The sequence below is a fragment of the Mobula hypostoma genome, chromosome 1 (assembly GCF_963921235.1).
Source record: "Mobula hypostoma chromosome 1, sMobHyp1.1, whole genome shotgun sequence".
In the NCBI taxonomy this organism is placed as follows: domain Eukaryota; kingdom Metazoa; phylum Chordata; class Chondrichthyes; order Myliobatiformes; family Myliobatidae; genus Mobula; species Mobula hypostoma.
In genome coordinates this window covers 46467831-46612009 of record NC_086097.1, presented here as the reverse complement: position 1 = coordinate 46612009, position 144179 = coordinate 46467831, and the positions used below count along the sequence as shown (strand labels likewise).

General features: G+C 41.8%; 1 protein-coding gene and 2 long non-coding RNA genes across 6 annotated transcripts; 1 reads left to right on the top strand and 2 right to left on the bottom strand.

Moving 5' to 3' along the window:
• Window positions 1–24722: 24722 nt before the first annotated feature.
• LOC134354955 (uncharacterized) lies at window positions 24723–46903 on the bottom strand. The gene is made up of 3 exons (XR_010019937.1): window positions 46837–46903; window positions 27717–27897; window positions 24723–27600 (listed from the first exon to the last, which is right to left on the bottom strand). It is a non-coding gene; the product is annotated as an uncharacterized LOC134354955 (long non-coding RNA).
• A 4294-nt stretch (window positions 46904–51197) lies between these two features.
• On the top strand, window positions 51198–99175 carry LOC134346329 (uncharacterized). Its single transcript, XR_010017908.1, has 4 exons — window positions 51198–51351; window positions 57500–57663; window positions 87745–87854; window positions 98026–99175. It is a non-coding gene; the product is annotated as an uncharacterized LOC134346329 (long non-coding RNA).
• A 15090-nt stretch (window positions 99176–114265) lies between these two features.
• si:dkeyp-72h1.1 (uncharacterized protein LOC799956 homolog) lies at window positions 114266–127318 on the bottom strand. 4 transcript variants are annotated; one of them, XM_063047664.1, is made up of 4 exons: window positions 127185–127318; window positions 125672–125759; window positions 119863–120070; window positions 114266–117823 (listed from the first exon to the last, which is right to left on the bottom strand). In XM_063047664.1, the coding sequence occupies exons 2-4, from the start codon at window positions 125756–125758 to the stop codon at window positions 117735–117737; spliced, it is 384 nt and encodes a 127-aa protein (XP_062903734.1). In that variant the 5' UTR covers window position 125759; window positions 127185–127318; the 3' UTR covers window positions 114266–117734. The 4 variants fall into 4 exon arrangements, with proteins under 4 accessions (XP_062903734.1, XP_062903737.1, XP_062903730.1 ...); XM_063047667.1 differs by lacking the exon at window positions 127185–127318 and adding an exon at window positions 126498–126868; XM_063047660.1 differs by lacking the exon at window positions 127185–127318 and adding an exon at window positions 126479–126853.
• Between the last annotated feature and the right edge of the window lie 16861 nt (window positions 127319–144179).

Genomic DNA, 144179 nt, shown 5'->3' with positions numbered 1-144179 from the left:
TCTTAATGGGCTTCACTACATTTTGGGCAAGACTTTTTTACTCATGTACTCAGAGCAACACTAGCAATGAAGCAAGATGCATGAAAGAGCAGGGGCAGATTGAAACAAGATCTTAGTTTTTTTGGACATGGAGAATAAGGCCCATCAATTTATATCATTCAGTGAAATGAGGCAAGAAATGTGCCTTTGAGTTGAGCAAATGCAAGTGTTGTCTGTAAATATGGTTTGACAATTGAGGTTCTGATGATTTTGGTTCTGAAGTGGCCAGTTTCTCACTGGTGCTGAAGAATTGTTCTACTCTGACAGGGAGGTACTTAGAGCAGAGCTGCAATGTTGCCCTACACTTTTCCCTGTCTGCCTTGTTTCATATCTTGGATGTGTTTTTGTGACGTGGACTACTTATTGCAGGCTCCACAAAGGATTGAGAAAATGCCATAACAACAAAAGCTTCCAAATTCAATTCAACATTGACCAAAACCATGGCTCTGTCTTCTTCCAGGTCAGTAGCACAAGAATGCAGGAAAATAAGTGCAGGGATAGGCCTCCTGGCCTTTCAAGGCCTGTCCAACCATTCAAGGTGACAATGGCTACTCCACCGCAGGCCTCAACTACCCTTCTGTGCCAATTACGGGATTGACTGGCTTGTCATATGAAGAGAGTTCGATGGCTCTAGGTCTGTATTCGCTGGATTTCAGAACAATAACCTCATCGAAACCTATCGAACGGTGAAAGGCCTTGATAGAGTGGATGTGGAGAGGATGTTTCCTGTGGTGGGAGAGTCTAATTCCAGAGGACACAGCCTCAGAATAGAGGGGTGTCCTTTTAGAATGGAGATGAGGAGAAATTTCTTTTGCTGGAGAGTGGAGAATATGTGGAATTCTTTGTTAAAAGGAGCTATGGAGGCCAAGTCTTTATGTACATTTAAGACAGAGGTTGATAGATTCTTGATTGGTCAGATAATGAAGAGATACGGGGAGAAGGCAGGAGATTGGGGCTGAGAAGAAAATTGGACCAGAAATGGTGGACCAGATTCGATAGGCAAATGGTCTAATTCTGCTTCTATATCAAATGCTCTTATGGTCTAATCACACACATTAATTTTCTGATATTTGAAATGATTATCTATTATTTAAAAGCCTGCAATGATCTACCACAATCCTCTGGGATAGAGAATTCTGGATTCATCACCTTTTGCAAGAAGAAACTTTTTCCAGCCATTCTCAAAAGGACAACTCTCCCGTCCTGGGAATGAGCCTGCTGAATCTCCTTTGGACTGCTTCCGACACTGGCATAATTTTACTAGAGTAAGGGAAACAAAACCACATAAAACTCTAAGTGTGACCTCAATATCTTGTAGAATAGTAACAAACATCCGTATTTCTGAACTCCAGTCCCTTACAATAAAGGTCAATGGGCCAGTTGCCCTCCTAGCTGCTTGTTGCACCTGCCTGCTAACTTTTTATGTCTCATGCAGAAGAATGCCTAAATCCTGCTGTACTCTAGGTACCACTACTCTCTGTGTGAAGAGGTTCTATAAAGCTTGTTCCTGGATGGGTTGTTACATTTCTTATAGCTACAAATATCCAGTTGCCATCCCCAGGGTGATGACATCTTTCCCTGTTATGATCCAATAATATGCAGTCCTCGAGCTCTGGCCTAGCTGATATTGTGTACAGTTCCACATAACTCTGCTGGTCTTATGTTCTAACATCTGTTAGTAAAGCAGTGGATCCTATTATTGACCTGTACCCTTCCCTTTAACGATCTGTGAATATATACTCCAAAGGCTCTTTGCTCTTCCACACTATTAAATACCCTGCAATTTATTCTATAAATCTTGCTGTTTTGCAATCTCACTTTTCTGGATTAAACTCCATTTGCCACTTCCTGCCCAACTGACCTCTTCACTGTTAACCACCCAACCATGTTTTTCAATCATCTGAATATTTGTTTTTTTTTATGCACCCTACATTTAAGGTTACATACTAATACAGAAATCAATGGACTAACCATGAGCCTTTTGGACCTGGACCAAAAACATCCTTCTAGTCACCAAAACAATTGTTGACCATTACCCTTTGCTTCCTGCTGCTCAGCCTGATTGAAGTACCCGGCCTCTGATTATTTTCTCTATTCCTTCCTTCTTTTTCAAACAATGGTGGAATGCTGTTGGTCCACCAATTCTTCGTCATCATTCCTGCGATCGGAAACTTGTATTCTAATCTTCTGCCATGTCTGCCCTTTAACTTTTTAACAGCCGAGGCTATTTTTCATCCAGAACTGGCAACCTAATCACTTTCAAAGATGCTAAGCCCTCTAATATGTGCTGTTTTACTATGTTTATCCAATCCACTATTTCACACTACTCCTCCTGGTGTTAACAAAGTGAAAGCAATATCACCATCTGTCCTTGACAGTGAACTGAACAACAAATGCTTAATCACCCACTGTTGACATTATTACAAGAATGTACAGGGATCTTACAGTGCTCTATATTGTTATGCATGTAGGTATACAATTTGCTCTTTTACCAAATCAGTCACAAGTGTACTGTCTTTGGAAAAGAAAATACACTCTGTAAGTGCTGGAAGTACACTGGCTCTGGTCTGAAAATAAACGTGAAGTAAATAATCGGTACACACAAGAAAGTCTGCAGATGCTGGAAATCCAAGTAACACACAAGATACTGGAAAATCTCAGCAGGCCAGGCAGTATCTGTGGAAAAGAGTGAACAGTCAACATTTCGGGCCGAGAACCCTCATCAGGACTCAATAATCAAGATGCACACTGCAGTATAAATAAGCAACAAAATTTTCTGAATAACAGGATGGAAGATAGCAGCAGTCTAACTAGTAAAATCTCATACTTTGGGAACAATGTTAACGCTATATTGGATTTTTAAACTAAAAACATTCACATTAACCTGTGTTGCTGGCATGCATCATGTGTATGAAAAATAGTTGCAATAATTGTAGACTACAATGAATCAAAAAGCTGAAGATGTTCTGAAAGTGTTCAGAAAATTGAGCTAAAATGTAGACTGATAATACACTCTGAAAGGCACAAGTGCTGGAAAAAAGGTTAGCCTCATCATTTGTATTGTTTGAATCATGTCAACATTTGGGAAAGAACTGAATAAAACATATGTATCCATTCTTAATATTAGAATTAGAATTCAGAATTTATTTTATTTCTTACATCCATCTCATAACATGAGGGAGTAAAACTCGTTATGTTACATCTCCGTCATAATTTGCAAGCAATAAGGAAGGGAAGTGTGGAAGGATATTGCCCAAACACTAAGGTTGTAAACATAGTTGTTTTGTGTACATGGATGTACAGTCAGAAATGCAATCAGATCAATGTGTATTGATAAATCTGATGGCCTGGTGAAAGAAGCTATCCTATAGTCTGTTGATTCTGGCCTTAATGCTGCAGTACCGTTTGCCAGATGGAAGCGGCTGAAACGGTTTGTGTTTGGGGTGGCTGGAGTCCCTGACAATCCTTCGGGCCCTTTTTATGCACCTGCTGCTGTAAATGTCCTGAACAGAGGAAAATTACATCCACAGATCCGCTGGCCCGTCCGTACCACCCTCTGCAGTGCCCTGTGATTACAGATATATTAGGAGAAAAGGGATAGAAAGGAGCAAAATTGGTCATCTGAAAGATCTATACATGGAGCCAAAAGAAATGAGTGTGGTCTTAAATGTTTGTTTTGCATCTGTATTTATTTGAGAGACAGACACAGTCTATAGAAGTGAGGCAAAGCAAGGTGCCAAGGACAAATTACAGAGGAGGAGATGCTTGCTGTATTGACCAAATTAGGGTAGATAAACCCCCAGGACCTAACAAAGTTTTCCCTCGGACCCTGTGAATCAGATTCAGATTTATATGTCATGAAATTTGCTGGGAGGCTAGTGCAAAATTACAGGGACCCTAGCAAAGGTATTTAAAATGTACCTAGCCATGGAGAATAGCTAATTTTATTCCATTGTTTACGAAAGGCTCTAAGAATATACCAGGAAATTATAGGCCAGTGAGCCTGACATTAGTAGTGGGTAAGTTATTGGAAGGTATTCTAAAGGACCAGATATATAAGTATTTGGATAGACAGGGACTGATTAGGGACAGTCAACTTAGCTTTGTGCATGTTAGGTAGCATCTAACTAATCTTATAGAGTTTTTCAAAGAAGATGATGAAAGCAATACAGGGGATGTTGCCTACATTATCTTTAGCAAGGCCTTTGACAAGGTCCAACAAGGGAGGTTGTTCAACAATCTTCAGTTTAGATGATGTAGTAAATTGGATTTGACATCGGCTTGTGGGAGAAGCCAGAGAGTGGTAATAGATGGTTGCCTCTCTGACTAGAGGCCAGTGACTAGTGGTGTGCCACAGGGATAGGTGCTGGGTCGGTGGTTGTTTGTCATCTACATCAATGATCTGGATGATATTATGGTAAACTAGATCAGCAAGTTTGTGGATGACACCAAGTTTGGGGGTGCAGTGAACAGCGAAGAAGATCAAGGCTTGCAGTGGGCTCTAGGCCTGCTGGAAAAATGGGCTGAAAATTGAAAGATGGAATTTTGGTGCAGACAAGAGTGAGGTATTGCCTCTTAGGAAGACAAACAAAAGTAGGACTTACACAGTGAATGGTAGGGCACTGGAAAGTGCATTACAACAGAAGAATTTGGTAATACAGATCTATAATTCCTTGAAAGTGTCATCAAAGGTAGATAAGGTCATAAAGAAAGCTATTGGCACATTGGCCTTCATAAATCAAGGTACTGAGTATGGGAGTTGGAATGTTATGTTGAACCTGTATAAGATGTTGGTGAGGCATGATTCGGGGTATTGTGTGCAGTTTTGATCACCTACCTACAGGAAACATGTCAATAAGATTAAAAGAGTGCAGAGAACATTTATGAGGATGTTGCCAGCTCTTGAGGACCTGAGCTATGGGGAAAATTTAAATAGGTTAGGGCTTTATTTACTAAATTAGGAGAATAAAGTCGCCACTTCTTAGGGTAAGATGGTGGTGCGCACGGTCACAGCAGCCTCTCGGGGTCCAACCAAAGGTGTTATTGTTTGTCCTTTGCATCTTTCTTTTGTTCACAAGACACTGCTGGATTTTAAGAACATCAGGTACAGAAGGTCCACCCCATCAGCGATGGCAACGGAGCTGAACTTATTGCGTATTGTGTTGTCTTCCGGAATTGTTGCGTTCCGTTGTCGCTCGGGGGGTGGTGCACAGTCCAACAAATGGTGCAAATGATTGTCTTGGATGCATTTATTGTGATTGAAAGACCCTGTTGGACATTCATAATGTAGAATACTGCAAATCTGGTTCACTGGCTCATTGGCGAGGCCAATAGCAGGGGAGCTGTGTTGCCTCAGTTGGTGCGCAGACCAGGCCGTCATACTGCGGTGTTGCCTATTGCAGCTGCCCAGGAGAGAAGACACCAGATGCTGTGTGGGAGAGAGCAGAGGTTTCTGTGGGCACACTGGAATATGTACTAGGTTGGGGCCAGCCACTCCTCTCAGTGCTGCCCTCCAGTGTTTGCCTGGTGGAGGACAAGCTGGACCAGGACATCCCCATGCATCATCAGTCCACAGGCCATACTACTCAGGGACTTGGGCTATATTTTTTTGTGACTTTATGTTTTTCTCCTGTTGTAACTATAGCTGCTATTTGTGCTGTGTGCTGTTGGTAATGTGTTTTCCACCTTGGTCCTGGAGGAATGTTGTTTTGCTTGGCTGTATTCATATGTATGGTTGGGTGACAATTAAACTTGAACTTGTGTGAGAGGAGATTTTATAGAGATATACAAAATTATAAGGGGTATAGATACAGTAATTGCAAACGGGCTTTTACCACTGAGTTTGGGTAAGACTAGAACTAGAGGTCATGGGTTAATGGTGAAAGGTGAGATGTTTAAGGTGACCATGAGCATGAACTTCTTCACTCAGAGGGTGGTGAAAGTGTGCAACGAGCTTCCAGTGGAAGTGATGGATGTGGGTTCAATTTCAACTTAGATAGGTACATGGATGGGACGAATAAGGAGGGCAATGGCCGAGGTGCAGGTTAATGGGACTAGCCAGGTCAATAGTTCAGTATGGACTAAATGGGCCAAAGGGCCTGTTTCTGCGCTGTGTGTTCTATGACTATGACTCTATGACAAATAATAAAGGTCCTGAGTCAGGGAGGTGATATTGAGGGACCAAGTGAGATCATCCGTGATGTGAACTCTCAGGAACTTGGTGCACTTAACTCTTTCTAAGGAGGAGCCCTGTATGTGCAGAGGGGGATGGTTCATCTGCATCTTCCTAAAGTCCACAATCATTTCCTTGGTCTTCTCCATGTTCAGACTTCAGTTGTGTTCTCACATCAGTCCACCAACCACTCCACTTGCCCTCTGTACTCTGACTTCTTATCATTGTCGATGAGGCCAACCACTGTTGTGTCATCCGCGCAAAGCTTAAAAGCTTTGCCAAATGCATACTCCATCAAGGGTATGGATGAAAGTTAATGGGCCATCTCATTTAGGGCTTAGCAGACCCAGGCATGAAGAGAAGTATGCTTAATGATGAAAAGCATATGACAACATGGCCTATGGACAGTGCATAGTAAACCGCAAACATTATTCCACTTAGCTGATCTCAGTAAACCATAAGTTGGAGGGAACACTGAAAATGAAAGTAACACTGATTGAAAAGCCTCCTAACCCAAATCTACCCAGAAAGGTTTAATGAAATTGTTGGATGATTTCAATATTTTTAGTATCACAAACGTAAGCAGCAGTACATACCTCCACATAAAGTATGACATGAATTGAAGAGAAAGGTTGAAAAAGAACCCAAAGAAATGAAGGAGGGAGGAATAGTAACCAAACCAATCATTAACCTGATTGACTAGGTGAACCTAATAGACAGACAGGATTGTGCTCAAGCCAAATATTCAGGGATCAAGAGAGTCCATTACCTAGCTTCATCCCTGGCATCTTGGTAAATCATAATGTCTTTGAACAGAAGACATTATATAGAGCTGTAATAAACCGAGCAGAGACTGTCCAGATCTGTGGAGTGGGTAACCAAGCACGAGCCAAAAGACCAAAACCAGCAGGGCTAGGCTGAAGCTATGTGCTGAAAAATGGATTGTAGAAGAGGAAAGAATGCCAGCTCTTTGAAATTGAACCACATCAGGTGGAGAGAACTTGAGTCCAGAAAAAGTTACTGAATTGGAATGGCCAAAGGATAAAAAAGAACTGAATAAGTTTCTGGTCCTAACTTCTCACGTGTGAGAAATGGAAATGAACCAGGAAGATCTAATGGAAGTTGGTGCTCAATACCAGTGCACACTATCCAGTGAAACAAGATGTGCTTTAAAATAAGCCCGATAAAAATGGTTAGTTTATAGGTTGATGTCGCTATTGAATGCCTCCATTGCAAGGTGGCAAGTTGATGGCATTGGATCCAAAGCATTAGAAGGGAATTAAAAGAGAATTATTTGTCATATATGCTAATACAATTTACTGATTTAATTTGCATGTTACTTTCAATTGTTAGTGTTCCCTTCAACTTGTGGCTGACCAGAATCAATTGCAGAAACTCTACATAGTCTGCAAGGATTACTCTTAAGGGTTCCAATCATAATTTCACAATGTAGAACCAAGCCAGGATAAGAAACGGTTCTTGCCAATGCATTATCTTGTCTGTCACCACAGGAGAAACACAAGATGAGAGAGGAAGTGTGAATATGACACCAGCTAATCAGAGAACAGTGTGAAAAAGGCAAGGAGTTATAGATAATTTCTCAGTTAAAGATTCAGGAGATGCCTGAAAAGATTAAACAAACACAACCATTAGTAAGACATTATTGATCAATCAGAGATGGCATTTGACAGGAAGATAGCATTCTAAAGGCTAGGTCCAGAATCATCATCATACCCAAAAAGATGAAAGGAAACTTACTCCAGAAGATGCAGAAAGCCATGAGTGCATGGATTGTTGCAAGCTGACAACCAAGTCAGCTATGTACTGGACTGATATCTACAAAGATACGGACAGTGTGATCTCGATGTGCTAAATACACCAGAAATACAAATTTGACCAGAGATGTGGACTTCTACTCTATTCCTATCTGCCAAAAGGCTGAAAGACTTCAAAGGCACAAAACTTAGCAGGTCCAACAAGGTGCTCCTGAGGAAACATTTTGTGATGTAGAACCCAATTCACATCTAAAGAAAATCAAAAGCGAAAACGTTGGAAATAGTCAGCAGTTCGATCAGAATCTGCAGAGAAAGTGGAGTTAAAGTTTAGATTGTTAATCTTTCAAATACTGCCCCACTAAGTATTTCCAGCATTTTGTGTTTGTATTTTAGATTTGCAACATCTACATTTTGCTGCTTCTCTTCTGTCTCTACATGTCTTGGTGAAGTTGCTAGGTGATATGGGTTCTCCCCATGCTATTTGTGAGGATATAGTTTCATCGAGAGATATGCCCAGACAGTCAAAAGGATCCTTATCTAATGAAAACAGACCAAGGAAGACGCAAATATTTCACTGCAGACTATACCTCTTAAGAAATACATGAAATATCCAGCCAAGTTACCTAGTAACAGAAAACATAAGGTGCCTTTACACTACAAACTCCTTGCATTGTGAATGAAAACAGTAAGTGGCTGACGCATACAGTAAGTAGAAGGAAGTCATACTGAACATTGTGGGCATGTGGGCATATTATATTGCTGCCAGAATGTGTGGCAACACTTGCAGGCTGCCCCCAGCTCATCCTTGGTTATTAATGCAAATGATACATTTCGCTGTATGTTTCGACGTACATGTGATAAATAAATGAATCTGAAAGTATTATTTGAAAATGACGAAAGACAAGCTGTGCATGTATACGATCCAGTTACAGAAACCCGATGCAGAAGGAGAAAATTTTGCCCTCAGAGCCTATTCTGGCTCTGAGATAAATCTTAATCTGCCACCTCTTTCAGAACTGAATGAGAATAAATTTCTTCACCCTGGGGTTGTGAATCATCAGCATTCTCTACCCAGAAGAGCTGTGGAGGCAGAATCATAGAGATTCACTGGCAACTTTTCCATACTCACACCATCCTATGAGTAAAGAAGTCTCCCTTCAGATTCTACATGAATATTTCTAAATCTATGACTTCTAGTTCTAGTCTCACTAAACCTGAGGGAGAACGCCTGCATGCATTCACCCTATCTATACCTTTCATAATTTTGTACACCTCACCTCATTCTCCTGCACTCCAGAGATTAAAATCCTAACCAGTTCAACCTTTCTCTAAAATTCAGGTCCTCAAGTCGCAGAAACATCCCAGTAACTTTTCTCTGCACTCCTTCACGTGTATTGGTACCTTTGTGATGGACTGCTTGGAAGAGCAGATCCATCACTACTTGGTGCTGAACATCATCCAGGACAAAGTGGCCTTGTTGTCTGAATCCCCATCTACCATCCTGAACATTCATTTCCTTCACCATTGGTGCAAAGTGAATATTTATACAACCTACAAAATATGAAATAATTCACCAAGCTTTCATCAGCAGCACTTACAGAAGTAAAAACTACAGATTCATAGGAGATTCACACAAGGAAAGTTTCTCTCCAAACTCCACATCATGCCAGTTGGGGAATATACCATCATTTTTTCACCTATTTTCTTTACTGAGTCCCAGGACTCCCTACATAACAACACTAGCTTCACCACAGAAACTGCAACGATTCAAGAAAGTGGTCCGTCTTTGCTGTTTTGGGGTCAACGAGGAATGCTCATTAAATGCTGCATTTGTAAACAATGTCCAGGTCCAATAAAGAGAAACCATCTTTATTTCACTGCTCTCTTGGGCTGAGTGCAAACATACTCTCTTGAAGTGTTGTGGTAATTATATGGAACTATATTACTGATGAATAAGGAAAGATAATTTCACTCCTCATTACATAAGAGTGCCTGCTATTCAGTGCATCAATGGATTAATTAAAATGAATGTTTATTCACCCATTGTTACTGTTCCATCACTGCAGTGATTTGTTGACAACTCCCAGCGTACCAAGGTGTGAAATTCTCAGTTTACCATTATTAACTGCTCAACTGTATAAATATTGTAAGAGCAGAAAACATTGTATGTTAGGAATTGAGGAAAGCTGCATCACTGTGCACTTAAGGTTAAAGTTATTTGAGGTAGATACAGCTGTATTTATCTTGAAGTCTTCTGATGCCAAAGCTGAAATTTAATCTTTATAATCGGCATTAGAAAATAATGTTGTGTGCAATTTTCATACTTATGGCATTCATTACATATTTCCTCTAATATTGATTGCAGGTTTGGGCCCCTTATCTTAGAAAGGATGTACTGAAACTGGAGAGCAAAGGAGATTCACAAAAATGATTCCAGGGTTGAATGGCTTGCCATATGAAGAGTGTTTGATGGCTCAGGGCCTGAGTTCACTGAATTCAGAAGAATGAGGGGTGACCTCATTGAAACCTATCGAATGGTGAAAGGGCTTCATAGAGTGGCTGTGGAGAGGATGTTTCCTATGGGGGGAGAATCTAAGACCAGAGGACACAGACTCAGAATAGAGGGGCGTCCTTTTAGAACGGAGATTCAGAGGAATTTCTTTAGCCAGAGAGTGATGAATCTGTGGAATTTGTTGCCATGGCAGCAGTGGAGGCCATGTCTTTACGTATATTTAAGGCAGAGGTTGATAGATTCTTGATTTGTCAGAGAACAAAGGGATATGGGGAGAAGGCAGGAGACTGGGGCTGAGAGGAAAGTTGGATCAGACATGATGAAATGGCAGAGCAGACTTAATGGACCAAATGGCCTAATTATGCTCCTACATCTTATGGTCTTATGGCTTTATAAGTACTTTGAATTTGTAATAAAACCTATTAATACAAATCCACTATTTTGTCCTCATATATTTAATTAACTGAGAGAACCTTCAGCATCTACAGCCTGTTTGCCATATTCACCTTCACACATTAGGGTGACCAGTCCCATGCAGCTTTTATTAATTGGTTGTGCCACATACACCAACAATACTCTTCACTGATCCATATCAATATATTACTATTGTGCAAAAGTATAGCATTTATATTAAAATTAAAGAATAACGTAATTGACAAAAATCAGCACTTAAGTCATTTTACAGTTTCACCAGGATTCCAAATGTACCTTCTTAAGCCCAAAATGGTAATTTTCTTTCACTCCACCTGGTGATTTTTAAAAAAAAATATTTTCCATATAAAAGAGGCCCTGTTGGGAATACCTGCTCTGATGTTTGAGAATTTATTTCTTAATAAAATGCATTGAATTTTTTTTTTGCATTTTTAAAACTTACATCTGCAGTTTTCACACTAGCATTAATGTTGTTTTTCTCATAACGGTCTTGGCACCAGCTGCTGATTTACTGCCACTGAGCAAGGAGCTCCTTTGGGTATTCCCATGGCAATTCAAGGAGACGGATTCCTGGAGGAGGAACAGTAGGCCAGATTGCACAATAGGCTTTAATGCCATTTTGCTCTTGTCCCCAGTAGTTATGTTCCAATGCCTATGAAGATCCCAAGAGGTCCTTATGATTCCTCAGATCCCATAGAGTCATGGAGTCGTGGAGCACGGCGGCATAGAAAAAGGCTCTTTGGCATATCGACTCCATGCCAGTTGCTTTGCTTAGTCCCACCAACCCACATCTAGACTATAGCACTCCATACTCTCACCCCCAACCCCCATCCATGTAGACTAATTCACATCCCTGAATACTGTGTCGGGAAGTGTATGGTTGTGTAGAAGGAATAAAGGCCTAGACTGTTTTCTAAATGAGGAGAAACTTCAAAAATCAGTGGCGCAAAAGGGACTTTGGAATCCTCATGCAGGATTCCCTAAAGGATAACTTGCAGGTTGAGTCGGTGGAAGGCAAATGCCATGTTAGCATTCATTTTGGGAAGACTAGAATATAAAAGCTGGGATGTAATGCTGAGGCTTTATAAGGCATTAGTAAGACTACACTTGGAGTATTGTAAGCAGTTTTTGACCCCTTATCCAAGAAAAGATGTGCTGGCATGGGAGAGGGTCCCGAAGAACTTCACAAGAATGATTCTGGAAATGAAAGGGTTAACGTACGAGATGAGTTCGATGGCTGTGGGCCTGTACTCACTGGAGTTTAGAAGAATGAGGGGGGATCTATTTGAAGCCTATTGAATATTGCGAGGTCTAGATGGAGTGGACATGGAGAGGATGTTTCCTATGGTCCATTTAGAACAAAGATGAGGAGAGATGTCTTCAGCTAGAGAGTGGTAAATCTGTGAAATTCACTGCCATTGATAGCTGTGGAGGCCAAGTCATTGGGTGCAATTAAAGGGATGTTGACAGGTTCTTGATTAGGCAGGGCATCAAAGGTTACGGGGAAAAGGCAAGAGAATGGAGTTAAGAGGGATAATGAATCAGCCATGGTGGAATGGTGGAACAGACTCATAATCAGAATCAGGTTTAATATCACCAGCATATGTTGTGACATTTGTTAATTAGCAATAGCAGTACAATGCAATACTTGATAAATAGAGAAAAAATAAATAAATGAATTACAGTACGGAGATATGTGTGTATTAAATAGTTATATTTTAGAATGGTAGTGCAGAAACAGAAATAATAGAAAAGTGGGGTAGTGTTCATGGCTTAACTTCCACTTTGAAATCGGATGGTGTTATTGCGTGAATGAAGTCACCAGAGAGAAGTACAGGTAGGTATGATGTAGCCTGTTTATCCAACACAACAAGATACAGGTATCATATGTAGACTCTTTCGGGGTTGGTCGAAAGGTCTCCCTGTGCCCCGCACTACACACATATTATATGCTAAAGATCAAAGAAAATTCAGGCCAATTCAGACAAATCTGTATTTACAATGTCCTCTTGAACTAAACATGCAACAGTTTGAAATGTTTGGATCTTCCCACCATCACACCCAAAATACATCATAACCATGCAATGGCATGTTGATTGGATTCATGCGTATGTAGTCCGGTAAAGATGGTGCCAGTGTAAAATGCTCCCTTGGTCGACATCTTCCAGATAGCTCATGAATATATCCATTTTACTTCTTTTATGTCTGTTTGCCACCTTAAATGTGTTTCTGGGACTGTTAGAGCCTGCCATCTACAGTTTGGAGATCGTTTGAGTGTTCCTGAGCTTTGCTATCTCTGAGAAGATTCCGGGTAGTGAGCTCGTACTCGGAAGCTCTTGATGCGAAGAAAGCCGATGTTCGACTCCATTTTGCTGTTTAAAGTGTCCATTAATCGCCAGTTAAAGTGTCAAGGTGAATGCGGAAGCGTGTGAGAGCTTCAGAGTCGCCTGCTGCCTTTTGATTGTTGTCAGAAAAAGATTCTGTTGGCCGCCTGTCATCATGTGGCTCGCTGTGGCAGGCAAGGCCTCAGTGCTTCGTGTGGTGTCCCTCTCTTTCGATGAATGTCAGTGATATCAAAGGATGGTATGCCTTTACGGACTGTGGACTTTTTCAGATTTAGGGTTCTTATTTTCTGTGTTTTTTTTATTATCAGTTCCTTGTCCATTTTGTTGTGCGGTGGGAGGGTGCTTGGAAGTTGATACTCCGTTGTGTTCTGTTAGTTTGTTGTGTGGGGGTGGGGTTGTTTTTGGGGATTGATGTTCCTGTTCCATTTGTGTGGGAGAAGGGTTGATGATTGGGATGCCATTCATTTTTGTAAGGGGGAGGGGTGGGTTTAATGTTTCTCTCTGAATGACTCATATTCTTTTTTGTTTTCGTGGCTATCTGGAGAATACAAATTTCCAGGAGTACATGGACACGTATTTTGATAGTAAATTATAAATGACTTAAGTGCCTGTTTCCTGATCTGCCTGGTCTGTGATTCAAGGCTATTAGGAACCTATTGTTCAGAGCTGCAATTTAATTTAACTCTACAATCTATATTCAGATTTTTGATTGAGTACTGTGCAGTATTCCAATCGTGGACTACAGCAGGACTTAGATGGGAAGAATGGGCAAAAAAGTGGCAGATGGAATACAATGTTGGGAAATGTATAATAATGCATTTTGGCAAAAGGAACAATAGTGCAGACTATTATCTAAATGGGGAGAAGGGTCAAACATCAGAGGTGCAGAGTGTCATAGGAGTCCTTGTGCAAGACTCCCAGAAGGTTAATTTACAGGTTGAGTCTGTGGTAAAGAAGGCAAATGCAATGTTGGCATTTATTTCAAGGGCAATAGAATATAAAAGCAAGGAGATAATGCTGAGGCTTTATAAGACATTAGTTAGACCACACTTGGAGTATTGTCAACAGTTTTGGGCCCCATATCTCAGAAAGGATGTGAGATCATTGGAGAGAGATCAGAGGAGGTTCCAGAGGATGATTCTGGGAATGAATTTGAGGAGCATTTGGCAGCTTTGGGCCTGTACTCACTGGAATTTAGAAGAATGCAGGGGGGTGGTGGTGGTGGTGGATTTCATTGATAGGACTAAATAGGGTGGATGTGGAGAGGATCTTTCCTGTAGTGGGGATATCCAGAACTAGAGGACACAGACTCAAAACTGAGGGTTGACCCTTTAGAACAGAGGTAAGGTGGAATTATTTTAGCTAGAGAGTAGTGAATCTGTGGAATACTCTACCGCAGACTGTGGTGGAGGCCAAGTCCATGGGTATATTTAAGGCAGAAGTCAATAGTTTCCTGATTGGTCAGGGCATCAAAGGATATGGCAAGAAGGCAGGTGTGAGGCCAGTGGGATCTGGGATCAGCCGTGATGGAATGGTGGAACAGACTCAATGGGCTGTATGGCCTAATTCTTCTTCGATGTCTTATGGTCTTATTTAAAGACTGGTGGCTGAAGTTATTTGCTAAATGAGCTAAACCCAAAAATCACTCTAACAGGTGGAAGAGGGGAAGAAACTGTTCCTGAATTGCTGAGTATGTTCCTTTCGGCTTCTGTACCTCCTTCCCGATGGTACAATAAGAAGAGGGCATGTCCTGGGTGATGGGGGGGGGGGTCCTTAATAATCGACACCACCTTTAGGAAACACTGCTCCTTGAAGATGTCTTGGATACTATGGAGGCTAGCACCCATGATGAAGATGATTAATTTTATAACTTTCTGTAGCTTCTTTTGATCCTGTGCAGTAGCCACCACCACCCTCCCCACCAGATGGTAATGCAACCCATCGGAATGCTCTCCACGGTACGTCTGCAGATGTTTTAGAGCGTTTTAGGTCACAAACCAAATCACCTCAAACTCCTAATGAAATATAGCTGCTGTCTTGCCTTCTTTATAGCTGCATCGATGCTTGGAACAGGTTAGATCCTCAGAGATATTGACACCCGGGAACTTGAAATTGCTCACTTTCTCTACTTCTGATCCCCTAATGATGATTTGTTTGTGTTTCCTCACCTTACCCTTCCTGAACTCCATGATCAGCTCTTTGGTCTTACTGACACAGAGTGTAAGGCTGTTGCTGAGACACAATTCGATGGACTAAATGGTCTAATTCTGCTCCTATGTCTTACAGTCTTGTGGTCTTAAAATTTAAATGAGGATCTGATATGACAGAAAGATTATGCATAGATTGGTTCCATTTCAAGCAGTTGCTAGGGAGAGGGAAGGAGCTGGTATCTAGGGAGCAGAGCTCATGACAGGAATAAAAGACAGTGCCAGTGATTTTCCCATTATGTAGTTGACTCCAATCATTGGTAGACAGGACTGTAATTTGGCCCGTTCGGGACCAGTCCTATTATTCCAGATACAGTACTAACACTCTCTCTACAGTATCCCATCTGTTACAATGAACATTTAAAAAAAATAACAGATTCAATTTTCTTTATCACTAATGCTCATAGTGCATTTTTCTCAGAAAGATTTCCTAGTGTGCCTAATCACATATCAATTCTCAATAAATAAGTATGGTGCATTCGAGTGATGGGTTTTAAGTGTGAGTTCAGACAGACAGTCCAAGTCATGATAATTTGAGGGGCCAAAGGGCATTGATCTTGACCTTGGTGAATGTCATTAAGACAGAGCACTTCAACGAACTTTCACTCACTGTGGCTCTGTTGGGAGGCTGAGGCTGGGTTCCACACACTTAAAAATGCACTACCCACTTGATTGCCACATTCCTGGGATGACTTGAGGCCCAGGAATGTCAACATCTAGGTCAGTATGAGGGTGTTGGAATCAACCTGATCCGAGGCTGGAGCCGGGCGATGAGTACTTAAGCTGCCGGCTGGTGTGGGGTGAGAGGGGTATGTAGGAGGTGGAATGAGCTCATGTAGGGATGAGGTCGATGTGGGAGAGGATGGGGATTGAGTCCAGGCAGGTTGAGCGTGGCTGGCAATGCCTGGTTGCAAATTTTAAGTGGAGCTAAAGGTACGTACCACGTATGAAGGTCCTTTCAGCATGGTGTTTAGGAAATATTTTTGCTCATTGACTACTAACCATTACTAAATGTATTTTGATAATAAAATTGGCATTAGGATGAAATGCCACCAGAAATATCTGAGTAAACTTTTGACACAGAGTTAAATGGAGCTCAGGGAAAAGGTGATAGCTATCAACACCAGATTTACAAACTGAAATGCTTTGGTTACTTCAATAGCCTAGCACTGTCTGTAGAGAGAGAAATAGTTAACAATTTAGGTCAAAACCCCGTGGTCAATTCTGCTTCTTGAGCATATACTGCAAATTCTGGCAATTTAAAATAAAACACAAAGCACTGGAAAAACATTGCTGGTTAAGCCACATCTGTGGAGGAAAAACCAAGCTAACATTTCAGATCAAAGCCTTTTTGTTGCTGCTATTTTTAACTAAACCATCAATTCTGATTCTGAGTGGATAGCACATATGCCTGAGATGTTTATCAGGATTAAGGTCAGTGAGGCTATTCTGTCCAGCCCCACTCAAGATCTCATTCCTTTGCTGTGAGAGGACTTTGGCTCCAGCCCACATCAAACCCTCTCAAAAGCACCAGATTGCATGTCAGCTGCACAGAAGCTGTGATTTCACTGTAACTCATTCAAAAACTTCGCCCTGAAATAGTTAAACAAAACATGAAAAACATGTTTTTCTCTTCAGAAGTACGGAATTAATGCTGACACTATTAACAACACTTTCATTCTCTCTGCACCTCTAAGGCTATGATGTCTTCAGCAGCTGCTCAGACTCTCTATGAAAGTATTTCTTCAGCTGTTACCATGGAGTTGGTATTCCCCCACAATCTGTCCTCTTCAGTTGTTTCAGCATTTCAGCTGGGCTCTGTGTCGCACATTAGATTTAATTTTTTCCATTTGCCATTTATCCTCCCTTATATTTATGGGTGAATGTTTTATAGCTGCAAGCTTTTACCTTTCCTACATGCTCTCACAGCAATGTACACCAAAGGCAGTGAGATCAGTGCAAATCAATATTGGTTGATTGGTTTCAATTTATTTTAACTGGGTTTCTAGTGCTCTTTTGAGAGTTGTTCCAGTCTTGCTCATCTGTCAGCACACAGGCCTCAGGTAGAAAGTACCATTAAAAGATATTCTAAGAGGCAAAAGGAAAGAATATTGGCAGGTCAGGTTGCTGAATTAGCCACTAGCCACATGTGGCTAGTTGGAATCCGGGTACGACTAATTCCAGTTTTGAATAATGGACATCACCACTGGTTGGCAGCTCACGTAGGAAAAGAAAAACTCTGATCTGAAACCACCACTGCCTTGTTGCTGTACCCACTCATGGGGAGACTTCAGGAGTAAAGGCCAAAGAAAAAAACTCCAGAACTGAAGTCCCTAAGGCAGTCCTACATTGAGCTCAATGCTGACTGGCAACTCCTGTGACGCTGCTGGTACCAAACTGTATCGGTCTCTGCCGTTCCTTTGCGTTCATCAGGTGCATGGAGAAGGGGAGCTTGCAACATGGGCAATAGCTGGCTCGCTGTATCGTGCTGCCCAGGCTTGTGTACCCAGACAACTAGGACATTATACCTATGGTCAACTCTGACTGCTGGAGGCCTCCACATCCACATTCATTTCCTTTTGTACAAAAAATATGTGGTAAGATCAAAATAACTTCATAATTGCATGTCACTGTTCTCACATCCCAGCCTACTAATCCTTGGCTGCTCCTGTCAATTTTCCCTTTATCAATCTCAAACCAATGGTTGCCCACTAATAACCCGAACAGTACTAAAGACATGCATGAGCATTTGAAAGATCAATTCATATCTTCCAAAAGGCATTTGCAACTTCCTCAAGGTATGGACTTCCAAAAGCCCTTTGACAAGGACCCACATAAAAGGCTGAAAGCTATGGAATAAGAAATAGCAGAATGGATATCAAATTAGCTAAGAACAGTAAGACTCCTGGTTTGGTATGTAGCAGACTGGAAACATATCATTTCATTAATTATACTGGTTAACTTGGTCAGGTTAGGAGCTCGCTATCTGTGAAGACCCAACCACCTATTATGTCATTATATTAATGTAACTGCCAGTACATTCCAACATGTAGCAGTAAATCACACTCACAGGCAATTAAACATATTTTAATAAGAAAGATAATATCAAGCTTCTGGGCCAACAGTGCTGCCCTAATATCATTCCCTCAGCAAATGCTTATAGTCTGGAATATACTGTGAGAGATAATGAAGTAGATTCGAGTGCAGTTGGATGTTCAAATGAATGCTGTACAAGTGTCTGAAAGGAGAGGATTTGCAGAGTTATGAAGTGAAAGCAGGGAAGTAAGACCAATGAAATGTTCTTACTTAAGTTAATATGGATTGGATGGGTTGAACATCATCCTAAGATGCAACCATTTGATGATTCTGTGTACCAACCTATAGTATAGCTATATCATATCACAAATAAATAAACAAGCAAATAAATAAAGCAGCCTGCAAATATAACTTGTGCATTTTTAGCTCTAGTCCCTTACCTCCATCCCCACCCTCAGCCTCCATCTGCATATGGCTTCTCAGAATGATTTCTGGGAGCTGAGCAGCAGGGGTATGGACAACCCAATAATCACAATAGACAGCTGAAAGTGCTCCTCCCAAACTGGTTAAATTGAGTTCATGCAGGTGTCCTTTCTGGATTTCAAAAGGTAATTTAAAATAATGACACATTATTCATTAAAAGTAGTTTTAATTGTCAACTACAAGTCAAGTCAAATCAAGTTTATTGTCATTTAATTATATACATGTATATAACTATATAATGTATATAGAAACAAGACAACCTTTCTCTAAACAACACACATAAAAGTTGCTGCTGAACACAGCAGGCCAGGCAGCATCTCTAGGAAGAGATACAGTTGACGTTTCAGGCCGAGACCCTTCGTCAGGACTAACTGAAAGAAGAGCTAGTAAGAGGGGGAGGGGGAGATCCAAAATGATAGGAGAAGACAGGAGGGGGAGGGATGGAGCCAAGAGCTGGACAGGTGATTGGCAAAAGGGGTATGACAGGATCATGGAACAGGAGGCTTAGGGAGAAAGAAAAGGGGGAGGGGGGGAAAAAACCAGAGGATGGGCAAGTGGTATAGTGAGAGGGACAGAGGGAGAAAAAGGAGAGAGAGAAAAAGAATGTGTGTATATAAATAAATACTGGATGGGGTACGAGGAGGAGGTGGGGCATTAGAGGAAGTTTGAGAAGTCAGTGTTCATGGCATCAGGTTGGAGGCCACCCAGACAGAATATAAGGTGTTGTTCCTTCAACCTGAGTGTGGCTTCATCTTGACAGTAGAGGAGGCCGTGGATAAACATATCAGAATGGGAGTGGGATGTGGAATTAAAATGTGTGGCCACTGGAAGATCCTGCTTTCTCTGGGGACAGAGCGTAGGTGTTCAGCAAAACGATCTCCCAGTCTGCGTCGGATCTCGCCAATATATAGAAGGCTGCATTGGGAGCACCGGACGCAGTATATCACCCCAGCCGACTCACAGGTGAAGTGTTGCCTCACCTGGAAGGACTGTCTGGGGCCCTGAATGGTAGTGAGGGAGGAAGTGTAAGGGTATGTGTAACATTTGTTCCGCTTACAGGGATAGGTTCTCTAAATCAGGGTGTAAAGCCCAGTAGTACAAATACACAGAATAACTTATGAAGGTAAGGATAAAATCTACAGATGAATCACACATAAAAACAAACTAAAGTGCTTTAATATTAAATATTGTAAGGTAGGGAGCAGGTACAAAGTTCAAACTGCAGCATTAAGGGCATGGAGATCTAGGTATAGAAATATTCCATGCCCTGAAATATTGTGCCAGTGAGGTGCTTGTGAAATATGGAAGCAGGTTTACAACTGTGACCACTCTAATCTTTGCAACACCCATCAAAGTTGCTGGTGAACGCAGCAGGCCAGGCAGCATCTATAGGAAGAGGCGCAGTCGACGTTTCAGGCCGAGACCCTTCGTCAGGACTAACTGAAGGAAGAGTGAGTAAGGGATTTGAAAGCTGGAGGGGGAGAGGGAGATGCAAAATGATAGGAGAAGACAGGAGGGGGAGGGATGGAGCCGAGAGCTGGACAGGTGATAGGCAGAAGGGGATACGAGAGGATCATGGGACAGGAGGTCCGGGAAGAAAGACGGGGGGGGGTGACCCAGAGGATGGGCAAGAGGTATATTCAGAGGGACAGAGGGAGAAAAAGGAGAGTGAGAGAAAGAATGTGTGCATAAAAAAGAGTAACAGATGGGGTACGAGGGGGAGGTGGGGCCTAGCGGAAGTTAGAGAAGTCAATGTTCATGCCATCAGGTTGGAGGCTACCCATACGGAATATAAGGTGTTGTTCCTCCAACCTGAGTGTGGGTTCATCTTTACAGTAGAGGAGGCCGTGGATAGACATGTCAGAATGGGAATGGGATGTGGAATTAAAATGTGTGGCCACTGGGAGATCCTGCTTTCTCTGGCGGACAGAGCGTAGATGTTCAGCAAAGCGGTCTCCCAGTCTGCGTCGGGTCTCACCAATATATAAAAGGCCACATCGGGAGCACTGGACGCAGTATATCACCCCAGTCGACTCACAGGTGAAGTGATGCCTCACCTGGAAGGACTGTTTGGGGCCCTGAATGGTGGTAAGGGAGGAAGTGTAAGGACATGTGTAGCACTTGTTCCGCTTACACGGATAAGTGCCAGGAGGGAGATCAGTGGGGAGGGATGGGGGGGACGAATGGACAAGGGAGTTGTGTAGGGAGCGATCCCTGCGGAATGCAGAGAGAGGGGGGGAGGGAAAGATATGCTTAGTGGTGGGATCCCGTTGGAGGTGGCGGAAGTTACGGAGAATAATATGTTGGACCCGGAGGCTGGTGGGGTGGTAGGTGAAGACCAGGGGAACCCTATTCCTAGTGGGGTGGTGGGAGGATGGAGTGAGAGCAGATGTACGTGAAATGCACCCTTGTTCAAAATGTAGAATTTCTTATCTGATCCCATGATGGATGCAAATAGGAAATGGTATTAATTAATAGTGTTGGCACGTGGCCAAGTGGTTAAGGCATTCATCTAGTGATTTGAAGGTCGCTAGTTCGAGCCTTGGCTGAGGCAGCGTGTGTGTCCTTGAACAAGGCACTTAACCACACATTGCTCTGTGATGACACCGGTGTCAAGCTGTATGGGTCCTAATGCCCTTCCCTTGGACAACATCAGTGGCGTGGAGAGGGGAGACTTGCAGCATGGGCAACTGCTGGTCTTCCATACGACCTTGCCCGGGCCTGCGCCCTGGAAACTTTCCAAGGCGCAAATCCATGGTCTCATGAGACTAACGGATGTCTATTCATTAATTAATAAGGCATTTTCTTACATCCTTTGGCCAGTGTAAAGTTTCCCTTCTTAGCTTAAATGTGATGGCCCTTTGCTCCATTCAGTAGAACAACTGATAAGTTTTAATTAAAAGTTTATTTTTAGTGTGATATGTCCTTCCTAACTGCCATTCTTGGTTCAGTAAATACCCTAAAGAGAAAATTAATCAGCTTGGGCAGTCAAAAGAACCCTTTAAGATATCCTAGAGATCATAAAGCTTCTTGTCATACAAATTGTGTGCTATATGTAAACTGTATATAAATCATACACTCAGTGGCCACACCTCCTGTACCTAATAAAGTGGCCACTGAGTGTATGTTCATGATTTCCTACTGCTGTAGCCCATCCACTTCAAGATGCTGCTCACTGCATACTGTTTTGTCTTTCACATCTTGATCTATTAAGCTAGAAACTGTTGTATGATGAAATCCCAGGAGATCAGGTGTGTCTGAGATACTCAAACCGCCCCATTTAGCACCAACAATCATTCCACGGTCAAAGTCATTTAGATCACATTTTCCCCCATTCTGATGCTTGAACTGAACAACTGAACCACTTGGCCTTGCCTGCATGTTTTTAGGCATTGAGTAGCAGGCACATGATTGGCTGATTGGATGTTTGTATTAACAAGTAGATGTACAGGTGTACTTAGTAAAGTGGCCACTAAGTGTATGAGTTTATTGATCTTACAAATACATAGAGCATTTTGCCACCCGTAAAAGCAAAGTTTCAGAAAAATACCATCAGTATCATTTCAGTTAGGATCTCTGAATTTGTCCTAAAGACTTCTGACAGCTGACCCCATTTACTGATTATCCATTCCAAGACAAAGGGTCACCTCAGCCATAATGTCAACATCTATCAGATTTATTATACAGCAAACTTGGAATCTTAAAATAATTTGCAATACTGCCCTAGTCTATCTTGGTATATGTTCTAGTCCATATTTCCTCACAGAGTTTTACTTTATTGTGAGTAACAGTGCAAGAATGATGAAAATTAACGTAGTCTATAAGGAAGTTGTATTTCAGAAAACTGCTAAGAAGTTTGAGAGCTGAAGAGGAAATCAGTAACATTGTTATAAACTACTCGGTTTTAATTTTACTTTTTAAAAGCGGCCTTCTAAAGCCCGGGTTCAGTTCCTGCTGTCAGGAATGGGTTCGTACGTTCTCCCCATGACTACTTGTGTTTCCTCTGGGTGCTCTGGTTTCCTCCCACATTGGAATGACGTACGGGCCAGCAGGTTAATTGGTCACATAGGTGTAAATGGGCGATGTGGGCTTGTTGGGCCAGAAGGTCCCATACCATATTGTATCTCGAAATAAAAATAAAGTTATATTAGATCTCAGCCAATTCATAGGTAATGTTGATATCCCAAGAGGAATTTTTTTGCATGTACTTTTCAATGTTGAATACGAAAAGTCAAAATATTAAATGCTAAAAGACTATCTTGCCCCGTTGGACATTTATCCCAAGGGGTAATGCGTTTGTGGTGTACTTATGTCCTGGCTTTGATTTTGCATTCAAGCTAAGTGCAGATCATGAACTTGTTTTGTCAAATTTAAAACCACTATAGAAGTAATATACTTTAAACCATCTTGGGAACATAACCTACTCCAATTCCTATTTGAATTGGTATGGTCAGTAGGTGACAGAGTGGTTGGTTCATTGCAAATTGTCAAGTATATTAATTATCCTGAAGCCATTTTTGTTGAACTGGAAAACTGAGGATTTATGTATCAAATGTGATCTGTACTGAACATGAAAAGCTAAAATGTTGGAGTGTGCTATCTCAGATTTAGATTCATTTACTTATCACATGTACATCAAAATATGCAGTGAAATGCGTTGCTTGTGCTAACAACTACCACAATCTAAGGATGTCCTGGGGACAACCTACAAGTGTTGCCTCAGATTCTGGTGCCAAATGCTCGACAGAACAACACAGAACACAACAAAACAACAACAGCACAACAAGCCCTGTGCACAAACAAACACACACACACTCACACTCCAGGTCCTGAACTCCGGACTCACTGGTGACGGAACCCTGAACACTAGGCCTCAAACTCTGGTCTCGGTGATCTGTGTACCTCAGAGTTCACTGGTACTCCCGCCTTCTGACCATATGGAACTCTGATCCCAGAGCTTGCCAACGATTCTCTGAGGGCGCCAGTACTCATCCTCTCTGGTCTGCCTTTGTCCTACATCCATGTTGCTGGCCTTGAACATGGAGTGTGGAGTGGAGAGCTAGGCTCCAGCCTGACCTCTAACTCCCTCACATCCATGTCCCTAAACCTTAACCTGATTCCTATCACCCCCTTCTGTCCTTAAAATCATCCCGACAAATCTAAAAAACAACTAAATTTGAGCCATAACTTTGGCAGAGATGGAGGCTCAGCAACACCTTGACTGGAAGGCCTATCAAATGCTCATAAGTTTCTTTTTCAGTCAAATAACAAATTTAGTGTTGATCGAAGCTGGAATAGCTACATATCTGTGGGAATATCTACATGTGGGCTTAATTGAAGCAAAGCGGAGTGATTCTACTTCTTCCAGAGGAGGCTGTGGGGGGGGAAGGAGTTTATTGATTTTTGTCATTTACCAGATCGGCCTTAACAAAACCACATCGACTCTTCATTTGCAGTGCTGTCACAGACCAAAACCTCTCCATAGCAGCTCTTTCTTACAAATCCATCATGAAGAGCAAATAAGGTTACAGCTTTCAAAATTTTGATGTGTTGCTAAGAAAATCTTGAAAAATCTTTCAGTAAAACTTCCCAATAAAGGTAGGCCCAATGTTTATAATTACTATTAGCTACAGTAATATTGCTGAAACATTAATTAATTTATTGTCAGCATTAGAATACTGCCTGTAAGAACAGAATCAATACTAACACCAGTGGCCAAAATTAGAAGTGGCATTGTGCAGTACAAATAATAGCAGGTTTCTTACATTTGCCATTTGCCATTTTGTTTAGCATAATAAAACAGAATGTGCAAGTTACACACACTGCATAACAATACTACAGTCTGTAGTCTGCACTATATTGTTAATATGTAGATTCCTGATTTGTGTTGGTTGGGATTCTTCCAGCTTTTCCTTCTCCCTTTATGGACTTCGGTATAACTGCTTACCAGACGATACTATGGCACAGCTGGAAGTGGGCAGACTTTGCTTAACTAATGCCAAATGAATCACAATTAATTAGCTTTTTGTTGAAAATTTCTGCTGCAGAATCTGTGCCATGATTTTGTAATTAATTTGGATATTTGAGATGTGTCAAATGAAATGAGTAATCAGCATTTTGAAAATCTGTGCATTTGTGCGTGATTAATGCAATAGTTTATCTCAAATTTTGGGGTATTTGCTGACAGACGAATATAGTCACAACTGTTATTTTGTCCTGCTGGCAAGCAATTTTCCTTTTCGAACTGTGCTAACAATTACTGGAAATGTTGATTTATTTATATTCCAATATTTTGGTACAAAATTAAAAAGAAGTAACATGTGGAGTCACCATCAATGTTGCTGACTTCTGCAACTGGAAGATAATTATATCTTTTATCAGTCCAATTCAAAGGCTATTGCATGGTGTCAGAAGGTACAAACCTTATAATTACGGCATGACGTTGAAAAACGAACATTTTTAGCTGCTTTAACTCTTCACGCACTGAGATTATTTTCAGCCATGCAGAATGACATTTGCAACCCATATGTGTTGGGGGCATTAAAAGGGGAAATGACAGCAAAATAAAGAAAATGCCATATGCATTTCTTGTAAGTTCTGAAAGAAGTTTCCTTTCAGTGGAGAGGTTTTATGAGATGATAAGATTCAAGCATCAGCTGTCATTTGTGAGTTAGGATACTGATGCGTTCTTGCATATATATTTTTGATATCTGCAAAGGAAATGTTAAAAAACTTTTCTAGCTTGTTACATTTTTGTATTTTGTTTGTTCTTTAGCATTTATTTTAAATAGTCCACAGCACAATTTATATAGGTAAATGTAACTGGATATCAGAAAAATGTTATGGAATAATTATCATCATCATCAGGTGCCATGCCCAGTTTGAGCTTTGACTGCCATGGCTCACGCACTCCTGCTTTGGGTCAAGTAGATCAATTCATTGGTATTCATTTCCAGTTCTCTGATTGCTGTCTCCATCATCATTTGTCTTTGCCTTCCTCTTGCTTTCTTCCCTTCAGTCTTTCCCATAATTACCGTGCATTCTAACTCCTCTTTCCTAGTCACATGTTCAATGAAGTCGTGTTGCCTTTTCATGATCTCATACATTATTTCTCTTTTTGTGCTTGCTCTGTTCATGACATCATCATCAGATATTCGTTTCATCCATGATATGCTTTGCATCCTTCTCAAAAACCACATATCTACTGCTTTAATTCGTTTCCTCATGTTACTAGATATTGTCCAACATTCTGAACCATATAACATAACTGGATAAACGTAACATTTCAGTGCTCTAAGGCAGGTTGTCATGCCTAGTTTAGTGTTGGTCTGTACACTCTTCATTCTCGTAAAGGTGTCTATTCTTCTTTTGATATCCATTCGCACCTGCCATCTGATGTCACACAGCTTCCTAAGTAGCAAAAGTTCTGTACTTGTTTTATGTCTTCCCTGTTTATTCTCAGCCTGCAGATAGGATTCTCCTTCTTTTTCGATATCACCATACATTCCGTCTTTTTGCAATTAATAGATAGACCCAATTTTGCACTTTCTTCAACAACTATATCAATTAAGTTTTGTAGTTCTTCCTCTGTACTTGCAGTGTCATCCGCATATCTGAAATTATTGATGTTTTCACCGCCAACTTTGATTCCCAAGATGTCTCTTATTTTTTTGTAATATTGTTTCACTGTACACATTTAACAAATCAGGGGAGAAAACACACCCTTGTCTAATGCCTCTCTTGATTTTTGTAAACTGACTCACTTCTCCATCTAATCTTACAGTGGCAGTTTGTTCCTAGTACAGATTTCTTATTAGGTGGAGGTCTTTCAAATCTAGATCTACAGCTTCCTGTAATATTTCAAATAACTTACTGTGCTTCACTTTATCAAATGCTTTTGTGTAGTCGATAAAACAAACAAACAAATCCTTTTGCACTTGAATATGGAATAATAAAACTATATTTCAGGTAAATCCATACGACCACTAAACAAATGTTTTCAGAAAGGGTTTTCAGTGCCCTTGACTCTTTTTCTGTCAATGCCATTTTTAACTGAAATTTGTGACATTTCATTGTTATTTATGTCATTGTGTTATAAATAGCATTATCTTTGTAATTGTTTTTATACTGAGGAAAGTGCTTCTTTAAAATAACAATAGCACTCATACATAATTGGAAAACATGTGACACAGACTAGCTTATCTCTTTCTGACTGTTCAGAGCTAAGGATGGGAGCCAGGCATTCGCTGGCACTGCATCCCAGAGCATTTGAAAGGTACCTTGTCCCTGAATCTAAAGGCTTTCTCTGCAAAATCGTCCAATTTCACAGAAGAGAACAAAGTGAACTAGGATCAGTTTCTACTCATAGGCCAAGACCCTCAGTATTAAGGCCCTCAGTATTTTGTCTTTTGGGCAGGCTATATCAGTCACATGTGGTGATTCGACATGAGACTCACAAAACAAACTTCCTGTTTCCAAGATCTATCACCTTGAAGAGAAGACACATCAAGCAGAAGTAAAGATTCAAGAATGTGTTTCAAGCCTTCTTGGAAGAATGTAACATCTCCATTGATCTGGGGAATTCCTGGTCCATGACTGCCTAAATTGAAGAAACAACATTGAGAATGGTATAAGTAACCTTGAGTACATTTATTAGAGCACACTGAAGTCTTATGTAATTGGTCAAATGCACAGCCCACCTCATAATTTGCCCACCTGTCTGCCCTGTTAGACAACAACTGTCTGTCCCGTCTGTAGAAGAGTCTCTAGTTCCCCCTCTGGCCGCGTCAATCACCTCAGAGCTCACAAAATGGAAGGGAAGTAAGACTTCTTCAAATCCACGAAACTACCCAAGGATCCAAGCAACGTGTATATCATCTGGAACAGAATTACGCTTCTATTTGGAAAAAGCAATGAAACAATGGTGTTCAATATTTGTAGTGTAAAATAATATTAGTTGTAATATTTATTGTTTGAACCAGTTGGTTTAATAAAATAATATCACTGTAAAATATTTCACTCACTACACAGTATACTGTATGTAACAAAATGACTTCTTGAGAGGCATGGAACTATAAAATAATCTTGCTTTATTTGCTTGCTTTAAATAGTTTAACAATTACCAAGGTGTTGCTCTGAGATGTGTTTCTCTTTCTTAGGCTTTCATGAGATCGCCACAAGTCTGTTCATGTACAGAATTGATTATTGCTACAGCAGCAGTGACTACTGTAGCCTAACACCATGCAAAATAGCATTTCTGCAATCAAGCAGAAATCACTTCTTATTATCGTGCATAAATAGTGATTATGAAATTAAATCCTCTGTCAGTGAAACGTAGATGACTTGGTACCCTTTTAAGGGAAGTAAAAATGGTCGGAGATCAATACTTTGGGAAAGATTCAATATTACGGAAGTCAATCAGGAAAAATAAATTGAACACATCAAATAAATCCTGCAAATAAATGAAAGAGAAGTCTGTAGTGTGTTTAATGGGCACAGATTAGTAGACTAAAAAGGTTAACATTGACTGATAGGGATGGAAATATCTCAGAACAGTCTGAATAAAAATAACATTAAATTACATATTTTCCGGAAGAAAAAGTCAAAAGGTGAAACTTCAGTAATGCACTCCGGTCAAATTTTGCATCAGATATACAGTTCATGCAACTTTGAGAAAATAATTTTCATGCTTCATCAATGTTGTGATAAAATTGAGGATATTGTAATCATACCAATAATCATGGATTAATAGTTTGACATCTCCATCACTTGAGGAGTTGGTCAAAGATTTACTCTACAAGGTATGATTTTGAGGTGGTGATGATGCTGTTCACTAACATCAAAGTTCAAAGTTCAAAGTAAAATTTATTATCAGAGTACATACATGTCACCACATACAACCCTGGGATGCTTTTCCTACAGGCATACTTGGCAAATCTATAGAACAGTAACTGTAAACAGGACCAATGGACAAAAAACTGCAAATGCAGATTTAAGGAAATAGCAATAAATAATGAGCATGAAATAACAAGACATAAGAGTCCTTAAATGAGTGTAGTTATCCCCTTTAGTTCAAGAACCTGATGGTTGAGGGGTGGTAACTGTTTTTGAACCTGGTTGTGTGAGTCCTGAAGCACCTATACCTTCTACCTGATGGCAGCAAGAAAAGAGCATGGCCTGGGTGGTGAGCATCTTTGATAAAGGTTGCTGCTTTTCTACAGCAATGTTTCATGTAGATATGCTCGATGGTTGGGATGGTTTTACCCATGATGTACTGGGCCAAGTCCACTACCTTTTGTAGGATTTTTCAAGATTCAAGATTCAAAGATTCAAAAAATGTTATTGCCATTCTAACTATACATCAGCTCTGCAGGGCAGAATGAGACAGCATTTCTCAGGGGCAGTGCAATCATAACATAACAAACGCAACACTAAATAATAAACATAACAATAAATAGTAAAACACAACAGCCACATGTCAGTTAAAATCAGTTTTAAGTGTCCAAAGCAGAGTCAGGTAGAGCAGCTATTTAGCAGTCTGACTGCCTGTGGGAGGAAGCTGTTTAGTAGCCTTGTGGTTTTAGTTTTGATGCTCCTGTAACATTTGCCTGATGGCAGAAGAACATACAGTTCATGGAGAGGGTGTGAGAGGTCTTTAATGATGTACCGCGTCTTCTGGAGGCATCGACTCTGAAAGAGGTCTTGGACAGAAGGTAGGGAGACCCCAATAACCTTCTCTGCTCCCCTAACCACCCTCTGCAAGGCTTTTTTATCGACAGCACTGCAGCTGGAGTACCAGGTTGTGATGCGAAAGATCAGCACACTCTCAACCACGCCTCTGTAGAATGTAGTTAAGATGTTAGTGGGGAGTGATGCTTGTTTAAGCTTCTTCAGAAAGTGCAATCTCTGCTGGGCCTGTTTCACAATCCCAGTGGTGTTCCTGGACCAGGTGAGATTGTCCGAGATCTGCACCCCAAGGAACTTGATGTTTTCCACTCTCTCCACTGTGGAGCCGCTGATGCTAAGGGGTGTGTGCTCAGGCTGAGACCGTCTGAAATCGACAATCATCTCCTTGGTTTTGGTGACATTAAGCATCAAGTTGTTATCCCTGCACCAGCTCTCTAGGTGTTTGACCTCCTCCCTGTACATTATTTCATCATTTTTGCTGATGAGCCCCACCACAGCAAATTTCGCTCAGTGACATTCGTTTTCTCATCCGGGCTGTAATGCAGCCAGTCAGCACACTTTCTACCACACATCTACAGAAGTTTGCAAAGGATTTTGATAAGAAGACAAACCTCCACAGACTCCTAGTAAATCTGTCACATTTGGAGGGGCAAAATAGACTTCTTGCACTCACTTAAGTCATTAGGGTTGGTAGGGGATTGGGCTGTTGTACAGGAGTATTGTCAATAATAAGAATTTTCATAACTAAATTCTCCTTAACAAACCATTCTTTTCATGCATGATTGCTATCCTTAATTCACAGGAAGATGTTCTTAGGAATAACTTTAGGAAGCATGTGAGTTGGCAGCCTGAAAAACTAAGAGAAGGCTGATCTTGAAGTCACCAGCAGCAATTCCCCCAAGCATCCACGTTGATCTGACTTTCACTGCTTTAAATCCAAGCACTGTCCTCCCTTACTCAGAAATATAGTCCTATGTGGCACCCGTTTCCAAAGAAGTCCAGTCTATTTGACATTGAAAACTTGCTTTGTTTCCTCAGGGACCCTCTTTGCAGCGAATGTATCAGACCTCGCAGCCCCAGCAGTCACTTTAAGTTATGAAAATTGTAATGCCGCTTAAATCATTGAAACCTTCATTTACTAACTTCAAAATGTTCATCCTTCAAGCTTTTCTTTCTTTAGCCCTCAAGCCTTCAACAATGACTCAGTCTTATGCTAAAAAATCATTAAACATTAAGAAATGTTGTTGATTTTGGGTTTCTATTTATTTTCCCACTTGTTCCATCACACTAATTTTGGTAACAGTGCAAGTGATTGTGCTGCTAGCCAAGACCTTGATCTTTTCATCTTGACCATGAATAGAATGGACCATTCTCCTAACCTCATAGCCAGTGTTTGTTCTCCAATCAACTTGACAGAAAAAGATTATCAGCTACACGAGAAAATTTGCAGATGTTGGAAATCCAAGCAACACACACAGAATGCTGGAGGAACTCAGCAGGCCAGGCAGCATCTATGGAAAAGAGTAAACAGTCGACTTTTCGGGCCAAAACCCTTCATCAAGGTTATCAGATCATCAGGCCACAAACTGGTTGTTGCATTGAATAACATTTCAAAGATGCTTCTTTGTCTGTGAACACTGTGGGATGCTCCATGACCATAGAACCATAGAAACCACAGCACAGAAACAGGCCCTTTGGCCCTTCTTGGCTGTGCCGAACCATTTTCTGCCTAGTCCCACTGACCTGCACACGGACCATATCCCTCCATACACCTCCCATCCATGTATCTGTCCAATTTATTCTTAAATGTTAAAAAAGAACCCGCATTTACCACCTCGTCTGGCAGCTCATTCCATACTCCCACCACTCTCTGTGTGAAGAAGCCCCACCTAATGTTCCCTTTAAACTTTTCCCCCCTCACCCTTAACCCATGTCCTCTGGTTTTTTTCTCCCCTTGCCTCAGTGGAAAAAACCTGCTTGCATTCACTCTATCTGTACCCATCATAATTTTATATACCTCTATCAAATCTCCCCTCATTCTTCTACGCTCCAGGGAATAAAGTCCTAACCTATTCAACCTTTCTCTGTAACTGAGTTTCTCAAGTCCTGGCAACATCCTTGTAAACCTTCTCTGCACTCTGAAGTGTTTTATGAATGCATGCTTCAATTTTATTTTAAAAGTGTCCCAACTTTTCACAACATGTTATTATAGAACATAGAATAGTACAGCACAGTACAGGCCCTTCAGCCTACAATGTTGTGCCGACCCTCAAACCCTGCCTCCCATATAACCCCCCACCTTAAATTCCTCCATATACCTGTCTAGTAGTCTCTTAAATTTCAGTAGTGTATCTGCCTCCACCACTGACTCAGGCAGTGCATTCCATACACCAACCACTCTCTGAATAAAAAACCTTCCTCTAATATCCCCCTTGAACTTCCCACCCCTTACCTTAAAGCCATGTTCCCTTGTATTGAGCAGTGGTGCCCTGGGGAAGAGGCACTGGCTATCTATATCTATTCCTCTTAATATCTTGTATACCTCTATCATGTCTCCTCTCATCCTCCTTCTCTCCAAAGAGTAAAGCCCTAGCTCCCTTAATCTCTGTTCATAATCCATACTCTCTAAACCAGGCAGCATCCTGGTAAATCTCCTCTGTATCCTTTCCAATGCTTCCACATCCTTCCTATAGTGAGGCGACCAGAAATGGACACAGTACTCCAAGTGTGGCCTAACCAGAGTTTTATAGAGCTGCATCATTACCTTGTGACTCTTAAACTCTATCCCTCAACTTATGAAAGCTAACACCCCATAAGCTTTCTTAACTACCCTATCTACCTGTGAGGCAACTTTCAGGGATCTGTGGACATGTACCCCCAGAACCCTCCTCTTCTCCACACTACCAAGTATCCTACCATTTACTTTATGCTCTGCCTTGGAGTTTGTCCTTCCAAAGTGTACCACCTCACACTTCTCCGGGTTGAACTGCATCTGCCACTTCTCAGCCCACTTCTGCATCCTATCAATGTCCCTCTGCAATCTTCGACAATCCTCTACACTATCTACAAGACCACCAAACATGATCACTTTTCTAACAGTTAGAGGTTCAAGGTTCACTTCTTGTTTCCTAAGATTTTTATTAGATATTTGCTTGCAGAATGATATTGGGCTCTGATGATCAATCTAAATATGTGTAGATGACATTCCCACTGTCTGTAACTCTTGGCTTTATTTGCCTTTATTATCTCCAATTACCGCATCAAGATATCATTCAAATCTTCATCATGTACAATGAATACTAGAATACCTGGAACTAAGCAGCATTAAAAGAGAATCACACTTTCCATGAGATCAGAAACTTCATGTTCATTAAGGCTAGTGCATAGGCTGGATATTGCAACCACTAAGCCAAGATTAACACAAAGAAAGTATCTGAAAGTGCCATTTAAAAAAAAATGAATTTCAAGATCCAAACATTCTATTAAACAAAAGTCCTTTACCAACCTGCCCTGTTATGTAATATAATTTCCCAAATATAAAGTTTCTTGAAAATACTCTGGAAATATGAACCTCTTCCCTTACATGAGGAGCAAGCTCTCAGTAAATGTAGACATCAGTGACTAAATCCGTCATTGCCCTGTCTATGCCAACACAGCCTATATGCATCTGAGGACAAGACCTTTTGAAGATCAAGTCTTCAAAGCCAGTACTAAGCCTGCAGTCTTGCATGCTATGGCTATAGGCACCTCAAAACGCTGAAATGATCTGTAAAATTCTCCAAATTAGAGTCATGAAGCTCATAGCAAGGAAACATGTCCTTTAGCCCAACTTGTCCATCCCAACCAAGCTGCCTACCTCAGCAAGTCCCACTTGCCACTAGACCTCTAAATCTTTTCTATCTAAGCACCTGTCCAAATGTGTTTTTAAATGGTGTAATTGTGCCTGTCTCTACCACTTCCACTGGCTACTCCTTCCATATACCCATCATCCTCTATCTGGAAATACACCTCTCAAGGTCCCTTTAAATCTTCTCCCTCTCATTTTCAATCTCTACCCTCTAGTTTCACACCAATTGCCTTATCTCAGCCTAACATAATTTAATATTTTTCTATAAGGTTACCCCTCAGTCTCCTACCCTTCATGGAAAATAGCCCAGCCAATCCAACCTCTCCTTATACCTCAAGCTGGCCAGTCCTGGTAATATCCTTGTAAATCTTTTCTGCAGCCTTTCCAGCGAAATTACATCCTTCCTGAACCCCAGCACGCAGTGCTCCAAGTGTGGTCTCACTAATATAACATGACATCCTAATTCCTATACTCAATTTCCTGGCCAATGAAGGTAAACTACACCATGTCACCACTTTCAAAGAACTAGAGAACACTTCCAAATTATTTCCTAGACCTCTCGGTTCTACAACGCTCTCCAGGACCTGCCATTTACTGTGTCAGTCACTACTAACTCCTGCCCTGGTTTAACTTAAAGTGCAACACTTGACTCTTGTCTGAGTTAAATTTCAACTGCTATTCCTTGGCCCCCTTTCCCATTTCATCAAAATCCCATTATAGTCTTTCTTCACAATTTTCATGTCATCCGCAGACTTAATAATCATGCCAACTACATTCCTGTCCATATTATTAATAAGAATGATGAACAGCAGCAGACCCAGCATTGATCTTTGCTGCACACTGCTGGTCACCGGCCTCTAGTCTGAAAAGCAACCCTCTGCTCTGCCAACAAGAGAAAATCTGCAGATGCAGGAAATTCAAGCAACACACACAAAATGATGGAGGAACTCAGCAGGCCAGGTAGCATCTGTGGAGAAAAATAAGGTCGACATTTTGGGCCAAAGCGCTTTATCGGGGCTGGAGAAAAAAACCGATAAGAAATCAGAGTGTAGGGGGAGGGGAGGAAGAAGTACATGGCAGTAGGTGATAGGTGAGACCGGGAGAGTGGGAGGGGTAAAGTTAAGAGTTGGAAGTTGATTGGTGAAAGAGATAAAGGGCCGGAGAAAGGGGAATCCGATTGGAGAGGACAGAAGGCATGGAAGAAAGGAAAGGGGGAGGAACTCCAGAGGTAGGCAATGGACAAGTAAGGAGATAAGTTGAGAGAGGAATGAGGAATGATGAAATGGGGAGGGGGGGTGTAATTACTGCAAGTTTGAGAAACTGAAATTCATGCCATCAGGTTGGAGGCTACCCAGACAGAATATAAGGTGTTTCTCCTCCAATTTGAATGTGGTCACATCATAGCAGTCGAGGAGGCCATGGACTGACATGCTGAAATGGGAATGGGAAGTAGAACTAAAATTAGTGGCCACTGGGAGATCCTGCCCTTTCTGGTGGATGGAGTGTAGGTGCTCAGCATAGCTGTCTCCCAATCTACGTTGGCTCTCTCCGATATACAGACGGACACACTGGTAGCACCGTATACAGTAGCTGACCCCCAACAGACTCACAGGTGAAGTGTCACCTCATCTGGAAGGACTATTTGGGGCTCTGAATGGTAGTGAGGGTGGAGATGGAGGGGCAGGTGTGACACTTGTTCCACTCCCCAGGAGGGAGATCAGTGGGGAGGGACAAATGGACAAGGGAGTAGATCTCTGAGAAATCGGAAAGTGGGGAAGAGGGAAAAATGTGTTTTGTGGTCAGATCCTGTTGGAAATGGTAGAAGTTACAAGAATTATGTGCTGGACTTGTGGAGGCTGGAGGGATGGCGGGTGGATGGGTGAGGGCAGACGTATGTGAAATGGAAGAGACGTGTTTGAAGGCAACGTTGATAGTGGTGGAAGGGAAGCCCCTTTCTTTGAAGGAGGAGGACATCTCCCTAGTTCTGAAATGAAAAACCTCAACCTCAGAGTTAATGCAGTGGAGGTGGAGAATTTGAGAGAAGGGATGGCATTTTTACAAGTAACAATGTGGGTAGAGATACAGTCCAGGTAGCTATGAAAATCAGTGGGTTTATAAAAGATATCGGGGGGGTGCGGGGGGAGAGGGAGAGAGAGAGAGAGAGAGAAAGGGGAGGGAGGTGTCAGAAATAGATCAGGTAAATTTGAGGGCAGGGTGGAAGTTAGAGGCAAAGTTGACGAAGTCGACAAGCTCCTCATGGGTGAAGGAAGCAACACTAATGCAGTCATCAATGTAGTGTTGGAAAAGCTGGGGAGTGATACCAGTGTAGGCTTGGAACATAGACTGTTCCGCGTGGCCAACAAAAAGGCAGGCATAGCTGGGACCCTTGCGAGTGCCCATGGCTACACCTTTTGTTTGAAGGCAGCGAGAGGAGCTGAAGGAGAAATTATTGACAAGTGAGGACAAGTTTCGCTAGGCGGAGGAGAGCGGTGGTAGAGGGGAACTGGTTGGGTCTGGTGTCTAGAAAGAAATGGAAAGCTTTGAGGCCTTCCTGATGGAGGATTGAAGTGTATAGGAACTGGACACCCATAATGAAAATAAGACAAATGGGGGCAGGGAACTTGAAATAATTGGAAAGATCCAGAGCGTATGAGGTGTCATGGATGTAGGTAGGAAGGAACTGAACCAGAGGGGATAAAACAAAGTTGAAGTGTGCAGCTATAAGTTCAGTGGGATAGGAATAAGCAGAAACAATGGGTGTACCTGGACAGGCAGATTTGTCGGTCTTGGGTAGGATATAGAAACAGGAGATGTGGAGTGCAGTAACTATGAGGTTGGTGGCAGTGGATGGGAGATCCCCAAAGTTAATAAGGTCAGTGATGGTAGGGGTGACAATTGCCTGGTGCTCCTTAGTGGGGTCCCGTTTGAGGGGTAAGTAAGAGGAGGTGTCTGAGCAAGGTTTGCCCGCTTTATCTGCATGTTTGGTGGTGAGGTTAGGATTAGTGAGGAGAGAGTGGAGAGCAGTGCATTCGGAAAGAGTGAGGGTAGAATTGGAGGGAGGAGTAGTGAAATCAAGACAGTTGATGTCCTATCAGCAGCGAGCAGCGAAAAGATCCAGAGCAGGCAGAAAACTAGAGCAGGGTGTCCAGGAAGAGGAGGAGGGTTGAATACAGGAGGAGGGGTCATCGGTGCAGGCTGGAGAGTCCTTGCCAAAAGAGTAGGCATGGGAGATGGAGGTGGCAGAAGAAAAGCTCAGCATCATGGCGGGTACAGAACCTACTGAGTGAGGTATGGCCGCAGGTGGACAGAACATTCCGTCTCAGAGAGCGGAATATCAGAGGAGATGGTGAAGATGAGAGCTGGGATCAGAGGGGAGGTGGGGGTTGGTAGTGTCTGAGGAGAGGGGAGGGATTGGGTGTTCAGGGAAGGTAGGGAGAGAGGAAGATGGAGTTCATGCTACAACCCTTGGACTCAAGAAATAAACTAAATTGATCCTTCAACACGACAGGTGAAACTTCATTCATCAAATAGAGCACAGAAGTTAACAAAATTTATAAATGAATGAATGATTTATATAATAGATAAAATAACTCATAGGCTGGCTGACAAAACATGATATGAGAATACAGAGCTTCATGTCATTATTTAGTTCTTTAGTTCTCAGTTGTGACACAGATTATATAAACTCTGATGGTTTCTAAAAACATTTTAACATACTTGTATTTGCCATGAGAAAGGCTTATAAATCAGTTAATAGGTTTATTCCAAATGTTTCATTGTTTTCAAGTTGTACAAATGGCTAACTTTTATTTAATTATCTTCCCTTTGACAAAATAAGTTACAAGTGTTGCTGCCTCAAATCTTAACTGTTTCTGTGAGCATTTCCTCCTTAAGTTGCCCAAAGCTTAGCAGTTCAGCACGTGCATCTTAACCATTTAAAAATATCTAAAAGTATGTGTTTGACCATTACTGGAGACATGCAGGACCCACCAAATTTATTTGGACTTTTTCCCAAATTTATAAAAAAAAAATAGAATTCAAGTGAAGTTCCGGCCAGTACCACATTCAGCTGCCTTCAGCTTCTGATGTTAATTTCCTGCTGGTTTTCTGAAACACTGTCTCATTGAAGTGATTAAAAAATTGAACTAGAATTTGAGTTATTAAATTATGTAGACAGGGAAAGATACTTTCTATTTTTAAAAATCCATTTGGTATGCCTGCACAGTTAGAAGAGTAGACTTTTGATCTAATAAATAGGATGTAACTTATCACTGGGCTATTTCCACCATACTAAATGTTCAACTCTTCAAAGTTCCAAACAAAAGTTACATTTTAGGAGACATGCTTCTAACATTTTTTCCAAGCTGATCATTGATGACTAATGCACACAGTATTCATGACAAGGATGTGCAGTCGTGCCCCAAGTGCTGAGAGGGAGAGATACTGAACCCTATCAACAGTTCACTGACTTTTAATAGAAACTGTGCAGAAATAGAGGAAAAACAGTCAATGCTAGGCCAATAGGGCCATTAACTATAACCTTCAAACTAAAGCTTGACCGAAGTAGCTTAATACTAAATAAACACCACTCCTTAACAGCATCAGCCTAAATGGTAGTCTTCTTTCCCAGAACCAGGGCAATGGTAAGCAGAGAGCATTGACATTGTCCTGCTTTTGGCCATGTCTCAGCAAGACTGAAACGGGAGAATGGGAGTTAAATACAATCACAATGAAACAATAATTGGCTGCAGCTGGTCTGTGGTTGTGACAGGCTCCCCCTCCCGAGGCACCAGAGACCTGTGCCTGTTGGAAGTCCCGGACAAGACACTTCTCCAGGATGTCACGGGCCAAAACCCAAGAATGTTACCCAGGGCTATATCCCTCCAAATCCATGAGATATTGAACCCTATCCTGCATCAGGTGAGATGCCAGGAAGTGCTGCACAAAATATACCAGGGACCCATCCACCAAGTGGGAGGAAGGGCAGGTGGGTGACTGAAGCCAGGGGGAAGGTAGTCACAGGGCTGAGCTGGAAAACATGGAACGCTGGGTGAATCTTCATTGATGATGGTAGGAACAATCTGTATGAGGCCTTGTTGATAGCCTTCTCCACTACGAATAGACCCTCATAATGAGGGGCCAACTTGTGGCTTTCGACTTTCAATGGGAAGACCTAGACACAAGCCATACTTTCTCCTCTGGCTTTAGAGGCCTTGTTGTTGGTGGAGTCGATCAGCTGCTGGACATATTGTTTCTGAACGTGCAGCGGAGAAGTCCTGTCCCATCTCCAGGTGTGCTTGTAGCGTTGGACCATCTGTTCAGCAGCAGGTACTCCCACATCAGTCTCTTAGTCAGGGAAGAGTGGTGGCTGGAATCCCTTGTGGCATTCAAAGGGGAACATGCCTGTGGAGGATGACTGGAATTTATTGTTGGCAACCTCTCCCCAAACAATTAGGAGTTTGAGGATGTGGGGAAGAAACAAGATGTGGAAGAAACAAGACAGTACAGGGTTGTCTTCAGCTTGTGAATCACTCTCTCAGAATCACTCTCTCAGTCTAGCCATTAGGCCTCCCACAAGAAAACAGAATGCCTTCCAAAAATGGGACATAAACCGTGGTCCTTGATCAGACACTGCGTTCTGAGGGAAGCCGTGCAGCCTGCACACATGTTGAACCATGAGGATAACAGTCTCATGAGCTGATGGGAGCTTAGGGAGAGCAATGAAGTGGGCAGCTGGAGAATCCGTCCAGAAGCACCAGAAAGGTAGTGTTTCCATCAGACGGGGGCAGAGCAGTGATGAGATCCACCCAGAGGTGGGACCAGGGTCGGTGAAGCACAGGCAGCAGACTTAACAGATCCACAGGGTGCCGACATGACTCTTGTTCTGGGCAGAAACGGGACAGGCAGAGATGATCACGGGACATAGAGGGAACCAAAATCGTCTTGATAGATTCAGGGTCCATTGAATTCCTGGATGTCCCACCAGACGGGAGGAGTGAACCCATTTCAACACTCTGGGGCACTCTGTGACAGGGACAAACAGCCACCTGGGCTTGGATCTGACTGTTGGGGGCCCCTCACCTCCACCTCTATTCCACAATCATCAGAGCAGCAATACACAAGTGAGGAAGGATGGGCTCTGGATTGGCGTTGTCCTCAAACACTTTGAACTGCTAGGAGAGAGCATCACCCTTGGTATTCTTGCTGCAGGGATGGTGGGTGAGGGTGAAATTAAACCGGGTGAAGAAGAGAGCCCACCAGGCTTGATGGGAGTTGAGTCTCTTGGCATCCTGAACGTAGGAGAGATTATTGTGGTCTGTCCATACCAAAAAGGGGTGCTCTGCCCCCTCCAGTGTTGCATGCTTCCAGGTCCTCCTTAACAGTCAGAAGTGCTTGGTTCCTGACATTGTAGTTACTCTCGGCAGGGGTCAAACAACGGGAAAAAAAAAGGCACAGGGGTGCAGCTGGTTATCTGTAGATGAGCACCGGTAGAGGACAGCTCCAATGCTGATGTCTGATGCCTTCACTTCAATGATGATTGGACAGGGTGTTTCAGCACCAGGGCAGTGATGAAGTGTTGCTTTAGTTCCAAGAAGACTTGGTCTGCTTCACTTGTCCAAAGAAATCCCGCAGAGGTCTTCTTGGTGAGTGCATTTACGGAGGCCACAATGGAACTGAAGTTCCTAATGAAGCAGCGATAAAAGTTTGCAAACCCCCATGAAGTGCTGCACCTGTTTGACTGTAGATGGTTTGAACCATTCTGAGACTGCCTGAAATTTACATGGGTTTATTTGAACACTGACAGGGGTGAGGACGTAGCCCAAAAATGACACCTGCTCTTTGTGAAACTCACACTTCTCTGGCTTGGCGTAAAAGTTATTCTTGGGGAGCTGTCTGATAACCCTCTGGACGTGTTCCTGGCGAGAGCAGGAATAGAACAGAATGTCATCGATGTACACAAAAACAAACTGATTCAACGTGTCACTGAGTACATCATTGACCAGGACCTGAAATACAGCAGATACTCTGATACTGAGGTACTCAGTGGACAGTGGAGGTATTGAAGGTTGTCTTCCACTTGTCCTCTCCTCGGATACGGACCAGCTTATAAGCATTGAGTTACCTTGGAAAATGTGGTTGCTCCCTGGAGATGCACAAGCACAGAGGCGTGCCGGGAAAGAGGATAGCGGTTCTTCACCGTGATGGTGTTGAGGGGCTAATAATCAATACAGGGACAAAGCGTGCAATCCTTCTTGCTTACAAAAAGAAGCCCACTTCTGCTGGCAAGGTTGATGGATGGATAAACCCTAAGGCCAATGCCTTCTTGATATCCTCTTCCATGGCCACCACTTCAGGATGAGAGAGGGAAAAGACCCAGCCCCAGGGAGGACTAGTACTAGGTAAGAGGTCAATGGCACAGTCATATAGCCGGTGTGGAGAAAGAGAGGTGGCTTTTTATTTACATAAGACCTTAAGAAGGTCAGCATATTCAGCCTGAATGCCAGAGAGGTCCACACTAGCAGTTGACACCGAAGGTGAGTTGTGGAAAAGGGCTTGAGCTTGACCCAGTCAGGTAAACAGGCATGCTGATCCCAGCCTTAGAGCACATTTATGGACCAATCAATCCATGGGTTGCGTTGAGATAATCAGGGAAGGTTAAGCACCAGTGGTAGTTCAGGCGAATCAACCAGATAGAAGTAGATCCATTCCCAGTGGTCGCCTTCAAGCACAATTTGGTTCTGTGAAAAGGTGGATTTCGTCAGTGCACAGAGGCTAACCTTACAGAGCCTTGAAGTCAGTATTTTCTCTCAATTGCTGAGTGGGAACTCTCCATTTCTGAGCCAGAGAGATATCCATGAGGGTCTGGGCTGTCCCAGAGTCAACAAATGTGAGACTGCCGGTGATAAGGAAGCCTGGAGCATTCAACAATTAGGGGGAGATGCTTGCAGGCAGAACCAACCTATCAGAACTACCTTTCCTGCAGATGAATATCCTCCTTTACTGGGTGTTTGGGACATGAAGGCTGTAAGTCTCTTGAATAGCCACAATAGAGGCAAGAGCCTGTTTTTCTGCACTGATCTGATTCCCCCTAAGATAGGTGCACGTGCCTTACCTACACAGGCCCTTCAATGGACTGTGTACTGGGTAATGAGGGAGAGGATCAAGACAAACAGTGATCTAAGCAGTAGGAAGCTAAGGGCATTCTTTCTCTCTGCCACTCAGTTGCCCAGTTGTCAATTTGAATGGCCAGATTAATCAGGTCATCCAGGCTGTCTGCTCATCACGCATTGTGATCTTGTATTGGACCCCTGCACTCATTCCCCCCTGGAATGAAGTGATGAGGGATCTCTCGTTCCACTCTGTCTCCACCACGAACGTGTGGAACTTTATTGCATAGTCCCTCACAGTCCCTCCATCTTGGCACAGGTCCAGGAGTTGGTGGGCAGCCTCCTGATGCCGTAGTGGAAGATCAAAGACTCTCTTAAATTCGACAACAAATTGCCATAATGACTGGCTGAATGGGGGTCTTTCTAAGAGATTCACCATGTATGCCAGCTTACATGCATCATCCCCAAACTGGCCAGGCTGGGCTTAGAAAGCTCACGCTGCATAATAAAATCTGTGCAGCTGTCACAGTCACTGGAGTATCTGTCAGGTGGAGGAATACTTGGTTCTAGTCCAGATGTGGTTACAGGATTTGGGGCCTTAGTGGCTGAGGTTGCTGGCGTTGTTGAAGGAGAGGATCTGGGAGATGCTGGGGATGGGATTGACATGCTAAAGGCTGCTGAACTGTGGCAGTGAAAGTGGTAGTGGTACTCACCTGATTCTGGCTGTTAGTAGTAAGCTGCTTGATCATGGCTGTGAGAGCGGTAATTGGTGTCACTTGATTCTGGTTGTCTATGATGAGTTGCAAAACCATTACCTGTGAGGGCTGGCACCTGTTCTTCCAGCTTAGACTGGGCTTGCTGCCCTGAAAATAGCTGTCACACAGCATGAGAAACTTTGTCCAGCCCAACTACTGATTTTGGTTTCTCTTCCACAAACTTCAGCCTGGACCAGGCTTGTCATTCTGCGAATATCTGTCGCACTGCTTAAGTCACTTTGCCCAACACAGCTTCAACTGACTGTAATTTCTCTCCTATCTGGCCAATGAATGTCGTGGCCAAGGTTAGCTGCTCTCTCTCTGCTGGTTCCACTTTCTCTGGTTGAGACTTGCAGACAAGGATGCACGGCTATGGTCAAGTGCCAAAAGAGAGACACTGAAGCAGAACTGTGCATAAATAAAGGAAAAGCAGTAAATGAAAGGCCCACAGGGCCGCTAACTAGAAGTTTCAAACTAAAGCTAATGCCAATACAGTGGCTCAGCAGCAGCTTAATACTAAATAAACACTACTACTTGACAGCCTCAGTCTAAACATTAGTCTTCTTTCCCAGAACCAGGACAATGGTGAGCAGGGAGCTTTGACATTTCTCTGCTTTTGGTCAAAGCTCAACAAGTGTGAAATGAGAGAATGGGAGTTATAATGCCACCACAATGAAACACTAATTGGTGCTGGAACATGCGTACCTATGAGTGTGACTACCAAACCAGTTCTGCAGCCTACCTGCGAGGGCATGCAGGTCCATGGCAGAGTCTCTGGTTACACAGCAATAGTCTCTGGTTTATTATACACAGCAATATTCTACTATTGCTTAACAAAAAAAAAGACAAATATTTTTCAGAATTTGATTTGATTATATTTAAAGGCATCCGTTAGTCTTGCAAGACCATGGATCTGCGCCTGGAAAGTCTTCACTCTCCAGGGCGCAGGCCTGGGCAAGGTTGTATGGAAGACCAGCAGTTGCCCATGCTGCAAGTCTCCCCTCTCCACGACACCAATGTTGTCCAAGGGAAGGGCATTAGGACCCATACAGCTTGGCACCAGTGTCGTCACAAGCAATGTGTGATTAAGTGCCTTTCTCAAGGACACAACACGTTGCCTCGGCTGGGGTTCGAACTCATGACCTTCAGGTCGCTAGTCCAATACCTTAACCACTTGGCCACGTGCCCACATTTTGATTATAATGCAATGGAAAAATAAATTACAAATAGGGAAGACAAATCAAAACTTGACTGAAGGATATCTTCAGTTGTGCTTATAAATAATTTATCTCCTGACGTTTCTGAAAAGGTAAAATATTAAACACAAACCATAGAATTATATCACAAATGGTTTTATTGTGCGTGTAAATGTATGTGTTGCAATTCAAAATGTCATCAGAATTTTCTGATTGATTTATTATCATTAACATTTGCTAAATTAACCATGCTGATTTGTCCACAAATAGATTGAAAGAGAAAGGATGTAACATGTAATTTTTCTTGTATTTGATAAGCAGATTAAACATGTCCCCATGTTTGAAACCTGAGCAACAGAAGATTTATTTAAGTATTGAACGAATAATGAACACCATTTTATGAAAATATTATCCATTGTAATTAATGTAACTACATATTCTTTACATGAAACAGCAAAGATGCCTGTCTCTGGCCCATCTGTCTACACATCATATGAATCTTAAAAACAGAAGTTCATTTGTTAAAAAGGTAAAACATTACTGTGATTATTCAGAGGTGTTCTGTAGGCTGAAATGACTAAGTGAAGGTAGCTCAAAATAACTTTATAATTGGAAAATTCTGGTCAGAGGGTAGTCCATCAAAAAGACTATAAGTATTCATAAGGCTTCTAATCACAGATCTACTTCATATCTTCAATGTAGATCCTGCTGTCAATTAGTAACCTCTGCTCCAAAGAGAAAAAATAATCAGGGGAGATGTTCGAGTGAATAACAATGTTAGCTTCATATATTATGCTAAAAAATTAGAAGATTTAATATTCAGGACAACTTAATTTTTATGGGACACAGGGATCATTTTACTTTTTTTATATAGTCTTCTCGATGTGTCATTGCAAACTTACCAAGCGTAACCATCTTCATGCACATCTGCCCTCATGCCATCCTCCCACCGCCTCACCAGGGATAGAGTTCCTCTTGTCCTCACCTACTACCCAACTAGCTTCTGCGTCCAGCATATAATTCTTCGTCATTTCTGCCATCTCCAATTGTATTCCTTCACCAAACATACCTTTCCCTTCCCACCACTTTCCGCTTTTCACAAGGATCACTCCCTACGTGACTCCCTTGTCCACTCGTCCCTCCCCACTGATCTCCCTCCTGGTACTTATCCTTGGAAGCCGAATACATGCCACACTTGCCCCTAATCTCCTCCCTCACTACCATTCAGGGCGCCAAACAGTTCTTCCATTTGAGTCTGTTGGGGTCATCTACTGTATCTGTTGCTCCCAATGTGGTCTCTTGTATCTCGGTCACACCCAACATAGATTAGGAGACTGCTTCACCGAGCATCTAGACTCCGTCCACCAGAAAAGGCAGGATCTCCCAGTGGCCACCCATTTTAACTCTACTTCCCATTCCTATTCCAGCACGTCAGTCACGGCCTCTTCTACTGCCACAACGAGGCCACACTCAGGTTGGAGGAGCAACAACTTATATTCCGTTCTTGTAGCCTCCAACCTAATGGCATGACGATTGATTTCTCAAACGTCTGGAAATTGCTCCCCCACTTCCTCTCCTTCACCATTCCCCATTCCTCTTTTCCTCTCTCACCTGATCTTCTTACCTGCCCATCACCTCCCTCTGATGCTCTTCCTCCTTCCCTTTCTTCCTTGGCCTTCTGTCCTCTCCTATCAGATTCCCCCTTCTCCATCCCTTTATCTCTTTCACCAATCAACTTCCCAGCTCTTTACTTCATCCTCTCCCCCTCTCCTGGTTTCACCTATCACCTACCACCCTGTACTTCCTCCTCCCCTCCTCTTCCCTCACCTTCTTATTCTGATTTCGCCTCTTCCTTTCCAGTCCTGATGAAGGGTCTCAGCCTGCCGGTTTACTCTTGTACATGGATGCCAGCATTTTGCGTCTGTTACTTTGGATTTCCAGCATCTGCAGATTTTCTTGTTTTTGTGAAGTGTAATCATGTACAGGTTTATGTGTATTGGAAAAATGTGAAGTATATAATAATAATAATTTAAGAATGTATTGATGCTGGGGGCAGCTGAGAGCTTTTTAGGGTCTTGCAGAAAGGAAGGTTTCATGTTATTGGTTATTTTTAGTTGGGGGATTTCAGCCAGCACTATGCTACAATTAACTGAAGGACTCCAGGTTGGAGAAAGGTGTCATCATATAGAATTATTGCATCTGGCTACTATTCAGTAATTCAGTATTCAACAAAGTAATTCAGTATGGAAGCTGCGTATCAATTTAGATTAGGAGCCTGAGGACCAGTGTGCAGTTCAAACCTATAACTTCCCTGCCTGGAGGCAAGAATGCTTACCAATTGAGCTCTGAAATCTGTTTCATGCATATGTAACTATCCCACTGGGCTTGTATGCAAACTTGGCTCGATAGCTAAGTCTGCCGCAGCCACGTGACTCAGCGGTGCACGGCCACCTTTACAACAATATACGTCTAGGGTCCGTATGATTTGGGGTTCAACCAAACAGCAAAGTTGGGTTGTTCCTTTTAACGGAGCCTCAATTTGAGCGGAAGCTGCCCACACAGAATTACCAGTCACCAAGAAATGAGAAATCATACACCAGCACAAAATTATAATGAAAGTATAATTACCAATTTCAGCTTTATCAAACAGTTATTGGCGAAAGAAAAGAAAGAAAAAAATAAAAGGGCACATTACAGTTAGACCAATCTAGATGTGCACATGGCCGTTGGAATTCATCTCTTCCAAAAGCTGGGTATGACCGTTACTCACGGCGTTGAACTCTCACCACCAATCACCGGTAGAACTTCCCACCTTAGACTCCTTCGTTTTGTGAAGTACTCCTTGCAATCGCGTTATCCTGTCCAGTCAAATCCTTCGGGCGTCTTACCGATTTTCTCTTCTCTGCATCTCCCGCCAAAAGACCACGTACCCCCAACGTGCACACCCCCCCCCGCACTGTCCATCACAAATCTCTCTCCACCCAGCTCCCTTTAGAACCTTCTCCTGATCTCACCATCTTGATTGGTTGACACAACGTTCCCAAGTTCTTTAGCCGAAATCAAACCAGCGGGAAGCACAGCTTTACAGAAAACTACTAAAATGAAACACCTCACAGCACAGCAGTAGAAATCTTAACCAGGCCATTACACATCGATGGAGTTCTAATGATTAGAACTGATGCATTATCTACTTTAGTTTTATAAGCATAGTCATTTATACATTATTTAACAATATTCACTCACTTTGACATTTTCGTACTTGCATTATTTTTCTTTGTTTGACCCATTTCACATTGCCACATGAGGTCTAAAGAATATATGAATGTTGTATGGGTGTCCGGCTGTAAACTGGGTATATATAGCCAAGGAATTAAAATGTGATGAGAAAAACAAGGTCAATCCTACATCCTGCACTCATTAACCAGTTGTCTTGTAAATCTTTGGCAGAGTATGAAAGATAAATTTTCCAGTGGTGACCACATATCTTTTACAAGGTCTTTATGGATCTTTTGGCAAGATTAAGTTGTCCTAAATGTATATTGCTGATTAGTAGTGTTAGTGCCAACTACTTTTAGATTTATGATCCTCCTGTTTACAGTTGAGAGATAAGCAGAGAGGATGCATTTTTCCAATTTTTGAAAGTCATTTATGTTGTGAATTGCAGTTACATTGATAAGAGTTATCATGTATTTTGTTTTGAATGTTTTATGTCACATACCATCATCAATGTGGCATTTGTGGAATTCTGGCCCATCTCTTTAGAGTTACCGTCTTGATCTTTTCTCTCTCTAAGAGGTAAAAACCTTAGAATACTGCAGATTTTAAATCATTGGTTAACTCAGCGTAATTATTACTTGTTTATCTTAGATTGCACAAATAGTAAACTTAGTAGTAAAATGCCATTTTTCTATTTCATAGCTGCCATTTTTAACACATCTGCCTCCACATTTCTGAGGTTAGGATTCCGTTCACTCCAGTCAGTGACATTAATAGATTCTCCCTTTTTATTCGCCACATTAGATTCTGAAAAATATTAGTTTTATTCACAATTTCTTCCTTCAACATGTGCAAAATAGGTCACTTAGCCCTTTGAGCCTGCTTAATTAGATTATGGTGATCTGATTGTAACTTCAACTCTGCATTCACTTCTGCCCAAATAATCTATCTCTGTTCCTTATCTACTTACGTGTCTTCCTCTGCCTTAAAATACTCAAAGACTTCTTCCACTTAAGAAGAATTCCAAACACTTGCAATTTTTTTCAGTATTTCCATAACATATTCCCTATTTCCGTACTATTTTCCCTCATTTTGGGAATTCCTGTTTTTCCGTGGAAAGCATTTTAAATGACTGCATCACTGTCTGGCATGTGGGGATGGTGGGAGGTGCTACTGCACTGGATCAAAATAAGCTCCAGAGAGTTGTAAGCTCAGACATCTGCATCATAAGCACTAGCCTCCGTAGTATCGAGGACATCTTCAAGGAGTGATGCCTCAAAAAGGCAGCATCCCATTACCCAGGTCATGCCCTGTTCTCATTGTTACCATCAGGAAGGAGGTTCAGGAGTGTGAAAGCACACACTCAACAATTCACAACTCGTTCCCATCTGCCATCTGATTTCTGAATGGACATTGAACCTGTGAACACTACCTCACTACTTTTTTATTTCTGATTTTGCACTATTTATTTAACTTAACTCTAAACTATCTATAGTTAATATAATTAATGATTATATGATTAATGTAATCCACGTTGTTTCTATTATTATGTATTGCATTATACTGCTGCCGCAAAGACAACACACTTCCTGACGTATGCCAGCGATATTAAACCTGATTCAGATTTTCTGTACACTCTGCAATTTATTCATTTTGCTGCGGTTCTTAAAACCCCATTATTAGCTGTTCAATGTCCTCCTTGCCCCATTGCAGTTTGATGCTTTATTTTCACTCAGAGATTCCCCTCCTGCTTTACTTTGCTCTCATATTTACAATTCAGTTTGTTCCTCATTTTCACGCCGTCTCCATTTTGTTTCATTCAATTCTTTTTACAGTGTTCTTCACGTTTACCTCTCTTGCATTTTCATTGGTCTTTTTCTTGAGATACACATTTTTTTTCTCTCTTAAATTATTTCATTCTTCTATTTCCGTTTTGTACAGTACCACCCCAAAACAGTTCACTAGAGTGGAAATTCATTTTGGCACCAAAATGAATATTCAGAGGCTGTGTTAGGGTCTAAAATCTTGTTTAGAGATAAGCTTTAGAAGATGATTAAATAAGACAGAGAAGTGGAGCACTTCAGGAATTGGGGTTGTGGAGCTGTTGACTCAGTCCACTGAAACCAAAACTGCCAACACTGGAAGAATTAAATTCAAGAGGCTATAACAAAACTGTACATGCTGAAATATGGAAGAAAAAGCATAAGATGCTGGAAGAACTCTATCATTCAGCAGCATTTGTAGAAAGCAAAGCCAATAAATAATATTCTTCCAGCACTTTCTATTTTGTGCATCATGTTCTGATTGAAGGTGTGCAGAGGTCTCAAGAAATGCAGGTTCATAAGAAGGTTCTGAGATATGGGGGGACAAAGATGTGGACAAACAAGGATGAAGCATTTAAGATCTGGCCTTTGCTTGAGCACGGTCAAGTGTAAATCAGCTAGTGCAGTGGTGATGGGTTATTGGAGTTTGGTGTGTATTATGATTTGGACAGCTTGATCTGGAAGAGTTTGAGTTTATGAAGTAGGAAGCCAGTCAAGAAATAATTAGAATAGTTGAGAACTGGGATAACTAATACTTATCAAAGGATTCAGCAGCATTTCAGCTAGAGAAATGACAGATGGGACCTATATATTGGTGTAAGTGGTCTGCATATGTAATCAAGAGTATTGAGGGGGAGTTCTAATGCTTATCTTAGAGGTTGTGAAGAGTTTCATTGATTCTCAAACAGCCAAGAAGAGTGATGGAGTTGATAACTAGCGTATGGTTTATGATGGTGACATAACAACAGAGTTTTCAGTGTTTACTTGAGAGAAAATATTGTTGTCCAGTATCTGATGTCAGATAAAAACATAATATAATAGAGCAGGAAATTAACCCTGACTACTGAAACCCATTGTCACATTGGTGCTTTATGGGCATTAATCTCACTATTCCAGGCAGTCTTAGCTAAACATCATAAACTGATTTTCGGGTACATTCTAGCAGATCTGAAGTTGATATTGCAAACAGATTTCTGATTTCAATTTAAAAGTAGCAAAATTTAGACAGCAACAAAATATTACACCGGGCAGCAGGTAGTGCTGCATTGGCTCCTGAACTATTCTGATTTTAAGAATGGATTTTGTCCTTCTGACATATGTTTGTTTAGCTTGATATCCTTGTGTCTAGCGTATAGACACAAGTAGGTCAATTAGCCAGGTAGTGAATCATGAAGTGTGATGGTATGTCGGAACACGAGAAATAGATGCAGGAGCCAATTGGGCCCTTGTGCCTGCTTTAACATTAAAAATTATCATGGCTGATCTCTTATATCAGTGCAATTTTCCTGCAGTAATCCTATATCCTTTGATTTCTTTATTATTTAAATATCTGTAGATCTTTGTCTCGAATGTACTTAATTGCCTGAGCTGAGCCCTCGTGAGCAGCAAATTTGAAAAATTCACTTACCGTGCCCCCCCCCCCACCCTGTATATATACGTTTGTAGAACTTCCTTCTTATCTCTGTCCTGAATGGTCAACTATTATTTATTTTCAGATTGTGATTCATTTCTCTCATGAGATCGGATCTGTCTAAGTTCTGGAGGCTTTGAAGCCTGGTGTGATGTTCTATGCTTTTTACTTAAGAATCAGAAAAATATTATTAACCATTTTTGGTGTATATATGTTGTTTCGTACATTCTTAATGGAATAGTTGACAACCTAATGAACCTTATATTTTCCTGTAACTGGGATTTGATTTGTCAGCACTTACTTTGAAATGGTGTAAAAAATAGTCTGTTTTAAATATCATCTTGAAACCAATCTTATCTGTCAGTGACTAAATGGTACTCAGCTGACCAATTAAAATGTTTCTGTGGCTCCTTATTACATAGTGTGCTATGTCTCTACAGAGGAATGAATTCTCCAGTTCATACTTTCTACAGATAATGACATTTGGTTAATATTCTATCAGTTTCAGAGATTGCAGGCTTGAGTAGCAGATGCCCTTTATCTATATAGTTAAACATGTTCTCTGAAGTAGAAAGAAGTCATTTGCTCAGTCCAGCACATAGCTGCAGATAAATAAACCATGCACGGTTTCAAGGTCTTTATAATAACCTTGAAGCTGCACAGAAGAAAAGAATATATTTCTCTTGAAGTCATTGCATACATTCCCCTTCTCCAGATGGAATCTCGTTCGCTCTACTGAAACAATTTTCTCAAATTGCACATCCTACACAAATCCTTGCTTCTACAAATGTATGCTGAGAAAATGCAGGCACAATTTCTCCACATGCCATGTATTTTGAGCTGGCAGATTTGAAATAGTGTACATACACATAAATGCACTCCTGTTTTCCAATGCTATTGCAGTAATGTGCTCTTCGAGAAATGATGTAAATCAAACCAATCTAATCCACTGTGGCATCCAGCAAAAAATATACTGGCTGCAGCTGTTGTACCTCTCCTTCTGACGAATATTTATATCAGAGCTGACTGCAAGTATGCTGGGAGTCTCATCACACAGAAAATGCACTCGATTGTGCAGTAGCGCTAAAGGTAGGCTGAGGAGTGAGTGATTATAGTACATCTGCATAATGTAATTTAGTGAATTCATTAGGGTCTGACAGAGTGCATCATGAGAGAAACTAGTCCTTGTTGATGGGCTCTAATTGGTAATATCACTCGAGTCATCAATTTGTTATTGTTTGAATCCATGAAGCCGATTTTTTTTTTCAGTGCATATTTCAAGCTACTGATCAAAATGGCAGCTTTAAGTGACTTTGCTGCAAGATATTTGGAGAGTCATGTCACTGAAAACAGCAGCAACCCTTCCCAATCAGAATGCGATTGTTGTGATGCTGTTTTTATCTTTTCAATCAACTTAACAGGCAGTTCAGTTCATGCAAATGAGAACTGCTGCGAACCCAGCCAAGGAGTACGCAGAACCACAATGGGTAAGATGCTCGGGGATTCTGGTTCACTACCTGGGCTGTGAATCTCCTAATTGACAGTGCCATGGAGACACTGAGCTCACTTTGAGGAATGACTAAATTAGAGACCCAAACTGAAAAAAAGGACTTCCTGCCCTCTCTTCAGCACAAAAACCATTTATGGGTTATGTTTAAAAAAAATCAATCAGGCAATGCACCAAACAGTTATTTATTAAAATGTCAGTTTGGAAGTATAGTTCATTAAGGAATATCAACAACATATTAGAAATGACCCTGATCATGTTTTACTTCTCATCTACAGTAATTTTTAAAATATATCCATTATTCTTGTAAACTCTGTTAAGTTATTAATTAAGTAATTTGAGTTGAGGTCCTTAATTAAAATAAGCAGAGTCAGGGAAGGTTTGATAAAGAAAAAGTAATTATTTTTAAAAAGTTATAATAATTATAAAGGAGCTACTAATCTGATAAGATTACTGTTGGTAAATGTGCTTGTTTTGCCTGCAGCCTAATTATTCACATAGGGACTACAGATTCATCACCTTTCTCTTCCCTCTCTTCCCACCCCAGCACTTCAGTTCTAAAAATATTCACAATGAGTGAATTTACACAAGTGGCTAAATTACACCTGGGCTCTGAGCCAGAGTTTAATCCAGGGTCCAATCAATCCTGCCCTTGCTGCCTTACCTTGGCTTCAAATTCCCCAGTGTCGTAAACTTAAAATCTTATTCCTCTGCCCCAAAGTCTTCTGCAGCCTTGCCCCGCTATTTAACTTTATATCTTTACAAGTTTAAAAAGTCTTTAGGAAACTTTGTATGAGCATTTGTGTAGTGACTTCCATGACCTCAGATGTCCCAGTGTGTTTTGTGGCTGATTAAGTACTTGTCATGTTTTGCCACATTGTGCATTGGGGAAACAACAGAAGGACATTTTCCCTCTGTTGTCTATACTGGCTCTTTGTTACTAAAATTAATTGCGCTCTTCCTTGCCTCTGACAAGCATCAAGAAGTAAAACTTGTTTTCATTCATAATGACTTCTGCCTTCTGTCATGTGGAAAGCATTCTGTAATCAAACCATTGACTGAGGACTGGACATTGGACTGCTGCACATCGGCTTTGAGCTTGCCACTGTAGTTTACGCAGGGCATTTCTGGGTGAAACACAAGCTAGGATGTGGTACTTTTGTGTATTACAATATTCATTTTACTGCACGTGTAATGTCCCTTTGTCAAATGCACGGTTGACATTGATTTTGAGTGAGTATTATTTCTACCTGTACTGCCTCTAAATGGAGCAGAAAGTTCTACACCATCATTGTCACTGAAGCACCTCAGGAGAACCAGGAAAAACATCCAATCAGCTTGTTGCTTTCCTCAATATTTATGGAAGCTCTCTGTTGACATTGGGAGACCTAACTGGGCAGTTTCAAAACTGACCGTGGGTTACCTGACACCAACAGAGTGCAGAAGGTGTTATGTCCCACTGCTGAGATACTCATTGGATGTTTCGGTGGTGATGCAGGTTATTGCAGCTGCTCTGATGGCCATGGCCTGCTACTCAGGGCGGGTTGGGGGCCTCTCCCCAGGTCATGACCATCAATGGACAGCCTATCGCCACTGTGTCATGCCACCCGTTACCTGCACAGATGTTTTCTGGGAGGTAAGTGTTCCTTACTGCTTCCATAGCTACAGTCTGAGTGCAGACACAAGAATGCAAACATTGTGTTTGTAGGCACAGTCCTTTCAAGGACATCATTGCTGAGACACAGGAAATGCAGCACAAAGACATCCGGCCATACCCTACTAGAGTCTGGATCATTTTCTCCATGGAAGTCAGAACATTGACTCAACATCCTCATCACAGAATTCTTCCAAGTGGGCACCGCTGATCTCCGGTGTGCTTCTCAATTACCTGCATCAGAGCTATCACCCAGTAGTCTCTTGCGAAGAAATGATCTTTTCTACTTTGAATCCAGAGAAGGACAGGTGTCTTCTTAGGCACTCAAGTAGGCAGCCATTGACTGCACCATGTGAGACCACTGATGGGCAGGAAAGGTTCCCTCTCCTGGGTATGGATCAGGAGAGGAATTTCCTTAAAGTGTGTGCTGTCTTTCTGGCAAGCACATAACTCCTTCCTTTACAGAAGGCCCAGTCAGCTGGAGCATTGGCTGGTACTGCCCAGAGGGACGGGAGCTGGGCAATGAGAGTTCCTCCCTGTCTTCACTGCCACGTCATGAGTGCAGGTACAACAAGATTGCTCATGCAGGAAACCAGATGTAGGAATACCAAAATGTTGGAAACGCTCAGGCCCTCTCTGTGGAGGGAAAAATTTAAGGTCAATGGTCTTTCATTTGAACTTGAAAAATATTGTTAGATAATGGAGTTTCTCCATTGTGTGTGAACGTTACTCCTGGAGAAGATCTCGGAACCATCTCTTCCCAGGCTCTTCTTGTGGTTGGCCTGGTGAATCTCCTGACTCCCCCATGTACAGGAACTTCTGGCATGGATCTCATGGGCCAGCACTTGCATGGCCCTTCAAATGGATGTGTTGTCTCCCTCACCCCTGCAAGCTCTGTCTCCTCTTTCCAGCCAAGGTGCATGGAGAGTGTGCCTTTGAAGGATAATGTCTTTACCTGAATGCAGTGCATCACAGCGCAGGAGGATGCGTGAAAATGGGTGAGGTTCCATCGGGAATCATATGGGTTCTGTTTTGGTGTTTGTTTTTCTGAGGAGCGAGTACACTAACTTAGTTTTAAACTGACTGGTTTCATGAGTTACGCTGCAACTTGATTAAACATTACCACCAAACACGGCCTTGTTTAACAGGACACAATTGAGTACGCCTGTGACCTCCCACTTCGTTTTCTACTCTGCCAGATACCCCACTTTGTCACAATTCTCCTGTCTCTGCCTCACAAATGCTGACTTCTGAGGCTCTGTGCTAGATTGCTAAAGGAAGTGCAAGGTCTCACAGGAGGGAAGCAGTGCAAGCCTGCGAGTAGCGACAGGTCAACAATGCCGGTGGGATTTGGATTAATAGATTAATGTTGCTTGTGAAGTAAGGGCCAATGCATCGGTCTCAGAGATTCTAGGACAAGTCATCTTAAAGCTGGCAGCAGAACCTCATTGTGTGGGCATTTACCATCGTCTCCTCTAAATTAGGCATTGACCACTTTTCTACAATAAGTACAAACTGTCCTCAGATTAGTTGCCCATAGTATGACTCACTTTTTTGAATGGGAGTTCAGAAAACATAATGGCTTAGAAATTTAATGACGCATGTTTTTATGCATTGCATGACTGATCTGCAGTGTAAACACCAACCCTGAAACATCATTGGGATCTTACCGTAAACTTAATAGGCTTTCCGATTTGGAATCTATTGTTGTACGCAGCATGTGGAGCTCACTCAGCTGACATTGTTACACGTGCAATATCAAATGGACATCCCCTCTCCCTGGTGAAATCGATACACAGATATATATTTAATGTCCTTGATGTACACCACACAGCAAGGAAGACCTTAACAATGGCAACAGGACTTACACCTACAGTAGTTAAAGGGACCATTAAGTTCTTACCGGTGTATAGGGAATTGCACTGGAAAGAATTAGTTGGACTTTACAGGCTAAACAAAGAGTGATTTTGTGTCCAGGGTTACATGTATTGGGAGCCCTAGTGGTGGTCTGCAGGGCTTCCAGAACTGCATGAGCAGGAAGAGAGAGGTCAAAAATATGGTACCAAGAAGGCCTGACTCTCAAGAGCGTAAACAAGACCATGCCCTTAACTCCAGCTGTGCAAAGCGCCTAAGTCCTGAAGCTGTGGTTTTCCATATCACTGGTGGCATAGCTGCTGTCACTGGTCTATGCTCTGAAACTACTCGATTCTGCTCATTCACAGTCACTTTTAATTTCCAGCTCAAACCAAAATGGTTGAGAATTCAATCACATGATTGTCATTATCCCCAAATACAATCACTTTTTCACAAAGGCCTTCATTCTCTGGGGTTTTAAATTTCCTCAACATTATAAGGTGTTCCTTGCAAAATCTATAAAACGGTGTCTGGGGAATTTTCTTCTCTTCCCATACAATGACAAATGAGTGTAAACGTAAGAAAGAAAATTGTTTATTATAAGTCTCTTTAAAGCTCAGTTATCAGAAAGTCATACAGATTTGAATAATGTAGAATAAAAACAAAAGGAAAATAATTATGTTGTGGAAATACTTCACAAAATGATATTTGTTTTGTCTTTTAAATAGCGTTACAGGTATTGTTCCTTTTTAAGTATAAACAAGTTTCATTGAAAACCATTTAAGCTTTGTCAGCTAATACTTGTGCAGCCTAATGTCAAGGCCTTCACAGTTAAAGACAGAATGAAACTAAACCACCCCTGAAACCATTAGCAGGGAAGAAGAGACAATAAGTTATAAATTACGGGCAATGTTTCTTCTCCCATTTATAAATCATGCGACCTCAGTAAGCTTGTGTGCACCCTTCCTTAATAAATTAAATACTTGCCTGATTGTTCCATTGTGATTCTCTTCTCACAATGAAATTAATTCTGACTTGAAGATGGGTGGTTTCCAGTGCTCTGATAGTAGTTGAAAGGCTTAGAAAATTGACTTGAATCAGAAGAAATAGAATAGTTTATACTGCCAGTGCTTCAGTGCAGATGCTTATCAGAAGAAACAACTGCAGAAAAGAAAAACAGCAACTAATTAACTCATTAATTATTTCTCCCCTCACATAAAAATGATTCTGATTGATCAAAATTCTGAAATTATCTGTCTGCGCTACTTAGAAGATATTTCAATTAATTCTACTGCATGGGTAGAGATCCTGGCCCTACAATGTTTACCCTTTTTTCTCATAATCATTATGAAGACTTGCATGATGTGATAGAAGTCAATGACATATGCTAACCTTAGTAAACTGAGAATTACATCGTAAGTGCTCACATGAAAAAATCGTTCACATTCCTAATTTAAACAGTCTCAGTGTTGAACATTAAATACTAAATATATAGAGCTGTTGGCCTATAGAACACAGTAATGAGGTGAACATGGCTCGTCATTATTATGGAGTCGGTCGTACACACATGGGAGTGTTAAACTGGAAAATCCTGACATTGTAACCCATACTCACTTGCTGATGCACTGGCAGTGTTATGATCATGACTTACCAATAAGCACAGTGATGAAACAAAAGTGTTTGAAGATGCAGCTCTTAACAACTGGTTATCAACAATCCTGGCTTGGGTCATGAGTATGGCAATTTTTAATGGGATTTTTTTTTTGTCAAAGAATGAGTGAAACGATAAAAGAGACAAAGAATAACCTAAATCAAATGAGTAAAGATACTTTTTTTGGAAAAATAATTCCACCCCACTTAACCTGTAAATAAAGGTTCCAGCAATCATACCTTTTCAAATCCTGTATATTCCTTTAAAAATGTTTGAGTGTTATGTTTTTTTCTAATAATTTGATCTATATAAATTAATTTATTTCCACCATTATCTCATCTTTGCATTTGTGGTATGTAGCTACCAAAAGACCTTTCCATATGTGCTGAGTGCGAAGATATGACTTAAAGTCAGCTAATGGGAGATGCATGTTTGATTTGTAATGGGTAATGTGTGTGAAAAGTGGGTTTAACATCCAAATGTCCAATGAATGTACTGACAGAGTTTCACAAAACCTGCCTGGCAGCCACACATTAATCAACAGCATTCATTCTCGAAAATCTTCTTGCAGATGTCTCCAGCACCGCACGGATGTCAAGGTAGGGGAAAGGGCAGTGCTGAATTTGACAATTGCCAGTAAATTTTGGCCACCAATTCCAGCAGACAGATGGCCGCCTTCTACAGGATCAAAGAGCTTCAGACACCTGAACAGGAGCCTGAAATCCCGAAACACCGGTAAGCTAACATGCAAAATAAACGTGCTATTTCTTTACAGCCCTGTAATATACAGAAAACAGTGATATGGACTTACTTATTTATTTGGAGAGACAGTGTGGAATAGCCACAGGGCCCAGAATCCCACCCCCCCCCATTTAAACCTAGCCTACTCACAGGACAATTTATAACGATCAATTAACCTAGTAGGGAACCAAAACACCTGGAGAAAACACATGTTTTCCAGGAGGAGGATGTACAGACTCCATACAGAGGACACGAGGATTGGACTCTGAACTCTGACACCCTGAGCTAAAGGTGTCGCACTAACCACTATGCCTCCGTGGCGCTCAATTCTGTAAGTGCCCCCTCTTCGTGGATTGGCCTGCTCCCGTGCAGCTGGTGAGGAGTACCCTTTTGCTAATGGTTCTGTTCTGGCAGATGCTTTTGTCGTTGATTTCCCTCTGGTCTCCGCAATAAGAGACCAGAAGAGCACTTCATGCTGCTATATTAGGTCTGAAATTCAAAATGTTCATCTCATGTAGTAAGTCTAATATTTAGAACCTAAACTTCAAAGATCATCAAGTTAGCCCACAACACAGTCTGTGTGAACAATGGCTTTTCCAGACAAACCCAAAACTGCAGCATTGAGGCTACAGCACTTTTCTTTAGGCTGTGGATATCACTGGGAATTTTATTTTATTTAGGAATGCTGCATGGCGTGGGCCCTTCTGGCCCTTCAAGCCATGTTGTCTTGGCAACCCCTGGCAAACCTGATTAATCATGGGACAAGTTACAACCTACCCAGAGGTACATCTTTGGACTGCGGGAGGAAACAAGAGTGCTTGGAGACATTCCATGGGTAGGATGTACAGAGTCTCCTGATATAACGGCACCGGAACTGAGCTCTAAACTCTGGAACATCCCAAGCTGATCACTACGCTACCACGACTGAGGCAAGTAATTATTGCCCATCCGTAACTACCTTCCCTAAGAGGCAGTTAGGATGAGTGATAATTAAAGTCCAAAGTTCAAAGTATATTTATTATCAAAGTACATATGTATATGTCAATGTATACAGCCCTGAGATTCATTTCCTAGTGGGCATACTCAATAAATCCATAATAGAATAACAACCATCATAAAATCAATGAAAGACTGCACCAACCCGGCATTCAACCAGTGGGCAAAAGACAACAAACTGTGCAAATAAGATGGAGTCCTTGAAAGTGAGTCCACAGGGTATGGGGACTGTTCTGTGATGGGGCAAGGGAAGATGAGAGATGTTATCCCCTTTTATTCAAGACCCTCATGACTGAGGGGTAATAACTGTTCCTAAACCTGGCAGTGTGAGTTCTAAGGCTGATGGCAGCAGTGAGAAGAGAGCATGGCCTGGGTGGCGGGGGTCCCTGATGATGGATGCTGTTTTCCTGTGGCTACGCTCCATGTAGATGTACTCAATGATGGGGAGGGCTTTACCCATGATGGACTGGGCTGTACTCACCATATTTTGATGGATTTTCCATTCAAGGGCATTGGTGCTTCAATGCCAAGTGATATATCCAGTTAATATAATCTCCATCACACATCTACAGGCATTTCTCAAAGTTTTAGATAGCATGCTAGATCTTCTCAAGCTCCAAAGGACATAGAGATGCTGCCATGGTTACTTCATAATTGCACTTACATTCTGGGCCCAGGGCAGGATGTCTGTAATGATAACACCGAGGGATTTCAAGTTGTTCCACCTCTGATTCCCTGATGAGGACTAGCTCATGGACCTCTGGTTTCCTCCTCCTGAAGTCAATAATTGGCTCATTGGTATTGCTGACGTTGAGTTACAAGTTATTGTTGTGGCACCACTCAGTCAGATTTTCAATCTCCCTCCAATATGTTGGTTCATCACCTTCTTCAATTTGGTGGTGTTGTCAGCAAATTTGAATATGGCATTGGAACTGTGCTTAGCCACATAGCCATAAGTGTAAAGCGAGTAAAGCAGGAGGCTCAGCACACAGCCTTGTGGTGCATCTGTGCTGATGGAGATTGTGGAGGAGATGATGTTGCCAATCCAAGCTGACTTGGGTCTGCAAATGAGGAAATCAAGGATCCAATTGCACAATGAAGTATTGAGGCCTAGGTCTTGAAGCTTACTGATTAGCTTTGAGGGGATGATAGTATTGAATGCCGAGGCTATAGTTGATAAAGAGTATTCTGGTATATGCATTTTTGCTGTTTAGATGTTGCGTTGAGTGAAGAGCCAATTAGGTGGTATCTGTTGTGGACCTGTTGCACCGGTAGGCAAATTGGAGTGGATTCAAGTCATTTCCCAGGCTGTTCAATATGTTTCTTATAAACCTCGCAAAACACTTCATTGCTGTGGATGTAAGTGCTACTGGATGATAGTTATTGAGGCAAGTTATCATGTTCTTCTTTGGCACCGATATAATTGAAGAATGCTTGAAGCAGATGAGTACCTCAGACTGCTGAAGCATGAATTTAAAGATCTCAGTGAGCACACCAGCCAGTTGATCAGCACAAGTCTTTAGTACTCGGCCAAGTACCCTGTCTGCGCCGGAAGCTTTTCGTGGGTTCACCCACCTGGAGGATGCTCGCTCACCGGCATCAGAGACTGAAATCACAGGATCAGTAGGGGCTGTGGGAGTTTGTGATGGTTCCTCCAAGTTTTGGTGGTCAAAGCAAGCATAGAAGGCAATGTGCTCATCTGGAAGTAAAGCCCTGTGGTCACCCATGTCACTTGATTTTACTTTCTAGGATGCCATAGCATTCAAGCCCAACCACAAATGTCGAGCATCCTTCGTTGATTCAAGTTTAGTCTGGAATTGCCATTTCGCCCATGAACTGGCTTTCCAGTGATCATATCTTGTCCTCTTGTAACTTTTTTGGTCAATAGAATTGAATGCCTCTGATCTGGCCATCAGAAGATTGTGGATCCTATGGTTCATCCAGAGCTTCTGGTTGGGCAAGACATTGATTTTGTGGAGACACACTCACCTACAACTGTTTTTATGAAATCCGTGACAACCATGGTGTATTCACTCAGATCCATAGATGAATCCTTGAGCATGGCCCAGTCCACCGACTTGAAGCAATCCCATAGCCACTTCTCGGTCTCCTGCGACCATTTCTTTGTTGTTCTAATCTCTGGAGCCTTGTTCCTTAGCCTCTGTCTGTATGCTGGTAGGAGAGAGACAGCCAAGTGATCAGATTTCTCGAAATGCAGTCTTGGCATGGAAAGGTAGGCATTCCTTATCTTAGTATAACAGTGGTCTAAGGTAACCACTGATGATAATTGGGCAGGGATTTCTTCAAGCATGCCTGGTTGAAGTCTCCGACTATGATTTGAAATGCGTTGGGATTACTGGCCTTCTCAAGAAGGTGATGTCGAACTGCCTTCTTGAACTACGATAAAAGAACCCCAACAATGTTGCTGGAGAGGGAGATTCAATACTTAGAGCCAGGGACAATAAACCAACGCAGTTTTGACTATTAAGTCAGGATGTTGTGCAAGTTAGAGGAGAATATGTAGGTGATAGTGCTGTCTACGTCCTTCTTGGTCGGGAAGATTACAGTTTTGTGAGGAGCTCCCGGAGTAACTAAAGTGACTAACTAATAGTACATAATTGAAAAGTACCACTGCAGACATTCTGCCCGTAATGGAAAAAATAAGTGATTAGAATCTTAGATGGGCTAAGAATATAGCAGACTGCTTCATCTTGGATCACTCTGTGTTCCGTGAGGTTTGTTGGGGCTACAGTCATCCAGGCAAGCTGAGAGTATTCCACCATGCTTATGACTTGCGCCTTGTGGATGGTGGAGATGTTTTGCAGGGTCGGGAGGTGGGCCAGTCATCACAGCATATTCAGCCTATGACCTGTTCTTATAGCCACACTATTAGTGCTGCCAGCTCAGTTGAGGTTAATCCTTTCTCTGTTGAAGGTGGTGTTCTTGGCCCTAGAAATTCCATTGAACGTCAAGCATAGGTGATTGGAATCTTTGTTATTGGAGAAGGTCAATGCCTAACACTTCTGTAGCATGTACTGTATGTTACTAGCCATTGCTCAGCCAGTGCCCATCCATTCTGCAGCCCCATTCACTGTAGCTGTGCTCCCACTTTCCTTCCACTAGTAAGCACCAGCAAGCCCCACAATTTCATGTGCACACTCCTAAACAAACCTGTTATTATCACTGCAACTGAGTAGAAAGTCTTGAGATTGGCAACTGACCTTGCACAAGGCGACGGCTTGAATGCAGACCAGTGTATTTAAATTAAACATGATTGGTGTGTTAGAGGCTTCCCCGCAAGTTATTGCTTTCAATGATTTAAAACCTGCTCAGCTCCCATATCGTACACCATATGAGTTACAATTCAGACCAGTATTTCTTTCCTTATTATGTCCTAATTAAACAATGTTACAGGAAATTTACTGCTTAGAATTCCACGACCATTCTATTACAATATTGATATTTTAACTTCCTTGTAAATTGAAATCTATCCAGTGAATTTTATTTCAAACTACAGGTCACTGAATACCGTAAAGATTGCAAATTGATCTGAAAGCTGTGAAACTCATTTACATGATGGTGCTGCAAAATGTATATTTTATTCTCAGAACCATTCAATTATCTTAAGTGTATCAGGCACTGAAGATGACTTTATTCTTTGTAGTCATCTTTATTTCTGTTTTCCAAAATCTTAATCCCTGCTATGTTATTATGTGTACCATTAGGCCGAACAGCAGTCACATTCAATCTTGCACTTTCACGTTTAGATTTAATTTGTCAGTTTGGTTAATCAGATATTTCAGTTCTTTATTATTTCAAAATGCTTCGAGAAAATCTTTATGAAAGCTCTTGAACAATTTGTACAAATGATTCTGTAAACGATTCTGAAATGACAAGATAAATCTGAAACATCTTTTTGACAAAGGTCAAGAACAATTTACACCTGCAAATTAACAGCTGTGCTTTCTGTCAAGCTGCTGCTACCTGATGCCCATGCAAAATGATGCACACTGAATATGATTATGAGTTTGATTTTAACTTTGCTGCAGATTCTTGCACAGGATGATTCTTTGTTGCTATAGATTTAACATTTATTTTGTTTTCAATAAATTGCTAACAACAGTGTCAACAAATAAACAAACTTCTGATACACTCAAAGAATTTCACAAAAAATCTAACTAAGAATGGGCAGGGGCAGGAGCAGATATCTGGCCTGTCATGATCATTTCTTTGCATCACAGGAGTTGCAGTGTGTGATATTAACTTCATCCCTCAACAAACAAGTCGCCAAATCCACTGGCCTCTTGAAGGACCACTTAAGGCATCCGTTAGTCTTGCGAGACCATGGATCTGCGCCTGGAAAGTCTTCACTCTCCAGGGTGCAGGCCTGGGCAAAGCTGTATAGAAGACCGGCAGTTGCAAGTCTCCTCTCTCCATGACACCGAGGTTGTCCAAGCGAAGGACAAGGGCTGATACAGCTTGGCACCAGTGTCATTGTAAAGCACTGTGTGGTTAAGTGCCTTGCTCAAGGACACAACACGCTGCCTCGGCTGGGGCTTGAACTCACGACCTACAGGTCGCTAGTGGAATGCCTTAACCACTTGGCCACGTGCCCACACAAGTGCCCACAAGGACCACTTAAAGAGTTGTTTTCCAAGTGATTGCAAGTGCCAAGAAAACATCAAACAAACATGCATACAGAAGCTTACATTTTTGTTCTGTAACTCTTGCTTCCAGAGGTAACAGACAATTTGGCTATTTTACAACAGAGTATCATAAAGAAAGATATTTTTTCATCACTAATGTTGTAACATAAATGGGGTAAAGGGTTGCAATTAAGCTTCAAAATACTGTAAGCAGCAATTTTAAAATTTAATATTCAATTAAGATTTTCATGTAATTCCAAGTGCAGACCTATTGCAGAAATGGAAGAACTTATTCGGTTGATTACACCATGATCAGATCCTTGGATGCAGGAATGTCTGAAAAAAGATGCAGCCTAATTTAAGTTTTTTATCCTCTATATATTTGACTGAAATTTTCAAGAGGTTACTAGTTTTTATTGAGTAAAATTTCTCTGATAGTAGTCATGTTCTAATTGAATGGCTGACCAAGCCTCATGGTCTGAGTAATCCACTTTTGTCATTAAAAACAGAATATGCCGGTAGCTCTTAATGAGATGGGGACATCTATGGAAAGAGAAAATCAAATTAACTTTTTAGGTCAAATGACTTCATCAAAATTAGAACAATTTAAAAAAAATAGTTTTGGTTTCAAGTTGCAGAAGGATATTGGAGTGTAGGAAGGAGATGGATGGATAAAACAAAGGTAATATCGCAGATAAGGTGAGACTAAGGTTGCCCAAGTTATTCCAATGTTTATGAAACTATTTGCTTAATAGATTAATGAGGGTAAACTAAAGAGATGGGTTAGAGCTTTGGAATGCTTGCCAGAGTTGTTGCTGAACCCAAAAGGAGAATGTTTAAAATGGCAGCATTCAGGCAGCATCTGTGGGAAGAGAAACAGCAAGTTAATATGACAGGTGAAAAATCTTACTGGAGAACTACCCATGTTGGATACAATGAAGAAAAGCAGAAAATGATCTGAATTCAATTTGAATGCAAGTATCCTGCGATAGATTAGGTACGGTGAGTATATTAGTGCAGGAGTGGAATTAAAGTATCAGGCAACTGGAAGCTCAGGATATCATTACAGACTTAACAGAAGTGTTCTGCAAAGCACTCCGCTCTTGACCTTGTCCCTAACAAGCAGATAGTTTGGTGGACCACTTCTATTCAGTCAGAATGATATTTTGGTGTATTTTTGATTTTTTTTTGTTTGAAACAAGATTTACAACGATATCACTTATGAGCTGTTGTCACCATGCTGAAGAAGTGTCTCGGCCTGAAACATAGACTGTTTATTTCTACAGATACTGCCAGACCTGCTGAATTTCTCCAGCATTTTGTGTGTATTGCTTTACAACAGCTGTAATATGATTGCACTTCCTCCACTGTAAAACTTCAGAAATAAAGATAATTTTGTCTATAATGTTACAATAATTAATATTTTCTTCTGTTTCCCTGTCCTGCTTAATACTGTTCATAATTGACCTGTTGATAAGGCCTTTACTTTCTTTAGGCAGGCTGGAGGGTAATTTTTTTACTTGCTCGATTTTTTGCAGGAATTTGATCAAGTTATGACATTAAAGGCGAGAAAAATTTTTGTCCTGCCACTTAAATATGTCTGTTGTAATTAATAGAAGACAGCGTCTCCAACAGATTAAGTAGAGACAGATTGTAGTATATTGGTCAGTGCAATTGTTCTCCAGCGCCAATTATCACTGATCACGGTTCGATTCCTGCTTCTATTTGTCAGGAGTCTGCACATTCTCCTCGTGACTGTGTGGGTTTCCCCTAGTTTCCTCCCACATTCCAAAGATGTAGGGTTGGGTTTGATAAGTCGTGGGCATGTTTTGTTGGTGCCAGCAGTGAGCCGACACTTGAAGACTGTCTTGCTTTTCACTCTCTGTTTTGACGTACATGCAACAAAGAAAGCTCATCTTTAAATCTTTCCATGCAATTGAAAAATCACAGATCCAGCAGAGTAAGATTTCCATATGATCTAAGGATTACAAAAGGAAAACTGTATGGTGAATTTCCTAATTGTTAAGCGGATAAGACCGAGGGTCTGATGGCACCTATCCCAGGTTATTAAGAGAAGCTAGAGAGGAGAGTGCTGTGGCCTTGACAGAGATCATGACATCTGGGATCAAATGAGGTTCCAGAAACTGGAGAATAGCCAGTGTTGTCCTCCTGTTTCATAACATGTAGCAAAAACAAACCAGGAATTATAGATTGCTGACTTGCATATCACGAGAGAAGTTACTTAAAAATAGGATCCACTTGCATCTAGAAAAGTGTGGGCGCATTGAGGGACAGTCCACTTTACTCTGTGTGGGGGAGGTCACGTCTTACAAATATATTTGATTTTTTTAAGGAGGTGATGAAGATGATTGATGAGAGTTGAGCAGTAGATATTGTATACATGGACTTCATTAAAGTCGAAGTCCCACATGGCAGGGTGATCCAGAAGACTGAGGCTTGTGGGATAGTCATAGTCATACTTTATTGATCCCAAGGGAAATTGGTTTTTGTTACAGTTGCACCATAAATTAAATATTAATAGAACCATAAATAGTAATATGTAAATTATGTCAGGAAATAAGTCCAGGACCAGCCTATTGGCTCAGGGTGTCTGACCCTCCAAGGGAGGATTTGTAAAGTTTATGGACACTTGGTAGACTGGATTGAAATTTGACTTTGCCAAAGAAGATAGAGGGTAGTTGTGGTAGAGAAATGTTGTGGGCATGCTATGTTGATGGCAGAATGTGTGGTGAAAATTTTAGGCTGCACCAAGCACGTCATTGGGTGGTGTTGGTTGTTCATGCAAATGACGCATTTCACTGTATGTTTCGATGTGCATGTGATAAATAAATGTGAATCTGAACTTGAATCTGTTGGTGGTGTGTTTTGCAGGGATTGTTGCTAGACCCCATTGTTTGCAATACATCTGGATGAAAATGTAGATGAGCTGAATAGCAAGTTTGCAGATGAAGTGGAAATTGGTGGAGTTGTGGATGGTGAGGAAGGTTGCAGGATGTAAACCAACTGGAAATGAGAGACAGAGTTTAATCCAGACAAGTGTGAGGTATTGCACTTTGGAGGGTCAAACATAATGGTAAAGTATGCAACGATGTCCACTAACTCTGAGCCTCCAAGGAAAGCCACTGCTACTATCTGTAACCTGGTCATCTATGAGACTGAGGTACGCAGATGTTTCCAACGACTGGATAGTTGCAAGGCTGCTGGACTGGACGGCATCCCAGGACGAGTACTTGAGATGTGGGCAGCACAACTGGCAGGTGTGTTTACAGACATTTTTAATCTCTCCGTCTCCCAGTGTAGAGTGTTCTCCTGCTTCAAAACATCCACCATTGTCCCTCTACCAAAAAAAACCAAGGTAACGTGTCTGAATGGCTGGCCTCCTGTTGCACTCACCTCAATAATAAGCAAATGCTTTGAGAGGCTGGTCAAGGACTACATCTGCAGCTTGCTACCACCTACACTGGAACCTCTACAATTCGCCTACCAACACAACCGATCAACAGATGACGCAATAGCCACTGCTCTACACACCGTCCTTGCACGTCTGGAAAAGGATGCTTCTGTGAGAATGCTGTTTTTGGACTACAGTTCAGCATTCAACACCATAATTCCATCCAGGCTCGACAGGAAGCTCAGAGACCTCAGCCTTCACCCTGCCTTGTGCAGTGGATCCTGGACTTCCTGTCAGATGGTCGGCAGGTGGTAAGAGTGAGCTCCCTCACCTCCACCCTTTGACTCTCAACACAGAAGCCCCTCAGGGCTGTGTACTAAGTCCCTTCCTTTACTCCCTGTATACCCATGACTGTGTCGCCACCCACAAGCTGCTAATTAAATTTGCCGAAGTCACGACATTGATTGGCCTAATCTTGAACAATAACGAGGTGGCCTGCAGGGAAGAAGTCATCTCTCTGACACATTAGTATCAAGAAAACAACCTCTCCCTCAATGTTGCAAAAACAAAGGAGCTGGTTATGGATTACAGGAGGAATGGAGATAAACTAACCCCTATTGACATCAATGGATCTGGGATTGAGAGGGTAAACAGCTTTAAGTTCCTCGGCATCCACATCACCGAGGACCTCACGTGGTCGGTACACAACAGCTGTGTGGTGAAAAAGGCACAGTAGCGCCTCTTTCACCTCAGGCGGTTGAGGAAGTTTGGTATGGGCCCCCAAATCTAAGAACTTCCTACAGAGGCACAATTGAGAGCATCCTGACTGGCTGCATCACTGCCCGGTGTGGGAACTGTACCTCCCTTAATTGATGAATTCTGCAGAGAGTGGTGCAGACAGCCCAGTGCATCTGTAGTTGTGAACTTCCCATGATTCAGGACATTTATAAAGGCAGGTGTGAAAAAAGGGCCCGAAGAATCACTGGGGACCCGAGTCACCCCAACCACAATCTATTCCAGCTGCTACCATCTGGGAAATGGTACCGCAGCATAAAAACCAGGACCAACAGCCTCCGGGACAGCTTCTTCCACCAGGCCATCAGACTGATTAATTCACACTGATCTGAGTGCATTTCTATGTTACGTTGACTGTTCTATTTATTATAAATGACTATGATTGCACATTGCACGTTTAGGCGGAGATGTAATGTAAAGATTTTTACTCATGTATGTGAAGGATTAAGAAATAAAGTCAATTCATTCAAATAAATGGCAGGTTCCTTTTGGAACATTAATGGGCAGAGGAATCTCGGGATGTGCATTATTATTTCCCTGAAATTGGCAACACAAGTAGTTAGGGTGGTAAAGAAGGTATACTTCATATTTGCCTTATCAGTCAGGATGTTGAAGGCAGATGCTCCACAAGTCATATTGCAGCTGTATAAAACTTCATTTAGGGCACATGTGGAACATTGTGCACAGTTCCTGTCCCTGCATTACAAGAAGGATCAGCAAATTTGTGGATGACAAAAGAAGTGTGTATTGGACAGCAAGGAAGACTGCTTGCAGTGGAATCAAGGCAAACTGAAAAAATGGGCAGAAAAATAAAACTGTGGAGTGTGGTAGAACAGAGGAATTTGGGAATACAGATAAATAATTCCTTAAAAATGGTATCACAAGTAGATAGGATCATAAAGAGAGCTTTTGGCACATTGGTCATCAAAAATCAATGTACTGAGTACAGAAGTTGGGATGTTATACTGAAGTTGCATAAAACATTATTGAGGCCTAATTTGGAACATGGTGTAAAGTTTTGATCACCTATCTACATGAAAGATGTGAATAAGAGTGAAAGAGTGTAGAGAAAATTTACAAGGTTGTTGCCCAGACTTGAAGACCCAAGTTATAAGGAAAGGTTGAACAGGTTAAGACTTCATTCCTAGAATGTCGGAGAAGGAGAGGAGATTTGATAGAGGTATACAAAATTATGAGGGCTATAGATAGGGTAAATGCAAGCTGGCTTTTTCCACTGAGGTTGAGTGAGACTAGAAGAGGGGTTCATGGGTTAAGGGTGAAAGGTGAAACGTTTAGGGAGAACATGAGGAGACACTTCTTTACTCAGAGGGTGGTGAGAGTGTGGAATGAACTTCCAGCAGAAGTGGTGGATGTGGGTTTGACTTCAACATTTAAAACAAATTTGGATAGGCACATGAATAGGAGGGGTATGGAGGCTATGGTCTGGGTGCAGGTCAATGCGACTAGGCAGAATGATAGTTCAGCATCGATGAGATGGGCCAAAGGGCCTGTTTCTATGCCGTATGTTCCATGACCTTCTGACAGGTACACCTCAAGTATGCATGCACAGTCCATTGTTCTACTCTCTTTATATTAATGACTATGCAATTAAAAACAAAACTCCTGCCATGGATAGCCCCAGGCCCAGCTGCAAAAGGAGGAGAGTTAGGTATAGGGCTAGGAACCCCATCCCATAAAAACTCAGAGCAAGAGAAATGCCAACAGAAGCTCCGAAGACCTCATCCCCGGGAGAGCAAGGATCTTTGATGAGCTACACCTGTGGACACCTTGAAAAACTGGCCCAGGCCAGTGGACTCTAGTGGGCTAGTGTTGCCAGCCTATGCCAAGTAGGGGTGAAGACCTTAAGAAGAAGAAGAATTAAAAACGACTCAAATACCATCTATAATTTTGTCAATTACTCCACCGTTGTTGGCAGAATCTCAGATTGGCGATGAGGAAGTGTTCAGAAGTGAGATAGATTGGCTGGTTGAGTGGTGTCACAATAACAACTTTGCACTCGGTGTCAGCAAGACCAAGGAGTTGAATGTAGACTTCAGGAACGGGAAGTTGAGTGAACACACAACAGTCCCATTGAGGGGTCAGTAGTTGAGCAGTTTTATGTTCCTGGGCATCAATATCTAAATAGATCTGTCCAGGGCCCAACGCATTGATGCAATCATGAAGAAGGCATGTCAACTTCTCTACTTGATTAGGAGTTTGAGGAGATTTTGTAAGTCACTGAAGACTTTAAATTTCTGTCGATGTATGGTGGAGAGCATTCTGACTGATTGCAACACATTCTGGCATGGAGCCCAGCACAGGATTCATGTGTTCAGCTAGTTCAGTCAGACTCCCTTCAGTTAGTCCTGACGAAGGGTCTCGGCCTGAAACATCGACTGCACCTCTTCCTACAGATGCTGCCTGGCCTGCTGCGTTCACCAGCAACTTTGATGTGTGTTACAGGATTCATGCTGCACATTCTAGCACAGGATCACAAGAGACGGCAGAGGGTTGTAATCTCAGCCTGTTCAATCACAGACACAACTCTCCTCATCATCCCAAACATCTTCCAAATGCAGTGGCTTGAGAAGGCATCATCCATTGCTAAGGACCCTTGTCATCCAGAACATGCTTTCTTCTTATTACTGCCATCGGAGCGGAAGCAAAGACCCATATTCAATGTTTTAGGAACAGCGTCTTCCCCTCCACCATCAGATTTCTGAAAGATCCATGAATCCATGAACACAATCTTGTTAAACCTTTTGTGTACACTGTTTATTTATTTTTGTAATTTATAGATTTTTACATCTTTACACTGTACTGCTGCGGCAAAGCAACACGTTTCATGTCTTATTCAGTGAAGGGATATGGGGAGAAGGCAGGAGATTGGGGCTGAGAGGGAAATGGATCAGTCATGATGAAATGGCAGAGCAGGCTTAATGGGCCAAATGGCCTAATTCTGTTCCTATATCCTATGGTCTTGTGATAATAACACTGATTCTGATACAACTCTCAGTGATGGACTAATTTTGTAGTTGTTCATGAGTACTATGTCGAACTTATTTCAAGATTCAAAGCTCTTAATTTGGTAAGCAGCATCATGTGTGGCACATTATCAAAGGCCTTCTGAAAGTCCAAATATACAACATCCACTGCATCCCCTTTATCTATCCTACTTGTAATCTCCTCAAAGAATTCCAATAGGTTCATCAAGCAAGATTTTCCCTTAAGCAAACCATGCTGACTTTGTACTCCAGAACCTCATCTTTAACAATTGTCACCAACATCTTCCCAACCACTGAGGTCAGGCTAGCTGATCGAGAATTTCCTTTCTGCTGCCTTCCTCCTTGCTTAAAGAGTGGAGTGACGTTTGCAATTTTCCAGTCCTCTGGCACCATGCCAGAGTCTAACGCTTATGAGAGATCCACAATCTCTCCCGCTGTCTCTTCCAGAACCCTGAGGTACAGCTCATGTGGTCCGAGTGACTTATGTACCCTTAGGTCTTTCGGTATTTTGAGCACCTTCTCCCTTGTAATTATCACTGCACCCACTTCTCTTCCCTCACACCCTTCAACATCTGGCAAGGACTAGCACACTAGGGTTGGGGGGAAATGGTTGGGTAGGAGAAGGGGGGGATGATGTGGGAAGCTCGGAGATGATTGGTGGAAGAGGTAGAAGGCTGAAAAAGAATGAATTTAATAGAAAAGGACAGCGGACCATGGAATAAAGGGAAGTAAGTTTAAATTGACTGGTAAAACTAGTCCAAACCTATCCGATGGACTACTTATAGTCCACTTAATGGAGACACACTGGAATAAACTCAGATATGGTCCTCTGTCTCCTCCAATCAGATTCATTCTCCCTCAGTCCTTTACCTCTTCTACTTAGTTACCTGAAGGACCGTGGAATAAATGGAAGAAGGTGGGGAACTACAGGAAAGTGATGGATAGATCATGGGGGTGTGGGAGGAGAGTGTGTATCCATTAAGTGGACCATAAGCAGTCTGCTGATAGATTTAGCTAAGTTTTACCAGCCAATTTTGAACTTTCTTTATTATGACACAGAAAAAAAGCTATTCAGTTTGTTGGATCGAGAAAGGCAATCCCCTTTTCTTCTCTGTCTAGCTCTACAACTTCTTTGTAACCTTCCCAATACAAAGACCAACATTTCATTAATCATTTTAGCATGAGCATCACCAAAGACTTGCTGGTATGACAATTACCCTGAATGATGTGTTTAAACCTCACCAAAAGATTTGTGAACAAACTCCAAGTTAACTCTCAGGTGCAGGTTCTCTGCAGTGCTCATTGCTATCTCTCAACCAAACTGACCATACCAGATTCAACAAACAATCAGCTGGAAGAACTCAGCAGGTCAAGCAGCATATGCGGGAGGAAAGGAATTGTTGATGTGTCAGGGTAAAACTGCATCAAGACAACAGATTATCTGACTATAGCAGATTATCTGGCCAAGATCTCTTTTCTGTTTGTGAGGCAGTTTAGACCTTCAATCTGTCCAAAGTATCTCTGACGTTTTCTGCATCATAGTAATGAACTTCAAAAATTCTGAATTAGCTGTAAAGTTTTCTCTGGCATCCTGAAATAAAGAAATTTCAAATTGGGTGTGTAGCAGATGGCCTATTCGCTACTACCTGTTTGGGTTCCTTGTTGTAGTAAAATGCTGGTTTGCTTTGCATTCAAGTCTATTTTTATTTTAAGTTTTGTTTTCCTTTATTGATCTGTGTTACATCATCATGTCTATCACTGCATCTTATTCTGAATATGATCTCTTTGTTTTAGAGCAGCTGAAACTACTTTGTGAAGGCCCATATTTCCTATAACCCATGACTCAGACAATGTGAAGTTGTAAGCAATTTAGAATATGAATGAGATGTAAATCACTTTCCTCATCATTCATTTGTAGGAAAACAATTTTTACCATTGCAACATAGGAACAGCTTGCATTTACATAGCACTCCTCTTGTAAATGTATGCCTCAGAGCTGTTAAGCATGCCAGTATCATTCTTGCAAAATTTAAAGTAACCAAAGCATACACACGTTTCTTAGAGGTTTTACACTTCATTTATTTTGTATTAGTGCAACACAAGTCAACTTTGGGTGTTCTCACTTAGTCAAGGTTCTCCATATAGGAAGTATACACTGAGGCTACGTCCACACAACGCCAGATAATTTTGAAAATGCCGGTTTTGAGTAAAAACGACAGGTGTACACGCTAAGCGTTTTTCAAAATATCTCTGTCCACACTAACACGCATATTTGGGCGAATCTCCTCTACTGGGCACGCGCAGGACACACGGAAAACAAGCGAAGAGGAAATGGTATACTTAGTGCGCGTTTGTTCAGTTACAGAGTAGAAAAACTTGAAAGGAATTGCTCTTGGCTCTCGCGCAGGAGGACTTAAAACTAAAAAAAACAAATACTGGAGCGTATGGAGACAACCGACAGGGAGTTCACGGACAGTATGACCCAGCTGACGACGAACATTGAAAAACTGACTAACTCTGTTGCATTAATAAAGCACCTTGTTAAATGTATAAAACATGTCTGCATCAGTGTTATCTTGCATTTCCACACAATGTTGCATTAGGCTGTTACACTTCTATTGTCAGAGAAGTACTTGCATAAATAGGTAAACCACCTTCATACAAGCAAGGACAGAAAACAGGGCAAAGTGAGTATACTTATTTATTCAGTAAGCTATGGGTCAAAGTATTTGGTGAGTACATTTCTAACTCTTCTGGCTTCAGTCTCGTTGCTGTCTGTTCTGAAATTGTTAGGTTCTGCGAAGTGCAGAATCAAATATTGCTGTGATGATTGTATGCTCTAGTATCAATTGTTTGGCGACAACAAAGTAGTAATAATAATAATAATAATAATAAGAAGAAGAAAACAATAAAATGCTGGGGTTGCCATCTGTTCTGGCACGTCATGACAGCAGTTTTAAAAAGCTCCGATTACCCCGTACACACTGCAACGGATATTAGGCGTCTTCAGATTTATTCACTCTGGAGACCGTCTCTGAAAATCTCCGTTTTCGGGGGCTGAAAACGCCGTTTCAGTGTGGACGGAAGATCAAAACGAAGAGAAAAAGCCTCGTTTTCAAAATTATCCAGCGTAGTGTGGACGTAGCCTGAGCGCCCAGTAATCCCACACCCCTCCCCAGATAAATTCCTGAGGACACGTTGGAATGTATAGCAGGGGAAAGAGTTCAGAAGAAGCGAGCAGAGGCACCACAGTACTTGAGGAGATATTGTATTGCACTTAGAAAGGGCTAATAGGAAGTTAGATTTTAGCAGAGTGGCCATTGTGGAAATGGGCCAGTGTTAGAGTGAGGAGTTCAGGCTTTGGTTCAAGAGGCTTCAGTGAGAAGGGGTGAAAGCTGAACATTGATTTTTTTTGTTTAATTTTTCTTCTTTTCTTTCTTATTACATAGTTAGAGCAGTGGGGATGTCAGACAGGATAGTGGAATGCTCCTCTTGCGGGATGTGGGAAAGCAGGGAGACCTCCAGAGTCTCTGATGACTACACTTGCAAGAGGTGCATCCCGCTACAGCTTCTTACAGACCAGGCTAAGGAACTGGAGCTGGAGCTGGATGAACTCCAGATCATTCAGGAGTCTGAGGTGCTGATCGACAGGACATACAGGGAGGTAGTTACACCCTGGTGCAGGACACTGGTGACTGAAAGAAGGGGAAATGCGGATAGACAACCAGTGCAGAAAACCCCTGTAGCTATTCCCCTCAACAACATGGGGATCAACTGGTGAGGGGAATAGACAGGAGGTTCTGTGGATGAGAACAAGATTCCCAGATGATACGTTGCCTCCCAGGTGCCAGTTTCAGGGATATCTCAGACCAAGTCCACTGTATTCTTAAGTGGGAGGATGAGTAGACAGAGGTCATGGTTCACGTTGGTACAAATGACGTGGAGAAGAGGGGTGATGAGGTCCTGTAAAAAGTGAGTTAAGTGCTAAGTTAAAGGACAGGACCTCCAGGGTTGTAATATCAGGATTATTATCCATGCCAAGTGCTAGTGAGGCCAGAAATAGGAAGATTATAATTTTAACGCATGGCTAGGGAAATGGTGTAGGAGGAAGGGCTTCAGATTTTTGGATCAATGAGCCCTCTTCCAGGGAAGGTGGAACCTGGACAGAAGGGACGGTTTTCACCTGAACTGGTGGGGTCTAATATCCTTGTAGGATGGTTTGCTAGTGCTGCACTGGGAGTGGGGGGAGGGGAGTTTGTAGAGCAGGGGTTGAGAACTAGAGTGCCAAAACAGATGGTGGAATGGTTATGGAGAAATGAATCAAAAGTTTGAGCATAGTGGGACTATACTGTAATGTACTGAGCTGTGTATGTTTCAATGCCAGGAGTATTGTAGGAAAGGCAACTGAGCTTAGGGCATGGATCAGCATGTGGAATGATGATATTGTAGCCATTAGTAACACTTTGTTGCAGGAGGGGCAGGACTGCCAGTTCAATATTCCAGGGTTCTGTTGTTCTAAATGTGATAGATCAAGAGGAATTAAAGCAGGAGGGGTGGCATTACTCATTAGGGAAATTGTCACGGCAATGCTCAGTCAGGACAGACTGGAGAGCTCAGCAATGAAGCTTTATGGGTAGAAATGAAGAATAAGAAATGAATGACCATGTTAATGGGATTATATTATAGACCACCCAACAGTCTGCGCGAATTAGAGGAGCAAATTTGTAGAGAGATTGCAGACTGTTTCAAAAAACATAAGGTTGATGTAGTAGATGATTTTAACTTTCCATATATTGACTGGGACTCCCATACTGTAAAAGGGCTGGATGGGAAAGAGTCTGTCAAATGTGTTCAGGAACGTTTCCTTCATCAGTATATTGAAGGGAGGGCAATGCTAAGTCTCCTATTAGGGAATGAGCCAGGGCAGGAGACAGAAGTTTGTGTAGGAGAGCACTTTACATCTAGTGATCATAATGCCATTAGTTTCAAGATAATTATGGAGAGGGATAGGGCTGCGGGTTGAGATTCTAAATTGGAGAAAGGCCAGTTTTGCTGGTATCAGAAAGGATCTGGAAAGTGTGGATTGGGACAAGTTGTTTTCTGGCAAAGGTGAACTTAGTAAGTGAAATTTCAAAAGTGAAATTTTAAGAGTGCAGAGTTTGTATGTTCCTTTCAGAATAAAAGGCAAGGATAACAGCTTTAGGACATGACAATTTGAATGCTGAACTGCTTACTATAATCTGGGAATGGGGACAAGTACCCAAGGACTGGACAAAGGGAGTTATTGTTGGGATCCCCAAGAAAGGAGCGCTAAGTGATTGCAATAACTGGTGTGGCATCACACTTCTGTCAGTGTCCAGCAAGATTCTTGCCAAAGTCATTGTCCAACGAATTACAGATGCTGTTGATGTGTGCTTGACAAAAGAACAAGATGGCTATAGGAGGAACAGAGGCTTTGTCAACCAGATCTTCACACAATATAACATCACAGAACAGTAAAAAGAGTGACAGAGACAACTGCATCTGAATTTTGTGGACCTGGAAAAGGCTTCCACAGGGAGAAACTCTAGCGAATTCTCGATCATATGGGATTTCTTCCAAAATTGTCCAACTTATCCAGAGTTTCTATGCTAACTTCACCAGCACAGTAGGGGACTGTAATTTGACCTCTGAACTCAAGACAGGAGTCAGACAAGGCTGTGTAATGCCAGCAATATTATTTAGAGGGAAACAACAAAAGAAAAGCAGAGAGAGTCATTAGACAGACTCTATTCTCTAGTTCAGAAGACTGTGACTTTGTGGATAACCTCACATTACTGTAACATACACACCAGCACATGCAAGAGAAAACTCAGCACCTGTGCACCTTTGGCGGACAGGTTGGATTCAGAGTCAGCTAGAGAGAAACAGAGAACATGACCCTCAATATAGGGTCTCCTCCTCACATCAAGGCATATGGCGTCAACTTACCCAGCACCAGCAGATTCACCTACCTGGGCAGCATCATTCGGCAGGATGGTGGGACCAAGGGCTATATCCAGTGCAAACTCAGCAAAACTAAAACATCTTCAGATCAGTGAGCAACATATGGGGATCAGCCAAGTACAGGGTCCGCACCAAGGTGAAGCTGTGCCAGAGCTGTATTCTGTCTGCACTATTGTATAGGTCAGGATGCTGGCATATGACAGACAACAACCTTTCCAAGCTGTCGTCATTCCACACCATGAGCCTCTGGAAGATCCTCAGTATTTTTGACCAAGAAAGACCTCCAAACATGTCCCACTCCTTCACTGTCATCAATAGGACATGGTCACAATCATTATGAGGAAACATTGGACACCCGATGGGAAGAGAGACCAACTCCATCATCAAGCATACATATTACTGCACCCCTGAAGAGCGGAGAAAATGCGGGACATGAAAAACAACTTGGCGCTGGACTGTAGAGGCGGAAATGAGGATTCTGAACCACACCCAGGGCACAATTGATAAGATGGCCAAGGACAAGCAGAGATGGAGGACCTTCATTGCTGCCCTAACTGCCAGCGGTGTAACAGGAATTTATTATCATCATCATCATCATCATCATCATCATCATAACAGCTTCAGGGAATCTTAGTTTTTGAGAGGTATTGAAGCCCTGGTTAATAAAAAGAAGGAACTGCATAGCAGGTATGGGCAGGAAGGAGCAAATGAGGTACTTGAGGAGCATAAGAAATGCAAGAGAACACTTAAGAAGAAAATCCGGAGGACTAAAAGAATGCATGAATTTAATCTAGCAGACAAGGTGAAGGAGAATACTCAGGGCTCCTACAAATAAATTAAGAGCAAAAGGATAAAATTGGTCCTCTGGAAGATGAGAGTGGTCTTCTATGCATGGAGTCAAATGAGATGGGGGAAATCTTAAATGGATTTTTTGCGTCCGTATTCACTCAGGAGACAGACACAAAGTCTGCAGAAGTGAAAGCAGCAGAGAGGGCATGGATTGAAGACAGAGAACATAGGAGGAACTGTTTTCTGTCTTGAGGTAAATTAGGATGGATAAATCCCCAGGACTTGTGACATAGGTAGAAAAAGGGAGGAGGTCCTGAAGAGGGAATTCAGGGAGTTGGGTAGGAAGCTGAAAAGCAGGACATCCAGGGTAGTAATCTCAGGATTGCTGCCTGTGCCACATGCTAACGAGTGCAAGAATAACATGATCAGGCATATTAATGCGAGGCTGAGAGACTGGTATCAGGGAAGGACTTTGGGTTCTTGGATCACTGGGGCCACTTCTGGGGAAGGTACGACCTGTACAAAAAGGACGGGTTACACGTGAACCCAAAGGGGTCCAATATCCTAGCAGGCAGGTTTAATAGAGCTGTTAAGGAGGGTTTAAACCAATTTGGCAGGGGGATGGGAACCGGAGTGATAGGGCTGAGGAAGGGAAAAACAGAAATAAATCAAAGATAGTGTGCAACAGTGGTGATAGGAAGGACAGGCAGGAGATGAGGCATAATCACAGCCAGTGGGATGATTTACAACAGAAAACAACAAATACGGGACTGAAAGTGTTATATTTGAATACACGCAGCATAAGAAATAAAATGGACAATCTTGAAATGCAGCTACAGATTGGCAAGTATGACATTGTGGCCATCTCTGAGACTTGGCTAAAGGATGGCTGCCATTGGGAACTGAACGTCCAAGGATATACAGTGTATCAGAAAGATAGGCTAGTAGGCAAAGGGGTTGGTGTGGCCCTGTGTATAAGAAATAATATTTAATCATTAGAAAGGGATGACATAGGATTGGAAGGTGTAGAGTCCCTATGGGTTGAGTTAAGAAATGGCAAGGGTAAAAGGACCCTAATGGCAGTTGTATACAGGCCTCCAAACAGCAGCCAGGGTGTGGATTACACATTACAGCAGGAGATAGAAAAGGTGTGTCAGAAGGGCAATGTCATGATAATCGTTGGGGATTTTAACATGAAAGTGGATTTGGAAAACCAGGCCAGTATTGGACCTCAAGCGAGAGAATTTGTAGAATGTCTAAGGCATGACTTTTTAGGACAGCTTGTTGTTGAGCCCACTAGGGGATCGGCTGTGCTGGAATGGGTGTTGTGCAATTACATGGAGAGCTTAAGGTTAAGGAACTCTTAGGAAACAGTGATCACAATATGATCAAGTTCACTTTGAAATTTGAGAAGGAGAAACTAAATTCCAATGTGTCAGTATCTGAGTGGAATAAAGGAAATTACAATGGGATGAGAGGGGAACTGGCCAAAGTTGACTGGAAAGGGACAATAGGTTGAGTGAACTTGGCCTTTTCTCCTTGGAGCGACAGAGAATGAGGGGTGACCTTATAGAGGTGTATAAGATGATGAGACGCATTGGTCATGTGGATAGCCAGAGGCTTTATTTTCCCAGGGCTGAAATGGCTAACACGAGGGGGCATAGTTTTAAGGTGCTTGGAAGTAGGTACAGAGGGGATGTCAGGGGTAAGTTTTCACACAGAGAGTGATGAGTGCGTGGAATGCATTGCGGGTGACAGTAGTGGAGACGGATACAATAGGGTCTTTGAAGAGATTCTTAGATAGGTACATGGAGCTCAGAAAAATAGAGGGCTATGCGGTAGGGAAATTCTAGGCAGTTTCTAGAGTAGGTTACATGGTCGGCACAACATTGTGGGCTGAAAGGCCTGTAATATGCTGTAGATTTCTATGCCCTAGGTTCTAAGTTCTAAGAATAAGCCAGAAAATTATAGACCAGTGAGCCTGACATAAGTAGTGGATATGTTATTAGAAGGTATTCTAAAGGACCAGATATGTAAGTATTTGGATATACAGGGAGTATGACATGGCTTTGTGTGTGATAACCAACTTTATAGAATTTTTCAAGGAAGTTACCAGGAAAAATGTTGAAGGAAAAACAGTGGATGCTATCTACATGGACTTTAGCAAGGTCTTTGACAGGGTCCCACATGGGAGGTTGGACGAAAAGGTTCAGCCTCTTGTAAATTGGATTAGACATTGGCTTCGCTGGAGAAGCCGGAGAGAGGTGGTAGACAGTTGTTTCTCTGACCAGATGCCTGTGATGATAATATGGTAAACTGCATCAGCAAATTTGCAGATGACACCAAAAATGGGGGTGTATTGGACAGGGAGGGTGACTATCAAAGCTTGCCTTGTGATCTGGACCAGATGAAAAATGGCAGATGGGATTTAATGCAGACACATGTGACGTGTTGAACCTTGGGATGACAAACCAGGGTCACATCTACACAATGAGCAGTAGAGCAATGAGAAGCGTGGGAGAACAGGAGGACCTAGGAATACTCCATAAAAGCAGTGTCACAGGTAGATAGGGTTGTAAAGAAAGCTTTAAGCACATTGGCCTTCATAAATCAACGTATTGAGTACCGAATTTGGAATGTTATGTTGAAATTGATGAGGACTAACTTGGAGCATTGTGTGCAGTTTTGATCGCTCAGCTACAGGAAAGATGTCAATAAGGTCAAAAGAGTGCAGAGAAAATCTCCATCAGCACAGGGGCAACACAAGGCTGTGTGCTTCATCCCTGCTCTACTCGCGTTACACCGATGACTGTGCGGCTAAGCACAGCTTCAGTACCATATTCAGGTTTTCTGATGACACAACTGTTGTGAGTCGAATCAAAGGTGGTGATGAATCAGCATACAGGAGGGAGATTGAAAATTTGGCTGAGTCGTGTCATAACAACAACATCTCCCTCAGAATCAGAAATACTAAGTAACTAATTTTAGACTGCAGGAAAGGGAAACTAGAGGTCCATGAGCCAGTCCTCACTGGAGGATCAGAGGTGGAGAGGGTAGCAACTTCAAATTCCTGTCCTGAACCCAGCACTTGCCAAGAAAACATGGCAGCGCCTCTACTTCCTCAGGAGTCTGTGGAGATTTGGCATGACATCTAAAACTTTGACAAACTCCTATCGATGTATAGTGGAGAGTGTATTAACTGGCTGCATCACGACCTGGTGTGGAAACTCTAATGACCTTGAACAGAAAATCCTCCAAAGGTAGTGGATTCAGCCCAGTACATCATGGGTAAAGCCCTCCCAACCACTGAGCACATTGACATGAAATGCTGTTGCAAGAAGGCTGCACCCATCGTCAGTGATCCTCACCACCTAGGCCATGCTCTTCTCTCGCTGCTGCCATCAGACAGAAGGTCCAAGCGCTCAAGACTCACTCCACCAGGGTCAGGAACACCTACTGTCCTACAACCATCAGGGTCTTGAACAAAGGGGATAACTACACTCACTTGCCCATCCATTGAGATGTGTCCACAACCAATGATCTCACTTTAAGGACTCTTTATCTTGTTATTTCATGTTCTTTTTGATCCCATTATGGTTACTATTCTACGAATATGCTGAGTATGCCCACAGGAAATGAATCTCAGGGTTGTATATGGTGACATATAGGTACTTAGAAAATAAATTTACTTTGAACTTAGAACTTTATTGGAAAGGTTGAATAGTTTAATACTTTATTCCCCAGAGCGTAGAAGAATGAGGGGAGATTTGAGAGAGGTTTACAAAATTATGATGGGGCATAGATAGAGTAAATGCGAACAGGCTTTTTCCACTGTGGTTGGGAGAGACTAGAACTAGAGGTCATGGGTTAAGGGTGAAAGGTGAAATGTTTGAGGGGATCACGAGGAGGAATTTCTTCACTCAGAGGGTGGTGAGAGCGTAGAACAAACTGACAGTGGAAGTGGTGGATGAGGGTTCAACTTCAACACTTAAGTAAAATTCGGATAGGTACATGGACGGGAGGGGTATGGAAGGCTATATTTCAGGTGCAGGTCAATGGGAACAGGCAGATTATTAGATCAATAGGATTAGGTGGGATGAAAGCCTGTTTCTGTACTGTAAAAAGACCCTCTCTGATCTGCCTTGTTATTCTGGCCCAGAGGTCAGTGTGAGTCAGAAGGTGTTGCTTGATCATACCCCAAACGTTCAATCTGCCTTAGACATAACACCTGTCCTTTCACCATTGCTTCCTACCATCCAGAAACCCAGACAGTCCTTTCAGGTGAAGCAGCATTTCACTTGCTTGTGCTTCTTCCAATCTATTCGATTGCATTCATAATGTGGTCTCTAACTCCCTGAGAAACCAAGTGCGTTGTGAAACACTCGCATTCTCCCCACCGGGGAAACAATGGCTGCCTGCCACTTTAATTCTCCAGCCCACTTTCACTCCGATCTCTATGCTCGCGGCCTCCTGCAGTGTCAGAATGAGTCCCAGTACAAGTTTGAGGAAGAATATCTCATCTTCCGTCTGGGTATATTACAGTTTTCCTGACACGATACTGAGTCTCTACATTCATGTATCTCGCTCTATCTGTCATCAGTTTTTATTGTAATCTTGCCGGACCCGCTGATTGCCTCTGGCAATTTCTGTTTTTGTTTTATTTAATCTATGTATATTTATGTTCCATGTTTGAATGATGCATCTGAGATAACAAAAAGTATGCAAATTAATTTTGTGCAACGCAAGAGATTCTGCAGATGCTGAAAATCTTGAGCAACACGCTCAAAATGCTGGAGGAACTCAGCAGGTCAGGCAGCATCAATGGAAAGGAATAAACAGTCACTTTTTGGGCTGAGACCCTTCATGAAGACTGGAAAGGAAGGGGACAGAAGCCAGAATAAGAAGGGGGGGAGGGGAAGATGTACAAGCCTGAAGGTGATAGCTGAGACCAGGTGAGGGGGAAGATAGGTGGGTGGAGGAGAGGGGATGATGTCAGAAGCTGGAAGATGATGGGTGAAGAGAAAGGAATCTGATAGGAGATAACAGTGGACCATGGGATAACGTGAAGGAAGAGGGGAACCAGAGGGAGGTGATGGGCAGGTGAGGAGAAGAGAAAGAGGAAAAGGGAAGCCAGAATGGGGAATGGAAAAACAGAGAAGAGGGAGGGGAGAAAATGACCAGGTTAGAGAAATCAATGTTGATATGAACAGGCTGGAGGCTAACTAGACAGAGTAAAAGGTGTTGCTCCTCAACCCTGAGTGCGTCCTCATCGTGTCAGTAGAGCAGAGCATGGGCCGGCAAGTCAGAATTGGAATTAAAACTCAAATTAAAATTGGTGACCACCAGGAAGTCCTGCCTCTTGTGACGGACGGAGCGAAGGTGCTTGACTAAGTGGTCTTCCAACTTACGTCAGTCTCACCAGATACAGATTTGGAGTCCTGAATTATGGTGAGGGAAGAGATGTAGGGCAGGTGTATTACTTGTCCTGTTTGTAACAATAATTCAAAATCAGGTTTAATATTATTGGCATATACCGTGAAATTTGTTGTCTTTGCGACAACAGTACAATGAAATACATAATAATAGAAATAAAACTGTGAATTACAGTAAGTATATATAGAAATATATGTAGTGCAAAAATAAATATTTTAAAGAAGTAGTGAGGTAGTGCTCATGGGTTAACGTCCATTCATAAATCGGATGGCAAAGGGGAAGAAGCTGTTCCTGAATCATTGAGAATGTGCCTTCAGGCTTCTGTACCTCCTTCCCGAATGTAGCAATGTGAACAGGGCTTGTCCTGGGTGATGGGGTAAGTTCTAGGAGGGAGATCAGTACGGAAGGACAAGTGACAAGGAGTCACAAAGTGCGATTCTTGGGGAACGCAGGGAGTGGGGATAGGGAAAGACGTGGTTAGTTAAAGTTGGTGGAGGATGATGAGCTGAACTGGAGGCTCATGGGGTGGTAGGTAAGGACAAGATGAGCCCTATGCCTGTTTTGGTGGCAGGAAGATGGTGTGAGTGTGTATGCGAGGGAAATGGAGAAGATTCGGGTGGGGGCAGCATCAATTTTGTTTAACAACAGTTTTATTCAAATATTAGAACTTATTCTATCAGTCATTGAGTCAGAAGCAGGTCTTTCAGATCTATTCATTCACTCCAACCATGATGTCCATCCAAACTAGTCCAATTTGCTTGCATTTGGCACATATCCCTCTAAACCTTTACTATCCATGTACCTATCTAAAAATTATTTTAACTTTGTAATTCTATCCACCTCTACAGGCTCGTCGGACACTCGTTCCATATACCCATCAGCTAGTTTTGGAAAGCGTTGCTTTTCATGACCTTTTAAATATTTGCCCTATCACCTTAGGTCTGTGTTCTCTAGTTTTAACTCCTATACCCTGGGATAAAAACTGTGACCATTCACCTTATCTATGCCACCATAAGGTTATTCTTGTCCTTCTGTGCTCCGGGGAATAAAGCCTCAGCCTCAGCCTGTCCTTATAACTCAAGCCCTATATTCCTGGTAATATTCTCGTAAATCTTTCCTGCACCCTTTCCAAATTAATGATGTCCTTCCGAAAGCTGGCTGACCAGAACTGCATGCAGTTGTGGTCTCATCAACAACCTATAACATTCCAACTCCTGTATTCAACTTCCTAACCAATGGCAGCAAGTGTGCCAAATGACTTCTTCACCACTTTCTACCTGTGTTACCACTTTAAAAGGAACTATGTCCCTGGAGTCTGAGCTCTCCCTATTAGATAACACCATACTGGGCCATGGCTTTCGCTGTGTAAGTCCTACTCTAGTTTGACTAAAATGCAGCTGCTCGTATTTGTCCAAGTTAAATCCTACCTGCAATTGCTTGGCCCACCTCTGTGTTTCATCCAGATCCTGTTATAATCTTTCTTCACCTTTTTATTGATGTGCCACAAGAAAGCACGTAGAATGACTTCAAACAGAACCTGCCAGAGCCCTCATATTTGCTGTCTTTTTTCCATAAAACATCCACAGAAGTTCCATTGATTATCAGTTTAAGATAACATATTTCTCTGTCCTTGCACAGGGAATCAATGCAAATCTTCCTAATGTTTAACCCTTGCATTGGACACTGGGAATGAATCCACTTTATTAAATATAATATTCAACAGTGCATGACATTTTGAAAAAAGCCGGCACTGTATTGTCAAATCCAAACATTTCTCTTACATGAATATTTAATGGTTCAATATAAGAAATGGGTGGGAGTTTCTTCTCACTGATGTTAAGACTATATATGGCCACCTATTTGCAGTTCTTCCAGGATTGTCTAGACTTGGCATGTTGCACTTTGGCCCCATCTACCCCGTGGATACATTTGTTTGGGTGGGTGCGTGTGGTAGAGAAGGCTAGCTGGACTCCTCCCGCCCTTTCCAACCCATTGGAACTCTGGTGGTAACTGGAATCAAACAGGTCAAACCAGTCCTAAAGGTGTTGAAAATCTGGCCTGCGCGTGCAATCTCTGCTCTGCAGGGTTGCTTTGATAACACTAACTGGAGAAAGCTCAGGGAGGTTGCTACCTTTGGCAACCGTGTTTACATTGAGGAATATGTGGATTCTGTGACCAGCTGTGTACTGAGGATGTTACCATCACAAAACACATCCGGGTGAGGGCAAATCAGAAGCCATGGTTACCACAGAGGCCTGTGCCAGGCTGAGGGATCGTGATGCTGCCTTTAGATCAGGGGATGCGACAGCTCTCAGCAAGAACCGTGCTTTCTCGCTCCATCAGGAAATGAGAGCATTCTCAGAGAATTTACAGCCACTTCTGTGCTGCCAGAGACATGAGGCGCATGTGGCAGGGAATTTAACAGTCTACCCTGCATGTGTGACCAGGATGCTTCACTCCCTGAGAGACTGAATGTCTTCTATGCCCAGTTTGATGCTGGCAGGAAAGGCACCCCTCGCCCCAGGGGAGCAGACACTCCATCTGGCTGAAGCTGAGGTGAGGAAGATCCTGGCCAGAGTCAGCCGGCGGGGCCCAATGATGTACCTGGTCGGGTTCTGAAAGACTGTGCAGCCCAACTGGTGGAAGTGCTTATGGATATATTCAACATCCCTCTGGAACAATCTATTGTCCCCTCGGTTTTCAAGGCAGCAACCATCATTCCAGAGATCAAAGAAGGCGACAATAAATGTCTATCTTCAAGTGGCATTAACTGTGAAATATTACCATTACGAAATACTTTGAGCAGTTGGTCATGGCTAAATTGGACCCTTTCCAGTTCACTTATTGCTCAAATTGATCCACTGACGATGCAACCGTCCTGTCCCACATGGAAAATGGGGCCTCACAAGCCTGACTTATGTTTATAGACTTCAGTTTGGTGTTCCACACCACTGTACCCCAGAAACTGGTGGGGAAATTGTCCTCTCTGGGTCTCAATGCCTCCCTATGTAATTGGCTCCTGGACTTGTTACCAGTAAGGTCACAGTCAGTCCATATGGGCAGCAATGTCTCTCGTCCCATTATGCTGAGCAACGGCACTCTCCAAGCCTGTATGCTCAGCCTGATGCTGTTCACACTGCTGACACGTGATTGTTTTGCAGGATCCAGCTCAAACAGTGTCATTAGGTTTGTGGATGACACCACAGTGGATGGTCCCATCAAGAATGATGATGAGACGGAGTACAGAGAGGAAGTGGTGTGACTGATGGATTAATGTGAGACAACAAACCCAAGCCTGAATTTGGAGAAGACCAAGGAAATCACTGTGGACTTCGGAAGGTGCAGACGAACCATCCTCCTCTGCAAATACGTGGCTCCTCCATAGAGAGAGTTAAGTGCACCAAGTTCCTAGGAGTTCACATCACAGATGGCCTCACCTGGTCCCTCAATATCACCTCCCTGAACAAAAAAGCACAGCAGCACCTCCACTTCCTTAGAAGACTGAGGTAAGCGAGGCCCCCACACCCCATCTTAACTGCATTTTACGGGAGCACCACTGAGAGCATCCTGACAAGTTGCATCTCCGTCTGGGAAGGGAGCAGTGGAGCATTGGACCAGAAGTCCCAACGAAGGTCTGTGAGAGTGGCTGAGAGGATCATAGGGTCTCCCTATATCCATCAGGGACATTTATCGGAGTATTGTTTATGTGGGGCCCTTAGTATTATCAAGAATCCCACGCATCCATCCAGCATCCTCTTTGACTTTCTACCATCAGGCAGGAGACTATGATGCATAAAAACAAGGACGGTCAGGATGAGAAACAGTTTCTTCCCTCAGGCCATCTGGCTTCTGAACTCCCTGCCGCATTGCATTCGAAGTGTCACTGGATAACCCATTCCCTGCCTTACAATATTTAATATTAATGCACTCTAGTTTGTTATTTATGTGCGATTCATCTGTAGACTTTATCCTTACCTTCATAAGTTATCGTGTGTTACGTGTACTACTGTGCTTTATATCCTGGTTCAAAGAAATGTTGTTGCGTCTCTATATACATAATATGGTTATATCTGTTATATGCATGTATATAGTTAAATGACAATAAACTTGACTTGAATTTACCAGCTGAGATCCAGCCATCAGAAGAAGAGACAAGGTTAGGGAGGAAGCCTTGCCTTCTGCTGAAACTTGGGGTGGAGGTGCACTAAGGGCTGGTGGGAAGGAAAGGAAAGGAAATTGCCTTTTAAACTCACGAGAGAGCATAGGCCATCAACTTTTTGCTGTTTTACAAGGTCGAGTCACTAGCTCGATGCTCAACCCAGCACGGATGGAAAGCGTGCCTGGGGAGCCAGCTGGATTCGAACTCAGGAGCCTTCGCTCCGAAGTCCGGCACTGATGCCACTACGCCACCAGAAGGGCTGGTGGGGCTTTGTTAAAATTTGTAACATTTTTAAGATTGTTTCAATTGATTAAAAGAATTAACTTTATTTTTAATGTAGAATTAACTAAAATACTACAAAATAATATTTAAAAAACATTAAGATAAGTGCATTTGCTAACAATTGAATGGAGCTTACTTACCTTTTCCCACCCAAGTTGCTGCAGGAAGGGAAGAGTGGAGAGTCAGTGGGTATGGCTCTGCTGAGCATCTCCACATGGAGTCCCCAAGCATCAGTCACTCAGCTTGCCCTAGACCTAGAGTAAAGTCATGAGTAACTTCCCTTGGCACCCTTCAGCAAACAATACCTTAAGTATATCAGAAGAAAACTTAAAGTAATGAGGTAGGACTGAGGCTATTGGCTGGCCAGTTCCCATTTCCTCAGAGCCATACTGTCAAGTCTACCACCTTCATTTGCACAGATGGGTAGCCAGCAGGTAAGTCTATAGTTCTAGAACATTCAGCTGTGTTTGCTGAGGTATTGCCCCACACCTATATTTGCTGAGTGAAAAGTAATCTGTACCATTCAAAATGAATGCTTCCATGTTGATGCTGGTTGATCTGTTGATGTTACAGCTACAAATAGGACTTGGGTGGCACTGTGACCAACCGGCTTGTAAGATGCAATTCCCATTGCTGTTCCAATTGCTCGCACAGCGGAAAGGGAAATCAGGCGCACAACTGCAGTAAGTGTTTCAGTTGAATTCACTCCAGTTTTAAGGTGTAACTCCAGCAGCTGGAAGAGAAAATCAATAGGGAGCTGAGTCTTTGGTTTCCCACAGTTTGGTTTGTTTTCATAAGGAGCAATGACAGATGTTAAATACATTCACCCAGATAAAGGCCCACTGTACCAAACAATATGTTAATGTAATGTGGCATATTTCCCATTATTACAGCTGGGCAGTTGCCAGGTACGTAATTCGTTCACTGTGGAGAGTGTAAAGTCCTCTCCTCAAGGAATTCCACTGATCAGAAAACTTAAACTGTAATGTTAGTAAAGGAGCAGAATGCACACACATACGACTATGGCCGTATTACATATAAATGCCTAGAACTGATAGTCATTTAGGTTGGCACTCATACGTATTTAATGAAGCCAGTAAAAGAACTGGTTACTGGTGGCTTGATGAAGGATCTGATTGTGATGTGTAAGGGGAGTACAGATGAGCTAATGACGCCTGAAATAGAAGAGCCCTCTTTCATTGATTTACTCTTGAATATATTAATGAGTGTTTTTTTTTGTATATTTTGATTCTATCAGTTTGATGCAGTCAATAATATTATAGTGATTTTATCTGCGAAGTTTCAGATTGTGCAGATAATTTAATCCATGAACTGTTTCAAACAAGGTGCAGTGATGATAAAAATGGTAATTATCTATGGTTCTGGGATCATAATTACTATCTGATGGCTCCATAGACTTGAGCCATTGTATAAATAATTAATTCACTATAGTCAAGGGTATTATTTTAAAAGATGACTATAGCCTTTTACTGCATTACTGCTAAAACATTTAATCTCTAATATGACTAAGACACACTATGGCATTACCACCATCTGTGATAGTGAAAAGTATACGTAAATATTAGGCTCATCAGCAAGAACTGCTTATTATAACTTATTAGGCACTCAAATGATTACAAATACAATAGAGCAATTTTCACCACTATCTGTAGTTACAATAGTCTGACAGCATAAGAAAGGCAATTGAAAAATGTTTTTAACAGGGATATGGTTACGGTTTTAATCATTATTTCGTAAATGGAGATACCCATTAAATGGATTTCTTCAGTGAGATGAATTTGGATTAAGTGATAAATATATTAATACCAGATATTTTCTCATTGTATCTACAGCACTGGGTTTGGCACTAATAGTGTCACCATTCAGTACTAATCAATTGACTAAATTGTTTTTCCTTACTGTATTTGCAAGAATAAGTAGGGTCTTGCAGAGAAAGCACACTTCACTCACAAAATTAAATTGTGCTCACAGATTTATCTAACTTTGGGCCTGCCATTTATCAGATATATCTGATGGCTCTAAAAAAGGTCATGAAACCTCTCCTATAAATAAAAGAACCAATATCATTAGGAAACAAAAGAAAATCTGCAGATGCTGGAAATCCAAGCAACTCACACAAAATGTTCTTTTTTTTACTCCAGTCCTGCTGAAGGGTCTCTGCCCAAAACATCGACTGCACTCTGTTCCACCGATGCTGCCAGGCCTGCTGAGTTCAAATACCTTTGGGGCTAGTCTGCTATCTTTGAATAGGGATGAAACCATCAGACCTTTGGTGTCAGAATTTTTTAGTGTCAGGCAAGACTGTAAAGTAGTAGAAATTATTACAAAGAATTATGGAAGAGCACGAATGCTCCCTGGATTCTGATATGGAAATACCAAGAAAATAGCTGATACTTTGCAAACAAGTATTCTTTGGATTAATAATTGTATTGGAAGATTGGTGAAAACCAAGTGGGATGCTGTGATGAACATGGGTGTAGATAACTTAGAATTACAAACCAAGCAGCCTGGAATCTGCCAAAAAGTCTTGCAAAATATGCTGAGGTATTAGGTGATGAATTAGCTAGAAACACATACAAACACATTGAGGAACCTAAAGGGTTTTATGAGAAGAAAGGGGATTGCATATGATAAAAGTCTTAGCACTTTTTGAGAAGTAAAGTTTTTGTTAAATGTGGTGGGGAAGAAATTAAATCATACTCAACTTATAATGTGCACATAACCAATGTCATTTTGACCAAAGTATCAACGAAAATTCATCTGCTGGCCTCATTATCATGATTGAAGCCAGTTAATTACATTAGCACAAATCCTCAGGATGTGGTTTCAGGAGTCATTTGTACCAGGTGGAGTTAGTTGTCATTGATTAAGTCATGACTGCACAATTTAAAGGAAGGAGATTCATTAGTTAAGCCAAATGGAGTCATGATCTGCAGAGTTTGGAATCAAAGCAGTCAAGGAGATCTGATCTGTTGATGGGACTGTACTACAATTTAAATGTGGAGAGTGTGGGAACAGTAGTACAGTTTTGCTGGGTTCCTGCAGGTGTGGGTGTACCAAGAAATGAAAGGGCAGATCTTCAAAGAAAAACAGGCACTTACTCAGTCAGAGGTGAATATTATAGTCAATATCAAAAAGTATGAAGCCATATCTTGTATTAGGATCACTGGGATTGGGAAATGGCAAAATTTGTGGGATAGGAGTGGGACAGGGAGATGGTGTTATAATTTGGTTCCATCAGTTCAGGGGAGGTGCTGTTTGTGATGGAACAGGAGGGAAGATGTGCGGCTGGCAAGATTGAGGTTACGACACATGGGTTTGCACTCCACTTTGGCACTTGTTTGTAAACATTGGAACGGGTGGTGTGACTTTTGTAAGGGACTAGAGACACTGGAACATGTGATCATGGTGTGCCATAGGTATTCGGTTAGAGTGTTGAAAGTTGTTTAGGCAATTACTGGGTAGATCTGGAGTGCCTAGGTTGCAGGTATTCTGGCACCTGAACCAGGGACGGTTAAGTCATGTTGAGCCCGGGTGAACTTTTAATTAAAACAGATTTGAGGAAGAATCTGATCCCTGTTATGGCTCCTGTCATACTCCATTACAGTAGGTAGCGGTAATGCACCTTCCTGATAGCTGCGGGTCACCATTAGCACAAAAGAAGAAGAAGGGGAATCAGTTCCTTAAGCTGCTGTAAACCTGGGAAAACTCTGGGAAGGCTGAGTGCAGCAAAGAATAGGATCCTGATCTTCGGATGTGACTCTGGATAACTTGGTCATTAGGATGGAGATTAGGAGCCAAGAGCACCATCCAGGCTCATCATGAAGAGCCGGTGACAAGAGGGGGTTAATAAGATCAATGGAAGGAGACAGGCAGCAGAACACAAATGGTATGCAGCAACATATTTAATGGTATCACATGCAATGTCACGAACAGTGAGAATATCAAAACATCCATTCTCCCAGCTCTACTACCAAACTCACACTGCTCCTTTTTATAAATCTTCTTTCATTTACAATCTTGTCCATCCCCATAAACACACACTTATCACCAGTCAATCAGTCACACACCTTCTCAGAGCAGTCACACAGCATAACATGCAAATCCCCCAGACCTAACACAATCCTCTCACTCATCTGCTTCCCTCTCTTGCAGACCTAATGACACACAATTACAGTCGACGGCAGCAGTCTAACATCAGACAGTTTCAGTTCCACCAGCTCAGTGGCCTCTAAGTTAGTGTGTTGCCCATTACTGGAGTGGCTGGAATAGAGGCTGTGACTAATGGCATCACAGGTGTTATTTGAAGATGTCAACTAACTTTTCAATTCATAATATCTGTATCTACAAGGTGTGGACGCAGTAAGCACGCCCATCTCCTGGCTCTCCTTTTCTCTTCCCTTGGGTTTTACTCATAAGCTTCGCCTCTAAAAGGACCCAGCTGCCTAGACTCCAGCTGCAGAGCCACAAGATGGTCAGCACCTCATCCTATGTCTGACACATGGGTTTGCACTCCACTTGGTCAGAATCTCATCTCATCCATGGGGAGGAGAAGATGGTGGCACGACGGAGCGCGCGCAGCTGCTCCGAAATGATATCGTATTTGTAGGTAGGTACCGTGCCCAATCCTGATTTGACGGAGGCAGCCGTGAGAAGCACGGAGGAACATCTGGGGAAACTTCTGAAATGCCCGCTTTGCTGCCGCTGCTACTGTGCAATCGAGAATCTCCGGAGGGGAAGGCCCCAAATCCTCGGCTTTGCCTATTGCCTGTTGCCAGGGCCGGGGTCGAAGTGCTCGGCAGAAATGGTGCTCAATGTCGGAGGGCTGGTCGGAGGTTTGAAGTTTTCGGACGGACTCAAGAGTCAGCTGTGCTTCCAGGGTGCTGCATCGGCAAGTCTGCGGCGCTAGAAGCTCATGGCAGGGAGAGTTTTTCTTCCTTCTACCGTCTGCGTGAGATGATGGGACTTTCAAGAGACTTTGAGACTCTTTTTTACCGTGCCCATGGTCTGTTCTTTATCAAATTACGGGATTGCTTTGCACTGTTTTAACCATATGTTATAATTATGTGTTTTTTGTTAGTTTTTCAGTCTTGGTTTGTCTTGTGTTTCTGTGAAATCATTCTGGAGGAACATTGTATCATTTCTTAATGAATGCATTACTAAATGACAATAAAAGAGGACTGTGTGTCCTCCTAATCTAATCTAATATCACTTGTCACTTGCAATCACTTCCCAGAGATGGCACTAACATGTTGTTGAGATAAGATTAGATGCCTGTTTTGTATGTGGAAAGCCAAGAGGCATCCAACCAGAGTAGAAGGGAAGGGTAGGGCAGTTTAAGTGTTGTGGACAGACAGTGTTCATAGAAAAAGCTCTACAAGAGGCTCAGAACTCTGATCCCAGCCTGAAAACTTCAGTGGAATCTCGGTAAGCAGCGGCTCAGAGCTGACCTGGATCTGCTTCGCTTTGCCAGCCAGCACAGCAGACGTGCCTCCTCTGGCTCTTCACTCTGCTCGGGACCAGCTGGGCAGCACGAACTGAAACATCAGGCTGCCGTTCATCGACGAGAGCTTGGAATTCAAGACGGGCACCACGGTAGCACACCATTTAGGCCGGCGCTACCACAGCTTGGCGCGTTCAGCAGTTTGGAGTTCAATTCCAGTGCTGTTCTGTAAGGCTGTGAGGTGTTTGGGTGCATCCTCGCTGTGGGATGTGTGGGTTTTCCCAGGGTGTTTCAGTTTCCTCCCAGGGTCCAAAGACATCCCGGGTATGTTAACTGGCCATTGTAAGTTAGGTTAGGATTAATCAGGGTTGTGTAATTCCTGGGGCAATGTGCCTAGAAGGGCCGGAAGGGCCTACATCACCCTCTATCAGTAAATAAAATAAATAAACAAACAAACAAACAAACAATCCCGCTGCCCAAGAGGGATCGAGCTTCAAGACCTGGGCTTCTGTACTTTCCTTTGCAGCTGGGTGCTGGACTTCCTCAAAGGCAGACCTCAGTCAGTGAGGATTGGCAACAACATCTCCTCCTTTCTGACCATCAATACCGGTGCATCGCAAGCTGCAAGCTTGCTCTCTCTCTATACACACATGACAGTGCGGCTCAGCGGAGATCCAATGCCACATATAAATTTGTGGATGGCATCAATTTTTTGGGATGAATTAGAAATCACAGCCACAGGATAGGACACCTCACAACAACAATGTTTTGCTCAGCATTAGTAAAACTAAATAGCTGATTGCTGACTGCAGGGAGGGGAAGGAGTACAGTTGTGTGCCTGTCTAAACTAGGGAATTGGTGGTGGAGAGAGTCAGCAGTTTTGAATTTCTGGACATTAACATCCTCAAGGATCTGTCCTGGGGCCAGCACACTGAAGCAACCATAAGAAGGCATGACAGCATCTTTAATTTTTTAAGAGATTTTTAAGAGGTTGCTTGTGTCTTGGTCTGGAATGGCAATTTGAAAGCTCAGGAATGTAAAAATCTGCAAGAATTGTGGGCCCACCCTCCCCACCATCAGCAGTATCTACAGGAAGCACCGCCTCTAGAAAGTAACATCTATCATCAACTATTCGGGCCATGCCATCTTATTACAGCTACCATCGAGCAGGAGGTACAGAATCTTGAAATCCCACACCACCAGGTTCAAGAACAGTTACTTCTCTTCAGCCATTTGCTTTTTGAATCAACTAGTGCGAACTGAGACACAGCAGTATGGCAGCACTATGACCACTTTGATCAGCTTGCACTAAAATAGACTTCTTTGTTCTAATTGTGCTCTTTCTTGTAAAAATTGTGTATAATTTATGTTTAATTTTGTTTTTACTTGTAAATGCTGCTTACTGAATACTACACGCCTGTGATGCTGCTATGTGTAAGTTTTTCATGGTACATATGAGAATAAACATGACTTTGACTTCTATTCCAAATATACACATTTTGGAGCCCATCCTTTCCAGGTGAGCATGTTGACCAAATGCATTGGACACTTATGGACCAAACCATGCTGCTAGATAGCCAATGAGTCATCTTCTACTGCAGCCCAAAAACCCAGGCTACCTGGATGCAAGGTTATTTAATGACTTCCTCATCCAGTCTTCCACAAGTTCCACTCCAAATTTTGAGTGACTACTGCAGCAATGTGCAAAGACACCTTGCAAACAGGAGATAAAGGAATAATTTTGATCTATAAGCACTACATATGTTAGAATGTTGAGAAGTTGCATTCATCAGTTTTGTTCAAGTGATACTGAGATAATCACAGACAAGGGAAGGTAAAATGGAACTTCTAAAGCAGTAGGGAACATAGTTTCTTTTCAGTTTTTATTCCCTTGTAGGAAATAGGCATTGTTGGTAGTTCAGAATTTAATGGTCATCCCAGAGAGACCTTGAGAAGAACTCCCTTCTCTTTTGCCTAAGAGTGCTTGTAGTGACTGTACTGCACAGTGCTACTTGATACAAGACTGTGGGATTTGAGACAGGAACAATTGCTGCTATATTTCCAAGTTGGAATGTTTTGTTACTTGGAATTAAGTTCAAAGATGGTTGATTTCCAATCCTAGAGGTGCTATTGACCTTCTTGATAGAAAAAGATATTGGTTTTATATGTCAAAGACCAAAGTTCTCAGTTACAATAAAATCTGCAGATGCTGGAAATCCAAATCAATACACACAAGATGCTGGAGGAACTCAGCAGGCCAGGCAGCATCTTTGAAAAAGAGAAAACAGTCAATGTTTTGAGGTGAGACTCTTCATCACGACTCCTAACAGAGGTAGAGAGGGCTGCAGTATCCACTGTTTGCCCTTTTCCTGGCCTGCTGAGTTCCTCCAGTATTTTGTGACTGTTCTCAGGTGCAGCCCTCAGGAAGCCTAACCAGGAAGTTCTGTTCAAAGTTCAAAGTAAATTTATTGTCAAAGTACATATATATCACCATATGCAACCCTGAGATTCATTTTCTTGCAAGCATTCATAGTAGATACAAGAAACCCTATAGAATCAATGAAAGGCCGCACCCAACAGGATGGACACACAACCATTGTGCAAAAGGCAATGAACTGTACAAATACAGAAAGAAGAAAATAATAATAATAAATAAATAAGCTATAAATATCAAGAATATGAGATAACGAGTCCTTAAAAGTGATTCCATTGGTTGTAGAAACAGTTCATTGATTGGGTGTCAAGTTTATTGAAGTTATCCGCTCTGGTTCAAGAGCTTGATGTTTGAGGGGTAGTAATGGATCCTGAACCTGCTGGTGTGGGTCCTGAGGGTCCTGTACCTTCTTCCTGATGGTAGCAGCGAGAAGAGAGCCTGGCCAAGATGACTGGGGTTCTTGATGATGGATGCTGATTTCCTGTGATAGCACTCTGTGTGGATGTACTCAATGATGGGGAGGGGTTTACCTGTGATGGACTGGGCCATATCCATTACATTTTGTTGGTTTTCGTGTTCATGGGCACTGGTGTTTCCATACCAGGCCTTGATGCAACTAGTCAAATTACTCTTTACCACACATCTATCGTAGTTCAGCAAAGTTTTAGATGACATGCCAAATCTTTGCAAACTTTTAAGTAGAGGCACTCGTGCTTTCTTCATAATGTCACTTATGAACTGGGCTCAGGACAGATCCTTTACTTTACTTTACTTTACTTTATACTTTCTTGTCGCCAAACAATTGATACTAGAATGTACAAACGTCACAACGATATTTGATTCTGCGCTTCCCACTCCTTGGATTACAAATCGATAGTAAATATTAAAAATTTAAATTATAAATCGTAAATAGAAAATAGAAAAATGGAAAGTAAAATAATGCAAAAAAAACTGAGAGGCAGGTCCAGATATTTGGAGGGTACGGCCCAGATCTGGGTCAGGATCCATTCAGCAGTCTTATCACAGTTGGAAAGAAGCTGTTCCCAAATCTGGCCGTACAAGTCTTCAAGCTCCTGAGCCTTCTCCCGGAGGGAAGGGGGACGAAAAGTGTGTTGAGGAATTTAAATTTAATGACCCTTTGAGGACTGCCTCAGCGACCTCCAGTTTCCTTCTCCTGAAGTCAATAATGAAGTTTTTAGTCTTGCTGACATTGAGTGAGCGGCTGTTGTTGTGACACAACTCAGCCGGAATTTCAATCTCCCTCCTATATGCTGATTTGTCACCATTTTTGATTCAGCCAATGGCTGTGTTGTCAGCAGCAAGCTTAAATATGGCATTGGAGCTGTGCTTAGCCTCACAGTCATGATTATAAAGTGGGCAGAGCAGGGGCTCAGCACACAGCCTTGTGGTGCACCTGTGTTGATGGAGATTGTGGAGGAGATGTTGTTGCCAATCCAAACTGACTGGGGTCTATAAGTGAGGAAATCAAGGATCCAGTTGCTCAAGGAGGTATTGAGGTCAAGGACTTAATGCTTATTGATTAGTTTTGAAGGGATGATAGTACTGAATGCCAAGTATTCTGTCCCTAGTTAATGTGCTTTGTGCTGCACTTAACAATAGACTGTACCAGTGGTAGAGAGTGGGTGATGAATTGGGTAGCAACAAGAGGGTTGCTTCACTTTGAATGTCAAGTTTGTCAAGTATTATTAGAACTGCTCCCAACCAAACACGCAGAGATTTTCCAAGATGTTACCCATAACAATTATTCAGGTGAGTGGAGTATTCCATAGTGCTATTAGTGTGCCATGTAGATTGGCGAAAGGCTTTGGGAAGTCAGGATTTTCGGTGTGATTCTAAAAGTAGGACTTTGACTTACAGCCTTAGAGGTAGGATTGCTGCCAAGTGAACTGTGGTGGACTTACCTGTGGGTGATAAGTGTAAGGGACCAATCCTTGTAAGCAGATAGGAATTGTCAAAATTTTGAATTAAAAGGTAGTTGCCCTTACGTCTGGTTTCTATCATGCTATAAGAGTCTATAAATTTCAGCATATTTGGCTGTCTCAAAGGGTAAAATTTTAATGCAATATTAGAACCACTTATCTTTGCCAGTGATAAAGACTACCAAACACCTACATCAGGCATCCAGGTACAGGATTCAAAGAGCATGAAAGTTATGTAAACGTGTTGTGCATGCAAGAATTGCAAGAATTTAAAAAATGGCAAGTATACATAACATTGCTGGAAGATTATTTTCTGTGATTCTCTGTTTGCTGTGCACAAGATGCATCATTACAAATGGTCATCGTCATGCCCATTTTCTGGAGCTGCTAGATGGCTGTTTGTCATGAATAAATTGTTGGAGCTGTTCGTTAGTGGGGGTGCACATTAGGGTCCAGGCTTCAGGCCACAAATCCCAACACTAACCTGAGACTGCTGGGTAGGAACATAAGCAACCCAGATCTCATGACACAGTGAGCCGCCAAGGGAGCCGACCAGAGATAACCATCCATCTGAATTAATAAAACAAAATGGTAGTGCCTTGCCTCCACCTCAAGGTAAACGCTGTGTGAGATAGCTGTAATTCTAAGCTCAAAAGTGAAATAAATTCTTAACCTCTTGTTGCCCTGCTGAACGATTCTGCCATCTACGTCAAACTACTTACGTCTGCTGTCAGTCCCTTTCTCTAAAGAATGTTTGACCAGTTTTGGCTTGTCAGCAGCATCTTCTTCACTACCTTCATGGACGTCTGTTATGTTTACACCAGCTCTGATTTCTCTTTTCTCTTTCTAGCTGCACAATGAAGAAGTGTTTACCACATGGGACAAAAAAATATCAGAACAAAAGCACTCTCACTAGATTTGTCGCAGAGATCTATCAGCACCAAGAACAATGAATTGTTCTAGTGAAAAAAATTTGAACTAATACATACAATGACTCCATCTTTTTCTCTCCACAGTTCATGCCTGACCTACCATATTTCTGGCCTTTTCCATCTTCATTTTGAAGCTGTGAATGAGTTAAGTTTTCTCCATTTTAAATGATTTGACAGAATGGTCAAGAGTGGTTTTGAAGAAGAGCATTAACCTCAGCAAATATCTGCGGAATATTTTGTTTCCCATGTTGTATTGTTTTCCCATTCTGCTCTCTGCTGATGAAAAGATGAATGTTCAAAGATAGTTCCACTTACTCTGCACTAGCACCAGACATTTAGAATGACAAAATAATATCATTTAAATTTCAAATGCTGTCCTAATTGCACTAAGTTGCATATAAAAGGCAGCAGATGTTTCTATGGTCTTTGTGGGGTGAAAATATTTGTTTATGGGGAACTAGAGCTAGTTACAACATCTTTTACCTCATCTCTGTTTGAAGCCAGAATGCATATCGAGGTAAAAGTGACCATAGCTAACGCTCGAGTGTACACTAATATATGCGGAGATGCACATTCATCTGAAAGTTCCATTGAGAAGCTTGCCTATTCATGATATGAAGAATGAATGTCTGCTACATCTTGAACAGCTGCACTAAGTTTGTGCATAAACAAAACTCTATTGCTGCAGTCTTTATCAAAAGTCAATCTAAATTTAGGTTTGAAATTTTAAAAAATATCATTATCGGTTGGTATTGCCTCATGGTGAATTTATGCTCTTTAAAAACCTGCACAGGCTTCTGACTCATTTGAGACAGGTGATCGTCATGGCGACAATCTGCAGACGTCACTGAGAGATTAAGGCATGCAAATGCACAAAAGTGAACAAAGCAGCTTGCTCTGAAGGTCTCAGTTGTGGGGTAATAAGCATATAAATAGTACTCTGTCGGCAAATCTTGAAGGTTCTGCCTGGAAAATGTATCACAAAATTTTAAGTTTTTAATTTTAATATTGGGCACAGATTGAAGAATGTAATTCATGTTATATGTGCAGTGATATTCATATGTTGAAGGGGCTGATTTGAATGTTTTCAAGAAACCTTGTATATTATGCAAAGTATATCTTAATGTATCTATTTATGTTACTTCATTTGAATGGATATTAAGTTTGATTTTGGTATTAAATTTCAAAGTCAGATATGGTCATTGACAAGTACTTACATTTTAATAAATATATAAGTAAGAGATAAAAATGAACTATCCAATCTGAAAGATTTTTTCCAGCTTGCTGTGCTTTTGGAACTGTTTAAATATGTTATGCAGATAAATGTGATAGCCATTCAGCATTTGCCAGTACACCAGATTTAGGTTTTCTTTAAAATTGCCTTGAATGCAAAAAAATATTCATTTTCCATCATCTGATACAATTTAATTTTGACTGGATACGTGCAGGGAATATTCTTACAGATGTAAACCAGTGTAGAGTTTCTTTAAGACCGGTTTTGACAACACCAACCATGGTGAAATGATTTTAGATGGGTTCTAAATAAATGACAGAACATAAACAGAATTTAGGTACCACTACACCTTTTCTTTACTTGAAAAAGAAATGGCCCACAGCTTCCTGTAAGCAATCTCTCCCAGGAATTTGGTATCTTTGGCAGCCACTGTCAGTGAAATACTCTGAAGTTGCTCCCTAAGATTTTGTATTGAGTTTGATAATGAAATTTACTTCAACAATTTTTGTTTGTTCTGAATTTTTACAATTAACTTAGCAAAGGCACAGATGTACTTTAGGTGGGTGGCTTCAGTGTCCATCACCAAGAGTCGTTGGACGACACCACAGTACACCCACAAGTATGCTTATCCCTTGTGTTCAATCACTCAATAAATAGCCTCTACAAATATAGTCTGGGTATTGAGTGACTTAGTACAAGAGATAAGCACACTTGTTCTCATTCTTATCAATTTACCCATGCTAGATACGTGGGTACGTGTTAGCATTGGAGAAAGTGACCACTGCACCATCCTTGCGGAGATATACTGTAGTTGAGTTGTGCTAAATGGGGAAAACTGAGAACAGATTTACCAGTTCAAAAGTGACCATTCTTGGAGGTACTGTGGGCTATCTGCAGCAGCTAAAGTATATCCCACCACAACTTGTAATAGCAATCCCTCATTCTATTATAAGTGATGAGCCAGGAATCAACAATTGTTCTATGATAATGCATAAGGGCATTCCCAAAACCAAGATGCCAGCCTGGTGAAACTTAAACATAGTTTGTCAACCATCAAATGCTGCATACATTGTACAGAGCTCTGCCATCTCACAGTGAACAGGTCTGATCTCAAACTGAAGTCCTGTATCATTTGGCCATCGATTATGGTGAAGAAGGCTCTAAGACTTTCCCATACTTGACAATGGTGGGGCCCAACATGTGAACACAAAAGGCAAGGCCAAAGCATTGTCTTTCATCCAGAAGTGTCCTGTAGCTGATTAATTAAGACCTCCCTGTGAGATTCCTGCCATGCGTTCTAGAGAGCTATAGAGAGTAACAGAGTTTTACAGCACAGAAACAGGTCCTTCAGCCCACTACGTCCATTCTGCCTTTTGTACCTCTCTACGTTAATCCCATTCACCCATGTTTGATCTTTAACTTTCCCAGTGGAATCAGAAATGCCTGAGAACATTGGAAGCAGCAAAGGCCAAGGGACCAATCCACCACCCAGCTGTAGTACTGAGGACCTGTCTAACAGAGCCTGTCATATCTCTGGCCAAATGATTCCATGTAGCTGGAACACAGGCATCCACCCAGCAATGTGGAAAATTGCCCAGGTGTGTTGTGTCCTTTTCATAACAAGTCAAATCCCAATCCAGCTAATTATCATTCAGTCAGTCTACTCTCTGTATTAATAATGTTGGAAGATCTTGCAGATAGTACCATCAAGTGGCACTTACTCACCAGTAATCTAATCACTGATGTCCAGATAGGACTTCATCAATATAGCTTTGCTCCAGGCCATTTTGCAACCTCAATCCCAAAATGGGAAAATGAGCCAGAGAGGATAGATGAAACTGACGGCCCTCAACACAATGCAGCCATTGACTAAGTATGAGTTCAAGGAAATCTGTTGAAAGCAAAGTCGATGGGCAACAAGGAGAAAACCCATCAACACTGATGGTTAGATTGTACAGCATCATTCACTGCAGTTTCCTGATATCATTGCAGGAGTTCCTCAAGGCAGTGTCCTGGGCCCAATTATCTTCAGCTGCTTCATCAGTGACTTTCCATCTACCATGACGCTAGAATGGGGGACATTGGCTGATAATTGCACAATGTTCGATTCTGTTTCCAACACATCATCTGCATTCAGGCATGGGTTGTTAGTAACATTCACAGCACAAAAGCGCCATCCCTGTCCAACAAGGGAGAATATATCTATCTACCATTAACACTCAATGGCATTAACTTCACTGGAGTTAACTATTGACCAGAAACTCAGTTGGACCAGCCTATAAATAATAATTACAAGGGCATATCAAAGGCCTGAGTGTCCTTTTACATCCCAAAATTTTTCCACTGTCTACAAGAAATGTTAGGAATGTGATGGAACACTCTCTGACTACCTGGGTGAGTTTAGCTCTAACATCAGTCTGTAAGCTCAACACCATTCAGGATGGAGCAGCTTGGTTGTTTTGTATCTCTTTCCTCGTAAAAATCACTCCTACCATTACTGGCAACTGGTGGGTGCCATCAAAAAGATGTGCTGCAGTTACTCACATGGTTTGGTGAAAAAGCATCTCCAAATCTGCCATTTCTACCTCGAAGGAGAACAAAGGCACCAGGTGCATGGAAACACCACCGACTGCACGTCACCCACGACTCAGACTTGGAGCTATTGTCTTTCATCATGAAAAGGTCCAAAGACCAGAAGTCATAGAGCATTAGAATCACAGAGCACAGGTGCAGGCCGTTCAGCCTGACTAGTCCATGCTGACCCCAACATTCTCCATGCTAGTCCCAGTTTCCCCCATTTGACCCATACTCCTCCGAGCCTCCCCCCTCCATGTACCTATTTAAATGCTTCTTAGATGCTGCAATTGTACTGGCCTCGGCCTCTTCCTCTGACAGTTCATTCCAGTTCCTCTCCACCCTCTGTGTACAGAGGGCAGTGCCTCGTCTCTCTTAAATCTGTCCTCTCTTATCTTGTATCTGTAACCTCTAGTTCTGGACACCCCAACCCAGGTGAAAAGACAATGGCATCCACCTCATGACCCTCATGATTTTATAAACTTCTATGATGTTTCCCTTTGTTCTACTCGGCTCAGAAGAAATCCTTTCTCAGTAACAATGTGAGAGTACCTGCACAAGGAAGACTTCAGCAGTTCATGAGTGTGGCTCGTCACCACTTTCTTCAGGGTAATTAGGGACTGATAACAAATGCTGTTCTTGCCAAAATACATTAAAAATTCATTTCTTCAAACTTAGCAATAGAACTATACACAGTATGATTCCTGTTGAAAACAGAGGGTCTTTGTGTCAGTATTCGCATCTGGTAGACACATGATCTGCAAGTTTCTTGTTGCGGAATTCTGCTGTGCCATATTTGAGACATTCTGTTGAAAGTGTTGTTTTCTCTTTGTACCATGTGACTTCACACCCCGATTATTTTAAGTATTCTTGAAGAATTACAATCTTCCTCGTTCTCATGAATATGTAGATCATGTTGGTATCTTGGACAAAAACAGGAAAACAGAGAAGTAGCTAAATACATATCTGTACCTCCTCAAGCAAATGAACACATCTTCACTTAGAAGAGGAGGGACGTCCCTCTTAAGACTTCAGATTTTTGAATTGAATTGACTTTATTCCTTACATCCGTCACATACATGAGGAGTAAAAATCTTTATTTTACGTCTCCATCTAAATGTGCAATGTGCAATCATAATAATTTAAAATAAATAGAACAATCAGTGTAATATAGAGTACACTCAAATCAGCGTATGTTAATCAGTTCGATGGCCTGGTGGAAGAAGCTGTCCCGGAGCCTGTTGGTCCTGGCTTTTATGCCACGTTACCATTTTCTGGATGGTAGCAGCTAGAATAGATTGTGGTTGGGATGGCTTGGGTCTCCAATGATTTTACGGGCCCTTTTTACATACCTGTCCTTGTAAGTGTACTGAATCATGGGAAGTTCACAACTACAGAGGCGCCAGGCAGTCTGCACCACTCTCTGCAGAGTCCTGTGATTAAGGGAGGTACAGTTCCCATACCAGGCAGTGATGCAGCCAGTCAGCATGTTCTCAATTGTACCCCTGTAGAAAGTTCTTAGGATCTGGGGGCCCATACCAAACTTCATCAACTGCCTGAGGTGAAAGAGGCGCTGTTGTGCCTTTTTCACCACACAACTGAGGTGTACAGATCACGTGAGGTCCTCAGTGATGTGGATGCCGAGGAAGTTAAAGCTGTTTACCCTCTCAACCCTAGATCCATTGAAGTCAATAGGGATTAGACCTTCTCCATTCCTCCTGTAATCCACAACCAGCTCCTTTGTTTATGCGATATTGAGGGAGAGGTTGTTTTCTTCACTCTGCCCAAAGGAGGAATTATTAACTACATTCTGATTGATGGTTCTTAGATGGCCCTTCCAGGGCCAAAGGGAAGAGCTATGCTCTCCCCTGACAATTTTCAGCCATACCCAAAAATTTAAATATTGTGAAGGTTAATTTACACTGTCTCCAAAAAAAATAAGTAAATGTGAGGTTTGCTGGGCGTGATTAATTCTGGGCTTTTTACTTGAAGGCAGCCTATATTGCTTTAAAGGTTGATGAATCTTGGCTGTAAGAGCTGGGACCTCCTTTGAAAAGTATGTTTGCATTGAGGTGCTTTGAGGAATTGCTGAATATGTCAGAAAGCAAGCACCAAGGCTTTCTGAAATAACGATGAATTCGTTGGGGCAATATTGGAAAGAAGATGTATCTGGTGTTCACAGTGGTGCAGAAGTGCTCCTGATATTCTCAGGGAACAATGATAGAGAGGAATAACAGACAGAGATGACAATATAATGTCTAGGATATTGATAAAATAGAGGAAGAAGTTTAACAGTGTGACATGAGTTATCAAGGTGACTGCATTTTTCAAATGACAAACCTTCACAATTGCACCATCAGACTCAAATACTTCCTTAAACCACCTATCATCAATCTCTATCAATTTGTCCTGAACCCTTTCATTCACATGCTTTACCTCACCCTCATGTACTTAACATTATTAGAATGCTCACACCTGTAACTCAGCAGATTTCATTCACTGGCAGCTGTCCAAACATAAAGGCAAAGCACAATGTTGTCCTTGCTTTTTTTTTGAGGTCCCACTGGTTGCTAGATTTTAGTCACAGTCTCTTCTGTGATTTGAAAGTATGGGATTTATGGGACTTCACTGTGCAGGCTGGACTGTCCCCCAGCCTCCCCCCACACTTCCATTTCCAGCAGTTTGTAAAGAACGTAAGTAATGAAGTAGGCCACATGGATGTTTGAACCTACTCTGCCATCAATAAGATCATGGCAAGTTTAATGCATTATCCTCTATCACATTTTATCACCATTTCCTCTCAGATGTCCAAAAACCTAACATCCCACACTGGACTATTGTTAGTGTCCGAGCTCCCTGAAGCAGAGAATTCTAGAGCTCTGCAACACTGGACTAAAAAGAGGACTCCTTCTAAATAGTCTCTTATCCTGCGATCATGTCCCTAGTCCTAGACCCTTAAGTCTGAGGAAGGAGCCTTTTAATCTTTATCTTATGATCAACTGAGAGTCCAGCTTGCCTCAATAATATCACCTCTGGTTGTTCATGAGCTTTACTCGGTGTTTCTTAATCCTCGAAATCTACTCGGTGAGTCTACCTTGCAAGGACTCCTAGGCAAGTATGTCTTCTCTAGCCTCTGCTCTGCGCTGCTTCTCTATATTTTCCTACTCATCACCAGAAGAAACATTTTCCCATGTTATATTTAATGTTCTGCTTCTGAAAGCAGAAGTACCGAGAGATTCAGAGTATCCAGAGTGTTTAAAATTTAGCCAAGTCTGTTCATAAAGAACATAGACTCTCACCAGCAGGCAAAAGAAATAACCAAACCTATCAGCGTACACTGTGTTTCTGAACGAAGGTCCATGTTCTGGTTAGTATTTTGCTCAGCTGTCTAAGGTTACGGGCTGGATTTGAGGATGACAACCGGCCTCCAGTCAAAATTGCACACTGATTTGTTGCTCTGGCTGTTGCCAATCACAGACACATAAACTATTCAACAAAATGATTTTCCACAAATTCTTTGAAGGATGTACACATATTGCTAAGTCATTTTTCACATCAGTGACCAAGTAAAATCAAGTTAGACACCTCCATCTTTCAGTACGTGCTAATATTTTATAAAGAAATCACTTTACTTTTACCACTTTAATTATTTGACTTGGAGTAATGCATATAATGAACGTTACTGCTTTCAAAATGCGTTTATTCTTGATCTTTCCAAGTTGACGTAAATGTTACTCAATTGTCCAAGAATCTGAAGGTGACCTAGTGCATCATATGACTGGATTTATCATGAGTAATGTCAAAGTAATTTTCATTACTGCTTTGTCATTATGACTATGGGCCTGATTTGTATCAAATAAAATTTTTGATGGATTTTTAAAGCTGGATACAGTACAACTGTAGGGAACATATTTCAGCAGAAATGTTCTCCTTAAGGCTGATTTATACTTCTGCATCAAATCCACGCCGTAAGTACAGCGTAGCCGCTAACCCTACGCAGTGCCTACGTGGATCACTACGCCGTAGCCTGACGCGCACCTCTCCCAAAATGCAACTATGCGTCACGGTCTCAGAGACCGAAACAACTGTGATTGGTCTGCTTGGTAGCATCGCATTTCCTCCTACGCTGCAATAGCTTCCCATTGCGCGACTGAAGGGCAGGGAAGGAACTCTGGCTGCAATGCTTTCCATAAAGCTTTACAGACCTCCGAAATTATGGAGGACACATTTCGCCTTTACGAAAAAAGATGCATGCTTTAAACTTGTTTACCCTAAGAAAGACTACCATGACCATGAAGCCTTGCACGGGCAGGTGTGTGCGCTTGCGTGACGTGCCCAAATTGCAGAGCGACGCAGACACACCAACGCACAAGTATAAATGCTCACAATGCGCGTAGGCCACTTGCGTAGGTTACGGCGTCGATCTGACACACAAGTATAAATCAGCCTTTAGCCTCGATACATCCTTGTGCAATTGAATCCTCAATTTCCTCACTTACAGACCACAGTCAGTTCAGATTGGCAACATCTCCTCCACAGTCTCAATTAGCACTGGTGCACTAAGGCTGTGTGCTTAGCCCCCTGCTCTGCTCACTTTACACTTACGACTATGTGGCCAAGCGCAGATCCAGTGCCATATTCAAGTTGCTGTTGACACCACTGTTGTAGGCCAAATCAAAGGTGGTGAGCTTTATATAGGAGCTTATAGGAGAGAGACTGAAAATCTGGCCTTAACAACAACCTCTCACTCAATGTCAGCAAGACCAAGGAGCAGATTATCAACATCAGCAGGAGGAAACATGAACCAGCCCTCATCAGGGTATCAGAGGTGGAGAGAGTCAGCAACTTTGAAGGCCTTGGTGTATTCATTTCAGGGGACCTGTCCTGGGTTCAGCATGTAAGTGCAATTATGAAGAAAGCACAACAGCACCTCTAATCATGAGGGACTTCAACATGCAGATAGATTGGGAAAATCAGGTTGATGCTGGATAACAGGAGGGGGAGATTGCTTTTAAGAGCAGCTCGTGGTTGAGCCTACTAGGGTATCAGCTATCCTGGACTGAGTGTTGTACAATGAACCAGGATTGATTAGAGACCTTAAGGTAAAAGAACCCTTAGGGGCAAGTGATCATGATATGATCAAATTCACCCTGAAATTTGAGAAGGAGAAGCTAAAGTCAGATGTATCAGTATTACAGTCGAGTAACAGGAATTACAGAGGCATGAGAGAGGAGTTGGCCATAATTGATTGGAAAAGAACAATAGCAGGGTTGGTGGCACAGCAGCAATAGCTGGAATTTCTGGAAACAATTCGGAAGGCACAGGATATATACATCCCAAAGAGGAAGGAGTAGTCTAAGGGAAAGATGACATATCCATGGCTAACACGAGAAGGTGAAGTCAACATAAAGGCCAAAGAGTGGGCATATAATAGATCAAAAATAAGTGGGAAGTTAAAAAAGCTTTTTAAAACCAACTGAAGGCAACTGAAAAAAGTAATTAAGAAGGTAAAGATGGAATATGAATGTAAACTTGCTAATAATATAAAAAATGCTGGGCAGACTCGATGGGCCAAGTGGCGTAATTCTACTTCTATACCTAATATCTTATAGTCTTATCAGGACCAATGTAGGCTTCTTCAAATGCAGTTAGCAGTTTTCCTTTGACATTGTCGGATCTGGAGGAGGTACAACAACAATTTCTTCCATTGCCCTCATAACACCCCACTTACACCAATTACACCCATGTGACCAATTAACCTATGAAACCGTATGTCCTTGGAATGTAGGAAGAAACCGGAGTGACGGGACACTGGTATCTTATGCCTCCACTCATCCTAGACAAGGGGTGGGACCAGCTCAGCTCCCCAATTCCTATCCTACAGCCTACACACAGCAGAGAAAGCTTCACCCTGACTCATTCCATATCCTGTAGCTCAGAGCTGGTCTGTTCATGAACAACAGCAGGGTGCTTGCCTTCATCCATACAGGAGCCAATGAATGGCTGTGATAATAAAAAACCCCAATCCTGACGTCCATCTCTTAAATAATCAAAGACCAAACTTTTCAAAGGAATGTTGTTTTGCTTATTCTGTCTGTGGACTTGCAGGAATTTATAGAGAATCTATTGGTGCAGCTCCCCAGTGCCCCGAAATGCTTCTTGCCTACCTGTACACTTCTGAGAGGTAATCCAGGTCTCAGGAGTATACAGGTAAGCAAGCATCACTGCTTCCCCATACACCATGAGCTTTGTGCCAGTTACATCGTCTTATTTTTTAAAAGTTCTTTTGCTCATCTGGCCAAAGACTGTCCTGATGCATGAAAGATGGGACATTGGAAGCGGAAAGATCAAGAATGACTAGAAACTCAGACTCCAGACAATATATGCAAGGGTCAGCTGCACACTGTTGCTCAGTGATGAATTTTCCCAATTTCCCTATTTTCCTTATCAGTGCCATCACCAATGCATGGCCTTAATAGCACTGAATGACTACAATGGACCATATCATTTGTGTGTCTGACTTCAGACCTCCGTGGCCTTTGGTTGCTCAGTTATTGAGTATAGGCTGCAATAAATAGATCCTTGGCATGAGAACAAGATGCAGGATCAGGCTTGATCTCGTTGAATAAGAGAGCAAGCTCATGACTTGTGTCTGGCCTACACCTTCTCTTATTTCGTATGTTTTGTGGCTTAAGAAACAAGTTGCTGCTTCATATTTCACTTTCACCATTGTCTGGTCGTCACATTACAGTTAAGGTGTGTTTGCACTAGAGGAGATCCACGCTCTAGAAATGTATGCGTTTATAAGCTGATCATCAGGAGTGTCCTGACCAGCTGCATCTCTGTCTGGTAGGAGAAGTGCAAGTCATCTGAGTGCAAATCCCTTCAAAGGATTGTGAGGACTTCTGAGAGGGACATCGGATCTCCTTTCAACCAGCAGAGATATTTGTCAGGAATGCTGCGTATGCAGGGCCCTTAGCATTGCTGGTGATTCCTCCCATCCATCCAACAATCTCTCTGACTCCCCACCCCCACCACCCCACCATCAGGCAGGAGGTAAGATAGCACTGGGGCAAGAACTGTTAGGATGAGAAACAGTTTCTTTCATAAAGTCGTAAGACTATTGAACTCCATGCCACCACCCTGGTCTCATCACGTATGAAGCGTCAGTAGCATTAGGCTGTTTACTTTTTAACTTGTGCTGTATATGAGACCATAAGGCCATAAGATATAGGAGAAGAATTAAGCTATTTGGCCCATCGAGTCTCCTCTGCCATTTCGTCATGGCTGATCCAATTTTTCTTTCATGCCCTGACCAATCAAGAATCTAGCAACCTCTGCCTTAAATTTACATAAAAACCTGGCCTCCATAGCTGCCTGTGGCAAAGAATTCCACAGATTCACCACTCTCTGTTCTAATTCTTCCTCATCTCTGTTCTAAAAGGACGCCCCTCTATTCTAGGGCTGTGTCCTCTGATCTTAGATTCTCCCAGCATAGGAAACATCCTCTCCACATCCACTCCATCAAGGCCTTTCACCATTTGATAGGTTTCAATGAGATCACCCCTCGTTCTTCTGAATTCCAGTGAATACAGGCCCAGAGACATCAAACACTCTTCATATGACAAGCCTGTTTCGTGAACCTCCTTCGACCCTCTCCAGTTTCAGCACATCCTTTCTAAGATAAGGGGCCCAAAACTGCTCACAATACTCCAAGTGAGGCCTCACCAGTCCTTTATAAAGTCTCAACATTACATCCTTGTTTTTATACTCTAGTCCACTTGAAAAGAATGGTAACATTGCACTAGCCTTCCTCACCACAGACTCCACCTGCAAATAAACCTTGTGGGAATCTTACACAAGCACTGCCAAGTCTCCTTGCACCAGGCATTTTTAAATTTTCTCTCCTTTTAGAAAATTGTCAACCCTTTCATTTCTTCTACCAAAGTGCTTGGCCATACACTTCTCCACATTGTATTCCATCCGCCATTTCTTTGCCCATTTTCCTAAGATGTCTAAGTCCTTCTGTAGACTCTCTACTTACTTAAAACTACCTGTCCCTCCACCTATCTTCATATCGTCTGCAAACTTTTCAACAAAGCCAACAATTTCATCATCCAAATCATTGCCATATAACATAAAAAGAATTGATCTCATCACAGACTCCTGTGGAATACCACTAGTCACAGGCAGCCAGCCAGAAAAGGCCCCCTTTGTTCTCTCTCTTTGCCTCCTTTCAATCAGCCATTGCTTCACCCATGCTAGAATCTTTCCCGTAATACAATAGGCTCTTAGTTTGTTAAGCAGCCCCATGTATGACACCAGGTCAAAGGGCTTCTGAAAATCCAAGTATACAACATCAACCTATTCTCCTTTGTCTGTCCTGTTTGTTACTTCTTCAAAGAATTCCGACAGATTTGTCAGGCAAAAATTCCCCTAAGTAAGCCATGCTGACTATGACCTGTTTTATCATGTGCCTCCAAGTACCCTGAGACCTCTTCCTTAAAAATTGACTCCAACATCTTCCCAGCCACTGAGGTCAAACTAACTGGCCTATAGTTTCCTCTCTTCTGCCTCTTCCCCTTCTTGAAGAGTGGAGTGACATTTGCAATTTTCCAGTTTTCCAGACTCATCCTAGAGTCTAGTGATCCTTGCAAGTTTATTACCAATGCCTCCACAATCTCTTCAGCACCCTCTTTCAGAACCCTAGGGTGCATACCATCTGGTCCAGGTGACTTATTTACCTCCAGACCATTCAGTTTCCCAAGAACCTTCTCTCTAGTTATGGTAACCCTCTCTCTAGTATATGCACCTCAATATTTGTTAATTGAGTTGTGGTAATATTACTTTATGTGTTACGAATATGAGTTATGTATGGGTTCAAGGTGTTGTGCACCTTGGTCCAGAGGAATGTTGCCTCATTTGGTGGTTGAATGACAATAAACTTGAACTTGAACTTGAAGTAGCCTCTGATGTGTAGGATTGTGAGGTCAAATGATGAGCATTTGATGGGGAGATGGGGAGAATAAAATGGTATTAGTGTAAATGGGTAATTGGTGGTCACCATGGCTGTAATATTGTATCACTGAATTAACTCTAAGACCATTACTGGAAAGTTGTAGCTATGAGAAAAGTTTAGAAAAATTCATTTTGTTTTCTTCAGAACAGAGGAAGCTGAGGGAAAGTTTAGCAGTGGTGTATAAAATTATGTATACCTTAGCTAGAACAATTGGAAGGAACATATTTCCCAAAATCTAGGGGGCATATACTTGAAGCATTTGATGATATCAGTTAAAACTCTCCCCAGTGTTGAATACGTCTACATGGAGTCTGTCGCAGAAAAGCAGCATCCATCATCAGGGATCCCCATTATTCTCCTCTCCTAGAGTATGTTCCCTTCTCACTGCTGCCATCTGGAAGAAGGAACAGGAGCCTCAGGACTTTCACGACCAGTTCAGGAACAGTTATTATTCCTCAACCATCAGGCTCTTGAACCAGTGGGGATAACTTCACTCAACTGCACTCGCCCCCTCACTGAACTGTTCCCACAACCTATGTTGTCACTTTCAAGGACTCTTCATTTCATGTTTTCAGTGTTTACTGCTTACTTATTTATTATTATTTCTGTTTTTAGCACTCACGTCGACAGTGATGAAATGATTTGAGAGGTTGGTCATGACTAGGCTGAACTCCTGCCTCAGCAAGGACCTGGACCCATTGCAATTTGCCTATCACCACAATAGGTCAACGGCAGATGCCAGCGCAGTGGCTCTCCACATGGTTTTAGACCTCTAGACAACACAAACACCTATGTAGGATGCTATTCATGGACTATAGCCCAGCATTTAATACCATCATTCCCACAGTCCTGATTGAGAAATTGTAGAACCTGGGCCTCTGCAACTGGATCCTTGACTTCCTAACCCGAAGACCACAATCTGTGTGGATTGGTGATAACATCTCCTCCTCGCTGACAATCAACACTGCTGCACCTTGGGGGTGTGTGCTTTGCCCACTGCTCTACTCTCTCTATACCCATGACTGTGTGGCTAGGCACAGTTCAAGTACCATCTATATATTTGCTGATGGTACAACCATTGTTGGTAGAATCTCAGGTGGTGATGAGAGGGCGTACAGGAGTGAGATATGCCAACTAGTAGAGTGGTGTCGCAGCAACAACCTGGCACTCAACGTCAGTAAGATGAAAGAGCTGATTGTGGACTTCAGAAAGGGTAAGATGAAGGAACACATACCAATCCTCATAGAGGGATCAGAAGTGGAGAGAGTGAGCAGTTTCAAGTACCTGGGTGTCAAGATCTCTGAGGACCTAACCTGGTCTCAACATATAGCTGTACAAACGTAGTTATAAGGAAAGCAAGACAGTGGCTATACTTCATTAGGAGTTTGAAGAGATTTGGTATGTCAACAAATATACTCAAAAACTTCTATAGATGTACCGTGGAGAGCATTCTGACAGGCTGCATCACTGTCTGGTATGGAGGGTCTACTGCACAGGACCAAAAGAAGCTGCAGAAGGTTGTAAATCTAGTCAGCTCCATCTTCGGTACTAGCCTACAAAGTACGCAGGGCATCTTCAAGGAGTGGTGTCTCAGAAAGGCGGTGTCTATTATTAAAGACCTCCAGCACCCAGAGCATGCCCTTTTCTCACTGTTACCATCAGGTAGGAGGTACAGAAGCCTGAAGACACACACTTGGTGATTCAGGAACAGTTTCTTCCCCTCTGCCATCCGATTCCTAAAATGGACATTGAACTCTTGGACACTACCTCACTTTTTGTTTATAATATACAGCATTTCTGATTTTTGCACGTTTTTTAATCTATTCTATAGACATATACTGTAATTGATTTACTTATTTATTTACTATTATTATATTATTTTATTTAATATTTTTCCCTTCTAGATTATATATTGCATTGAACTACTGCTGCTAAGTTAACAAATTTCATGTCACATGCTGGTGATAATAAACCTGATTCTGATTCTGATTGTTGTTTTTGCACACTGGTTGTTTGTTCACCCTGTTGGGTGCAGCCTTTCATTGATCCTATTATGGTTCTTGGATTTGTTATGTACATCCGGAAGACAGCGAATCTCAGGGCTGTATATGGTGACATATGTATACTTTGATAAGAAATTTATTTTGAACTTTGAATTTAAGTGACCTTGAGGAAAGTATTTTCATTCAGAGCATGTTAGGGGTCAAGATCTCACCGCCTGGAAGGCTGGTATAGGCTCAAACCTCATTTCATTTAACACAAAATTGGAGGAGCCATCTGAAGAGCTATAATCTGTAGGGTTTTTCATTCAGTGCTGGAGGGTGTCAGGGTGGGGATATATCTCTACCAAAGGAGGTGTAAGGCACTCCTTCCCTTCTCTAGTCTGCAGGTCACCCTTTGGACAAGGTGTAGCACCTGCGTAGTAACCCCCCCACCGCCCCCCCCAGATAGCAGGGTCTTGTGAAGCCATGGGAGCAGGTGATGGATGGTCATAGAATCAGCTGGTGCATATCACTAATCCTTGGTTATGCAACCACTGACGCAAGACAGACAATCTCTGAAGAATTTGATAATGGCTGGGGTCACCTGTCTTATAAAGATACTGCTCAGAAGAAGGCAATGGCAAACTACTTCTGTAGAAAAATTTGCCTAGGACAATCATGGTCATGGAAAGACCATGATCACCCACATTATACCATATGGCATATCATGATGATAAAGCTGGAGGGTATGATTAGGCGGAGTTATCGTCTTTGATGGCACAGATACAGAATTACCTTGTTTTTGCATTGTACATTTTCTATGGGGTTATGGTTCTCTTTCTGTCTATTCCAGTGGTCAGTTCTACCACCTTTTCAAATAATTGGGTGAGCATGCCCTTAACAACTCATCAAGTCAGGACCAACCATCAAGTGCATATTTTCAATGACCCTACTTTGATCCTACTTTGATCTCCCTGTTTACCGTACCCATCTCCGCTGTCTACTTCTGTCATATGTTTGCTCTGTGCAGCTTCTCCCCTGTGGGTAGCCATGCTGCTGACTGCCCTGGGAGGCAACAAGGAAAGCACTTATTAAGTTATTGAATGAATAACATAAAATAATGGACAATAGGATACATTATCAAAGGAAATCACAGACTTATAGGAAGAATACACTGAAAAAAAAAGAAAAGGCATCAGAATCACAAGCGAAATCACAACTAAAGAATGGAATGAAAATAGCAAACAGTCACTGGAAGAAAATACCTATTTTTGCACAAGTAGTTTCATGAGGAAACTATTCAGCTATTATTCTACATTTTAATATAATTCTCAAACTGTACAATGATCACCTGGAGACTTTCTGTACCGTACCTTGAAACCTTTCAACCATATTATTTCACCAGTGAAAGAAGAGCAGTTATCAGATGTTAAAAAAATATTTTTCCTTAAACTAGAGTTCTCATTTTTATGCTACATGTATTTATTTCATTTGAATGGAAACGATAATTAAGGCTGTGTTTTTCAATTCATTTTATTTTGAAACCATATGCACAAACAGTGTACTTTAATTACAGCTCAGCGGAGCATCAGAAACTTTGTTGAACCGTAGAAACAAGGAAGTGGCACTTACACTTCTTGCTGAACAAACTACTAGAAACAAAGTCAGACCTGTCTTTTGCAGGTTACAGTATCACAAATGTGCATGCCTATTGTAAAGGCTGGTACTAAATAGGAAATGGTCACAGAATTGAGAACTGAGTTATATGTTCTGTTGCCATATGAAGTTCTATTGCTCTAGCACAAACATGGTAAATGGATGAGCTCTTTGGAAACAGACAATGATTCAAACAGTGTCTTATTTTTAGACACTTACATTATTTCAAACATATGGAGACTATCCTATTACCTACATTGAATTTCATTGCTCTTCTCTGATCACTGCACAACACCAGTATTGTGTATTTTCAGTATGCAAATAAATATCAGCCTTTGGAAAAACTAATGTAAATGTTTTGGTATGTCAGCAGAATTTTTACAGATATTTAACCACCAAAGATATACGGCTCACATATTCAATATCTTCAACTTCCTTTTAATTCTATATTTGTAAACATGATGGTAACCTTGCCCCAACAAAGACAGTGTACAGTGAACTATGTGCAGTTCACAAACAAGAGTTGAACTGTGGAAATTATTCTTCCTTCTGACTATATACCTGCAATGTTTAGCACAAGGAATAGCTGCAAGTCTTTGGTGACTGCTGGCATTTTGCAGAAGGGAGAAAACTATCATCGTGATATTTTAATTATGCTTTTCGAGGGTACCAATCTAAAACTGATTATGTTCTGTTATAAGCTGTAATGAACTAAAATTCCACAAATTGAAAGGATTGAAAGCAGCATTATGAAAATGTAAACTCAGGATATGTTTAAGAAAATGCTGAATTATATTTGATTTTTAAAATTAATCACCATGACAGAGAAATAGAATCAAATAAGTAGAACAAATGTAGCCATTGTACAAATCAGCAATATGTTGTTTGATCACTGCCTTGCCAAAAGAGGGACAGGGTTCAGCATCTTGCCCAGCTTCTGGCCAAAGTTATTAAGTCAGTCACGTACATATTTTGAACAGACACCTCCACCATTTTGGCACATTGGAGTACTCAACAGGGAGTGGGCAAAAATTTACTGTGGTACTTAGCAGCAGTCTGATAAAGCCAAATAAAAACAAATGAAGGATTTCACGGTGATTTTCCAGACCTTTAGAGAACAAATTATTATTTTGAAGTGAGAGGGTGCAGAAATTAAATCTACCATTTTTCTAAGAGGGATGGTAGCATATTTGAGGTTTGGAGGGAGAGGGGGAGGAAAGAAGCTCATGATGACTTACCAAGTGATTTACAACCACAGGAGCAAGGGACCAAGCCCGGATTGAACAAGCTTCTGCTAAAGATTTGTGCCAGAGTCACTCTTAGATTGTGTGGTTCCCATTTCCATTTTGCACAAGGTATGAGAAAGCTGATACATCAAGGAATCTTCCAATGCAAATATAAACAGCAGCAGACCTTCTTTAATTCAGCTCATTCAAAACTCGCAGATTTGGACAATTTAATGAGATTGCTGGAGGTGCAAGTTATCCAGAATTATACGAGCCTTCCTCTGGTGCACTGCACAGATTTGAATCATTTCCATCTGTATTCATCAACTACTGAATATCATATTTCATGCCTTCCAAATTTAAACCTTAATAAGTGATGCACATAAAAGGTCAATTAATGAATGTTAATAAATATATTGGTCAAAGTTTAAATATTGTGTATTCGATTGACACACCAATTATCTTGTTGCTTTTATAATGCATTCATCATGTCAGTTAAATCAATTTCTATTCTGCTGTGCCAATGCCATCAAATCAAGGCAAAGTGATGGAAAGAATAGTGTAATTTAGTAAAGGGAGCTTTTACGGTTATTTTTCCCCTTTTCAATCAAGAAACCAAATAACATATTTTTTCCCAAGAGGTCTGGAAAATCATTTCGGAATCCTGATTTGTTTGTAGTTGAAACAGAAGTCTGCTATGGATAGGTAATGCTGGTTTTCTGAATGTAAGAGAAAGAACTTCAAATTAAAACATTATCTGTCACAGAATTAACCAAGTACAAGAGCAGAGTTGAATAGCTGTTTCACTGACAGTAAGGTTCAAATTTTTAAACTGAAATGATGAGATTGGAGGTGTAACTCACTTCTAGGTTCCTTCAATGTGACTCAATTGGTGCTGCTTCTCTGAATTTCCAGCAATGCTTAAAATGGATACCTATATCTTCTACCAGTCCATAACATGCCCAATAATTTTGAATAATTCATCCCTGGTACTGAATTTGCTTTGACTTTTTCATGACACATACATTTCTCTGCCTTTTATAATATCATACATATATTGTATATCTTTCTGATGACATCTGTTATCCCACCCTGTTAATTCTTTGGGATGAATATAGCAAAGAATTAGAAGAATGAAAGTCTGTCCATTTTTCATCAGTGCTCTGCAAATAAACTGACATTTAAACGTAAGATTTTAATGGTGGCAGCAGTGAAAAAGATCGAAGGCTTTTGACTTCAAAATGAACTCTCATATAAACAGAAAAGACACTTCCCATATAAAATATCACAAATAATATGTAAAGGTTTAGGCAGAGTTTGGCCTTGTAGTACTTTTCCGCTGCTCACTCTATTGATCTCAGTCCTATTCATTTCTTTTGTTGCCTGGGAACAGGCTCTGTGCTGTGCCAACTTGCCAGGTTTAAAATAACAAGACCTCAAACTTACATTTTTTTCCCTTAAATTACTAATTGATTTCTATCCAGGTTGTCTCAGCTTTATAAATCACAGTGTTAAACAATTGTTGCTTTTCAGAAACCAATATCCCGGCCTACAGATAGCCTCTGGCATTCCAAAGCTGCAAACTCCTCCAAGTTTCCTGCACCAGTGAAAAAATACTAGTGAGTGTTTTTACAGCAGAATTAGTTTAGATTACCTTTTCTTATTCTTAATTGACATTTACACTAATATGCCTGGAATACTTGTGAATACTTCATTACAATGACTATTTTAGTCCAATTTAAGTAATATTTGGATCAGGTGTGGTGATTGAATTTTAAGAAGAGTGAAAGCAGCTACTACCTCTGTAGCTATGTATACAACTAAATACATTGTTGATCAAATGTGGACATAAAACTTAAATATATACCTCATCCTTGAGGTTTAAGACACAGACAATATAGAAACAATAAATACTATCTCTACATAACATCAACCACCACATATATAAATAATTGTCAGAAATTCAAGTAACTGCAAAACATTCAGATGAAGCCTTTTGACAAACAAGTCTGTTGACTCAGAATTCCTTTTGAGGTTCTCTATCAAATTCCAGTCTGTGACCAAACATTCACAGTGGGGTTCCAGTCAGGTCAAGTTTGCTTTTAGCTGCTGTCATTTGAGCTTTCTGATGTTCTTTGACCAGAATAGTTCATTTCGATTTCTGGTATCTGACTGGGTTGTGATGATATATCTAGAATGAACAGAATTAACATTACTGGTTTGGTCACTAGACAATGGAACACCGTCATTGTCATCAGACAGGCATTTATTGAAAGTGTGAGGCAAAGTTATTGCAGCTTTTCTCACCAGTGAAATGAAAATACGTCAAAATGTTTTGCTACATGGCATTTTACTGAATATACTTTATATCATGCTTTTTATGCATAAAGCAAACATTATTTACATTGAGAATTGTGACAAAATAGAGCCAAACATGGGGCTCATATAACATCTATCCTCTGCTGATCATTGGCAGGTTCAGCTGCTATCCCCCTTCTTCACTATTCCATTTGCTTCCCCCTCTGGAGCTTACTGCTGTAATGAAGAGTCTAACTACAAAACAGAAATACTAAAAGAACAGTCGTACACATATGATCATTCCAGCGAACCTTTGTTCCTGTGAAAATCCCCAAACACTAGCTGCCACCATTTTGTTTCTGTTGCTATATTCTCATGTTAAATTCATGTAAGAAGCAACTTGCTTTCAGACCCCTGCAGAGATTCATTTGAGCTAGTTAATGTGATGAGAAGTAGACGTCAGCATAAATTATGCTCTGTATTACCCTCACTCTGGGGGAACCGTTCAGAAGATAACTGTCTTAGATTAGAAATCCCTTGGGACAAAATATGACGTTGAAGTTGTGACATGGCTAGAAGGGATGTTGTTATTTAGACACGAATGGTGTAGCAATGGCAGATGAACAACTAAATGGGGAAATGTCCAAGGTGTACTTCTTTCCAGTCAGCTTCATGAGAACAGTACGTGATTGTTTACTCCTCTAGTGAAATGCATTGAACAGCAGTAATTATGATAAGTGCAATCTACGGTCTTTTCCATGTTACTTGTGTCCCAGGTACTTGGTTTCACTTTGGTGATATTTTCAGCTCATTCTGCCTATAGAAATTAAAAACTTGAATATGCTAGGTCAAGTCTAATTCACAGCAGTTATTGTTACATGCATTCTTCGAACATGCTATACCCATTATGTAGTGATAGCCATAATTGAGTCCAGTTCATATTGCATGAATACTTCACCTCAAGAGTATAGTCGGAAAATTGTGCACGTGATTATAGTTAACTAGAGAATAGTTGGGTAAGATTTCTAATTCTGATCCAACATTGTGAGAGTTTCAGGAAATTGTTCATGGGTGTCAGATGAGAGCAGATTGAGTTCTTCTCTTGGGACACATTTGAAAAATTACCAATTAAGAAAATTGGGTGAAGAGAGAGAACTCAAAGGAGGAAATGTGGTAAATCAGATGCGTGAGTTAAAATTGCATCATTATCAACTTCCACAGTTCTCTCAGCTATACCAAGGCCAAAACAAATTGATTGTAACTTTAATTATAAGCTGTCAGTCAGTTGAGCTAGGATTAACACATAGGATTTAAAGTTATGTTTCCTTCATTATCACTGCACAGTTCCTGAGCACAACTTCCAGGCAGAAGCTGTTCCTCAATTTAACATATGGAAAACCCAGTCCAATACAGTATATGGTTAGTTAGCTACTCCTTCCATTCAGAAAGAGCAACACACTTCTGTGTTAGAATCAAAGAAGTTAAACATTTCTCATTGACAGTTTTCAGTTCCTGATTGAACGTTATTTGAGACATCCATCAGAACGTGATGTAAAATTTGGCAAATTGATTATATTTGAAAATGTTTAAAACTGCAGAATAAATTAATATCATATTTATTAGGATTTTGTTGTAATAAAGCAAGTATGTTATCAAGACATGCTGTGATGTGAATGTGTCAACACAGATGATTAAATCTGCCTTTAAGTTTGCAGATGTACAGCTTACCTTCATTTGAATTCAGTAATTAAGGATGTCAGTCTCATCATTAAACGCATGTAAAATTTACCGTGTTTCAGAGCTTTGCTTAAAAGCCACAGTTAGAGTATATAGAGGAATAGCAACATCAGCTTTACTTCATTTGCAATTGAATTCATTTTTGCGTGATACACTTTGATATCAGCTGTCCACCAAAAGAAAAGCATGCTTTACCTTCTTCCCCATCTTCCAGTATTTTTGGTTTAGTTGTTAATTCACTTAGGTGACGCCCTTCATCTTCCAACAGGTTCATTTCATCAGGTGGCCATCGCAGCTCCCCACTCTCAACCTCACCACTCTCAGTTGGTTCAACGACTATTGATGGCAGCCTTTTTGTCATCTTAGGAAACCTTTCTGATTTTTCATGGGGATCAGGAAATATCTATTGCAAAAATAAATTATTTCCCATTGGTAATCTTCAATTCTTACTACAGATTTACTTGTACTGTCAAAAAAAGCTACATGTTGTATTGAATCATGACAGTTTGCAGAATATTGAAGAATATTGATTACACCAGGAGATGTTATTGTTTGGGAAGATCTGTGATGATTGTACCAACTGGTAGTAGAACTTAGGTTTGAAATCATGATCCTTCACAAAGCAAATATAATTAGGGAAAAAAATGTTCCCAAGTTTTACTGGCAGAGAATGGTCCCTGTTAAATTCCTCACATATAGATAATGGTACACCAAATCAAGGGTAACTGAAGGGGAAAAATACCAAAGGTTGCCTGACATGATGCTGTACAGTTAACTAGGTGATTTTAATTAACGTTGAGGTTGGATTTTAATTTATTGTGGCACTCTTTACTGTTGGTTGAAGCTCTTAAATAAATTAAACCTTCAGTTAGATTTATGTTAAATCAGATTTGCTACATTTTTAGAGAGAAAAAAGCCAATAAACAAATACTATAAATTGCCAATAATGATATGTTCTTCATTGATACAAATCAACAGTTCTGGCTGATGCGTGTGAGACTAAACATCAGCAGGGTTTATTAAAATCTCAAAAGATGATATTACATGTTGAAAGCATTAATCTCAATGCTTTGACTGCCAGCAGACATAGACTAACAGCACTATTAAGACTATTATGCTTTATAATGTTCGTCCAAAAGATGGTATTAAAAGTGTACCAACTAAACAATGTTTATTGATATGCTTGACTGACTAGCACTGTATCCCCGAGCACTGATAATATCAATCGTGTTTTATCACAATCAATGTTTACTAAGATGTACTCTACTAACTATTCATCTGAAATTAATCAGGTTGACACAGATTGGTAACTCAATACAGTCCTTCTGTGATCTGCATGAGTGAGCTGCATTCTGACTTTATTCAACAAACTTTCTATTTCAATCCTAAAAATGAAAGACTACTATTTCTTAATTCATTTTATGGTACATAATATATAAAAAAAACAGACATGCTTTTAAAGTACCATGGAGGAACAAAGGAGGAGAGAATATGGCACATATAAATGAAACAAAACAATCCCAGAGTACATGTAACATCTTCCTCCTTACCTACGAACAATTTAATACAATACATATTTTGTGGTCTATGTGCAAAAGCAGTGAAAAATAAGAGTCATTTTTATTTTGCATATATCAACAGTAGATAAAGATTGTTAGAACAGTTATATTTATGATGTACGAAGTGTGATTTTTGCCTCTTTATCTCGCCACACAAAGATATTGTTAGATTATCATGTTTTATAGCTGAATAATCTGCATTAGGGGCTTGATCACTCTGCAGCATCAAATATCCTTCCCTGCTCAGTATAGGAATGGAACAAAATGTGAATGGTACAGCATTCCAGCATATAACTATTACTATAGCATGTTTACAGTAGTTAGTTTCTGTATAAAATCTTTACTTAATTCTATTCTATTTTACATTGAATGGAAGATGAGCTTGATATACTGTCATGAATAAATGAAAAAAAATGATCATTGCTGTATAGTAGAAAAGGGGTGAATTATTAAACAATTGTGTGCCTTGATTTAACAAATTCCATTGTGGAGTTTAAGGGTGAGTCCATATTAGCTGCATTTGTAGCTTTCCTTATAACTTACAATCAAACTGTCAACAACATAAAAGCATAATCATGTTTGACAAATTTGCTAAAGTTCATTGAGTATATAACAAGCAGAGGTGATAGTGGAGTGCCTGTAGATGTAATGTAAATTTCAAGTAAGCGTTCAAAACCATGTCTTATGAAAGGCTAGCGCACAAAACAAAAACTTATGGAATTGAGGAAGTGTGCTAACATGGACTGAGACAGGTTATCACATAGAAGACAAAGAGTCAAAGAGTTAGACAGGCCAGATGTGTCCTACTGGAGCCCCCTAAGGAACAGTCCTTAGTTACTTACTATCTATATTAATGATTTGGAGCAAGGGACAGAATATAATTAATCTAAATTTGCTGATGACACAAAATTAGTTAGAAGGGCAGGTTGTGATGAGAATATTTGGACGGCAACAGGATATACAGTAGGTTAAATGAACAGCCAAAAACCCAGCAGATGATATTTAATATAGGAAAGTGTGAGGTCATGCACTTCGGTAGAAGGAAACAAAAGGCAGTCTATATCTAAATGGAGAGAGATTGCAAGTGACTGGTGCTCAGAGGTCTAGGTTTTTGTGTGCATGAAACACAAAAAGTTAACATGTACGTAAATGAGGCAAGTAATTAAGAAGGTAAATGAGATTTTGGTCTTTGGAGTTTAAAATTAGAGAAGCTTTATTAAACTTGCATAAGATGTTGGTGAGCTGCATTTTTATTGTGCAGTTTTGGTCCCCTTATTGAAGAAAGGAAGCACTGCATTGAAGCCAGTTCAAGTGAGACTTAGGAGATAATTCCTGGAATAAAAGGGTCATCTCATTAAAATGGCTAAAATATTTAGGCCTATGTTCTTTGGAGTTTAGAAGAATGAGGAGCAATCTTATTGAAACATATATAATCTTAAGTAAATATAACAAGATAGATGTTGAGGTGCCTCCAGTAGTGGAAGAGTCACAGACACAAGGGCATCATTTGCAAGGTAAAGGGGTAGTCTATTAAAACAGATGTGTGAAGGAATTTATTCTCACAGTGGGTAATGTCTCTCTGGAATTCTCTAGCTAGGGGGATGAGGAAGCTTAATCGTAGGAATTTTAAAGTGTTTTAAACAATTCTTTGAGTGCTATGTGGAATTCACATAGAAATAAAGACAAGGCCTGGGACAGATCAGCCACAATCATGTAGAATGGCACTGCAGGTTTGAGAGGCCAGCTGGTATGTTCTTGGCTATATTCTGTGTGTTTCTTAGCTTGACTAGCACACTTTGTAATTTCAGCAAGTCAAATTCCAGTATGAAGTGTAGCTTCCTTCTATTCTCCCCACATCCAAGATCTTGTTAGACCATCCTTCATTTACAGCTGAACTACATGGTGGTAATCTTGCTAACAGCTTGATCACTCCACAGCAATGAAAGCACCAGAAATTCTAAATTCCTTTCCCACTCATATAGGATTTGAACAAAACTGGGAAATATATTCTATTGGTGCATTATACAGCCATATTAATCTATTACTATGGTACATTTACTGTACTTAGGTTCTGTTTATTTAGTCCAGTTCCATTTTACATTGAACAGAAGATGAACTTACTTAATTGTCATGAATATTTTTTTAAAAATTAACTGTTGACTATAGTTATACAACAGAAGAAAGTTGAGTGGTTAGCATCTGTGTGACTTCCCTTAAAGAGTTCATTTGTGCTATGGAAGGGTAGATCTCTTGATTGGCATATATCAGTATTGGCTGTATTTACAGCCTCAACTGTATAATTTGACTTAGCAGGCTGTGGAAATTGAATGAGTCAATGTCCTCATCTTCCTCTTAAACATGAAGAAGGTAACACAATGGCTTTTCTATCCCTGTTACATTCATTTATCTAAAGTAAATTGGATGAGATTCATTGAAGGAATATACATTGCACATTGAACCTATGTAAGTGCACTTTATGTGAGCTTCTCAGTAACTTTCTTCCCAAAACTTCCACTCTTCTTTCTTACTTTAGCCTCTACAATCCAAGCTAATTAAAATGTTTTTGTCATCTGCTGTTATCTTCACTACTAGAAGATAAGTCCTCTCTTCTCCACTCTGAACCTGCATATAAATTTCCTATGCATCAGTCACACCATCCTACCCCGCCTCAATACATCCTACCCCCGCTCTCAATACAGACAAGGTTTTCTCCAAACACTTATTTGTACTCTTCACTAATCATATTCCTTCCCCTCCTTTAGTCCCAGCTACTTCTGCATCATCCCTAGAGGAGAAAAGAACTCTCACCTTCACCATCTTTCTTACAACCCTGTCATGATGTATTTTACGTGCCTGTAGCCTACCTTTTAAAACCGAGTACCCTGAATTTGAGCTTAGCAAGTGAACTCCAGCATAGCCTTCCAATATTACTCCACATATTCTGCCAAAATGGACTATTCCTTGAGGATCTTCTTGATGAGAAACACTAATTCCCTCCACTACAAACTTCCTCTTTACACCTTCCTTTGTCTGCATTAACAGATGGCAGGAACTACAGATGTTCTCATCTTCAAATTAGAGACCATCCACTCAGGTACCTTTTCTGCTTTTGTCTCTCCTTGCACTTGAATTGTGGAAAATGTATGATGTAGAATGAAGCCATTGTGTCCATGCCAGTAAAAAAACTACCCTCCCTATTCTCAGCTCCCAGTCTGCAGCCTTGCAGATCACAACGTTTCAAGTACCTTTTAAATGTTGAAGATAGCTTCCTCCGCCACTTTTTAAGTCAGTGAGTTCCCAATCCCTACAATGCTCTGGTGAAAAGATCTTTGCCTACTGCTCCCAACCCCCTAAATCCCTTTATGCATTATATTTAAATCAGTGACCTGTCCAACCTATTCTGTTGCTTTCACTACATCAATTTTTGCCCAGTCTCTTCCCATGGTTTCTCCAAACTCATTCCATTCATGATCTCCAATTTTTGCCCCCGTATCCTCAGACACATTAAACTCCTGGTCATTTGACTTCTCTGGCTGAGCAGATTTTTACACATGCTGTTAATGGATTTCCTCCTCAACCTATTGGTTTTCTTTTAATAAATAACGTCCGTCACCCCCTCCATAACAACACTAGCCTTTCACTCTTTAATTGCTACCCCCTCATGTACCATTTTTCTCCAGAACCTTGAAAGTGGTAACATCTTGAAGACGACCAGCCACGTCCCTGACAGATGCTGTGCAAACCTCTCCAAATGGTTTTCCGTCCCCTTCCACGTGAGCAAAGAAGTCCGAGAATCTGTAAAGTCATAATTACATCGCCTGTGGCTGGATCTGAAGTATATTATCCACCCTTGGCCTCTGCAGATTCAGACACAGGTCAGCACATAATCTTCCTCCTCCCTCAATTCCTTTCATATTTCCAGTTCATCTGGTGACTGGAACCATTTTGTAAAATATGTGATTGTGATCTAAGCTGGGGAATGTGGAGACTAACCATTGTTGGCACAGGTTTGTCTGCATTTCCCTTTCCAGGTAGAATGGTATGAATAATCCCTGCAGATATCGTTCCCGTTTAAGTAAGTGAGGGTGCCATTCCTTTGCTTCGCACCGCTAGGACTTACTTGGTTTTAATGGGCTGGTGAAGGTACGTTGCTAAAATAATTCTTCACACCAGGTGACTGATACCAGGGACAAAAATAAACTCAGCAAACAACACAAGTGATAAACTTCCATCAGCGTATTATCTTTAGTAGAGCAGGGTTTTTTCTCCATTAGGAACTGTAAAGCACTTTGGGACTACAGAGTTAGGAAAGGTGCTCTATAATTTTTTTTCTTAATAATGAACTTCTGCGGCACTGCCAACCCGGCAGAATACGACCATGAAGCAAAATAGTGTTCTAAGCATTTACTCCTCATAGATTTTATCATCACACAAACATACATTACCTGGAAAGGTAGCCTCCCTTCCTCTGAAGTCGGGTTTAAAGTAAAATCCTCCATTACAGGCTCGCAGCTACTCATGACTTCTGTCATTCTGAAACACAAAGTACTGAACGAGTTTGGCAAATTCTACAGGCAAACGTACCATTTTACTAACATCGTTTGCCTACAGTGGAGTTTAGTGGAATGGGGTGTCTAAACATCAGGAAACCAAATAACCATGCGGAAAAGACATCCAGAAAGCGATCCCCTTCCTTCTGTTGGGCAGGAACACAGATACACTGTCACCGAACAAACAGGTTTGGGTAGATTTACTGGAACATCAGTCCGTTGGTTGGAATTTTCATACCAGAAGGGGAACAATGATCTTATTCAATAGGGTGACGAGAACGTGGAGCGCAATCATTCTTTGTCATTGACGAGCGGGACCGCCACTGATAATAAGCAACCTGGTACTCTATACATTCCAATCCCATAGGTTCCAACAAGAAAACATACAGCGAAATTTTTGGCTGCAAAGGAATTTGTTGGCAATAAAATGACATTCCAAAACTTCATGTTTCCTAATTGTTTCTGTGCATTATATTTCAAATACCGCCAAGCCTCGGCATTAGCCACCCTGACAACAGGAAGGCTGTCGTTGATTCAATCAATCAATCGGTTTGTTTTAAACCGATAGATGAGAGGGGAAAGAGAAAATGTTTATGTTTGTTAGGCTCGTTCGCTCCAGGGCTGCGCTCGACACCTCTTTGTTTATGTCGGTATAGCAAAGCATTGGGACTGAACCGTGCAAAACACAGCCACCATTCCTACCTTCGGAGGAGAAATTCACCTGGATGCCGCACGCGCCTTGAGCTTGTTCTCGTGTCTGGGATGTGGCAAGCTTTGGGAGGTTAATTTGCGCCGAATAAGTCTCTGGTTGCCGACTTTGAAGGGTGGCAGCTGTACGTTAGCTACGGCGACCTCAGCTCACAGGGACGCGGTGAGTGTGAGCCGCCCCAGGAAAAACCACAGCAATTGTCCATACAGCCACAGAGGGAGAGAGAGAGAGAGGCTTTCTCACCATATCCACATCATCAGTGAACAGGCATTCTGAGGGAGAGGCACTGAGCTCCAGTCACGGTACGAGCCACTGCCGGCCACTTATGACAGGAGGGGGTGGAGATCTCAGCCCGCCGGTGCTATCGGCAGGATCTTTGAAGGGGGCTGTAAATGTTGGGAAGGAGGTGGCGACGGGAGGAGAAAGAGGGATTAGATCAAAGGAATCCTGATTAAAATATATTATTTATCATTAGGCAGGAATATCAAATATATGCACACAAATTATGGTAATCCTCATATCTGAATCAATTGCTCAGCTCTGACATTATTTTGGATTTAAAAAAGCGGTTCATTTACATCCCTTTTCCCAAAGGTGCCGTGAGTACCTTGATTTGATCTAAAATTGATCATCAGCTGTTTATAGGGGAGATAGATCGCAGCCTTAAGTTTCCGGTGGCGCGAATGTATAACCACCTACCTTCTAACAAACAGCCTGACATTTAACCACACCAGTGTCTCGGCCGCGTCCTGTTGGCTATGACGCTTTCGGAACTTGCAGTGTCCATGTACTGGACTCTTATCGCATTCGGGTGGGGGTGGGGGTGGTTGCGCTGATCAGTACAACAAAACAATGAAATCGTTTCTCAGAAACGACGAAGAATCTTTTTCGTTCTCCGAAGAGGTTAAAAGTCTAAATCGAGTGCGGTAGCTGTGACGTCTTAATGCATCTCTCTCCAGATTTGCCCTTTTTAAAGTTTAAAATATTCACCAGTGTAAGAATTAGACCGATGTGGCGAGGGGAGCTATTTGAGGCTAGCATTCAACATGTCATCATCTGACTATCAGCAAGGTTCGAACATGAATCCTCAGACAAATATTAACCGATCTGATCAAGGTTATTTTAAAACAAATGGATGTCACGATACAGGAATCGTTTGCCTTATTCTTCGCTTGTTTAAAGTATCTATGCATCAGACTATCAATGCAGATAGTTGATAGAGAACATAAACATGAACTGTTTCTTGATGGTGGAGTAAATGCTTATTTCCAGGCTGAAAGCGTCGTCTCTCGGTAATAAACACAGCTGAGCATTTTCAGTTTTACTCGTTTTCAGCTTTTCTTGCTGTCACTGTTTGTAAAGGCGAACAGTTGTGGTAATTTAACCCTGCCAAGTGGCCTACACAATGGTTTGGAGACGAGGGTGGCATTAGATTGGGAAAGGGAAACTTGAAGAATTGTACTTAATATTAGGGGTGTGGTTAGACTGAGAGGGAGCGAGAAAGCATGTTTCTATTGCTAAGATGAGATCTGGATATTGTAGTTGTCACCAAAGGGTGAGTAACGATAACATTGCTTCAAGGACGAGCAGCTGTGTTTTCCGCTGGGAATATTACCAGCATATGTTGATGTTATTGCTAACGCCAGAAATAAAACCAATCCAGAGAAGGCAGTGAAAATATCCGCTTCACACTTAACAGTCGCAACGCCAGGGGAATGAGGGCAACCTAACTGCAAGATATTCTAATGTAAACTATGCTTTGACTCTGGAAAGCAGCACTGTGTTGTTCTCAGATGGGCGGCAAACGTAAGTGAACCGATATTTGGATGTGTAAAAAGATGGCTGAGCTCTCTGGACAGTTCTCAATGGACGCACATAGGAAGTGACTTTGCTCGCATTGTCAGTTCATGCCATTGCAACGCTGACCCGTCTGACCACACAATCTAAAGAGCACCGCATCCTATATGTAATTATTACTGCGCCCCACTCCTGCACCTTCAGAATAACATGTCACAATGAGCTGGGCGGACATTTGTCACCTTTCATCCGGCGGCCAGTGAGTGGGTAGACCGTCTTTTCAGCTGGCGGGTGGTGTAAGAGCGAGGAACGATGGATTTGTATAGTAGGATCTCATTAACATTTCATGGTTAGAAATTTGATTACACCCATTTTTGGTGCAGTAAAACATGGATGGTTTAGGCTAGCGTCTATCCTCAACAAAATCGCGGGAATACCAAAATCCAATTCGGAGCTGTTTCAGAGTAGTTTGCAGCGTGAAGATAAAACTGAATCAGCACCTGCAGAATCCGCAACCGGAGTTCAACCAACTCGGCGCACTTCCTGGCTAACATTTCAGGGGCATCGATCCTTCAATGGATTGGGGGAAGCAGGAGGCAGGGAGATCAAAGGACCATAAGACCTTAGGATCCAGGAGAAGAGCTAGGCCGATTGGCCCATCGAGTCTTCTCCGACATTTCATCGTGGCTGATCCTTTTCCCTCTCATTCCCATTTTCAAATGTTAATGTAACATTCACTCAGAGGGAAATTGAGGGCCCATTCAACCAACTTGCCGTCCAAGAGGAAACACCCAATTGATAAAGGAAATCATATCAGCCAGGCCCACCATAAAAGTGCTTTGTATAAAGAGGCTTCTGTAGTCTCCCTCACCAGTAAGAAATAAAATGGAGCAATACTGATGGAAAATTTCTTAATCTCACGAGAGATCCAAGGTGAACTGCATGTCACTGATCTCAGGCATATAGTGGAGAACATCATTGAATTTTTATGAGTTCTTTAAGTGAGATGCAATTCATCAGGAAAAAAATAGCAATGTAATGAGAAGCCATTAAAGTATTAGGAGCAAGGATTTATTCACTTATGAATAAGTGACTTGATAGAGGTGTAAAAGATGATGAGAGGCATTGATCTTGTGGCTTTTTCCCAGGGCTGAAATGGCTCGCACAAGGGAGCACAGTTTTAAGGTGCTTGGAAGTAGGTACAGAGGAGATGTCAGGGGTAAGTTTTTTATGCAGAGAGTGGTGAGTGCGTGGAATGGGCTGCCGGTAACGGTGGTGGAGGCGGATATGATAGGGTCTTTTAAGAGATTCCTGGATAGGTACATGGAGCTTAGAAAAAAAGAGGGCTATGGGTAGCCCTTGGTAATTTCAAAGGCACAGCTTTGTGGGCTGAAGGACCTGTATTGTGCTGTAAGTTTTCTATGTTTCTATGAATGCGTCATATGCAGAGCAGCTGGATCTGCACATCAGGATGTGCAGGATTGTATGCATCATATGGTCTATCCTGACTAACTGTTTTGCTTTAAGGTCTGTCATATGGAGACCTTTTGAGAATATGATAAAAATGTTTCTCTATCATGGAGTCCTTGTTACCTATGTAGTGAATGCCTGCCTTCTCCACTCAGGTGGGATTTGAGGCTGCATGAACCGAGCTGAAATAACCTCCCAGTAGTTACCTTCTTCCTCTTGCTCCTGCTGTTCTTCAGGATCTACCTGATGGCCCTTGGGATTTTCAGCCTGTTTGCTGCTGTTGCTATGCTGCTGCCGAAATGTGTGGTGACACTTGCAGGCTCCCCCAGCACATCCTCGGATTGCGTTGGTCGTTAATGCAAACAACACATTCCACTATATGTTTTGATTTACCTGTGGTTAGTAAGTAAGTCTAATCTAATTGTCCTCTAACTCTGGGTTTGCAAGATTATGCAGAATGCAGGCCACCAGTATGAAGATTCCACAGCAGCTTGCCATATACTGTTGGGGACTCTAGACTGTGGCAAGCTTTAGAAGTTCACCTTTAGGATGCCCATTTTGATGGCCATTACCACACTGTTAGTTGCTTGGCTCTTTTGGTAATCCTGCTTAGGTCTGCAGTTGGAGGTTGCATTGAGGTGAGTAACCACAAAAGGAGAAAGTAGTTCTTGTCACACTGCACCCATCTCTGAAAATTCCCCGAGGATTCCTCACATTTACAAAGAGGAAAATTCCTCTGATGTGGTACAACCATCTGAACTTTGAAGGACTAGAAGCTTTACTGTCAAGGAAAAGATTGAATTATTAGTAGTTACAAAAGAGATTGCAGATGCTGGAAATCCAAGCAACAAACACAAAATGCTGGAGGAACTCAGCAAGTCAGGCAGCATCTATGGAGGGGAATGAGGTCCGCCTTCTAGGCCAAGACCCTTCGTCAGGAATGGAAAGGAAGAGGGCAGAAGGCAGAATAAAACAATAGCATGAGAGGGAGGAGCATGCACTGGCAGGTGACAGTAGAATCCAGGTGAGATGGGAATGCAGGAGGGTGGGGAAGTGGGGAAAGTGAATCATGTGAGAAGCTGGGAGATGATAGGTGGAAGAGGCAAAGGGTAGAAGAAAAATATGATAGGAGAGGACAGGAGACGATGGAATGAAAGAAAAGAGGTGGGGAACCTAAGGGAGGAAGGTGAAGGTGATGAACAGGACACAGGAAAGAGGAGGGTAAAGGCATGAGAGATAAGGAAAAACAAAGAAGTGGGGGACAGACGTGACTGGTTACTAGAAGTAAGAGAAAACAAAGTTGATGCTGGTGGATCAAAGTCTACCAAGATGGGATATTAGGTGTGGCTCCTTCAATCTCTGCCTGGCCTCAGTGTGGTAGTAGAGGAAGCCATGGTCAGACTTGACAGTGTGAGAATGGGAAGTGGAATTAAAAAGGCTAGCCACTGGGAGATACCGGCTGTTGCAATGGACAGAGCAAAGGTGTTTGCCAAAGCCTTCACCCAGTTTGCATGGGATCTCAGCAATGAGAAGGAGTGTAGGACATAGTTAGGAGCAACTACCTGTACTCTTGGGAGTTCAACAATGCTGGCAAATCCCAATGTCCAGGATGCTACTATTCCTTCTGGATATCATAGCAAGTGAAATGATTAAATAGGGCCTGGGCCTATCAGGAGCCACAGCAGAAAGTCAAGGTGACCTGGACTTCCATAGAGAAAGGCACAGATCTGAGAGTGTGGTGAAAGGTTTTTCCATGTGTAATATATCTCAGCTTGGTAAATCTGAGCCTGTGAATGCATTACTCATCACTGAGATCAGTTTCCTGAAGACCTTGTGAGAATATACACTTCAGTCACAGCATACATTTTGTCTCCTGCCCTGAATAGCCAGCCTTAGCCATAACTGTCTTTGAATCTTTTTCTAAGCTACTGGGGGAAAAAAAACATTCCCTGTAATTCAAACTCAGGGCAAAGGTGCTTGGGAAAAGTTTACTGTGTCAAGATTGTGGAGTTCTTCCATGGGAATGGGTAATTTACGGCAAGATCCACAGTACACAGTGTTGCAACCCAGAGAGTAATCAGTTACTCAACACAATTCCAGAGCGGTAAAACAATAATAGTGCAGAGCGATGTATAACAGCTGCAAAGAGTGTGCATTGCAGGTAAACAATAAAGAGCAGGCTCGCAATGATGTAGATTGTCATGCCAAGAGTCCATCTTATTGAACTAGGGAACCACTTAATAGTCGTATAACAGCAGGGTTAAAGTTGTCCTTTGGCCTGTTGGTATGTACTTTCAGGGTTTTTTATCTTCCGCTTGATGGAAGAGGAGAGAAGAGGGAATGTCTGGCTGTGGGATCTTTGATTATGCTGTCTCATTTACTGAAGTAGTGAGAAGTGTAGGCAATGGCGGTGGAGGGGAGGCTAGTTTCCATGATACGTTGAGCTATGTCCACAACTGTCTGCCGTGTCTTGCAGTCACATGTAGAGCAGTTGCCATTTCAAACCATTATACATCCAAATAGGATACCTTCTACGGTGCATCGATAAAAGATGGTAAGGGTCAATAGGGACATGCCAAATATCCTTAGCCTCCTGAAGGACTAGAGGCAGTGATGAACTTTCTTGGCTGTGGCATCTATGTCTGCCCTGTGGCATCAGGATAGGCTACTGGTGATGTTCAGTCCTAGGGATTTAAACTTCTCACCCTTCTCAACCTCAACACTGTTGATATAAACAGGTGCAAATACACTGTTCGCTTTCCTAAAGTCAATGACCAGCTCTTTCGTGTTGCTGACATTGAGGGATCTCTGTATAGCCTCAGTTGTAGCGCACACCAGGCCCTCATCCTGCGGAGTTGCCTGCAGCTACCATCCACCGGAGGCGGTCTGGCACAGGGGATATCCGTGCTGGTCTCTCCTGTCGGTACTGTTCTCCAGCATTCACTCTGTGGAAGTCAAGATGGATTACATTTAACTACGGCTGCACTAGCACACGATAAGGAATGGTGAGGAGATGCTCTTGCAGAAACATGCCTCCAAGACAACATCCATTCACCATCAATTTACAGGGCATGACGCTCAGGAACTTGAGCAATATTATTATTATTATTAATTTTGTAATTGTATGGTTTCTGCTATTGTAATTATACATGCTGTACATGCTTTGTGCTGTGTGAGATTGAATGTACTGTGTCCTACACCTTGGCCCCAGAGAAACACTGTTTCATTTGGCTGAATGACAATTAAACTTGAATTTTGGTTATGGATCTCACGAAGGGAAACAGACACCTCATTAAGGGGTTGGCAGTAGAAAGAATGAGCTGCTTAAAATTCATAGGTGTCAAAATCTTGGAGGATCTACCAGGGCCCTATGCATTGATGCAATCATGAAGACGCTATACCTTATTAGGAGATTGAGGGAGTTCCACATGTCACCAAATATCCTTGAAAATTTCCACACATGCACAGTGGAGAACATTCTGACTGGTTGCATCACAGCCTCGTGTGGAGGTTCTAATGCACAGACTTGCAAGGGGCTGCAGAGGTTGTAGACTCAACCAGCCTCCATCACAGTGACAATACTCTCCACCACTGAGGGCATCTTCAAGAAGTGGTGATTCAAGAAGGTGGTGTTTATCACTAAGGGTTGGGACAAGCCATCTTCTCATTACTACAACTGGGGAGTAGGTACAAGAGCCTGAAGACCCACTCTCTGATTCAGGGACAGTTTCTTCTCCTCCACTGTAAGATTTCAGAATGGTCTATGAACCCATATCACTGCCTTATTATTCCTTTTTTTTGAAACTTATAGTAATTTTGTGTCTTTCCACTGTACTGCTGATGCAAAACAACATATTTCACATAATTAAGTCAGTGATAACAAATCTGATTCTCATTCTGTTTCTAATGTTATATATGGAATATGTGTGAGAATAGCCATACACTGGTACTGAAGTATTGCCAGTGGTGGAATCATCAAGGAACTTATTGAAGGAGTATTTCAGCAAACATTTCTTAACATTTCAATGACATGCACTATTTATAACATATTCAAGGGATACAGTCAGTAACATCATTCTTTACATTCATTGTACCATTAAATTAATAAATTCTATTACAATGCATAAATGTTGACACATCATGTCGCACACCCGTAAGGAATTTAAGGGACTGTTGCACGGGGTCCAGCCAAGTGCCAAAAACAGGAACTCTTCAGTTTATGATCGTTGGACTTATGTACAGTCCATACTTGTGAATGACCATCTAGAATCTAATCAAATGGATTTGTCGCCTGCTGCAGGGCAGGCATCTTCTGCCAAGTGGGAACTTTGGCATGTGGCCGCATTTCCGACCTACTGACGATTCAGGTTATGAGTAGTTCGAGGAACAGGACCCTGCCACATCAAGAATACCCATCCACATGAGCCCCCACGTTTTCTGATGACTCTATAATCTGATGCCATTCGGGAATCCCTTCAAGATGCGGAATCCACAAAAGGTGGCTGGTCCAGACGGCGAATCTGGCTGAGTACTAATGATCTGGGCGACTCTACAGCAGACTGTCTTTTTGTTCTAATTGTGAAAACATTGTTTCTTGTAAAAATTATTTATGGTTTGTTTAATTCATGTTTTCTTTGTGAACGTTGCTTATCTGACCCTATATACCTGTGACGCTGCTGCAAGTTTTTCATTGTGCCTGTGCATATGACAATAAACTCATCTTTGACTTTGACTTGTAGAGCACTCCCTTTTTGCTATAGGAGAGTCTGCAGATTTCGGCAAGTGCTTGCACAATCAATTGTGAAGGTGCCCAATCAGGTCTCCTGATGTCAGCGGAGTATCCTTTCAAATAGGAAAAATAAATACAGTAACCACTTCTACTTCTACTGAGATTCAGGATATTCAAGTTCTGGAGATCTCCGCTCCAGTTTATGTCAGCACGGGCATTATGCACACTATGATCTCATTTGGCTTGCACTTAACGCAGTTAAAACATAAAGCATGTTAATGCACCCAAGGACATTTTCAGGATTGATGCAATTTCAGCCAGAATTGATCTCCTGCACCACCTTCTCTGGTAAAGCATGAGCAATCTAGTATTCAAAAACAGGTTCCAGGTTTCTATGCAAGCTCTTTGAATTCTAATAGCTTGCTGATTGGGATGGAGATACAAGAGACACTGAGAAGCTGGGATCTGGAGTAACACAAAAAGAATTGTGGAGGAACTCAGCAGGACAGATAGTATCTATTGCTGACATTTCAACTCGAGGTCTATCAACAGGACTGGAAAGAAAAAGGAAAGAGGCCAGTGTAAAAAGTTGAGGGGAGGAGGTGGATCCAGGTGAGGTGGGGGGATATGCAGGTGAGGGAACGGGAGAATGGTAATGATGTAAGAAGCTGTGAGGTGATTATGGAAGTGACAAAGGCTGAAGAAGATGGAATCATAGAGTAGAGAACAGTGGACCATGGAATAAAGGGACGGTGGTGAGGAAGGGAACTGAAGGAGGAATTGTGGGTGATGGGCAGATCGAGAGGACGTGTGAGGGGAAAGACATGGGTTGACAGGGTTGTTGGTATAAGGACAGAGGGGAGAAGTTATTGGGAGTTAGAGAAATTGATGTTCATGCTGTCAGGTTGGAGACTACCAAGGCAGAAGATAAAGTGCTGCTTCTCTAATCTGTGCTTAGCCTCAGTCGACCGTAAGAGGAGGTTGTGGACCAGCATATCAATGTGGGAATGGGAAGAGGAATTAAATGGCTGGCTACCGGGTGATCCTGGGTATTAAGAGGACAGAGTGAAGGTTCTCAACGAAGTGATTCCTCCGATCTGTCTCATGTCTCACAAATGTGGAGGATGCCATGCCAGGAGCAGCAGATGTAATCAGTGACACTAATGCATTCACATGTGAAAGACTACCTTACCTGGAAGGATGGCTTAGGGCCCCGAATGGTGGTGAGGGAGAATGTGTAACACTAGCTGCGATTGCAAGGATAAGTCACAAACAAGAGAAAATCTGCAGATGCTGGAAATCCAAGCAACACACACAAAATGCTGGAGGAACTCAGCAGGCCAGGCAGCGTTTATGGAATAAAAGTACAGTCGATGTTTTGGCCAGAGATGCTGCCTGGCCTGCTGAGTTCCTCCAGCATTTTGTGTGTGTTGCAGGGATAAATGCTTGGAGGGCCATTGGTGGGGTGGGATGATCAGATAAGGGAGTCACATTGAGAGCGATTCCTATGGAAAGTGAAAACTGAATGCAGCTGGCAATGATGATAAAATTGCAGTTCTATCTTAAAAGTATTTAAAATTATGAGGGAGATAGATAGAGTTGACGTGGATAGGCTTTTTCCTTTGAGAGTAGGGGAGACTCAAAAAGAGGATATGAGTTGAGAGTTAGTGGGCAAAAGTTTAGGGGTAGCATGAGGGGGAACTTCTTTACTCAGAGAGTGGTAGCTGTATGGAACGAGCTTCCAGCAGAAGTGGTAGAGGCAGGTTCGATATTGTTATTTAACGTTAAATTGGATAGATATATGGACAGGAAAGGAATGGAGGGTTATGGGCTGAGTGCAGGTCAGTGGAACTAGGTGAGAGTAGGTGTTCAGCATGCACTAGAAGGGCCGAGATGGCCTGTTTCCATACTGTAATTGTTACATGGTTATAAGGAAAGGGTAGAAGGAATGGGAGCAAAATTGAGTAGTTATTTTCAGCTGGCTTGATCTCCTCTGCAGTAGATGGAAGGAATTGAAGCTTTTAATGCTCGTTACACAAATAACACAATGACTTCTCAATCGAATGAGGTGAAAGGTCACTGGCCTGAAACATTACTAGTTTTCCTTTCCATACAAGTTGCTCAACCTGCTGAGTATTTTCAGTATTTTGTTCTTTATTTCAAGTGTCCAGTACTGGCAGTATTTTACCATCACAGATTTCTTCTGTGCTGTCGGCATTTCCCAAGAAGAATCAACAACTCAGTTTTCTGAAATCTGACCTAAGGACAGTAAATGCTGAAAACACTCAGCAGATCAGACACCACCTGTGTGAGAGGAAACCGAGAAATACATATTAATTCTGTTTATTTTTGTACAGATAATCCCTGGCCATCTGAATACTCCTATCAATTTCTGTTTTCATTACAAGTAAAGGATCTCTTTACCTGCTACTGGACAGAACTTGTTGCTTCAACTGCCTAGATACTCTGGACAGGTGGAGGTAGTAATATTAGGGTCCTGTCGATATAATTTGACACAACCTTGCTTTTGTCTGCCTGATCTCAGATCAAAAGGATGATCATGTTAATGATGGAGCTTTCTCATGTTTCATTCCACTACCACTCTGTTTATATCTAAAACTGGAATAGGAAGAGATGACCGTTTTCTTATTACAAATTACTGTACTACATGTACATCCTGGATTGATAAACTGTTGTGGTAAATATTGTCTCACCAACATCTGCAATATGTCTTGATCTCATATAATAATCACCAGAACAATTACACATAGATTAATTGCACACAGCTCCTCTTTCAGTGATAATTGCAAAAAATTGAAATAAACAACTTCACCTGCCAATTATGTCTATTGTCTATAAATTAAGCGTGGTTAACTCAGAGGAATAGTTGTCATTTCAGTAGTGACTATAAATCGCAAATTATTCATGTTGCCAAATTAAGCTGTAAAATTTCAGCTTTTACAGTTACAATTGAAGCCACTCCCACCAACTAGATGCCCAAGAAGGACACATCTCTGCAAAGCACCAATATTACATTTTATGACATTCAGCCTTGCTTGTTAGCATTAACCTGTAACTGATTTTTAAAAGTACATATAAAAAACAAGTAAAAGAGGAATATTTGCAAGAATGGTCAATCATAAATCTTAGGCTTTACCATCTTAATACCAAATAAATAATAAATGCATAAAGGCTACAGTTCACATTTGTTGGGAGCTGAGCCAAGTAAAGATGGTAAATCCCAGCAGGAACCACGAGTGCACCATCCGTGGTGTTTATCTGCTTTCAATATTCATGGCCTAGACCAAAATTGTTGTGGTTGCTAGCGGAGGGATTAATGAATTCAGTGTTTGGAAATAAGTAGAGGAATCTTCATTTTCAGAGTCAATAGGTCCAGAAGTCAAGGCTCCATGTTGGCGTGCTGGGAGTTGGAGGCCCAACGTTTGTGAGTCTACAAGTCTGGGCCAGGGATAACCAACACACACTACCCTCCCTCCTGTCCCAGGTCAATGTATCCTGGGCTCAGAGACCTGTGCAGTTCCAGAGTTTGAGGCCTGGAGTTCAAAGTCCTGTGATCAGCAATTTGTGGGGTAATATCAAAGGTTGAAGCCCGAAATATGAAGCCCCAGGGTCGGTGAGTCTGAAAGCTGAAGGCCTGACATTTGCTAGTCTGTGAGACTGGGCTGAGACCTGGAGGTTGGAAGTCCAGAGGTGCACTGTTGTGGCGTTGGAGACATGTCTGTGTGTGTGTGTGTGTGTGGGGGGGGGGTGGGGGACAGGGGAAAACGAGCTTGTTTTGCAGTTGTTGTCCTGTTTTATTGCCACTATTGTGTTATTTTAGTTCTTGCTTGTTTTGTTCCGCTCAACATTATGGGTGTGCTTTGTTAGCACCAGAATGTGTGATGTCACTTACGGGGGCTGGCCCCAGCACATCCTTAGGTTGGGTTGGTTGCCAATGCAAGCATGAATTTCACTGAATGCTTCCAGGTGTGTGCAATAAATAAACGAATCGGAATCTAAGGCAACATCTCTCCCATATTGGTAATGCACTTGAAGTATTTCTCAGCTAAAAGTCACCCTTCCAAAAGCAGGTCATTTACTGAATTCAATCCCCATGGAAGTATCTATTTCCTCAAGCAAAATAACAGCAGTGTGGTGAGTCATTAACAACCCTTTAATTGGCCTTACTAAGTCAGTGACAATTTAGCACCAGAATTTAAGTGCATACAAGTATAGTTTTGACAGTGGAAGAGGCAGGAAATGGTAGTTATGTTGCATCTCATATTGATACTGCATTTTCCCAGCTTTTTTCCCCCTTTTAACACTTACCTGCTTCATGCTGGTAGTTGAATCCATAGACCAGGTATAAAGTGATTGAGAAACAGTTTTGGCTTCATATTCTTGTGAATGTGGCAACACGATCTGATAATGAATGCTTAGCTTCCAACAAAATAAAGTGTGATACCCCCCATGGAGGCCACCATACATTATTTGACATTGCATTTTACAGCAGTCTAGTTTAATGATGCACCTCAAAAGTCTTCAGATTACACAGGCACATTACTAGCTTGGCAGAAGATGTCATCATTATTTGGGAAGGTAAGTTTCTTGCCCACAACACCCCAAAAATTTAAGAAGTCTACAATGATATGGTGCAACCTGCAATGTACAGTATACTTTGCAGCTTTAGAAATTGATTGGAGAGAAACATACAAAAGTTATAAAACTAGAAACAAAATAAAAAATAATGATTTAAGGTTTAAGAACCAAACAGAAATCTCAAAACACACCTGATGGTTTTATGCTATGGAGAAAGTCACAGGCCTAGAGTTATCCTGTATTCCTTTGACATCAGTATAATTTCTCTACACATCTAGTGAACCCAGGACCCCCATCACTAAGAAGGTCAGGGCAGCAGATATACAGTGGCATGCAAATGTTTGGGCACCCCGGTCAAAATTTCTGTTACTGTGAATAGCTAAGCAAGTAAAAGATGAACTGATTTCCAAAAGGCATGAAGTTAAAGATGACACCTTTTTTTTAAAACTTTAAGCAAGAAAACTTTTTTATTTCTATCTTATACAGTTTCAAAATAAGAAAAAGGAAAAAGGGCCCGAAGCAAAAGTTTGGGCACCCTGCATGGCAGTACTTGGTAACACCTCCTTTGGCAAGTATCACAGCTTGTAAACGCTTTTTGTAGCCAGCTAAGAGTCTTTCAATTCTTGTTTGGGGGATTTTTGCACATTCTTCCTTGCAAAAGGCTTCTAGTTCTGTGAGATTCTTGAGCCGTCTTGCATGCACTGCTCTTTTGAGGTCTGTCCACAGATTTTCAATGATATTTAGGTCAGGGGACTGTGAGGCCCATGGCAAAACCTTCAGCTTGCACCTCTTGAGGTAGTCCATTGTGGATTTTGAGGTACGTTTAGGTTCATTATCCTGTTGTAGAAGCCATCCTCTTTTCACCTTCAGCTTTTTTACAGACGGTGTGATGTTTGCTTCCAGAATTTGCTGGTATTTAATTGAATTCATTCTTCCCTCTTACCAGTAAATGTTCCCCGTGCCACAGGCTGCAACAGAAGCCCAAAGCATGATCGATCCACCCCCGTGCTTAACAGTTGGAGAGGTGCTCTTTTAATGAAATTCTGCACCCTTTTTTCTCCAAACATACCTTTGCTCATTGCGGCCAAAAAGTTTTATTCAAAGGGTTCAAAGGAACATCTAAACCAGCCTGATGCATTTTGGAAACAAGTCCTGTGGACTGATGAAGTTAAAATAGAACTTTTAGGCCGCAATGAGCAAAGGTATGTTTGGAGAAAAAAGGGCTCAGAATTTCATGAAAAGAACCCCTCTCCAACTGTTAAACACTGGGGTGGGGGTGGATCGATCATGCTTTGGGCTTGTGTTGCAGCCAGTGGCATGGGGAACATTTACTGGTAGAGGGAAGAATGAATTCAATTAAACACCAGCAAATTCTGGAAGCAAACATCACACCGTCTGTAAAAAAGCTGAAGATGAAAAGAGGATGGGCTTCTACAACAGGATAATGATCCTAAACACACCTGAAAATCCACAATGGACTACCTCAAGAGGCGCAAGCTGAAGGTTTTGCCACGGCCCTCACAGTCCCCTGAACTAAACATCATCGAGAATCTGTGGATAGACCTCAAAAGAGCAGTGCATGCAAGACGGCCCAAGAATCTCACAGAACTAGAAGCCAGCAAGGAAGAATGTGCAAAAACCCCCAAAACAAGAATTGAAAGACTCTTAGCTGGCTACAAAAAGCGTTTACAAGCTGTGATACTTGCCAAAGGGGGTGTTACTAAGTATTGACCATGTAGGTGCCCAAACTTTCGCTTCGGGCCCTTTTTTGTCATTTTGAAACTGTGAAGGATGGAAATAAAAAAGTTACCTTGCTTAAAATATTAAAGAAATGTGTCATCTTTAACCTAATGTGGTTTGGAAATCAGTTCATCCCTTACTTGCTTAGCTATTCACAGTAAAAGAAATTTTTGACCAGGGGCGCCCAAACTTTTTCATGCCACTGTATGGGAAGACTACACCTGCGGTCTTGCTCCAAGTCAAGCACCACCTGGAAGTACGTCCCCACCATTGCCATGTCTAAAACTTGCAACTTTTTTCTCAAAACTACTGTTGTACCTTCACTAAAAAGACTGCAACAGTTCAAGAGGATCACTCTATGCTACCTTCTCAAGGGAAATAAATGCTGAACTTACTCAGATCCGGAGTCACTAATATAAAGAAAACCAGTTTAAGTGTGTAAGTCAGCTCTATGAGATTTCCAGTGAAGGTGCGGTGTAGAACAGGAGCCGTGGCAGAGAAATTTACCGTTGCAATATGGTGGTGCAGCAGTTAGTGCTGCTGGCTCTGTGTCAGGCATCTAGGTCTAACCTTGCCCTTGGGTGTTGCCTGTGTGGAATTGGCATGTTCTCTCTGTGACCCCATGGATTTCCTCTGAGCACTCCAGATATCTCCTTATTTCCAAGATGCGGTGGGAGATTAACTGACTGCTGTAAATGATTCCTTTGTACAGACCGCCCTGGGTTATGAACTCCCAATTTACGGACATCTGTACATATGAACAAGTTCTCATAATATTGAATTAATTAGTCCAACATATGTACATATGTTTGCTCCTGCAAATGGCCTTTCCACTTTTAGTAGTCGTTCTTGCTTATCAGCTTCATGTATTTTGGATGCTGTTCATTACAACACTGAGGAAGTGTTGTTACAATATCCACTGATTTTCCAACTATGGGCAAAACCAGCTTACAGACATCAGTAAAAACAGAACCCGTTCATTATGCTGTTCATGGTAAAAGGGGATGGAGGGTCATAAGCATGTGTGAGAGAGAGTAAATGCAGGAGAACAAAGAGAGGAAAACTGGGACTAGTGGGACTGCTCCATTGGGAGATGGCATAAAAGTGCATGGGCCAAATGGCTCCTTCTGTGTTGTTATGAGTAATCTGCATTGTCCACAATGATTCATGTGCTGCTGCCGTGCAATCCATAGAATGTGTTTATATAGTTGCACTAATACCCGACTTCAATGGAGGTGAAATATAAAACATGGGGGTTTGATATTTTTGCTGTAAAAGTTCCTCTGGCACAATTTGTACCTTGGGTTTGTCCAAAAAACACCACACGTTAAGTGACGGAGGGTCTCGGCCTGAAACGTCGACTGCACCTCTTCCTACAGATGCTGCCTGGCCTGCTGCGTTCACCAGCAACTTTGATGTGTGTTGCTTGAATTTCCAGCATCTGCGGAATTCCTGTTGTTTTTGTTGTACACGTTAAGTGAATTGCTGTGCTTTCCTGATTTAAGCAGGAATTGGTGTTCTTTTTTCTAAGACTAACAAATTTGAAATGTTGTCTGCAAAAGCCAATAGCCAGCAGGAAAGGGAGGTAGGTTTTACAACAATTATAGTTGTCTCCTTACTGATGGCTGCATGGACCATTTTTCCTTCTGCAGATTCTATGTGTTCTGCTAAATGAACAAAAATACCTTCGGTCCCAAAATATTCACCCCTCTAGTGATCTGAAGGGCGCTAGTTCGAGCCTCAGCTGTGGCAGCGTGTTTGTGTCCTTGAGCAAGGCACTTAATCACACATTGCTCTAGTCTGTGCGAGGAGTGGCGCCCCACACGGACTTCCAATCTGCGCCTTGTAAGGCATGAAAATGCCCGACGCAGGCCTGTCATGGTCTGAGCTGACGATCCCTCCTTGACGTTCCCTTCCTGCGTGATCGCCACTAGTGCACTACACAAAAGGCAGTGCCTGAAGAAGGTGGCATTCTTCATTAAGGACCCCTACCATCTGGGGCCTGCCCTCTTCTCATTACTTCCATTGGGAGGAGGTACAGGAGCTTGAAGACTCACACTCAACACTTTAGGGACAGCTTCTTCCCCTCTGCCAGCGGGTTTCTGAATGGTCCATGAGCACTGCCTCACTATTCAGTTTTTCACTATTCTTTTTGAAATTCATTGTAATTTTTATATCTTGCACCATACTGCTGCCACAAAACAACATATTTCATGACATGATAATAAACCAGATTCTGATTCTCTTTGCTGATATTCCTATATTGATTTGCCAGTTTTAACATGCAACACTCAATCCCTCACTCTTTGGCCCTGTTGAGAGGCTGATTCACTGCATACCGTATTTATGCTGCACACAACACCTTGCTAAAATCTGCCCTTCCATGATGCTTCCAGAGCCTTCCGTGAAATAACCATTGAATGGCTCGAAGAACATATATAGATCAATTCAAATTTTAATGTAAATTTATTAACAAAGTGCATTTACATCACCATGTACAACCCTGAGCTTCATCCTCATGTAGGCATACTCAGTAAAACCAGGAACAATAACAGGAGCAATGAAAGACCACGCCCAAGGGGTTGAACAAACAACCAATGTGCAAATGCAAGAGAGAGAAAAAGTAATAATAATAAATAAATAAGCAATAAATAACGAGAACATGACATGCAGAGTCTGAAAGTGAGTCAATAGGTTGTGGGAACATTTCAGTGATGAGGTAAGTGAAGTTGAGTGAAGTTATCCCCACTAGTTCAAGAGCCTGAAGGGGTAAAAGCTGTTCCTGAACCTGCTAGTGTGAGTCCTGAAGCTTCTATGCCTTCTTCCTGATGGCAGCAGTGAGAAGAGAGCATGACTTGGGCGGTGAGGGTCCTGGATGATGGATGCTGATCTCCTGCACAGCGCTCCAGTTGGATATGCTCAGTGGTGGGGAGGCTTTACCTGTGATAGACTGGGCCATCTCTACTACTTTTTGTAGGATTTTCCATTAATGAGCACTGGTGTTTTCATACCAGGCTGTGATGCAACCATTCTGTATACTCTCCACCACACATCCATAGGGATTTGTCAAAGTATTAGGCGTTACGCTGAATCTTTACAAACTTCTAAGGAAGTAAAGGCACTGCTGTGCTTTCTTCATAATTGCACTTGCGCGCTGCCTGGACAGGTCCTCTGAAAAGGTAACACTGAGGAATCTGAAGTTGCTAACCTTTTCCGCCTTTGATTCCCCCAATGAGGACTCACTGGCTTATGGACCCCCAGCAGCTTCCACCTCCTGAAGTCAATAATGGCTCCTTGGACTTGCTGATATTGAGTGAGAGGTTGTTGTTGCGGCAGCACTCTGACAAATTTTCAATCTT

What these genes read in the sequence shown, in the direction of transcription:
- si:dkeyp-72h1.1 (XM_063047664.1), bottom strand. Translation starts at nt 125,758, where the DNA reads ATGACAGAAGTCATGAGTAGCTGCGAGCCTGTAATGGAGGATTTTACT. An exon ending in AAGGGAGGCTACCTTTCCAG is followed by an intron (nt 120,071 to 125,671) that starts GTAATGTATGTT and finishes TTTTTGCAATAG; the next exon opens with ATATTTCCTGATCCCCATGA. An exon ending in ACTGGAAGATGGGGAAGAAG is followed by an intron (nt 117,824 to 119,862) that starts GTAAAGCATGCT and finishes TGTTCATTCTAG; the next exon opens with ATATATCATCACAACCCAGT.